General features: G+C 44.3%; 1 protein-coding gene across 9 annotated transcripts; it reads right to left on the minus strand.

The window, feature by feature from the left end:
• Positions 1 to 2,256: 2,256 nt before the first annotated feature.
• Positions 2,257 to 93,990, minus strand: LOC115205182 (transcription factor COE3). 9 transcript variants are annotated; one of them, XM_029770892.1, is made up of 17 exons: positions 93,275 to 93,990; positions 82,853 to 83,009; positions 80,062 to 80,125; positions 78,799 to 78,854; positions 76,888 to 76,961; positions 72,745 to 72,813; positions 33,642 to 33,723; positions 33,393 to 33,510; positions 31,493 to 31,626; positions 30,869 to 30,995; positions 18,413 to 18,501; positions 10,666 to 10,731; positions 10,103 to 10,277; positions 7,524 to 7,706; positions 5,809 to 5,898; positions 5,412 to 5,474; positions 2,257 to 5,283 (listed from the first exon to the last, which is right to left on the minus strand). In XM_029770892.1, the coding sequence occupies exons 1-16, from the start codon at positions 93,406 to 93,408 to the stop codon at positions 5,416 to 5,418; spliced, it is 1,677 nt and encodes a 558-aa protein (XP_029626752.1). In that variant the 5' UTR covers positions 93,409 to 93,990; the 3' UTR covers positions 2,257 to 5,283; positions 5,412 to 5,415. The 9 variants fall into 9 exon arrangements, with proteins under 9 accessions (XP_029626752.1, XP_029626748.1, XP_029626755.1 ...); XM_029770888.1 differs by having other exon boundaries at positions 5,809 to 6,012; XM_029770895.1 differs by having other exon boundaries at positions 5,809 to 6,012; positions 93,834 to 93,892.
• Positions 93,991 to 114,388: the final 20,398 nt, after the last annotated feature.

Below are 114,388 nucleotides of genomic sequence, written 5' to 3' on the forward strand. Positions count from 1 at the left end.
CCTTCGGCGCGGCCAGGTGCGCCACCTAAGAGGGCGACGTCAAGGGTGGAGCAGAGGCCACGTCCCGCACCTGAGCCGCCGCCGTAAGAAGGCCCACCCGGACCCTCCCCTTCAGAGTCAGGTTTTGCGGCCGGAGTCCGCACCTTTGGGGGGGGGTACTGTAACGCCCTGGCCATAGAGAGGGGTTTTTTGTTCTTTATTTTGGTTAGGCCAGGGTGTTACATTGGGTGGGCGTTCTATGTTCCTTTTTCTAGGTTTTGGTATTTCTTTGTTTTGGGCCGTGTGTGTGGCTCCCAATCAGGCACAGCTGAAGCTCGTTGCTGCTGATTGGGAGTCACACATAAGGAGCATGTTTTTCCTTTGGGTTTTGTGGGTAATTGTTTCTGTTTGAGTATTTGCCTAACAGGACTGTTTGCTGTCGTTTTGTTCATTTTGTAGTGTTCTCTTGTTTGTTTAGAATTAAAATTCTAATGATGAGCACATCCTCTGCTGCACCTTGGTTCCCTCTTACAGACAGCCGTGACAGATATTCTGCAAAAGGTACAGGTATTGGACTGCTGAGGACTGGGGTAAAGTCATTTTTGCTGATGAATCCCCTTTCCGATTGTTAAAGCATCTGGAAAAAAAGCTTATCCGGAGAAGACAAGGTGAGAGCTACCATCAGTCCTGTGTCATGCCAACAGTAAAGCATCCTGAGACCATTCTTGTGTAGGCTTGCTTCTCAGCCAAGGGAGTGGGCTCACTCACAATTTTGCCTAAGAACACAGCCATGAATAAAGAATGGTACCAACACATCCTCCGAGAGCAACTTCTCCCAACCATCCAGGAACAGTTTGGTGACCAACAATGCCTTTTCCAGCATGATGGAGCACCATGCCATAAGGCAAAAGTGATAACTAAGTGGCTCGGGGAACAAAACATCGATATTTTAGGTCCATGGCCAGGAAACTCCCCAGACCTTAATCCCATTGAGAACTTGTGGTCAATCCTCAAGAGGCGGGTGGACAAACAAAAACCCACAAATTCTGACAAACTCCAAGCATTGATTATGCAAGAATGGGCTGCCAACACCCAGGAGGTGGCCCAGAAGTTAATTGACAGCATGCCAGGGCGGATTGCAGAGGTCTTGAAAAAGAAGGGTTAACACTGCAAATATTGACTCTTTGCATCAACTTCATGTAATTGTCAATAAAAGCCTTTGACACTTATGAAATGCTTGTAATTATACTTCAGTATTCCATAGTAACATCTAACAAAAATATCTAAAGACACTGAGGCAGCAGACTTTGTGAAAATTAATATTTGAGTCATTCTCAAAACTTTTGGCCATGACTGTATACCAACAACAAAGAGTCATCAAAACTCATCAAGAAACTGCTGACTACCAAAGTAGGGTTAATTACTCACAACCTGTGTCTGAGAAAGCTAATGGTGTCTAATCGGCATTGCCGTTTGCAGCCTCGGATGCTAAGTCTCTTAGATAACTTATGTTGTGATCCTCCTACGTGCTTGAAAGATTGGAAGCAGACTTCCTATTAAGGGGCTGCAGACTTGATAAAGACCTCTGCTGGTCTACTCTAATAGCATCAAAAAGAGCTATCGGGCAGAGTTAAGGGCAGCTATCTCAGGAAACGGCCACACCCTACGACCTCTGAGGAAGCCTGTGCACAGTGCACACAGTATCAAACGGGTATGCATACACACAAACCCATTAACTCTTGCAAACATGCACGCTCGCGTGCACGAAGGAATTATCTTATGTGTTCTCTGTGCAGTGCCTTGAAGTGATGAAGTCACTTTGTACAGTTTAGTACACATAAGAGTCAACCTCCAGGCTTGCAACCATCGAGATTATCTTTTTGCCTGATGTTATGCTATCATTTATAGAGGGAGGAATTGTTGCTCTTACTCAGACTTTGAATGATTGATTCAGATACGCACCGGTCAATATGTCATCTGAGAAGCCCAGTTCGAGGATTTGAGAGCCAAGATTTTCATCATAAAATGTGGTCTTTGGAGGCTATTGCGCACATATCTCCAATAGACTGAGTGTTGGCTAGGACTAGCATCCAAAAGGTTGAAGCTTTTGAAGGATGAGCTTGTCTGGAAAGTTTCTTATTAAGCTAGGAGTACTTGGTTTGATTCCTGTTGCCCCCTGCTATGTGAGGGAATAGATTATGGTAGATTTGTAGATAAGCCACTCTTAAGCAAAATGAACTCCAATGCAGAACCTAGAACATCAACAATACAAGACAGTTTTCAAGCCAAATGTATTCTTTATTAGTCTGTTTCTGTACAAAAAGCACTGGATCACAGAAAAAAACATGCATCTATTTACAGCATGGTCAAAGACAGAAAAGGAAAAGCGGGGGAGATACCCCCCTTTTGTATTTTAAAGACATTAATTAAACATTGTGCTTTGATAGAGTATACTTTGATGGTACATTTCATATTTGACAAAGATGCAGTACCTCTCCCCTTTTCTTATTGAATTAAACATTGAGAAAGTACACTTCACAATTTAAAAAACCTCTGCAGAAAACCAGGGCAGCAAAAAGCAAGCTTTCTACAACTATAACAAACAAAAAAATATTTTGCAAGCTATATTTTGAAAACTCAGTATAGGGATGGAATGGATACATGGGGGTGAAGGGGAGGATAGTGAGAAGTCAGCCAAGATTTAACTCGAAGAGAAAACTTGTGTTTTCATTGAAAATGGGTTTAGAAGTCCATAATATTGAATTCAGATGACATTCTATGAGCTGGCCTTGACTCTCGTAATTGAAAAATGGCTCTCTCAAAGTGGTGCAACAGATTTTCCCTTCAGTTTTTTTTTCTTCACAAGCCCACATTATGACTACATGTTGATGCCACCCGATGATAGCTGATTTATGTCAATCACTGCACAGGATTTGCATAAAATCAAAGGTTTAATCAGGCGCATCATTGATTTTTGTGACCTATTGTCCACTATCATTATGTTACACAGGCTATGTGGAAATTTGGAGGATGTATCGTCCAACATATCCTAGTTTAAACTACATCCACTGCAGCTCAAATGATTATTCAAAACCATCAAATGAATGACAGTTGGAACCAATTCTTAGACATCTATGTATTTCTACTGTGTTTTGTAACTTTCCCCAGGGCGTTGCTGTAAATGAGAACGTATCCTCAGTCAACTCACCTGGTAAAATAAGGAATAAATAAATCTGCAACAGCATAACTCCATTTTTTTTTTTAATTCTAAGACCACACTTCAATTAGAGTATCAAAATAATGAAAATGCATTGTATTGGAGCATGTTCTATTGTAAGGCATCAATTATGTCTTGTGTTCTTTTACGGTTCAAAACCATTCCACTGAAATGTGGAGCGATAGCTTGCATTACAGGAAATACAAATTGCATAAGTACATGATACAGATTGTATGCAACGACAATAACACCACCAACAACACTAACATCAATGGAAGGTTCCTTGAGATCGGTGAACCCTACACTTGAGTGGTCCCTCTACAGCAGTTATTGGAGGGTGTACTTGAGTTTCAACTTCGCTGCTGATTCAGGCATGTGTATTACATTCCTTATCACCAAAAAACAAGGAATAGGCTTGGGTCCGTAGTTAAGATGGGAAAGGAGTTGAATTCTAACCAAGGAACAAAAAATGGATACACCTAAAATTTTAAGTAAGGAGTATGGAGGATTACGATGGAAGAGTTTTTGAAATAGAGAAATTCACATGAAAACAATGACAAAAATGTGAATCGAAGAATGGCTAAAAAAAACAAAAAAAACATCTTGGTGCATATTTGTACTAGCCTTTGTCTTTTGTATTTTTTTTCTCTCCATTTTTTGCAATTGTTTTCCTTTTTGATATTTTTTTTCTTGCTTGCTAAGAAGATGCATTGCTCTTGTAAGTGCCCCAACTAAGATAGTGCATTAAGAAATAACCATGATAATACACATTTCACAATAATACACAAAGGACAAGGAGAACTGGCGAAAACACAAATGCTGTATACAAAAAAAGTTAAATATAGTATCGGAAAACCATTTTTATACAAAAGTGGTGGGGCGTATATCCTGCTTTAAAAGACAGGGTGACCATGTCATGTTTGACTTTTTTAGTTTTTACAAAAGGGTTGTTCCTCTCCTTGTGTCACTCTTTTTACAATATCTAAAAGGTATTAAGACATCAAATGTGTTTACATATATATTTAAGACTATCATTCAGGCCTAAATCACAAAAGTAATCCGAAAACATACTTTATAAATACATACAAAATAAGCACAATCAGAAGAATAACAAGAAATCTGGTACCTAAACGTGATTAAAACTGCTGCAAGCATTTCTGGTTAAAATCTACCAATCAACACACCCGGAAATATATCTATTGTACTATGTTTCAAAAATGGTAGACATCTAAAACCCTTTAACCTCAAAACCTCAGGCTGTTAGTACAACATTTGCTATTTGCTCCTTGGCAGAATGTGTGCCAACCCTTTCGTTAGATTAGAAAATTACTGCATTTTCCTTCAGATATGATAAACGCACATTATTAAAAGCTATGGTACACAAATGAAAATGCTAAAAGACTATGACATTAGATATCAGTTGTCTTTTTGAAGAGGATTTTTTATAGACATTGTGGGGGATTCTCATTGAAACTCCCATCGATTTTGAGTCTGACAATTGACAGAGTGTTGGATATTCATGGCTTCTGCACTTTTTCCATAGTTGACAGTTTTGAACTGTAGGCCTTAAGACTCTACCTGCTCACAGTGGTTATATGACTGACAATGAACTAGGTTCATTAGAAGATCCAGTCAAAATAGTTTTTCAGACATGCAAATTAACATTGTAGGACGCAGGACAATGCTTACACGACAAGGAGTAACTACCTGCCTTTATAAACCACAGTTTATTATTCACATTGCTATATTTTCAGATTAGTTAACCCTTCATACATATCTATGTGGGAATGCTACCTGTTGGGCAAGGAATGGCTTACAAGTCCCAAAATGCAAAACACAGAAAGTGACGATGAAGTCAACTACTGAACCAACACAAAGAGAATCTAGCGTAATTTTACGGGTTTCCGGTTACTTGGATTTTCTTTGTTGTGCTGTTCTGTTTCCAGGAGAGAAGAGGCTTGATGGTCCTGTTTTGGAGGTTGATGAGATTTAAGCTGATGTTGTAGAGATTCTGTGAGCTAGTGGAGATGTGGTCAATCTGGCAGAAGGCCCTCTTCACATAGGTGGGACTATTAGGCCTGCCATGGCTGAAAGACAGACACGCTGGTTACCTAATAAAGTGGGGAGACGTTTTGTATCCATAACACATTTTGCATCGATAAAACGGTAATATAATGTTGTAAGGATACATATCCCATAGAAAATCATTACACACCCTCTTAAATGAAAAGCCGTGTGTTGAGGTAATTATGATATGCATATGGGTTTGCTGCAAAACCTAAGAATGACAAAATTATATTTTTCAAATATAATAACTTTTCCAGTCATGTTACATTGACTTATAATCAGTCACTCTATGTCAACAAAGATTCTCAGCCAAATTATTTGATTGTGATGAATGTTTTGAAAAGTCACTCAGATTCCAAAATCTACTTTACCAAGAGCCAGAAGTTATGGATCAACTTTGACCTTCAATCCACTACTACCTCAGGCCACATCATTATGTCATGTGAATTCTAGCATTACAGGGTCTCCATGACAACGCCCTTTCTAACAATAACCCAGGCAGAAGTGGGCGGGTCTGAGAGGCAGGAGAGGGGTGGGATGCTCACCCTGTAGGCTGCTGCCATTGGTGGTGGTGCAGGTGGGGGGCGGGGAGGTCTGTGGCCGCACGACAGGGGCGAAGGCGCTCTTCTGTTTGACTGCAGAGATCATATGGACAGGAGAGAATGAATAAGGGCCTATGGGTCCACCGGAGAACAGAGGGATGGAGGAGGAGGAGGAGTAGGAGGAGGAGGAGGGGGAGGTGGTAGATCCTAACGGAGAAGACAGACAGACAGAGGTTGGTGAGTGAGTGGACTGAGATGAACTGTAACAGTAAGGGCATGCATGGGGGCTGAGGAATGGATGCCTGCCTGAAGAAGGGTCAAGGTCTGGAGTAACAAGCCCGGAGTAAAAGGTGCACAATATTTGCAAAGTTGATCCATAACTTGAAGGCCCATTTTAGACTTGACACAACAATACCTTGTTCTTGAGGATAGCAGCAACCTCCATCCATGTTCACAACAAAAAAGAATTGTGTGTATTTGTGTACAGTATGTGTAGAATGTTCATGTATGAAATGCTGACTGTGATAATAAAGCAATTTTATTATAGTCACAGTGTATTTGATACCCCATTCTCCCCCATAATGGCTTGGTTAGTCTCTGTAGTTATTGCATATTTTACCAAAATAAATATGATTCCAGTAAAGTATGAACCCCTGAAGCAGCTTATAGTCCCATATCTCACAAATTCTAAACGGAACTCTAAAATGGATGGCAAAATGCAAACTATGTGCATCCCTACATGTGAACAGTTATTTTGTTTCATCTGCCTTGAACTATTGACTTATACTTGCTCTGTAACATCACAGTTGAGATTTTTTGTTACTAATCCAACTTAATAATGGGTTTGACCCAAAGCATGAATGATACTATGAGGGTGTTAGAATGTTAGTAGCGGTAAGTAATGAAGGAGATGGAACAAGGTATAGGCAAAGCAGATGAAGACTTTTACAATGCATGGTACAGACAGACAAACCCAAACCTTTCTTTTCAGTAGACAACACATAACCTTCCACATCAAATGCCAGAACAAAACCTACTTTCAGTTTAGTATCCAGAATCTACAACCACTGAGACGCTGGCATTGTTTTGTCTGCCATGCTCTAAACACGTCTCTGGGAGACTTTAATCTTTGATGCTGTAGCCGAAACAATAAGCAATTCAAAAAGTCACAGTGGGTAACAATCAGAGTTCTAAAACACCTGTAACCTCAGAGTGGAATCGTGACTCTAAGCATGTTAATTAGAAGGAAGGATCAGGGACAGAGACACCGAAGGGTTCTAGCACTGAGGGAGAGAGGAGGAATCCCTGTGATGTCATCTACGCCATGTGTGTGTGAGGAATTCCAATGCAGATCTTACAGCAGGTGTCCTCAACACCAGTCCTCCAGAATGGCAGTGGACGCAGGAATGTTCTGTTTCTTTGCCTCTACTGAATTGATCAATACTAAATTGGTGCCAGACAACACACTTGGTGCCCCAGGTCTAAGCCAATCACTGTGTAAACAGGAAGTAGGAGATAACTAGCAGTCACTGCATCCCTCCTGGACTGAATCAGAGTACTACTGTCCTAATGAAACCGTGTGTTGCTATCCCACCACATATATAACTACCCAAATGACACCCCCCCCCCACGGGAATGTGACATGCCTTGAGACCTGACGCATTGAGATGCAATCAGATATATTAATGATCATTGAGACCAAATAAGGCTGTACTTACTTGCGTAGGGGGAGTTGGCAGCGGAGCCGTTGAGGAAGCTGGGTGAGCCTGGCACCCCCAGGTTGGTCATGCCCGCTCCGTAGCCGTTCATGGTGGACGTGATGGTGTTATAGTTGGACTGCTGGGGCGTGGAGCTGGGGACGTAGCCACGGGGCGATACGCTGTTGGAGTTACGGGAGTAACCTGGACGAAAGGAGAAAATGCTATAGTTAATCCAATGGCATCAGCACAGTGCAGTTTGAACAACATCACATTTGTATTCCATTGACTAACTCCAAAAGCATGGACCTGATTTTTACGATTCTAATATTGAGTATTCAGATTTGCATTGCTCACCTCCAGAACTAAAACCACCCGAGCCAGCATTTCCCCTCTCCCTTACTTGTTTGAGCACAATTCCCTTTACACTTCAAATCAGAACAAGGGTTAATAAATATTATGTCAAAAGTGATCATTCGATTTGGTAAGAGTAGGGCCTTTCAAAATGGAACCATAGTGTGAAGTTTTCATGTTTCCCCAATGAATTGAAGAGTTGAATCGGACACGGTGTGGCTTTTGAAAGGGATTGTCCCTGCTGCCGCTCCCTCCACTGTTGTTCCTGACATGTGTTTCCCATTGCCTGCACTCTTCCTGATCCCAGGGTAGCGCTCCATCAATTGCTCTCCTGCTGGGAATTGCGTTGGCTCAAACCAGGAAGTGGGAAGAGAGAAAGAGAGAAAAGAGAAGAAGAGTGAGGGAGAGAAAGGGGAGGGAAAGGGAGAGAGAGAGAGAAGGAAAGAAGTATGGAGAGGAAGTGAGAGCACACTGTGCCTTTCTCTCTGGTCTCTAAGCCCCCAGATGGGTAGGAGCCCTAGTGCCTCGTGAAGGCAAGAGGGCTATAACGAAGGGAGAACAGGTATTCAATACATCCTAGATGAGGGCCAATCAACTCCGGGCTGGGGGTGGTAGAGGGGGGAGAGAGAGAGTTAAGGCAACTCCACTCCACTGTTGGGGGGAGAGATGAAGGACAGGCCTAGCCTAGGGGGAGCAGTCAGTAACCCTATCCAGCTATCGCGGACAGACTCTGGAGGTCAACGAGACCGAGACTCGCCACAAGGGCCGGGTAGTACCCCTACTCGCTCCAGAGGAAACTGTCAACGTGAAGTAAAACAAGTGGAGTGGATGCAAGTTTGAAGACAAATGCCAGAGGAGGAATGATATAATCCATTTTTGCACACAACGTGATGTAAAGCAGATCCATAACGCTCGTCTGGAATTGTTTCAGTAAATTGCATAGCTCGTTCCTTTCATAAAGCTTGGCGTATGAGCCACCCTCTATATTAATATTTGAATCATAGTATGTCATTTCTAGGAGCACAAAGAGGCGTTACAGTAGGTGGGAAAAAGTCTGATTCTGGGTTGTAATGTTCCAATGATTATGGACACACACTATGAAATTCTGTATTTTCACGATGGCTGCAGTCCTGTTCCCATGACTTCATAGATTACTGTAGGTGTTCGCTCGTAGGTTGATGTGAAAAGCAGACAAGGGGAGGGCGGGAGGAAGGGAGGAACTACGCTTGAGGTGTCAGGGGAGAGAAAACAGCTCAAGATATCTCTCGCATTTCCTCTTTCTGCCTGTATGCTCAGATCCGACGTGAGCCAGTCTGTTCATCACACGTTCAGACCTATTTCCTGTGCATCAGTCACAGAGCTGCTTTGTCAAAGGAAACATCCCTCTCTAGGATAGTGGTGTGTGTGTGTGTGTTTGTGTGTGCATGAATGCATACATGCCTGCGTGTGTGGAGGGCTTTGCATTATAATATATGCATCATAACATGCTTACACATTTTTGGAATTGTATAAATAGTGAATTCACACTTGCAACAATGGTGTCAAGCATGCACTGAAAAAAGAGACACACACTCACACTCTGCTCCCTGAAATCTTGACCGAGCTGCTGTCTTCAGTGTCTAAACTCTGGTTGTTTTATTCATGCCACTTCGTCTGCATTTTTTAACTCATTAGCACCTCCCCTTCTCATACACCCCTTCTCTACCACACACACCCTTTCTCTACTGCACACACACACACACACACACACACAGTGTTGTATAACTATCCTTGTGGGAACACACAATTCAGTCCCATTCAGAATCCTATTTTCACTCTCCCCTAAACCTAAACCTAATTCTAAACCTAACACTAATTCAAACCCTTACCCTAAACCCCCTAGAAATAGCATTTGACCTTGTGGGGTCTAACAAAATGTCCCCTGTTGGTCCCAACAAGTATAGTTAAACACGTCCACGCACTCACAGAGGGATACATACAAAAAAAACACACAGAGGGATACATACAAAGGCATACACACATTTCACTGAGCGTATATACGCACAAATGGCAACACCTGGTGTATATGGCTGCTAAAAGCAGCTAAAGTATTGCTGATGGATAGCCATGAAGCTTATATTAAAGAGAAACATAGGACGAGCATATCTACAGGGGACACCAATACACAGAGAAGGTGTGAGAAGATTAGAGGGTGAAGGGTGAGGGTCGTGGAGTGAGGGGTCATAGTGGGGGGTTGTGACACTCACCCTGGTCCCCCTGCGAGGCCTCGGAGATGTTGACGGCCAGCTGGCTGCTGAAGGAGTTGACTCCCATCATGCCGGAGTGAGCGGCCGAGCCGCTGAGCGAAGGCAGCTGGTTGTGGCTGCGGGGGACGCTGTACAGGGCCTCGGTCAGGTCAGCTGCCCGCTTCAGAATGATCTCCTGATGGGAAGGAGGGACAGGGAGAGGGGGAAGGTGGAGAGATTTGTGAGTTTAGAGATTTTATGTGTAGTGTTGAGTATTTCTTTGACCAGAAATGAACCTGATCATATATTTTATTTGGGCCATGTTACTCTTTATTTCCTCTTAGTCGGTACATTTAGCCTACTTCTGCCATCTAGACACTACATAGGTAGTTATCCTGGCCTCCCAGGTCCTTGTGACCTGGCTGTTCTTGAAATATAAAATGGGATGTTCATTTCATCTGTGATTAATCAAAGAAAATAAAAACGCTTAACGCTTAACGAGTCGAAAAAAGGAAAAACTTAAATAAATGCCAGGGGTATGTTTAAAAGGATGAGAGCCAATAAAAATCTATATGATTACATACCTGGTTATTGTGGGGCATTCCGTACAGGGCTTCTACTAAGTCTGCTGATCGCTTTAACAGCACTTCCTGAAATGACATCACATGTTACTGTATACTACAATTCATTTGAATAAAAACATAGTATGATACCGAGTTACATGAAAGATTCCACACTCATTACAATTTCAGAATCCTGGAACTTGTTGATGGTTGATAGTAAAAATCTGAAGAAACATTTTACTGCTCGTATAAACCCAGAACATTAAAACCTAAAACACGTAAGCGGTAAAACAATCTGGGATGTTTTAGTTTTGTGAGTGTAAATCATTCTATTGTACTGTGGCTCTGTTTGAAAGTTATAAATAGGTTGCTGTAAGAGTCGGACCTGGATTTTGGGAGTTGGGGTCGTAAAATGGGGAAAGCATTCAAATGTAATCATTGTTTTACAGAGTACAAATCAGAGATTAGCTTTAATGGCAAGGCCTATGTGTGATAAACAGCCCAGAGAAAGCAGCTGTCTGCATCTCATTTCCCCTCTCCCATTCTCTCACACACACACACACACACTCACCCAGTCAGCACTTAGACGTCTCAAGTATTGGGCCCAACCACTCCCTTCTCAACCTCTAATGTCTCTGCTTGCAGGTTTTTTTTTTGTTAGAGCACACATTTTGTCACGGCACCACATAGTAACAAATTGTCATGATCAGAGGGCATCATTACCAGGCCTCTAATCAAAATGGCTGCCGATGCACCCTGGAGGGAGTGGGGGGAGGGGGAAGGAAGAAGCCTGAGGTGGTGGGAACCCATTAACACTTTCAGACCGCCTTCAGTGCTTCCGATCCGCCACTTCAGACCCCAGCTTATTAGAGCCACATTGCATCTGTTTATTGAATTTCCCCTGCCTAATTCACCCCTCCCACCATCATCCCTCCATCCCCACCTCCTCCATTGCCCCCGGGCTGTTTTCCCACCACCCAGAGGAGGAAGTGTCCAATCTCTCCCCGGCAGCCCAGTGGGTCGCCGTGGCGATGGCTCTTAATAACAATAACAGGCCTGATAAATAGATAAATAGGGTCTGCCGGAGGAGGCGTCGCTGACAATCGCCGGGGCTAAATTGGGGGACAAACACTCACACATTCACACAAGGTCCTGTGCCTTTTCACTGGAGGAATGAGAGAGGAGAGGAGAGGAGAGGAGAGGAGAGGAGAGGAGAGGAGAGGAGAGGAGAGGAGAGGAGAGGAGAGGAGAGGAGAGGAGAGGAGAGGAGGATGGGACGTCATAACGTGAGAGTGGAAAGGAGATGTGAAGTGAAGAGGACAGAGAAGAGGAGTGAGTGAGGTTGGGAGGGCTGGGCTGGTTGTTGTTTCCAGGGCTCTGTGGATGAGAGCTGGTGTTGTGGGAGCCTCTGCTGGAGGTCTCTGGGGTATTACAACGAGGAGGGGCCTCTGTCTGCTTTTCTGTAGCATGATTGGTTCCTACAACACATCTAGACTTTTCCTTGTGTTGTAAAAAAAAAAAAAAAAAAAAGTTGAACTTGACCGAAACGCTGTCAAAGGAAATGTGCAGTGCTGTGGTGAACATGTATCTGGGAAAAACTTTTTTTCTTATCGTTTAATCATTTAACTATTCCCTCACTGTTGGCCCTGTGTTCAGTGTTTGACAGGGAAAGAGTGCATGAGGACACTCTTTCTTTTCTGGCCCCCATTTCCCACGACAAAATATGACCTCGGGAAAAATGATTCAGTCAAATCAGCCTGAGGAAAAACCATCTGCCCAGATGGGCAAGCGTACTGACTTGAGTTTCAGTGAGGAAGGGGTGTGTGCGTTTTTCTTAACTTCATGTATTCTCTCCTGAATATATGCTTGAAAGGAAATTAGATTCCCTTGTTTTATTAACATATTGGTTTAGTTTTTTTTACCATGTTCACATTTATTTTTAGAAAGAGCATGTGTGTGTGTGTATGGGTGTGTGTGTGTGTGTGTGTGTGTGTGTATGGTTGTGTGTGTGTGTGTGTGTGTGTGTGTGTGTGTGTGTGTGTGTGTGTGTGTGTGTGTGTGTGTGTGTACAGACGTAGGATCTTAATTTGAGCCAGCTTGTTACAGCACAAAAATAATCCTGCAGCAACAGGAAAGGTATATATCATTATGTGGATTATAAATTATGGACATTTTTTGTAGGGCTTGATACATTTTTCGAAAGGGCAAAACATTTAAATGACAAACTTTAGAAGCCTTTTTAAACCTAAAAAACACTAAAGTTTGCATTTACAGGAAAACTCGCATCAACAAAAGAGTGATCAAATTATGTTTCACATCTATCTGAGATCCACCGTGCCAGTGTGCCCTTCCTCTGTGCCTCTCCTTAGTGGGCATGCCGACCCACCTGCCTACCCCCACACTCCTACTGACCCCACAGCTATCCTGCAGGCACAAAGTCACACAGACACACACACACCGCTACCCCCACTGCAACCAAGCAATATAGCTCATGTCACTCTCTATCCCACCCCTAGTCCCTACGCCCAAACCCCTATCCACTGAGAGAGGGCACAATCTGTCACACCCTGGCACTGCCAACATATCCACCCCTGTGAGGAGTGTCTCAGACCCCTCCTCTCCTCCTCTCCTCTCATCCTATCCCCTCTCATCCTCTCTCCTCCCCTCTGGCATGCGTTCGCTTCATTAATCTCCATTATAAAACAGAAGTTAGTTAATGTCTCTGAGGCTTGGCGGCTGCAACACCCTGCCTGCCATAGGGAACTTTGGCAACCCCTTCCCGCCCTGCCGCCTCAAACACATACAAATATGCACGGACACACACACAAACATACACATACGCAAAGACTTACACACACAGCAAAATACAAACACATACACACAAGCACATGCACTCACAAACACTCGCACGCCCACACTCCTGCCTCTACACACGGGTGTGTGTGTGTGTGTTTGCCACAGTCGGTCGTCTCTTCTTGTATTTTCATTAGGCAATGACAAACACGACAGCCTTTCTCAAGTTAATGACGCCTTCGAGGCCTTACTGCTTGCTGGTGCTACTCTGTTTGTGTGTGTGTTTGTGTGTTCAATTGTTTGAAGTGTGTGGCCATTCTCTGATCATAACAACTGCCCTAACTAACCAGAATCTCTCAAACAAATGCAAAGGAAATACTCTTCGGAGTACATTCTCCAGAGCAGGGATTCCCAAACTTCTCCGGAGGACACCCTCCCCCAGCCCCCCCTCCCCAGCACTACACAGCTGATTCAAATAACCAGCTCATCATCAAGCTTTAATTATTAGTCCGCTGTGTAGTGCTAGGGCAAAATCAGCTGGGGGGGGCAGGACCGAGTTTGGGACACCCTGTTCCGGAGTATTATCGTAGAATAAGTAATGCTGCTCTAAACAATAACAACCATTCGATAACCAACTAAGAACAGGCCGTCTGTTCTGAGAACCTCATTACATTTCATGTTACTTGACTTGGACCATTGGAAATACATCCCAGCACTTTGCGACACAGCAGCGAGCGTTCTCTATGCCTGGGCCTTGTGGTACTGTAACTGTTGGGGTGGGATGCATGTGTGTGTGTGTGGAGGTGAGATATGGGCGTTGCACTGCCTTGCCGTGAATCATACCACATATACACACATACACACACACTCCTCCTTTTAGCGGCGCGGAGAGACAGCGCCATTGGATTCCTGTCAGCCCAAGTGCCGGCAATCAGAGCGCGGGTGTTTTAACACAATCAATACGGTAATGCACTATCTCCCAGTTATCATCATAATCTCTTATCACTGGCCCACACCTCTGGTGGGGGGTTGAGGCTGCTCTGCACTTCCTCTCAGAGATGGACGGAGGGAAAGAGGGATGGAGGGTTTGAAGCAGCATGTCGGCTCATTCAATAATCACCTCAGCCAATGAACAGAGAGATGGGGCGGATGAAGATACCATGGAAGTGTCCATGGTGTGTTAAATGCTGGTTTAGTGCTCGTATAAAGTGAGTGTCACTTGAATTAAATATAAAGGTAATATCTTGATTTTTGCAATATGAATAAACATAAAACATGGAATATGCAAGGGTTGAAAGATTCACTGAAAGTGAAAATTGCATGAAATTGCACTGAATACTCTGGGATAAGAATAATAATAAAACAATAACATGTTTTACACTGAATTCTAACCATGGAGGAGTAACGTACAGTCTGTTATGGCGTACTCTCAGCATCCAGAAAACACACTCTCACATGCAAGCACTTTGCACAGACACAAAGAGACAGACAGACAAAGAGAGAGAGAGACAGACAGAGAGAGAGAGAGACAGACAGAGAGAGAGAGACAGAGAGAGAGAGAGACAGACAAAGAGAGAGAGAGACAGAGAGAGAGAGAGAGACAGACAGACATAGAGAGACAGAGACAGAGAGACAGACAGACACAGAGAGACAGATAGACATAGAGACAGACAGAGAGAGAGACAGAGAGAGAGACAGAGAGAGAGACAGAGAGAGAGACAGAGAGAGAGACAGAGAGAGAGACAGAGAGAGAGACAGACAGACAGACAGACAGACAGACAGACAGACAGACAGACAGACAGAGAGGGGGGGCAGGAGGGAGAGAAAGCAGTGTTCTCTCCTCCATCCTCAGTGGGTCTACTGCCAGTGAGGGATAAGAAGTTGGCCCAACAAGAGACTCCCTCCCTCTGTGAGAGTAGGATGGGTCTGTTCCCAGCCTCTATCCTGGAAACCTCTACACTGATGACTTACACTTGGGGAAAAACAGGTTTTAGCTAGTATATGTCTCTTTTACGACCTCAGACAGAGGGGGAAACCATTTCATCCACCATGCTCTCCTCTCGTCTGTCTCAGGGCCAGGAGGGAAGGGCACATCCAGTATTCTGGAGCGACAGACCACACATCTAGAGAGTGGATGTCTCTTTAGGGTACTTCAGAGCTCCAGGTGGAATAACTCACAAGGAGAGCGATACGAAAGAGCAGGAATTATAGAATCCCTCTATCCTGAACTGGCTGGCGTCATCTTCAAGTCAGATCGATTGAGGAAATGAATTCCAATTTGATTCATGAGTTAAAAAATGCAGGTCATTTTATATGAGGATTGTTTCTCTCCAATTGATTTGTTGAATTTGAGAACATTGATAAGTTAAATTACAATTAATTACCTATCGACTGTAAACCCTGTCTATTTCACTTCTCCTTGACTGTAAATGTTTTAATGGTGAGGTATTTTTTTACATTTTAGTGACAAGGTAAGAAAAAGGTACTTCTCACGAAGGATTTTAATTTCTTTACTATTACAGATATACGGTACTTTAATAAGTGCTATTTTCATGTGGAAATGTTATGGAATGCACCTTCATCATACGTCTTATAGTTGAACAGCGTATCTCTTTTACCCACCTCACCTAAGGCAACCCTCCTGAGCCCCAGCCCCGGCCCTGGCCCCCAAAGCCCCAGTCCTCCTTGCGTCTGTCTCCAGACATATTCCACTTTCTTTTCTTCTTCCATTGCTTTCCAGGGGCTCAATTATGGGAGGATGGCTCCCTGGATCCAGAGGTGCCCGGAGAGAAGAGATCAGCTGACCCGGGAGAAGAAGCCATTCGACAGGTCCCTTAACAATGATAAATCCCCCCTAGCCTGGCTCTGCATACCACCTAGCTACAGCACACAGGAAAAGCTATGGCTAGCCACAGCTTCCACATCATTCCACCACACTGATCTCTTCAAGTACATCATCTAGATCAGGGGTGTGCACACACAGCTCAGGTGCTGAAAAGCTACAGGGTGTGCAGGCTTTTATTCAATCCTCGCACTAACAATTGCGTTCAAATACAATTGTCCCCTAACCCCGGCAGTTAATTCCAATGTAATGGCCAAACAGGTGGAAAACACATCTATTCTCCTTGAACATATGATACCTCATATGAACCAATTTTTTGTTGTTGCCGTTAACACATTTTGGCCGATAAGACGGCAAACTCTTCACCTCGGTTTGCTTTTTAGCTCTGTCTCCATTTGTTTGTCTGCTCTGTATCAAAACAGGCCTCCCGTATGGCCGTATCTTAGGAAAATAGGCCCTCCACATGTAAGGAATGCATCACCATCCAGGTGTCTATTTAAGAGGATTCATAGGCCGTTAAACTTGCCGTGACCTGGGAATGGGTCTGGGTCTTCTACCGCAAAGGTCCTGGAACGGAGTGCCTCCCATGCTGAGCAATGAGGGGAGGCTAGAGCTTGAACTCGTTCCACATATCCTCCATAGATCTGGACAGGGAAGTGTCCGCTTGCAGCCAAGGCAGACTGGAAATGAAATTAGAGGCGAACCTGATCCAGCCCCAGCCTCCGAGGTCATCAGTGACCAGTTGGCCATGCTTTAGCCCCGGTCTGGTCTGTCTGTCCATCACTGGAGCTAGGGTTCCAGCTCTGACACCGGCTCGTTGGAGAAGTGTGGTTGCCAACCTCCTAATGAAATCACTCAACAGGGGTTTCTCGCCTACAAAGGAAAACACCAAAACCAAAGGAGCCCAGAGGAACGACGGCCAGTGTTTTCCTATCTTAGTGTTTCCCCCCTATCAATATTTACAGGGAATACCTCTTATTCCCACCATTCTAGACTTGCTCTGTTTCTTCCTGTTAAAAAATAAATAATTACATTTGACTTTAATTGGTTCCAATAGCAGGGTTTGGTGTCTATAGCCTCTGGATGTAGCTTAGAGGAGCTGTGCTCCCTGCCTAAGAGACAAACATTCTACTATCGCTCCTGGCCAACCTTTCTGTCCTACAAGAAAAGGAAAGGATAGAGGATAACAAAGGGATGAAATGTCAACCTAACTGTTCCCGATTGATATTGTGAGTCTATCCTGACAAGTCACATTGGGTGAGAGCAATGAGGTACTTCACGAATGGCAAGCTTTAAGGTGTTACTCTTGTTGCTATTTCATTCTGTCTAAAATGTCGGGAAAGCTCGCAGCTGGATGGAAGACGGAAGAAAATCTATTTGCATATTGAGTTTTCTTTTGAATAAATAAATATATAACGGCTGATGGGGACATTCTCCCTCCACCAGAAATCAGGGCATCAAAGGGGCCAGACAATATATGCTCACTATTAGTACCAATTTACAAATAAACTACTTTTTTGGTGACTGGATCTCAGACGTCAGATTTTGATAAATGGTTTCAATTTGGCAGCTGCTTTAGACTGTCAGGCCCCATCTGATCATATCCCCCTTTACAGCAGTTCCCTGCCCAAAACAATCTCACTCATTTAGTGGAGCACCTTTTAGGGGGAAAATAATCTTTTCATACTAACCAGGCGGCAAACCGCCCAGGGCACCTGACGGCTGCCCTACCTGAGTTTGTGCCTAAGTGTGTGTGTCGGTGTGTGTACGCAAGTATTTATCAAGTGTGTCTGAAAGGCAGTGTTGAGCCTTGCATACACTCATGTTCATGTATAAGTGACTTTGCATATGCATGGCTGTTGCTACCTCAAACCTAAAAACCAGACCAGGAACATTGTCCCAAACACCAAATACAACATCCCATAAACACCTGTTTCCAATTGTACGGGTTATCAGAACAATGTGCCCCTTGGCATCAGAGCCTGTTCTTAGGGTAAAGGGTTCATGATTCATCCAAATCTAACAAATCAGGTTTATAAACTCAGATATTTGGCGGTCCGAAGTCTGGGTGGTCTTTGGAGTAACAACAGGTGATGATGTACTCCTTGGTGTCCTATGAGGCACGCCACTGACCTTAGGTAACCTCTCGGGATCTCCTGGGTGTCTAGGGATGACCTTCTGTAGCCTCTGGAAGCCATAGTCGATGGTGGGCTCATTCAAGGCTGGAAAGAGAGAGAATTATCAAGGTTGGAACATTGCTGAGTGAAGCAGCTCAAACATGCATTGCTCTTCTTAAGCTTCCAATGTCACATGTGCGTTTTTGTTTTAATTGCACGCCTGTATGCCTATGTAGGCCTTATGAAGGTGTTATGTCACATTCTAGAGGAATATCTCCCCTGACTAGCTGTCCTGCCTTGATACATGTGCTCTACAATAGCCTGGAGTGTCAGCCCGGCGTCAGGCGATCTCTTCCTCCACCATCACGTCTCTCTCTTTCTTCTGTTCTATTTATTAAGCTTGAGACCTTCCACTCAACCTGTCCCAGTCGCTATCCCTTTCACGGGGCATTCCTAACTAATTCAATTGCACCTCCCTCACTCTAAGCCTTTCAGGTACCCCCCTTTTTATTTCACCCACCCCCCCACATTTGCAAACAACGCAATCTTCATTCCTCTCCATTTCGATACGAAGGAGAAAAGAGAAACAGCCGGAAATGAGTTAGAGAGATATTTCTCCATAATCAAGCCCATTAATCATAAAAGGCTGTCAAATTTGACTTTGGGGACAATTTGTCAGCCTTCTTGCCCTCTCCGCTTTTGTCACCGGTGCCTCTTGTATTCCGTAAGGATGATTGACACACCAAATGCCGGTGAGTAGAATAGCTAGTTTGCGCTAATATGCATAACCGGCGCTTTCATGAATAAGAATAAGGTGGTGGCGGCAGCGTAGGGTCTTTTCAAAGGCCCGCTGCCGTTTGTCGCGAGCGGCAAATAGATGTTATTACCATTATAACAATATTTGTTTTCTTTCCCCGGGAACGGGCACCCGCGAGCTGCTAAATCAAATTTGTCTGAGGCTCGTTTCACACCAAGGGAAGGAGAAAGGGGCTTTCAGGCTGCGGCTGGGTCAGGATGTTATCTGAAGGGTGACGGAGCCTAGACGTGCCCTCTCCACACAGGCTGCCATTTTGAATATCTGCCCCTGTCCCCTGAGAGGGACCTAGAGAGGAACGTTAGCAAGGCCCAAACAGATTACACTCTCATAGACAATTTCTCCCTTGTCGGGATGAAGGGGATAGTCTACTTTGAAACCAAACACGTCTTTGGATAATGAGGTATTCCTTAGGCCTTGTCAGAGAGCTAGGGCTGAGCATTGTAAAAGGGAATTTCAACACAATCAGGGAAAATTTGAAAAACAGCCAATATACCAAGAGAGTGGGACACTATCAGAGAGAACCAGTGGAAGAGAGACAGAGCAATAGAAAAGGGAATGAGCAGCACAGACAGACAGACAGACAGACAGACAGACAGACAGACAGACAGACAGACAGACAGACAGACAGACAGACAGCAAAAAAAGAAAGGGAGAGAGCGAGAGAGGGAGAGAATGCAATCTCATAAAGCTTGCCTCCTAATGAACCTCTCGACTGGGAGACAAGAGGGTAGTGAAGCAGACATCTCTTCCTCTACTGCCAGGCCCCTCAGAAATTAAGTCCATTACTTCCCCTTATTAAAATCCCCCTGCACTTTGACCCAGCACCCCATTGGCTACCTGCAGGCCCCTGTTCTCGCTGCCAATCGATACGGCAGCCTCCTTCGCAAAGAGCCTGTCACGGTTGTCGTAAGAACGGGACCAAGGTGCAGCGAATGTTGAGTTCCACATATTATTTACAAAGTGAAACTTTAAGCAAAAGCAAATAAATCAATAAACGAACAACGAAACGTGACTACGTGGTGCACATGCATAAACATGACCTACTACACCATAGAGAAACAAGGGCTCTATGGTCAGGGCGTGACAGTACCCCCCACACCCCAAAGGTGCGGACTCCGGCCGCAAAACCTGAAACCAAATGGGAGGGTTTGGGGGGGTGACTAGTGTCGGTTCCGGTGCAGGTCGTAGCCCCCCCCCCCAGACCCTGGATCCGACCATGGCGCCGGGCTGAATGACGTGCCTGGACTGGGCATCGGTGCAGAGAAGGGCTCCGGCCCTGGAGCTGGGTTGGACGCTGTGCCTAGACTGGGCACTGGCGCAGAGGAAGGCTCCAGCCTAGGAGCGGGACTGGACGCCGTGTCTGGACTGGACACCGGCGCAGAGGAGGGCTCCTGCCATGGAGCTGGACTGGACACCGTGCTTGGACTGGGCACCGGCGCAAAGGAAGGCTCCAGCCTTGGAGCTGGACTGGACGCCGTGCCTGGACTGGCCACCGGCGCAGAGGAAGGCTCCTGCCCTGAAGCTGGACTGGACGCTTCGCCTGGAAGCTCCGGACCATGGACCGTCGCCGGAGGTTCCGGACCGGGGACCGTCGCCGGAGGCTCCGGACCGGGGACCGTCGCCGGAGGCTCCGGACCGGGGACCGTCGCCGGAAGCTCCGGACCGGGAACCGTCGCCGGAAGCTCCGGACCGGGATCCGTCGCCGGAAGCTCCGGACCGGGAACCGTCGCCTGAAGCTCTGGACTGTGAATGCGCACTGGAGGCCTAGTGCGTGGAGCCGGAACAGGTGGCACCGGACTGGTGACACGCACTTCAGGGCGAGTGTGAGGAGGAGACACAGGACGTATCGGACTGGGGAGGCTCACTGGAGGCCAGAAGCGTGGAACCGGCCCAGGTTGCACCAGACTGCTAACCGGATCCTCTGGTCGGATGTTGAGCAGAACACACTTGCACAACATCTCTTATCTCTCTCTCTCCCAACTTCCCCATTGCCTCCCTGACGGTCTCTGGCTCTTCAGGGCAAGTGCAGGGAGCAGGCACATGACGTACCGGGCTGGGGAGGCGCACTGGAGATCTGGTGCATGGAGCCGGCACAGATGGCACCGGACTGATGACCCGATCTTCAGCCCGCCTGCGCTGCAGCCTACTCTTCGCCAACATCATTCTCCGATATCCTTCTTCACATTGCTCCATCGACTCCCAGGCCGGCTCTGGCTCTCTCCTTGGGTCGACCGACCACTTCTCTATCGCCTGCTCCATGTGCTCTGGCTCTTCCCGCAGCTCAGCCGGCCACCCCTTGTCACCCCCCCAAAACAATCTTGGGGTTATCCTTGGGCTTTCTGTGGCCGCGAACCCTGGCGTCGTCGCTGTCCTCCATTATTACCTTCCGTCTGCCACCAAGGAAGGGTTTCGCATCCACCCATCACTTCTTCCCATGTCCAAAACTCCTCCTCCTCGTGGATACGCTGCTTGGTCCTCTTTTGGTGGGATATTCTGTCACGGTTGTCGTAAGAACGGGACCAAGGTGTAGTGGATGTTGAGCTCCACATATTATTTACAAAGTGAAACTTTAAGCAAAAGCAAATAAATCAATAAACGAACAACGAAACGTGACTACGTGGTGCACATGCACAAACACAACACAATATCCCACAAACACAGGTGGGAAAAATAGCTACTTAAATATGATCCCCAATTAGAGGCAACAATACCAGCTGGCTCTAATTGGGAACCAAACCAAAACACCAACATAGAAATTTTAAACTAGAACACTCCTTCGTCACGCCCTGACCTACTACACCATAGAGAAACAAGGGCTCTCTATGGTCAGGGCGTGACAGAGCCCGAGTAATTGGAGAGCGCCGGCGCACGGCGCGAACCCTGACCCCCTACGTATTACACACCCCATATGAAGATAGATTGCCTGATTTAGTGTAAACATATGCTGCAATTCTAGCCATCAGTGCCACTTTCTCCATCGTAATTTGTATAGATTTTTTCTTCGGGGCCCAGTCGTCTTTGTGGTGTCTGACGTTTGGATTTTTTCAAAGGGGAAAGATAATGCAGTTCGCTGGGAAGAGGAGGCGGGAGTAGGAGTGCGGGAGTAGGAGTGAGGGAGAGAGAGAGAGGGAGGGAGAAAGAGAGGTGTGGGTGGGAGGGTATTCTTTTTTTATTTATTTAATCATCCATTTATTGCTCTCTATTTCTCGCTCTATGAAAGTGATCAAACGGTCGACTGGGGTCTCACTAAACAGAGCGTTGTTATTAGGTGACCACTCGACTGGGACAAAAGGGAGGGAGAGGGTGAATGGGATTTCCACTAACACACTCAACCAAGCCTGAGAGGAGCTCTAGTGAAATATGATCCCAAAGCACAAAACTGTATTAGATAGGGAAACATGGTGCTGGTGACAGCAGGGCACAACACAAGCAGAACAGATATTTTCAGGATCAGGAAAACAATGAGCTCCAAATTTTAGGCATTTAAAGTCAGATAGACCATGTAGCATTAATTGGTATTACAGATGATAATGTTAATTTAATCATCACCTAAAGTGGCATGTCTTCTACCTTAATACTCTGATATCATTCTGACTTCATTAAATGCAAAACTCCACTTTTGTAGGTTGAGAGTATTGTTGCAAGTAGCAAAGTCTTTATTTTGTGAACAAAAATGGCTCATTTGATCATTCATGTGTAACATTTCACCTTTCAACCCATGTGAAAAACCTCCACATGTCGAGCCAGATGTCCTAACCTATTTCTAGAGGTTTAGGAGGAGGCTACCTAAAGCTCCCTCAAAATCAATTCCCATGTTGCTCTCTGTCTTATTTCAAACAGCGCTGCCTTCCAAAGGACCCAAACGACTTCAGTTAGCAGGAGCAAGAGGTTAAGTCAGAGTTAGAACAGCGTACCTCTACAAGGTCAACGTGATCAGAGGGGACGCTTACTTACACCCCTGAACCTAACAAATATGGGAAACATGATAGAGTTAAGGTGGGCTAGGCACCAATATTCTTAAATAGCTTCCTTTCCTTTGTTGCTACTGAGGGATTGGATAGGTGTTCAACTACAGAATTTAAACAAATCAAGTCCTTTCAGATTGGTGGTCCAGAATGGGAGAGAGGGAAAAGGAAGCTCGTTAATATTATTGGAACGTAGCAAGTCTCACTGCTCTTTTACAATCAGTCTCACGGGGGGTAGAGACTAAGGCTCCAAAGCTGTATAGGGTTTGCATGCTCAAGTGGTGCCTTGGCAAAATATGTATCCATTTATTCAGCATATGTTTACATCCTCATACACCAACGTGTTTACATCTATTTATGTTGAGCTATTTTCTGTTTACTTTCCCTCCAACCGCTTAGGTGCCTTCTGCTTTTCTACTTGGCTGCTAGCTGATTCTGTACATATTTACCAGATATAGCTGATGGATGGAATATGCACTTTAGGGAATCTTTTTTCAGCGCCTTGGCGACTTTCACTCCAGTGATATCCTTGTTGAAGGCACAGTCATGTCCCCGATGAGGATCATCCACAAACCCATAAATCTCCACTATCCTGCTCCACCACTCAACACACAGGCTCTCCGTGGCTTTCCCTATATTGCACGTATCATTTCAAATGGAGTCCATATTTTATATGAGATACACCATCAAGGCCCCAGCCTATCCCCACCGCCCGGCTGACAGAACAGGGGATTTGAAGCGGCTTGAGCAACATGGGCTCCAATTTTCTATTCCTATCATCTCTATTCATGTTATGATTGATGCAGGTCATCGCTGCGTTTGCCCCCGTCGCCTACAGATGTGTGTATCAGATCATTTCCTCCCTTTCTTCTGGGGGGAAGAAATTGTCGGACGCACCGACAGTGTGAGCCTGATCTGAGTCTGTCAAGTGCGGCTGTGTGTCGTCAGCTGGGGGTTGCGGAGCACCGACCGGTCGACAAGCATCTAAAGCCACCCTGTTACTGTTACACACGTGCACTACGCTATTGATTTACTCCTTTCATCCCGCTCTCTCTCTCGCTCTTTCATTTGTCCCTCATTCAGAGTAAGATGACATAGCAACACACTGGGACACATACAAACGTGCGATGCAAAACAGCACTCTGGCTTGGACTGCGGTATGCTGTCGTCTGTGTAAAAACAGTTGCTTTCCCCAAACATGACTCCATCAGCATTATATTCTGCACTGTATATATAACACACTGTACAAACTCAATACATAGACCTACGGGTAACCATACACCCCCCTCACCCCCCACCCCCCCAACACACACACATCCCATCACAGTGAGAGCATAGAAAAGAGAAATTCAAAGCAAGAGGCTTGATCAATCACCCGGGGCCCCTTGCGATCGATGCTCATAGAAATTTCTTGAACTTTAAACTGTGATTGACAGACAGACAGACTGGCCCCAGACAGACATGGCCTCTTTAAAGTGGAGAGCCACCAGGGAAGATGAAAGGGCTTCTTCCCTCACCAAACACACACTAATAATTAAGACTAAAACACTTTGGTGATATGGGAACAATTAGTCTGACTGATGTAGTCTGTATAACTCCTATGACCTCCGGTGACCCCTGTCTGACACCACACTAGACCACATAGCTTTGAAGAGAGACTTTCAGAGGAAAGATGGAATCTTTTAATGGGTACAGTACATTCGGAAAGTATTCAGACCCCTTGACTTTTTCCACATTTTGTGGATTAAATAGTTTTTTCTTATCAAACTATACACAATATCCCATAACGACAAAGCATAAGCAGTTTTTTTAGAAATCTTTGCTAATTTATTACAAATAAAACATTTAAATTTACAAAACTATTTAGACCCTTTACGCAGTATTTTGTTGAATCACCTTTGGTTTCATCAGACCAGAGAATCTTGTTTCTCATGGTCTGATAGTCCTTTAGGTGCCTTTCGGCAAACTCCAAGCGGGCTGTCATGTGCCTTTTACTTAGGAGTGGCTTCTGTCTGGCCACTCTACCATAAAGGCCTGATTGATGGAGTGCGGCAGAGATGGTTGTCCTTCTGGAAGGTTCTCTCATCTCCACAGAGGAACTCTGGAGCTCTGTCAGAGTGACCATCGGGTTCTTGGTCACCTCCCTGACCAAGGCCCTTCTCCCCCGATTGCTCAGTTTGGCTGGGCGTCCAGCTCTAGGAAGAGTGTTGGTGGTTCAAAACTTCTTCCATTTAAGAATGATGGATGCCACTGTGTTTTTGGGGACCTTCAATGCTGCAGAAATTTGTTGGTACCCTTCCCCAGATCTGTGCCTCAACACGATCCTGTCTCGCAGGTCTACAGACAATTCTTGGCTTGATCATGGCTTGATTTTTGCTCAAACATACACTGTTAACTGTGGGACCTTATATAGACAGGTGTGTGCCTTTTCCAAATAATATCCAATCAGTTGAATTTACCACAGATGGACTCCAATCAAGTTGTAGAAACATCTCATGGATGATCAATGGAAACAGGACGCACCTGAGCTCAATTTAGAGTCTCATAGCAAAGGGTCTGAATACTTATGTAAATAAGGTATTTAATAAATGTGAAAACATTTCTAAAAACCTGTTTTTGCTATGTCATTACGGGGTATTGTGTGTAGATTGATGAGGGATTTTTTTTTTTTTAATCAATTTAAGAATAAAACAAAATGTCGAAAAAGAGAATGGTTCTGAATACTGAACTGTATTTTCAATGAAGTAGTTTAACGCATTCTGTCTTCGTATGTCTCTGTAAATCCTACACAGATGTCAATGGGACATAACTCATGTCTGGATTCAGCCCCAAGTCAATGAGTACTTATCACATCCATTAAATGCTACAAGTGATGAAACTACACTTACTCTAGATTCCCTGAAGTTACCGGTAGAAGATTCCTCTTTTATTAGACAGAACAGTGTTCTCCACTGAGGGAATTTCCCTCTCTTCCACAGAGACATGCCACATTTCATATACCAAAGCCAGAGATCTACTCGTCTTTAAGGAGGGGGACTAGCAGAACTAATGTCAGATAATAAGCGTTTCTGTGGGGGCATTGTAGGCTGCGACTCAAAAATAATAACTTCTCAGGTGTGTGTGAGGGGGGGGGGGGTATTTCCTTGAGGCACACACTTTCCCAGCCTTGTCACTCCGGTCTAATCAAGGCACCAAGGAGGTAATTATTCACCAGCTGATTAACATATCTCCCCGCTGAAGCGGATGCACATGCTAATCACAGGGGTTGCGTCATTCTCAGATCTCACAGGAGACGAGAGAGGCAACAGAAGGGAGTGGTTGTTTTGCTGTCACCTCCACTTCTCTCCGTGCTCTAGAGGACAACCATCGATGTGATGTTCTTCTGTGTCTACGTGAAGAAACTAAATGTTTGATCCGACCGTGGTTCAGTGCAATACTGTAGGTGTACAGGGTGGGGGGGGGTATGTATGCTCAATCGTGGGGAAATCTACTGTGCAACAATGACGGAAATCTGGGAAACAATTAACACATGATTGTGTAAAAGTGTTCATTTTTCTTCCTACACTGCACGCAAGTTGATACCACGCATGCTTACGCATAATTACCTCCATGTGTTACAGTGAGAGTATTGGAACAATAAAAGTGCAGTAGTCAATTAGTCAGCGTACAGTGCTACAAAAAGAGATCGCCGACAGGGCTGGGAAGGACCAACACACCACGTCGAGTAAGTCAAATATTTTACAGAGGCTCAAATTCGACACTACGGAGAAGCCGAGGTATAATTCTCGCTCCTTTGTCACATGTTCACAAGACCTTCAGCATACTGTATGGAACATTTTGCTAATGTGTTCCATGTGGCCAGCCCCTGTGTGTGAGAGAGAGAGAGCGAGAGAGGGAAGTAAGGTACAGTACAGAGTGGACCATTGTTTTTCTCCTCACTGTGATAGGAACACTGGGCCTGCCCAACTCCAAGGCAATATGCCCTGAGAGAAAACAGCGACTGCCCATGCTGAAAACCTCTTAAGGGTTTAGCCTGGGAGGTAGTGGCCGCCAGGGCGCCAGGTCTCCTTTCACGCCACACAACAACCAGGTCCCAACAGCAGCTCCTGCTAGCCGTCTCTGCCATTGGCTGCATTCTTCTTTCCGAATAACCTCATCCGAACCAGCACTGGATTGCCACACGTCAGATTAACCCAAGTAAAAGGCTATGTAGCTTGGACTGGCTTCTCACACCCCTTCACTCTAACACCCAACCTCTGGGTCACACGTCCTCTCCCTCTAGACAGATGTGTTTTGTTGTTTGGGGGGATTTGGACAAGATGAGGCTTGCCACGAGAACCCCCTGAGGCTGCTGCCCCCCAGGCTAGTGAAATAGTAGTCACAGACTCAAACCATGCATCACTCCATGAAATGGATCCGGCACAGCGCGTGTGTTGTACACTACACTGCCATCCATGAATGATGGTATTCACGTCCTATGAATATTATCATCCATTATGGCAGAGGAATTAGTAACACTATTAAAAATAGTACAATTTCCACGAGTAGTGGTAGCAGTACTAGATAGTAGTACTAGAAAGTAGTAGTAGTAGTAGTAGTAGTAATGATAGTTGTAGTAGTAGTAGTAGTAGTAGTAGTAGTAGTAGTAATGATAGTGGTAGTAGTAGTAGTAGTAGTAGTAGTAGTAGTACTAGAAAGTAGTAGTAGTAGTACTAATGATAGTGGTGGTAGTAGTAGTAGTAGTAATGATAGTGGTAGTAGTAGTAGTAGTAGTAGTAGTAATGATAGTGGTAGTAGTAGTAGTAGTAGTAATGATAGTGGTAGTAGTAGTAGTAGTAGTAGTAGTAATGATAGTGGTAGTAGTAGTAGTAGTAGTAGTAGTAATGATAGTGGTAGTAGTAGTAGTAATGATAGTGGTAGTAGTAGTAGTAGTAGTAATGATAGTGGTAGTAGTAGTAGTAATGATAGTGGTAGTAGTAGTAGTAGTAGTAATGATAGTGGTAGTAGTAGTAGTAATGATAGTGGTAGTAGTAGTAGTAGTAGTAGTAGTAGTAATGATAGTGGTAGTAGTAGTAGTAATGATAGTGGTAGTAGTAGTAGTAGTAGTAGTAGTAGTAGTAATGATAGTGGTAGTAGTAGTAGTAATGATAGTGGTAGTAGTAGTAGTAGTAGTAATGATGGTCCAGTAACAGCAGTGAAGGTAATAGTAGCAGTATCATCATTCCAGTATTTAGTGGGGTGGTGGTGGTGGATCCATGCTGCCAGCCTCAGTGCTTGTAATGCATAGATCAATGTGGCCTATGGGGAAGGGGAATCGATGGGTGCTGAGTTATTGCAGTACTTGGCCACTGATTTTTAGAGAGCTGTGTTTTCCCAGGAAAGTCAATACCTCCAGGCTCCCCTCATTAATTTCACCCTCCCCTCCTCGAGCTGCACCTGGGGATATACAACCCCTGAGAGAGACTGGAAGTCCGGGGGAGGGAGGGAGGAGAGGAGAGAGGGGGCAGAGAGGGAGAGGGAGGCTAGGGAAAGAAAGGGTAAAGGAGGAGATGGAGAGAGAGGGGGAAGATGGAGATGTGCAGTTGGCAATAAGAGGAAGATGCATGAATAAAAAGGAGAAAGAAGTGTGTGGGAGAGAAACCATCACATTTGTATTTGGATATCATGTGTGTGAGATATGGATTTCAAGTACTGCACAAGAGAAGGCTCAAATTAATGATTCTGACTGGAGGGCAAACAATCCAAGAAGCCACTGGTCTGTCTGTCTGTTTGGTTATAGGAGAAACCAGCACCTATAATATCTGTCTAGACACCAGACCCAACTCTTTAGTTCCAATATCAAGGAGACCAATCTCTCACTGTCTCATAAGTCAATGTGGACCCAGACATATTAAGGCAGTGACAGAGTCAACATAGTCCTGTATGTCTCTGTATTGTAGATAAGCTGCAGTCACATAGAAAGTGTCAGGTAACAGTGGAGTGGCCCTAGGAGCGCAATTCGCTCAGGTTCATTGTATTGCCATTCTAGCCCATGGCAACAGTTTTAAAGCCTAGGATCAAAACCTGGAGACACCGTTCTCTGCTATAGAGGGAAGAAAGAGAAAGAGGGGAACTTATCTAGGTCTCTTCATTCTCCCTCGGCTGAGTTTAAAGGAATAAAACATTTCGATCCATATGTACCTCTGTCATAACACAACGTGTGGAACGCTCCCTCTTTTTTGGCATGATATCAAACAAAATAATGTGTTAAATTGGTGAAAACCTTTGGTATGTCGTCTCTACAACTCGACTGATTTGCTACGCTATTCAACGCTGTTTGATAGGAGAGGGCTATGTTTTTGGGAGGGGACGCACTGAAAGACGAGCTCACTTGGGCATCTGGAAGTTCCCCAGAGGAAATGACATCATTGAGCCTGGATGCATTCTCTTTCCTGTTCAATTATACACAAGCTTGCCTATTTAGGATTTAAAAGCTTGCCTCATTTTGCATTCATGAAGAAGACACTCCTGGCACAATAAACACGCTCCAGAAATGCACACAGACAATCTTGAAATATGTATGTGTAAATCAGATTAAATGTTGATGTGTGCACAATATGGGTCTCAATCTGGAGAGAAGAACTAGAGACTAATGAGCATTTTTTTTACAATATTATGATGCAGGCACCTGTCTGTGTTAGGAATGGATTCACCACTAGGGAAATACAGCTTTGTTGATTTGCTATCAATCAAGTCAAATAGTTTTTGTTTTCCATTTTTATCGACTTCAAATCATAAAATGCTCACCACATTTGAGTACTTCGGTGACCACATAAAGTATTACAACTCCTTCCAGGGATCCACAACACATTTTTGCTCTACAGAACCCGTCCCACGGCCTAATAGACGTACAGGACGAGATAACAGGAGGACTCTATTCACCACACACGTCCATAAAAGCAATACACCGAGCAGTAGTCAGTCATATCGTCAAATGGAATCAGATATTAGCATTGCAAAAGGAACCGTAAGCTGGGTTGGACGGCCCATTGTGAAGTTGTCTATTTGCTTCGCTCACACTTGCATGGGAACTAAGCGGTGCTTTGAACAGAGGGGAGAAGGCTGCAGCGATAAACCTGTGCTTAACAGAAAGCCTTAACACAGTCCCCTCTTTCATCGGCAACACAGTGACATTTACTTATCACACTAAACAGCCATCCATCTGACCTTTCTGCTACTTTGAATGGCATCTGGATATTCCGATGGAATAATCGGGAATAGTAAAGCACTGATTTAAGGGAGCGATACTCCATTCTGGTGGCAGTCACGCCCCGGCATTAAAAGTCTGGACATCAGACAAAGGCTTGAAGGATAACCTGGGGAAAAGCTCCAGCAAAAAGAAGGGTAGGACTCAATGCCCTTGCACAAGGGAAGATGTTTACCACCTTGAAAGGACAGAGGAGGACGGGGAATGGAGCCACCACTATATGTATGATAATATATAGTATGGAGAACAATAAACCCTATAGGAAGTGACAGTCCCAATGCCCATTTTTTAAACTCAATATAATGGTTAACCTATATACTAATGTTAATAAAAACAGACCTTCAGATGAAGTGATACCAAAGTGCTTTAAAGGGGAGGAGAGGAGGAAGCAGAGAGATATAGAGAGAGGGTAAAACAGATAAAAGGAAGGAACAGTGATCTTACCGGTGTAGACAAAGCGTCCTGGCGCCCCTTTGCAGAACTGCTTGGATTTGTAAGAGAGCGTGACCTCCACGACCCCTGGGATGTGGCGAGGGGGCGTCTGGACCCGGATGGCGTGGGGCGTGATTAGCTGGAACACATCAACACGCACGCTCGTTTAAACGCTAAGAGCAGTGCACTGTGGGAGGTATGGTCATTTCTTACTATACAATAGACGTACGTAGTCTTAGTTTGATCTCGAAGGTGCATTTACAGCATCATCCACAACTTTGTCTAGCAAATTCAAATTGTATCATTTTAAAAGTAGTTTAGAAGACAATAATATCTGGCGCAACTTCCAGTTCAGTCAGTACATATGGCCAAACGATGAATCACGGTGAACCCAACCGAATACACACCGATGAACTGTCATGAACTATGTGTAAAGATTTCCAGATAGAGACTGTGTGGCGTGGAGGCATCTGCCTGACTAACAGAGTAGCACTGAGGCAGCCCCTGTCGTCTCTGAAGCACCCTGGACATATTTCAATATTTTATGCCCTGCGTTATGCACCGCGTCTTACTCTTGAGTTTCTTCACCTGGCCTCCGTGTGTGTGTGTGTGTGTTGTGTGTGTATCTGGACCCACCTCACTCCAGACCAGCATAGTGCCGAAGACCACCTGCAGTCCGTCAAAGAAGTTGTCTCCGATGATTATGACAGTGGCTCCTCCGGTCGTCCACCCCTCACTCGGGCTGATGGCTTTGATGCAGGGCGTAGCTGCTTCGGAAACACAGACAGCGGAACGGGTATGACTTCTACTTACCAGGACCGTTAAATCCCCCAACTTGACAAACGGAGTGGTTACACTTTTGGGCCAAAAATGTGTTATATGCTCAGAGGAATGTTAAGTCACTGTCGGGTTGCAATATGACTAATAAAATGCAAGGGTAGCATTAACAAATGACATACAATTGGTGTGTTTCTTCCCCAAACAGATGTCTAATTGCATATGGTCCTGCCGTCTACGATGTCAATTAGTTCAGTCATCAAAAATGCAGAGTTATGATTTTATTTTTTTTTGATGGCGGAGGATCAATAAGCTCAACAGAAACATTACAGTGTCTCCTGCCTGACCAGACTGTGTGTAGGCACAACAGAAACATTACAGTGTCTCCTGCCTGACCAGACTGTGTGTAGGCATAGCAGAACGGAGACAGACTAACAGGTCCTGTCTACAGGATATCTGGCCAAAACAGCCACTGCACTGCAAAAAGGGGAACGAGGCAAGTGATCAAAATAATGACTGTGGCTTGTGGTGGAGGTGGGATACATTTGCCACACAAGTCTGCAAGCAGATCGTATGTCTGTCAGAGACCGATGCCAATCCAATTGATATTAGGATGAGTTGAATATCATAGGCCTACTGCTCCATGGTGTAAAGGTAGTCATGCTAACTAACTGTGCCCTGGAGTGGTGGAACTGTATAGCCTTCTCAAATGTAAAGATGATCCCGAAAGAGGAGGCATGGGAAACAGACCTTTAAGGATTGAATGACAATTGAAGCCGGTAGATTATAAATGAACGCACTGTGCTTCCTCCAATGGGGTACCGTATGACAGAGTCTCTCATACCGTTTAACTGTTGTTTTTTAGGGTGTTGTTGGAGAAGAGGCTTTTCCTTGGTAGTCTACTGTCATCGCTTTTAATTTCCCTCTGTCACAGCAGTAAGCACACAGTCAAATGGGGGGACTCTCACAAATGAATAAAACACAATGTTGTGAAGCAGACTGTGGAAACTTTGTACGTTTATCGAGGGGGGGGGCCTTAGGGGGGGTGGAACAAAGACAGGAGCAGATGTTGGCTTTATCGCCTCTGAAAACATCCCAATCTGTCTGAGATGAAAGACGGTGAGACTCCCTCACTAGGGCCTTGACTTCAGCGATAGCCTTCTCGAGTCTGCATAGGGAGACAATGGCGCTCTGACTCCAGTCACACAATGGCACTGTACTGCTCTGCTTTGTTGCTGTCAGTGGTGACCACCCCATGTGACTCTCTCTCACAGTGTTTCTATGAATGCTGTTCATCCAGTGTATCCCAATGCTCTTGTCATTTTTCAACTCAGAAACTTGGAAGAAGTTAGTTCAAAGCGATAAGTTTAAACTGTTTCACTGTGCCTAGCCAGGTGCTAGGCCGTGTGGTCACTAGGCAGGTAGGGGACAATGTTTTAATATTGCCGGTAAGAACAAGAGTACTATTCTTTCTTACAATATGGCACCATGTTACGTCATAACCGCAAACGACACAGTGAGGTAGATTTTACAACGTGATTCTGGGGTGTTTTTTTTTAGGGCTTTGGTAATAAAAGCTTCAAAGAGGATGTCATCATTCTTTTCCAGACATAAGGATAAGGATATGGATTCATTTAGTCCAATAAAGAGGAAGATGTAATTAAAAGTCGGTTGTTCAGCGGGGCAAAATAAAATAGGGCACCATTATTTTCACCACAGCCAAAGTGTCATGTTGTCTGTAAGTGTGAGGTAGTTGTACCTTCAGAGGGGTCCAGGCGTCGGGCCCTCCTGCCATGTTTGGAGTTGTTGTGGACAAACATGTTGTCAGAGACAGCAAGGACATGGCCATCCACGTTCACCGTAGTGGAGACCACCACCTGTGGGATAAACAGAGAATCTTAACGATATACTATTGTTTTCAATTCTTCCACCTGCGTTGTGAGCAGAATGAGAAAATGTATTTTGTGTGGAACTATAGTGGCAGGTTTAACAATAAATATGGCCTTACCTGAAACCTTCTCATGTCTCGTGGGTTCCCTGCATTTTTCAAACAATTCTGATTGCACTTGAGGAAGAACTTCAGGAAGAATCTGTAAACACAAAATTAAAAAAAACATACATACAACATTAGAACTCTGTTTCATCAAGAGGTTTTATTCAAACACTGAAAACAGTTAATCACATTTGAATGTTGATGCAATTTTCAATATGATGCATGCTGGGAGAAAAATAGTTAATACAATCAAATGCAACCATGCTTTTTATTTGCTATTCGTGTTCAAAATCAAACTAAGGACATCTCGCTCAGTAAACATTTCAAAACACTTGAATAAAATCTAGAATTATTTGAATTTTTTTTAACCAATCATTTTCTTCATTTTTTTCCAAATAAACCCAAAAAGACACTCCTTCTCCCTCCAGACTCATGGTGTCTCATTAGGGTTGGCTTTTGATTTGACCTTCTTTATGTCCAATCCTTTCTCCCATGTGTTAATTGACTGTTTTTACGGCAACAGAGGGGTATTGATTGGGAATGGATATCAATGAGGATGGGCCGTAATAACCCAGTCGTTGGCGCTAAGATTCCCAGCCATACAGTAAAAATGGATTGCCGTCTTAATGCCACTGCCATGTAATCTCCGAACATCCATCTTCTGGACCATAAGCCCCCTATTTTGATGGAGCGCTTTCTTTTTAATTGCCACATTATCACAATAATAATCCGGGCAGTTAACAACCGGCAAGGTCACAGACATCCATGTCACATTAACCAAGGGATAACCTCGTCCAATGCTTTCATGTGGAAAGGATGCTGGGAGTCTCCTATAGTGGAGAGCAGCCCTTTCAGAGAGATATAAATTGTTGCTATCTGAAGAGAGCATTGATTTCTCCCTAACAAGACAGTAACAATATATTTAAAGCACACAGTGGTGAGCGAAGCGATTTTCTCATTGCTCAATCAAAATATATATCTAAACCGCCTCGAGTGGCTGTACAGTGATAAGCATAGAAAGAGAGAAAGACAGAGGGAGTGTGAATTCAAAAGAGCCCTGTTGCGTAAAGAAATATGCCCATTTTGTAATGACACATTGAACAAGAAAGAAATTGCTACTCTATTTAGCCGGTATTGACTGAAACTGGATCTGGGGTGCACTGTAGGCTACTAATGCCCTTTATGGCAATGGAATACAATAACATGGGGAACCCATCCCCAAGCCCAATTCATATGATATCAGAATCCTTGGGAGGAGAGATATAGATCAATAGGGATTGAATTAAAACGCAGCTGGAGACAAGGGCCTGGTAAGCCAACCAGCCACGCTGATATTACAGCTACACTGTTTTTCCAATGGCGTTGAACCAGAGCAGAGCTCAGCCAAGCAAGCACACCAACTTGCAAAAAAAAAAAAAGAGAATCTGGGACATACCCTCCTAGAAGCCCTGGGTAGAGCCAGTTCAGAGTTAAGATTCACCACAGCTTTCCAAACGACAAGAAAACAGAAAAAAATAAAACACAAAAATAGGAATAGAGTGATGAGGGTGAGGTCTGTGGAGGGGGGAGCATGTGATGATGTCTCGACGGCCCCGGATCCTCCATCTGCCACTGGGCAGGAGTTGACAAGGAATGTAAGATTCCAGGTCTCTTCATGGAAAAGCGGCACCAGATCAAAGCCTGGTTCCCTTTGGAATGGTTCTGCGATAGCAGCTCGGAAGCAAAGGGGGAAGTAGCTGCTTGTAGAAGATGACAGGACGGAGGTTGAATGTTGATCTCAACTTTGAGAAATGGGAGCGAGAGAAAGGGGTTAGTTTTCAGGCCAAACTTGTGCTGTAAACTGTATTACTTCACAGCTGCACAATGATTTTGTCACTTGAAAAGGTTACCCAATCCCATCAGAAAACTCAACAGGTAACTTCACTAAGATTGAATGTATGAAATAGATTTCTGTACATTTGGAGCAAATTCAATCCCTTGTTTATAAACCACCAGAATTTTTATTATATCAGAAATATAATGACTATACACCTGTTCCATTGGCCTATTTTAAGAGTATGAGCATTGAAAAGCCTTTTGAAACCAGTGTCATGCTTGAAACTTGCAGCGATTATTTGTTTTAGCTTCCAAATTGGCAGAGAATTTTATACGAGACATATGATGGTGAAACATCATTATCACATCAGGAGAGACTAGAGTTAGTGGGAGAAAATGACTCTCAGGCTTTTGGCAGCTGCACCGCTCAGCACTGGAGCCCATCAACATTTTTTACAATGTTTTACCATATATTTAAATTCAAATATTCCATAGTATGTTATACTATGCTATAACAGAAGCCATGGATTACAGGCAACATCCGCATTGAGCTAAAGGCTAGAGCTGCCGCTTTCAAGGAGCGGGACACTAACCCGGACGCTTATAAGAAATTCCATTATGCCCTCCGACGAACCATCAAACAGACAATGAGTAAATACAGGACCAAAATCTAATGCTACTACACTGGCTCTGACGCTCGTCGATGTGACAGGGCTTGCAAACGATCATGGATTACAAAGGGAAACCCAACCGCTAGCTGTCCAGTGACGCGAGCCTACCAAACGAGCTGAATACCTTCTATGCTCGCTTTGAGGCAAGCAACACTGAAGCATGCATGAGAGCACCAGCTGTTCCGAACGACTGTGTGAACACGCTCTCCATAGCCGATGTGAGTAAGACCTTTAAACAGGTTAACATTCACAAGGCCACTGGGCCAGACGGATCACCAGGACACGTACTCAGAACATGCGCTGACCAGCTGGCAAGTGTCTCTTTACAGACATTTTCAACCTCTCCCTGAACCAATAGACCCTTCTCTACCGGAGCGCCAAGTCTGGGACCAAAAGGCTCCCGAACAGCTTCTACCCCCAAGCCATAAGACTGCTGACCAGTTAATCAAATGGCTACCTGGACTATTTTCATTGACCCACTTATTGATTTTTTTTGCACTGACATTCTTGCACTGGCTGTATGCACACTCACTGAACTCTACCCACACACTCATACATACTATGAACACAAACACACGCATATTGATGCCATACACACTCACACAGACACACTTTCACATATGCTGCTGCTACTCTGTTTATTATCTATCCTGATTGCCTAGTCACTTTTACCCCTACCTACAGTTGAAGTCGGAAGTTTACATACACTTAGGTTGGAGTCATTAAAACTAGTTTTTTAACCACTCCACACATTTCTTGTTAACAAACATATTGTTTTGGCAAGTCGGTTAAGACATCTACTTTGTTCATGACACAAGTAGTTTTTCCAACAATTGTTTACAGACAGATCACTTATCATTCACTGTATTACAATTCCGGTAGGTCAGAAGTTTACATACACAAAGTTGACTGTGCCTTTAAAAAGCTTGGAAAATTCCAGAAAATGATGTCATGGCTTTAGAAGCTTCTGATAGGCTAATTGACATCATTTGAGTCAATTGGAGGTGTACCTGTGTGTGTATTTCAAGGCCTACCTTCAAACTCAGTGCCTCTTTGCTTGACATCATGAGAAAAATAAAAATAAATCAGCCAAGATCCCCTTTTTAACCTCCACAAGTCAGGTTCATCCTTGGGAGCAATTTCCAAACGCCTGAAGGTACCACGTTCATCTGTACAAACAATAGTACGCAAGTATAAACACTATGGGACCACGCAGCCATCATACCGCTCAGGAAGGAGACGCGTTCTGTCTCCTAGAGATGAACGTACTTTGGTGCAAAAAGTGCAAATCAATCCCAGAACAACAGCAAAGGACCTTGTGAAGATGCTGGAAGAAACAGGTACAAAAGTACCTATATCCACAGTAAAACGAGTCCTATATCGACATAACCTGAAAGGCCGCTCAGCAAGGAAGAAGCCACTGCTCCAAAACCACCATAAAAAAAGACAGACTACGGTTTGCAACTGCACATGGGGACAAAGATCATACTTTTTGGAAAAATGTCCTCTGGTCTGATGAAACAAAAATAAAGCTGTTTGGCCATAATGACCATCGTTATGTTTGGAGGAATAAGGGGGAGGCTTGCAAGCTGAAGAACACCATCCCAACCGTGAAGCACGGGGGGTGGCAGCATCATGTTGTAGGGGTGCTTTGCTGCTGGAGGGATTGGTGCACTTCACAAAATAGATGGCATCATGAGGAAAGAAAATTGTGGATAGATTAAAGCAACATCTCAAGACATCAGTCAGGAAGTTAAAGCTTGGTCGCAATTGGGTCTTCCAACTGGACAATGACCCCAAGCATACTTCCAAAGTTGTGGAAAAATGGCTTAAGGACAACAAAGTCAAGGTATTGGAGTGGCCATCACAAAGCCCTGACCTCAATCCCATAGGAAATGTATGGGCAGAACTGAAAAAGCGTGTGCGAGCAAGGAGGCCTACAAACCTGACTCAGTTACATCAGCTCCGTCAGGAGGAATGGGCCAAAATTCACCCAACTTATTGTGGGAAGCTTGTGGAAGGCTACCCAAAATGTTTGACCCAAGTTAAACAATTTAAAGGCAATGCTACCAAATACTAATTGAGTGTATGTAAACTTCTGACCCACTGGGAATGTGATGAAATAAAAGCTGAAATAGATCATTCTCTCTACTATTATTCTGACATTTCACATTCTTAAAATAAAGTGGTGATCCTAACTGACCTAAGACAGGGAATTTTGACTAGGATTAAATGACAGGAATTGTGAAAAACTGAGTTTAAATGTATTTGGCTAAGGTGTATGTAAACTTCCTACTTCAACTGTAGCATATAGGCGCACTTGACTTTGGGCACCCAGAGGAGAATCAGAGATGAGGGGCAGGATCGGGCACACGTCGATATATAGCCTAATAAAAGTAATTCTAAAACTCATTCTAAAACACTAAGAAATATTTACATTTCATCAATTACAAATTACATGACCCTCCCCTTGACTAGATTTAAACAATACTAAACCTTCCCCTTGACTGAAATTGAAAAAGCATGACCCTCCCCGATATTTCTCCAAGTAAGCATTCTGTAAATTTCGATCCATCCCTAAGGGAGGAAAGCCAGGGAGTAACTTCTCCTTTTCCGTTCAACCCCTTCCTCCCTCCCTATCGAGAACTTATTAAAACATCATAAATAATGAATGTCCATCTACAGCCAGGGCTCCGTTATTAGTTCCAGGCAGTTTTTCCCGCCGTCTCGCTTCTGCTCTTAAAAAGTAGGTAAAGATAATGAGAGAGTCGGTGTCTCTGTTGTAAGCCGTCACCTCATTATGCTGCCCTACAATCAATTACAAGGGGGTGTGTGGGCCTGCCAGCCTCTAATGTGGGACCGTGGCTGTGGCAGGAGTTACTGCTGCTATAGTCCTGCTGGGCTAACCTTCCTCAGTTTAGGCTGAGTCCACATTCATCTCAAGGCATCCTTTCCTTGTCTCGTTGTGTCCTTGTCTCCTTTCCTTCGTGATCGCTGATAGGTGTAAGGACTGGATGGTCTACAGATGTAGGATCTTAATTTGAGCCAGTTTGCTACAGCAGAAAACATGAATTATTATGTGAATTATAATTAATGGGCATTTTTGTAGGGGTTGATACATTTTTTATTAGGGCAAATAAAGTCTACAATTTGGAAATTACAAACTTTTTAAAACTCAAATTTACCACAAGTTGCATTTCCTGCAGTGCAGGAAAATTCTCAGCAACAAAAGCGTGATCAAATGAAGATCCTACATCTGTACTACTGCATCTCGGTTTAATCTTTCAAGACCTACTGCCTATAAGGCCTTGTGAACATAAGGGAAAGGAGATGTGACTATTGGGACGCTGCATACAGTTAGCCCAAGTACAATAGCATTACGAATAACGTTGGCACAGAAGCTGCACAAAGCGGCAGTAGGCCAGGAAGGGGGAAAATACATTAAAGAACAAGGACATAGGAAATCCCTATGCGGGCCCTCTAAAAATTGAACCGCCTGATGAAAGCGGTTGTGTAACATTATTGTTTCAAAGGAATAAAGCTTGAGATAATATAATAATATGATGTACACTAAAGCTGAATGAGGCTGAGCAGGGAATAAGCATCTGACTTCAGCATCATTTTCATTACAGCGGATGTGAGCTGAGGTCCACTCTAGATGATGTCATCCTGGGACCACACCCACAGCACTATACTGAAGCAATTATGTCTGGCTCAAATTACAAGGCCCTCCTGACTCCATACACACAGACACATTCACACACACACACACACACACACACACACACACACACACACACACACACACACACACACACACACACACACACACACACACACACACACAGACACATTCACACACACACACACCTTCACCATTCCCAGAGTCTCTCATTTATTACGTTAGGCAAGAAAAATAAGAAATCAATATTTCAGCAGGGGTATTTTTAAAAGCTGCCGCGTTTCCAATTCTGACCCACCATTTGCTTTGCGTGTTTGATGCCTTCTATGAAAAGACAGAACCAGGCGGTGCTGTTTACTCTATGATGAGCAGCACCAGGAGGTAATGAGATAGCGCCTCAGATTCTTTGAGGTCGACTTCTCCAATTTCAAAACTAAGGCTGAAATCAACTGAGAGATGACACACTGCTGAATTGCTTCACAGTATAACTGAGACAAGTTCTAATCAAACACTTGGGTTAGACAGAGATTTACAGTCTGCCCAGTGACACTGAAATGACATTAGCATTGTCGCTAATTGTTTCACAATCGGTTGTCATTTGATTTAATCTACTAGTTATTGTTGTTCTGCTAAATTCAAGGAACATTTTCCCCAACATCAGAAGGAACCATATTCCACACAGTCTTATTACAGTATCTAATATTTACTCTACTGTATTGAAAACAAATGCCCTCTTCAAATAATTACTGACACATTCTGAGGAAGCTCCTGTATAGCTAATTAGTGTGTGAAACGGATGGAGTTAACAATATGGCTCAGTGTGCGTGTGTGTGTGTGTGTGTGTGTGTGTGTGTGTGTGTGTGTGTGTGTCCCCTTCTGACAACGCTCCAAGACTAGGATCCTCCTCGGTTCTGCTACATGCCATCAATAATTTAGTAGCCAAGATGGCAATTACAGGACCATGTACAATCAAACTAAATATTTGATGAGGCACTAAAACAGTCTCTCTCCCTCTCTCTCCCTCTCTCTCTCCCTCTCTCCTTCTCCGAAACATACATAAACACACACACGCTCGATTGTCTATTGTCTTAACAACGCATTATGACTCTGGTCCCTTATTCCCCGAACTTTGCCAGAGACACAAAAGCAGTTTATTCTGCTAAGAGTGTCATGCACAATTCATTTGCTACTTCTAAAATATTGAGCGGACACATTATGTATTTTATAAGGGTTTGTTTCACTTCCGGCGTATTAAGGAAGGCCGTCTCTCTGCCTGGAAATCAACACAATACAAGAGGAGGACTCAATCAGACAAACAGATGGCCTTAAATATCCAAATCAAATCGATTTTAATTGATCGCAATATAAACCAGCACCAGGATTTTACCTCACCTTTCATCTTTGATCAGACACCGATTATTCAGCATAAAAAATTATGTGACATAAAATCCATTACTGCTGAACATTTTTGAGATGACTTTGTCTGAGCATGGTAAATTGGCAGCTGGCCATTTCCACTAAAGGATACAACAACTCTGCTACTGTATGAGGGATGATAAATAATTCGATCAGAGATAATATCTGCCTAGAATATCTATATTTAATTTATTATGCTAAGGTCAACATGATCCTTTAAAATGAAGCAGTGTTGTTAATGAGAGCCTTGTGTCAGCAAAGCGTTATCAGCTTGCGGAAACTGTGAAAAATATCAGCGTGTTCAACAAAATCCCTTCTTTTTTTTATGTGAGATCTATCATATGAAAAACACATGCAGAATTCCTTGAACACAGATATGAACAGAACATCCCATCATTATTTCATGCTGCAAGTGTGACTGGCTCTATTCTGAGGGTGGATGTGAGAAACTGCTTCTGAGCACAGAGAGAATGGAGTTTGTTTGGCCAAGTAAACCAGTTCCCTGTCCCACCACAACCTCCTGTCCGTTGTGGTACTTAAACCCGCGCACACGCACACGCACGCACACATTTAGGGCAAAAACACACACACTCTTCTCCGCTGCACTCAGGTTTCCTCTGATCCTTCCTCAGCTGTGTTTTGGCCTTGTTGCCATGGCAAAGAACATATTTATCTTTCCAATCAAAATCACTCCACGACATAATGCTCTAACGAGAGAAAAAAAACTGTGACTCGCGGTGACCTCATGGCCCCGGCATGCATTAGAAATTGTAGCAAGCTGCAAAAATCTGTCCTTTGCTTCCTGTGCCGAGAAACATATCGTCAAATCACGCATCAGAAAGATCACGGTTTGTTCAGAAACAACATTCTTCATATCAAACAATTATTTAATGTTTTTCTTTTTCAATTTTGGCGAGTTTTGGATAACACACATGAGTGTAATTACATTAGATAGAACACCTTTCAACCTCAGTACTGTTTGGAAAGTTTGAAACGGTAGAAGAGACATGTTGTCGTTATCTCCGAGGTGTTTTGGAGGTAGGGTAAAACCCTAAAGCGGGGAACGGTGAACAGATGTGGCCGGGGTGTGTATGGGGAGCGTCAGATATAGAACCACAACAAACGCAGTGCATCAAAAGCAGAGGCTGAGAGCTCACACTGAGGGATTCAGCAGGAGTGAAACAGCAGGTGGACACACACACACACACACACACACACACACACACACACACACACACTGTGATGAGTGAAACAGCAGGAGAAGGGTACACACACAAGCATGCATGCATGCATAGGCTACACACACACACACACACACACACACACAATACATTACACAGCAGTGGGAGAATCACCACAACGACAGGTAAAGCCCTGAACAGCGATGTATGGCGCTGAATGAGGAAGCAGCTCTATATCTTTCATAGAGGTGGTGTTAAATAATTCATTGAATCATCAACTTGACTAGGTCCAGCGACAGCTTGAAACAGGACGGCTGGAGCATCAATTGAGTCTCTGAGTAAGTCTGATGCAAAATGTTGTATTTTTTCCTTTGACATGAGTTAACATCAGTGTCAAGACAGATGAGGCTTTTGTCTGGAAACATCTGAGGTTAAAGGCTATTTCAGGCTATAGGTCCTTGCTATAGGATAGGCTGGGTGGAACTTCCACCATATTGCTTATACCTATCCAATCCTTTCAGATCTATAAGTGCCTAGGAGGTAGGAGTTGTCGAGCACATTCCCCTATGTCGGCTGGTCAAAGCCACAGACCTGTGGCTACCAGCTAGCCTCTCCTCCCTCACATCTCTACAATCACCGTCTAGGCGAGAGAGAGGACGGGCTGTCCAACAACCTGTCCGCCGAATGCAGGCGTAAGGTGAAAAAAATAAAATCCCTTCCTGACACGTTGATTGACAGCTCCATCCAGGCCCCCAGCACTGAAATCAAGCTGTCAGTCTGGGGGCGGCGACGGAGGAATTGTCCTCTCAGATTTAAATACAGCCCATAATAGGCTACCATCTATCACGCCTGCCGCCCAGGTTATTCTTAGACACCTACATTAGCCCTTGGCCCAGATAGGAATGTCACCAGATTAAACATCCAATTTGTTAACCGGCCGGACCAGAGGTGCTGCTTCTTGACAGGACTTACAAACAAGCACAAATGGCCCCATTTTTCACACCGTGGCCTGCAGGCTTTTTAATGCAGAGTGGGCCTCGGGCCTAGCGCCAAAGCAGGCAGTCTGTCGAGGTAGAGAGACGGAGCAGAGGGGTGTGCTTGTAGAGTGGTAACACACACACACACACACACACACACACACACACACACACACACACACACACACACACACACACTTGAGTAACAAAGATCTGAACACTATACACCTGATGACTAACAATGTATACAGAAAAGACAGACCTTTCACCAAATCATGCCTGTTATTCACCAATAAAGGCTCTCTATTCTGATTTTAAAGGAGCAAACTCACAGTAGCCTACCAGTGCATACTGCACACTCAGTGCATGGTAGAATCAATCAGGCCAAATCCACTGCTGTAGCATGCTAAGGCCCAGGGAGAAGGAGATTCACTGTATACTTGAGATGAAGCCATATATTTCAGTCAATGAGGGCCCTATGGACAGACTGGGAGCATATTGGTAAACAGAGGGAGAGATGGACTAGCAGATGCCACCAGTTTAGACCCTGCAGACTGGGAGACAGTGTGAGAAATATGGGGATGTAAGGCAGACACCAAGCACAGCCAGAGCCATGGAAACTGTCTGCAGGGAGACATCTTACTTGGAGGATATATACATGGGGAAATACTGTGAATGAGTATCTATAGTGCAGATTGTAACTGGAAGAAGGGACTGAATGCAAGTCCCATCATTAAGCAGGCCTGAACACAAATGTATTGTATATGAACTTCCTGTATAGGAGAGTAATGTAACCACAGAACTAGCGAATAACAAAAAGTCTCTTAGAAAAAGAATGCAAATTATAAGGGTCTGAGAAATGGACCCTACTAAGTAATATAATTTTTTTTTATTTAAAAAAAAAATCATTTTAAACCGTTCTTCAGAGGAAGAGTGATTTATCCCTCACTTTGTCTGTCAGACAAATGTTTCTCTTTATGGCTAGTACTATTCCAAACGTGGCCTGGCGTCATAAAACGAATACACGGCATCAAGTATTTAATTAAGTATCTAGGCAGAGATGTGTGAGCGTCTTGCTTTATTGAACCAAAATTAAAAATAGCTTTCCCATTTGAATAAACGGCCTGGGGGTTGCCTCTCAAGCGTTTCATTATAATATTGCACATGCCACTTTAACCTCTTTAAGCGCCGGCCCCTTCAATTGTTTGTGAATGGAGACAGAATACGCTGAGAACGCCTCTCATCAACAACAGAGAGACTTCCTCCTGTCAGCTGACTAGGGAAAAACATGGCAACCTCCTGGTTGTTCTGTTAGTTTGTACTCTTTTTGTGCTGAGGAGGAGATAAGACAAAGAAGGAGGGAGGAAGGAGGGAGGAACAAACAGATATACAGCCGGTGATATGTTGATAGAAGCAGCATAATGATGCAACCATTACAAAGTAAATGTAATTTAGTCCCGCCTTTGAAGTCGGTGGAGAACCCAACCACGTTAGAACGTCTCAAACGGTAAGTTTAATCAAACACGACTGGAGCCCAAATAAAAGGGGGAGGAAATTTCAGCCGGGCGTCAACATAGCACCAAGCTACACCTAATTGGAACAAACAGCGGCAGGGCTTGGGTAGAGAAGAAAAGCAAAATGTGTTGTGCTCCTCTTCCAACTGGGGCTGTCTCATTTCCAGACGTAGGTTTTTAAATCGCAGCGAGCGAAAGCCCAATGATATTCTCCATCTGTTTGGCCCAGGACTTCTCTCAGCTGCTTTGGGAGGGACGTGGTCATGGACAAGGTATACTCCCTCACACCATCAGCCTATACCTTGGCCTGGCCCTGGACACTGCTAGGTGGGGCAGTTACAGCCTCCAAAAACACTCCCAATACCTCCTCCCAGTCTCACCCAACAGATTTAGCTTCGTGAATACATGATGTTTCCTGCTGCTTGTATAAGTAGAGAGAAATGGGTGTTAAGTTGCGATTATCGTTTTGATACCTTTTGGCTCAGGTTTTGAGAGCAAAGTATGTGAGTTTTTGAGTCTGTCCTTCAGTGAAATGGGTCTGGTGACTATGGTCCAGATTCAATTGAACTAGCCTTAGCATTAATGTTAAGCAAGACCTGTTAGCACAAAGTTTGAAACTTTTTTCCTCAGGAAATAAATAATACAAGTAAAATATATTAATAAAAAAATAACAGTTGAAGACATTTCTATTTGAAAGCTTTGTTTTGTTTTCTCTTTTGTTTTAGCCTGTGAAAAAAAAGAGGTCCCCAAAAGACCTGTCTGCTAGGCGTATCAGTGAAATCCATCCTACCTGCCCCTGACCCACACTGGAGAGTTCCACTCCCAGTGTGGGAGAATAGAGTTGCTACTACAATGGACTGCAGATGAGTCCGAACATAAAAGGAAACAGATCCTCTCTATACTCTAACCATCCCACCCAATGAGACCTCAGCACCACAGTAATGAAACATCAAATAATCCATTGAATTTTAATTTATGCCGAGTTTAACTTTTATTTTCTTTTCAAAAACAATAGGCTGCTTTCATCAGCGAGGAACGTTACCTCCTTTATTGTCCAGAGTGCAGGCTTGAAGTCAACATTTATCTTTTCATATTTCCAGTCAGTGTAAGTGGATTACTCATGAAATCATTCACTGCTAATAGCATCCAGATGCCAAAGTGCCAGAGAGGAATTAAGTCTCTCTTCAGAGCGATGATGTGGACACACAGTATCTTACTGTAACTGCTTCCTGGAGCATTGAAATATGCATCTCACAGATATTTCCTGTGTATGAAATTGCCATTAATATTTCAAATATATACTCAAGTAAATGAGTGATGAAAAAGAAGGGAAAAGATGATTTTGAAAAACAATTGTTTGCTATTTGCCGTGGGTTATGTCCCTAAAGAATTATGAGCGCACACACACACACACACGCACACGCACACACACACACACACATACACATACACACACACACACAAACAGGCATCAATCAATGGGCAGCAAGAAACAAAGACCAAGTTAGAAGAGGCACTTTATTACAAATATCATAAATATTCATAAGTGGGTGACAAGTGAGGAGTAATTGATACGGCGCTGTTGGGAAAGCTGCAGATATTCCAGCATGGCTGTCTGCCACAGGAGAGTGGAGAGGGAAACCAAGCCCTTAGAGCAGTGCAGGTGCACAGCCTGGATCCATCCCAGGTACACACAGGCATACAGGCGCAAACACAAAACACACACACACAGTACAGGCACACATACACACTCGTAAATGTGCTCACACTAACATGAACACGTTCTCCAGACTCCAGCACACACAGCCATAAATGACAAATGCTTTGCACACACGTCAACATATAGCACCACACGTTCACTGATAATACATATGTGCGCAAGGCCACAATGCACGCACACACACAAACACACACACTACGCTCAAGACACGTGGGTCACCCGTACACAGCTCTTTTACAAAAACAGCTACATACCCTCAATCACACACAGCCACGGCCAAATACCTCAGTGACAAAAGCATTATCTCAGCATCAGCTGCTGGGTGTGCTCCCTCTCTGGATTTCACATTATCCCTCCGCTCCAACCATTCAAATGGGAGTCAGTGTGTGTGTGTGTGTGTGTGTGTGTGTGTGTGTGTGTGTGTGAAGACTGTGTGGACGTGTTTAACTATACTTATGGTGACCAGAAGTCCCCACAAGAATAGTAAACAAACAAACAAACAAACATTTGACCAACTGGGGACATTTTGTTAGAAATAGAATTTGACCTTGTGGGGACTAAGGGGTTCAGGGTTAATGTTAGAATTAGTGTTCGGTTTAGAATTAGGTTTAGGAGCTAGGATTAGTTTTAGGGTTAGGAGCAAGGGTTAGGTTTTTGGGTTAAGGTTAAGGTTAGGGTTAGCGTTAGGTTTAGGGGTCAGGGAAAATGGCCCAAGCCCAGCTCATTTAATCCCTACCATTGTGTCGCTGAGTTGTCATAATGCTTCAGAAAATGTACATTATCCCAGGGTCGCTGGAAGACACAATGGAAGTAACCTAATTCATGTCCCTCTTACTGCCTTTAATGCCTCTGCTGATCCTACAGCTATTGTCTGCAGTAATCATATGCCTATGAACCAGAGTTATACTGTTAGCACTGAGGTGGTGTGCCCTAGCAGGAAGTCCACTGTGTGCAGCTCTCCCGGCACTAACATAAATAACCTGTTGATGTCTACCTCTGCTAAGCTTGCCAGTAAAGCAGGAAAAACAATCAAGCATCCCAGAAAAGTGTTAAAAATAGCCCACATTAACATATGTACCTTAAGAAACAAAGTTCATGAAATCAATAATTTGCTAGTAACAGATGACATTCATATTCTGACAATCTCTGAAACTCACTTAGATAATACCTTTGATGATACAGTGGTAGTAATACATGGTTATAACATCTACAGAAACGACAGAAATGCCAAAAGGTGGAGTTGTGGCTGTTTATTTTCAGAACCACATTCCTGCAAAGCTTAGAGAGGATCTCATGTTAAATACTGTTGAAGTAATATGGCTACAGGTTCACCTGCCTCACCTAAAGTCCATTCTGGTGGGAAAATTCCATGTGTGTAATGCTTGACAATGTATGTGATATCAATAGCGAGGTATATTTTCTGGGTGATTTAAATATTGGCTTGCTTTCATCAGGCTGACCACTCAAGAGAAAGCTTCAAACTGTAACTAGTGCCTGCAACTTGGTTCAGGTTATTAATCAACCTACCCGGGTAGTTACAAACAACACAGGAATGAAATCATCAATGTGTATTGATCACATCTTTACTAATTCTGCAGAAATCTGTTTGAAAGCAGTATCCAAATCCATCGGACGTAGTGATCACAATATAGTAGCCATATCTAGGAAAACCAAAGTTCCAAAGGCTGGACCTAATATAGTGTATAAGAGGTCATACAACACATTTTGTAGCGATTACTATGTTGTTGATTTAAATAATATTTGTTGGTGCGTGGTGTGCAATGAAGATCAACCAGACGCTGCACTTGACACATTTCTGTAATTGCTTATCCCAGTTACTAATAAGCATGCACCCATTAAGAAAATGACTGTAAAAACTGTTAAATCCCCGTGGATTGATTAGGAATTAAAAATTGTATGGTTGAGAGGGATGAGGCAAAAGAAATGGCAAATAGGGCTGGTTGTACAACAGACTGGCAAACGTACTGCAAATTGAGAAATCATGTGACTAAACTGAATAAAAAGAAACTACACTATGAAGTTTATCTGACCAAATTATGAAAGACAAGTATTGTAATTGTGAATTCTGGAAAATAAGTGTGGAAGAGGTGAAAAAAATAATTGTTGTTTATCAACAATGACAAGCCACTGGGGTCTGACTACTTGGATGGAAAATTACTGAGGATAATGGCGTATGATGATATTGCCACATCTTCAATTTAAGCCTACTAGAAAGTGTGTGCCCTCAGGCCTGGAGGGAAGCAAAATGTATTTCCCTACCTAAGGATCGTAAAGCCCCCTTTACTGGCTCAAATAGCCAACCATTTATCCTGTTTTCAACCTTTTGGAAACTTTTGGAAAAAATTCTGTTTGACTAGATACAATGCTATTTTACGATAAACAAATTGACAACAGACTTTCAGAACGCTTATTAAAGGGAAGGACATTCAACAAGCACAGTACTTACACAAATGACTGATGATTGGCTGAGAGAAATCGATGACAAAACAATTGTGGGGGCTGTTTTGTTAGACTTCAGTGCGGCTTTTGACATTATCGATCAGTCTGTTGCTGAAAAAACATGTGTTATGGCTTTACACCCCCTGCTATACTGTGGATAAAGAGTTACCTGTCTAACAGAGCACAGAGGGTGTTCTTTAATGGAAGCCTCTCCAACAAAATCCAGGTAGAATCCGGAATTCCCCAGGGCAGCTGTCAAGGCCCCTTACTTTTTTCAAACTTTACTAACGACATGCCACTGGCTTTGAGTAAAGCTATGTAGGCAGATGACTCAACACTATACACATCAGCTACCACAGCGACTGAAATTACTGCAACACATAAAAAAGAGCTGCAGTTAGTTTCAGAATGGGTAGCAAGGAATAAGTTAAGTTAGTCCTTCATATTTCAAAAACTAAAAGCATTCACTAAATCCTAAACCTCAACTAAATCTTGTAATGAATAATGTGGTAATTGAGCAAGTTAGGGAGACTAAACTGTTTGGAGTAGCCCTGGATTGTAAACTGTCATGGTCAAAACATATTGATACAACAGCAGCTAGGATGGGGAGAAGTCTGTCCATAATAAAGCCCTGCTCTGCATTATCAACAAGGCAGGTCCTACAGACCCTAGTTTTGTTGCACCTGGACTACTGTTCAGTCGTGGTCAGGTGCCACAAAGAGGGACTTAGGAAAATTGCAATCGGCTCAGAACAAGGCAGCACGGCTGGCCCTTCGACGTACACAGTGAGCTAAAATCTATAATATGCATGTCAATCTCTCCTGGCTCAAAGTGGAGGAGAGATTTACTTCATCACTACTTGTATTTGTGAGAGGTATTGACATGTTGAATGCACCAAGCTGTCTGTTTGAAGTACTGGCACACAGCTCGGACACCCATGCATACCCCACAGGACAAGCCACCAGAGGTCTCTTCACAGTCCCCAAGTCCAGAACAGACTATGGGAGGCACACAGTACTATATAGAGACATGACTACATGGAACTCCATTCCACATCAAGTAACTCATGCAAATAGTAAAATTAGATTTAAAAAAACATACAGATATGTAACAACGGGAACTGTGAAGCAACACAGACATAGGCACAGACACGTGCATACAAACACACAATAACATACGCACTATACACACACATACACATGGATTTTGTGTTGTAGATATGTGGTAGTAGAGTTGGGGCCTGAGGGCAGACACTTAATATGTTGTGAAATCTGTTGTGAATGTATTGTAATGTTAAAAAAAAAACTATATAACTGCCTTAATTTTGCTGGACCCCAGGAAGAGTATCTACTGCCTTGGCATACAAATTCAAAATAGGATTATGAATGGGACTGAAATGTGTGTAAGTTATACAAGACTATGTGTGTGTGTGTATTATATGGATTACATACAATACAAGGACTAAGCCAGACATAACAAACACAAAGCTGAGGGCTGGGGTCAAAAGGGTCACCAAGTCCCTGGGAATAAGCTTATGTCTTCATCCGATTTGCCTGATTGGAGCTTTTTGTTTAGTGGTTCGGCGTTTTAGGGTGGTTACGATGGTTCCTAATCAGCTGGCATCTCCCCTGCCATGACTAGGGCTCAGTAATGTCCTCAGAGGACCCCCTTTTGGCTGGCCACGGTTCTGCCATTACGCTGCCATGGCACGGAATTCTGCTCTGGCATGCTTCATTCAGTGTCCATTCCATGCACGTGGCACGTCAGAGAAGACACGTATGACAAGTGTCCCGTGTAACATTTATGGCAAAAATACTATCCTGAAACAGTCACAATCTCACTCAATAGCTCAATAAAACAAAGGTTCACTATTACATGTAAATGCCTAGATACCATTTCCATAAAGATAACATAATTTAGAAAGTATTTAATGCACTGTAAAAATGTGTGCCTAGAATTATTGGTAATCAATGAAATCCTTTTTGTGGGAGTAGATTTGATTTTACTGTGAAGACATTATTCTTGAGCAGACTAGTTTGGGTATTAGATTGTATTGTTGTGCAGATAAGAGGTGCACACAAATAATATCCTTTATAAAATAGAGGTAGCCCATAGGATTTATCTGGAAATATCTTAGGGGGATAAAAATGACTAACAATCTGCCAAACCTGAACAGGCTACTACAAAAAACGTATGATTTATCAGTAAACCAACAATATCTGTAATGTGTAAAAGATGTGAAATGTACATGGACACAAATTTTATTCACGATTCATTGGATAGGAAACTGCAACAGTCAACTTGAGCTTTATAGCAATTCCAAAGGAGAAGCAGTCGAACTACTGGGGTTAAATCTACCTGTTTCCAGTTTCCTCTTTGTGTTTTAAGATGCCTACACTCTTGTGTCTCTAAGGAGCTCTACTGAGATAAAGAGCTATAGGAACAGACATGGCAGACACAACTGTACACACACACACACACACACACACCACACACACTCCCTGATTTGTAGGCGAAGCCACTGTGCGATTGAGGCAGTTTGTTCTTTGCCATTCCGGACAAGCGGACGGGTCACATTCCACCTGGCTAATTAAGGTATGTGTAACCCAGTGTTGCCACCAGTGCGCACAAGCCGACTGCAACTTAAGCACAAGCTATCGGGGTCAGGAAGGTCATATGGGAACTGGACCACGCTCTGGTTCTTTTCCTAGTTCTGGTCTAGCTTCACTTCCAATTCGGCTGGCTCCCTAAATGCCCCATCAACATGTTTAATCAAATTAGTAAGCAGCCAAAAATTGACGCTTTTCATTAATTATACAAGATAATTCTAATTGCAAATTCAAATGTATTCGCTCAGAACAGAAGGTGTTCAGTAATATTTCAGGGAATTTGCATATTAAATGGGGGTCGTTCTGCATTATGTATGGTAATGTATGCGCATTGTCTTTATTTTTAACTCGCGGGCCATATGCGCGGCTGCTTGCCTGAGCAGGTGAAAAAAGTCCAGAGTGTTTAATTTCGCTGAACAAACGCAACGAGGCCGTTTGTCAAGTGCTGTACGGTTGGTGTCAATCTATGTTTTTTCCCCACTTTCCTGGCCCTGCCTTTGATTAGCGGCAGCGATGGCACCACCAGTAAACAAACCTGCGGGTTGCCAGAGAAGGAAGTCACTGCTGTTAAATTTCTCTGCTTCCTGTTTCGGTTTGCCTTTTTTGTTTGGCGTCTCTTTTCACAGCCAGCAGTCAGAGATGACACTGCATCGTCAGCGGATTTCACAAACAGAGGGCAGGCGTGTTTCCCAGCATGCAACCAACTCAGCACGACCTGAACAATGTAGACAGCTTACAATGGAATTAGAACTGTTAGTTGTACTACCTTAAATGAACTGGCTTGTTGGACTCAGGTTACACCCTGTGCAATACCAAACAACCGCACACTGCTTTACCTGTGGGGGTATTTGGCAAAGAAACTACAAAGCAAATGTATGTGGGCTGTAGATTTCATCGCATTTGTACGTTTTCTCAGGGTTGCTTTTAAACAATACAGTAGCCTAAATGGGCATATCAGCTCAGTCTTCCATTTGGCTGTGTCCCAGGCCAATCCATCAGAGGAGAGGCTCTGCTAAAGAAGATGAAAGGAGGTTTCCCCAGTCAAGAGCATTACACTGGTGTGAAAAAAAACAATGCACTGCTTTGGGAAAATTGAACATAATGTACACAAAATTACTCTATGCTGTTTGAACTTGGCACAGCATTACCTGGGCATAAAGGGAAACGTGCACAACTGAATTAGAGAAAATAACAAACCATATCCCTACAGTTCTGGATCAAAAGTATATACATTTCCCTTTTCATCTTCTACTCTGCTCTGACGAAGGCCTTGAGGCCGATACGTAAAGCTTAATAAAGAGCAGTGATGCTAGCAAGAGTAGTATGTGGGTTTCTTATTTTTTCCTCAACTTCTACACTGTGAAAACATACAGGAGGAAGGGACCGTAAATGTTTCATAAGTCAAATCTCAACGCAGTTCAACAGACAGGTAGACTCTGGTCAAATCAAATCTTGATCAAACGTCTGTCGGATTCGGTGCCTTTTTCCGCGGCTTAACTGTTTCCCCCTCCCCGTTAAAGAGTGCCCCACAACCTGACACTATCCTAAAGCTTCGATGTGGTTTTCTGAGGTGTTAACACAACGTGGGATCATTGAGAAGGGGAGAACGCAGATCCTCTAGGAAAGGTAAATATTAATTAAAGCGGTAAGGAGCGGTGCCGGGAGTGCTAGCGTGGCTGATGACAAGTTAGGTCTCAGACTGGAGGATTCACTGAATGAGCGGAGAACCCAGCTCCCTTCACTCCTTCTCAGTCACACAGGACAGCTTTTAATAACCCAGGCGCACACACACACACAGAGACAGAGACAGAGACAGAGACAGAGACAGAGACAGAGAGAGAGAGAGAGACAGAGAGAGAGACAGAGAGAGAGAGAGAGAGAGAGAGAGAGATATTGAAAGAGAGGGACGCTGCAGTCAGACCTTACACATTCCAACACCCCACGGCTATGACTAAAAGGCAGATACAAAGCCCCACTACATTCTCTATTCAATGTAAGTAGTTAATATGAAGGGAAAAGTGATTTCTCTATAGGAAATAATATCTGCATATTAACACGAACATATTAATAATCAACAATAAAGCAAGGATATGATTCTCTGCTTTCTGCCTGAAAACAGCAGGATGAGGTAATGGACGTGACCGTGCCATCTCTTACACCTCCGTCAGAAAGGGAGAGGAGAGAAATGGGAAGTTGCCAGTTTGGCCACAGGGTGCCACTGTGCCCGACGGCCGCCCACTCACAGCTAGCCATGGGAAAGTGCAACCTGGCATGCTATTGGTGAAGTGGGTCCACTGCCCAATGAAACCTGGCCCACAGTGAGCTGTACCCCTGGCCAAGGGGGCGACTCCAAGGACATATCTCCCCTGGATGAACGTTAGCTGGACAGATGGGCATCTGGAGAGCCGTTTCCAGCCCCAAACCAGCCACTGATGTCCAGCCAAAGCTAAACTAAACCCACTTACTCCATATCTGGCTCATATGAAAGTGGTTCCAATGTTTGACTCTACCTTTACTACGCTTATTGAATGTGACCGTTGTTCAAGTTACGGATGACAACGGCAGTTTGTACTGCAGTGACTGTTTGGGATCTCTGTTTGAGGTCCATTTAGCAGTGGAGGGGTATAGGACTGTAGTACAGATAAGAGCCAGTGAAGTGAAGGCACGCGCACACACAGAAATGATTTGTCTCATTAGCCCTGCTTTATCTGGTATTTACACGTATTGACTCCCTCCATACAAGCACAGTAGCGAGACCCCACCCTATAAAGGGGTCCATTCAATGGCGTGTACTGTAGGACGCCTAATGGGTGTTCTTTCCCCATGTTAGATTAGCACATGACTCACGCAATAATTGAACGCATTGTTGCAGTCAATAAAAATATATGTCAATAAAAGCACTGATTTGGTTACTTCATTTAAAGCCTTTCTGTTTCCTGTACAGCAGAACACAGGACAGACACATGCAAAATTGTATGCTCTGAGGACAGTTTTTTTTGATGGTCAAACTTTCAATATAGGTTTGGTTTTTAGTGTTGCCTATCCAACTGCTCACAGTTTTCACGGATCCCTCCGGAACTTTCATTACACACACCTGTCCCCTATTCCCACTGATTAGTATTTGTATATATATGTACACCTTTAGTTTCCATTGGGCTTTCGATTATTGTTACAATGTCCGTTGGTGCGTGTGAGTACCTGTGCTGTGTGTTTTGGGCTATCGTGCCCTTGTGGATTGCACAGATGATTACGGGTCTCGTCCCGTGTGATAATCATTGTGCGTTTGTGTATTTATTCAAGGTACTCCTCGCTCTTTTGTTTTGAGTTTCAACCCTGTGTTTTTCTTATAGTGTTTGTTTGGTCTTTGTCCCCGTGCCTTTACACGGCACACCGTAATTTGGTTCTAAATAAAAAACCCTAATTACACATTCCTGCGTCTGTCTCCCGAATCCATTATACCAACAGTCCCGCGTCAAATTGTCAAAACAGAAATGGTGGAACTGCCTTCCAAATGGGTCGCCTCTCCAACACCATGGTATAATTGAGACTTAATTTAACCCTGCTCTTAGCCTGGCTTTATCTGGAGCCGAAATGGAGCGTTTCTGTTGCTCTGGATAGCCTCAGAGTCCTCCAAGTGCCTGGGGTCAGGGGTCATAAATGTGTTTCCGTTTGTGCAGAGAAGAAGAGGCTGCGGAGTCCTGCCTCGCCATGGGAGAAGCATGGGACAGCGTCTGAAATCAGCTGGAGCCAGCGATGTTTCCCAAGAGAAACTTTAGCCACTTCCTCCTCATGCTCCCTCACTCTACAGGGAAAAGCACAACATTCCGGGGTTCGACTCTCTAAATAGATAACACATGTTCCTCTTACGGGCTGGAAGCGAAACCACAGATCATAAAGACAGTGGTACAGTAAATATTGAACAATGTGTCATCTGTGACAGTATCAGTGGTGTTGACGTCGATTCTGTTTCCGTTTGTGAATTTACCAGCAACCACAACTCTTGGAGAATCATTCTTTTCTCACTTCCTGACTTGAGGCTTTATTTGTTTCCTGAATAGGAATAGAAATTGAATCAACCAAACTACCATCAGGGTCTTCCATATAAGTTTCTTTATCTGCTGAGTGTGAATGCAGCTGTGTCTATAACAGGAGCGAGGGTCAGGGACTCACGGTCTCTCTGTGAGAGGTGGGTAGGAAACACAACAGAGGTAAATCCAGGTTCATTTCTAATCTGCATATTGAACTAATGTCAATGAGAGGTCTCTGCTAAAACATCTGGGCCGGCAACGTTTCCTCAGGTTGAAAAGGAGCACAAGAACTCTTATGGAAATAAAAGCAGTTGAAATTAAACAGATGACTTCATTATAATAGGAGTACAGAAGTAGCTAAACTAATCAACGTTTGCTGTTATCTATTATTAGCAAATCCAGATGTTGGACCAGGTTCTTTTTTTGTCTATCAGAATTAAGAGGCTCCCAGTACAGGTGAGCGAAAAATACCTTTGTCATGTTATAATCTTCTCCGGTTTATTAGACCTAGTGCAACCAAACATTGGTCACCATAGAATACAATTAGATCATGATAGGACAAGGCTCCATTACAGGCTTCATATCACATGTTGCCGTCAGCACAATTTCCTTCATATTAAGTGGACATTCCGGAGCTGAGAGTTTTCTGTTGTCTTATTGAGTTGCCAGTGTGTGTGTGTGTGTGTGTCAGGAGTGACAGGCTAGGAGAAGCTAATAGTGAGAGTGCTTTCATTAATGACTGACAGCTAAACAGCCAAACCATTAATAATACTTAAGCTTTCGCTTGGGGCCTGTCAGCCAAACACGAATCGATGGATCAATGCCTACACCCACACTGGCCTGCACAAACACACACTTTCTCAGTCTCTCCCCTACTGACACATATACACCAACACGCATACACATGCGCGCATGCCTACACACACACCCATGTCCTCTCCAGACTAGGTGTCCCGCTGCCCCTGGCTCTATATTACCGGACGTCTCTCCTCCTGAGGATAAGGGGTTCTAGGTGGAACACAGCGTTGATTTTTACTGGAGATTTTCTTCCCAGCATCTATCCAGGGCTAGAAGAGCTAATTAAGGGGACTGGGTCTGGATCTTTGGATCTTTGATTGGGGCGCTGGGATGTTTTGACAGGTGGGATTAGCGCGATGTGATTAGGAGGGGGTCCACGTCGAGCTAGCTAAGCTGCCAGTAAGCCCTGCGCCGATGCGGGGAGTAACGCCATGCATGCAGGGGAGATGGACACCCTCAGCCCCCTATGGTACCATGTCTACTGCCTACAGGGCCCTACCTGCACTTCTCTACTCAGGTGTTTGGGAAAGAGCTCACTCATGCCAGACGGACCGAGTACACTCTTAGGTTCTAGATAGAACCCTTTTAGAAAAAAAGGTGCTTCGGCTGTCTCCATAGCAGAACCCTTTGAAGAACCCTTTTTGGTTCCAGGTAGAACTGTTTGGGTTCCAGGTAGAACCTTTTGGGGTTCCACGTAGAACCCTTTCCACAGAGGGTTCTACCTGGAACCAAAATGGGGTCTCCTATGGGGTCAAGCGAAAAACCCTTTTGGAACCCTTTTATCTGAGAGTGTCGGGAATGGGGAAGTATTTAAATGACTTCATTGCATGTATTTGAACTATGTATTACTTCTGTGTATTTTGTCATTGGCGTTAGGTTTCGTGGTTGTTTTGTACTTTACATTTTGTCCATCGCCATCAGCACATAGCGGAAGAAGGCTTTTTGGCAAAGCTAAGACAGTTATATGGCTAGGCAGTGAATGTAGCAAACCAGGCTCGTGGGTGTCTTCTCAGTGTTGCCGTTAGGCGTTAAATGAACACCTGGCTACAGAGGCTTGGTTCATGTTGTAAGTCAACAACAAACACACCAAGGTTTACTCAGCAGATGGGCTGGAATCAACTGTGGAGAGCAAAATTACCAGAAAAAATAATAGAAATGAACAAATGGTGTGGACAAAGACTATTGTTGGTCTGTGTCTGTGTGTTTGTATGCACAGAGGACATATACGTTTGTGCGAGTGAGTCCAGGTGTGTATATGTGTGCTCCCATGTGTTACCACACACACACACACACGTGTATTCCCCCGGTGTGTTTGTAATCCCTCATAGAGCCACCTCAGCAGGTGAAGAGCCTCACTAGAGAGGGAGTGACGGGCTATAGGATTAACATTATCTAAAACTCTCCAGCCTCCCAAAGTATCATCCAGCGTGCTTAAGTTAAGGTGCAGGACCGGGGTGATTTGCATAAGTAATTAGCTAATGTGCTGTTCCATTTCTCTCCCATCTGGCTTCATGAGCCAGACCTCATTTCTCAAATTGACAGCCTGGTCTCTATCGCTAGCCACACTGCAACAAGGCGCCCACCAAATTAATTTGTCAACCTTCTCCAGTAATGGGACATTCACCTTGAAAACTCAATTTACCAGAGTCTGTCTGAAGGAAAAAGCGAGAGAATTTTCTCAAAAACACTTTGGGGAGAAAACACAACAAAAGCACGGCTGAGGTTTTGGTACATGACGAGTGTTGAGAGGGGAAAATTGGCAGAGAGGGTGTTGAAGTGGGTTTAACATTGCTTGTTGTTTGTACCGTATAAAGAACATCGAACTGTATAAAGAACAGTAAAACTGTTGGATACATCCAATAATCCACACAATAAGCTATTCATAGAGTCTGATTTTAGAACACTGGATTGAAAATAAAGGTTAGAAATTTGGCTAAAATGACTACCAAATTCCTTGACTCTCTCGCTCTCACACACTGCGATTGTTTGTACCTGAACATCTGAATTGAGATATGATGTGTAACGGGAGCTTTCGGAGATAGAGCCCAAGGCAAGAGATTTTTCACACGCAAGTAACAAAGTAGCATTACAGATTCCTAAGGGCATGGGGTATGGACTCTTTATAATGTTCACTAAAGCATAGTGGGCTCTTCCTCGCTCTGTTTTTACCCCGTCTCCACCCACTCCTGGATATTCTCGTCGGCCCGAGTTGTGACAGGCATGAGCAGGGGTTGGTGGGTGGAGGGGGCTGGCGAGAGCGATGCCAGGGTGCTCTGCTCAGGGACTAACTCAGGGAAATGGGCCAAAAAGCCAATCTAATGAAACCCCCCAAATTAATTTTCAGTCTCATCTTTAGCTGGAGGCGGTGTGGAGAACCGGGGGAGTCTCTCTCTCGCTCTCTCTTTCAGTATATCTCTCTCTCTTTCAGTATATCTCTCTCTCTTTCTGTATATCTCTCTCTTTCAGTATATCTCTCTCTCTCTCTTTCAGTATCTCTCTCTCTCTCTCTCTCTCAGTATCTCTCCCTCAGTATCTCTCTCTCTCTCTCTCAGTATCTCTCTCTCTCTCTCAGTATCTCTCTCTCTCTCTCAGTATCTCTCTCTCTCATTAAATTCCTTTGTGCGCCGCGCCTGTTCCATGCTCACGGGTGTTAAAATGGCTATTCATTTTGCCAGCTGCCACCCTGGTAGTAAAGGAGAACTGTGACTATGGCGCCAGACCTCTGGGCATCACACACACACACACACACACACACACACACACACACACACACACACACACACACACACACAGGTATTAGCAGTGACCGAACTGACATACAGTGAAGTAGAGCTAAGTAATGTAGCTAGCATAGCATCTTAGTCAAAGATAGCCCTGGCTTGATGTTAAAATCAGTCCAGCACATCCACATATTTCTCTCTGTGCCATTTAGCTGTGCCACTCCCGCGCCACACGCGTCGACCTTGGCGTTTTCCACTGGCGCGGCTGGTGCCATCTGCAGACGGCAGGCTTGGGCAGTAAAGCATCCCGACCCCAAGTTTTTGGGCCCGTTACGCCTCCACCAGGGGCCCGGGCCAGATGGCATTACCCACTAAGAGGGTTTTACTGCAGCTAAAGACGACCGGGCAGAGCCTGCCCGCCTCCCTCCTCCCTGCTCGCTGTGCCAAATGTGCCCCCCTCTACCCCCCTCGCCAACCCACCCAATATTTCAGTCATGATTATCCGGCACCAGACAATCCTTTAAAAGCCAAAAGGACATAACTGGCATAACTGCAACACAGCAAGAACCTGCAGCTGCTGGGATATGAGCAGACCTTCTTATTTAAGCTGCAGAGGAAAGTCCAACTTGTGTTTCACTGGGTTCTGAAACTCCAATTGAAGACAGAGTGCTCAGAAACCATGCTAAAACTAACTTTGTACATGTTTTTTTTCGATACACAAGTGTGGGCACGTACCCATGTGGGCGGACTGACAGACATACTAGTTCAGTTGTCTACAGTATTTCACACTCTCACTCGGTGTGAGCCGAGTCATCCCCAGCACAAAATATAGGAAAAATAAGGGGGATGCTTTTTTACCGTATAGGAGAATAGAGCTGACGTGTCTATGGGTGCTGAGAGGACCTGCTGCTGGCTGCTGGTGTAGGGTAGCAAGATGTCTTTTTTTGCCAAATAGGAATTCTCTAAAGCAAAACTAAGCTTGACCACATATCGGTAGCTCATATCATTCATTTGCATCCTGGTTGCCCAATGAAAATATTGATCACTGTGACAGAAACAAAGATGCAACGTCCCTGTGGCTCAGTTGGTAGAGCATGGTGTGTGCAACGCCAGGGTTGTGGGTTCGATTCCCTCGGGAGGCCAGTACAAAAAAAATGCACGAAATGAAATGTATGCATTCACTACTGTAAGTCGCTCTGGATAAGAGCGTCTGCTAAATGACTAAAATGTCAAAAATGTCAAATGTAAGTCTCAACTGCTATAATGCCTTTATATACCGCTTTATGCGAGTACGTAACAATCATACAAATCGGTCAATGTTCAACCTAAATTAGTTGTAAATACATTTAGAGCGTGTGTGTTTGAACATGCGCGTGTTCTCATTGGGTTTACCCAGCTCCTTCCCAGTGTACCAGTGGTCCCAGGCCCTGATTAGAGGATTAATAGAGGGCCTGCTGAGCTGAGGAGCTCTGTGTATTGACTGCAGGGAACACACTCCGCTCCCAAATCCCTCTTCCCCAGAGCCCCTGCCTTAAACCTCCACTCTGCCCACCGCTCACCTGTCTGTGTGTGTGTCTTTGTTTTTTGATTGTATGTGTGTATGTGCGTGTGTGGTAGAGGGAAAATGCATCCTGTGTTTGTGAATACAGTCAGGGCATGCTACAGAGGCTGCTCTGCTCATTGGACTTTACATCACCAAGTAGTAGGGTGGGGGGTTTTTTGGACTCTGCTTCGTGACATGATTGATTTTCTTTCAGCGAGTCAACCATAGAGGTCTCCCCAGGAGATCTGAGCTGGGGGTGGAGGTCAGGAGGAACTAGAGTGATAGGTACGTGTGTGTGTGTGTGTGTGTGTGTGTGTGTGTGTGTGTGTGTGTGTGTGTGTGTGTACATTTTCCTTATTTCATCACCATTATTATAATCAAGACAAGTACTATTAGCTTTGTATGAAGCTGTTATTGTCGACATAAGCAGCGATGCTATTTTAACAACGATAACATTTTCTATTATTTCATCTTTTCATTAATGCTAAAGTACTTTGGAGTATCCATCTGTACTCATGTAGTACAGTACACTAGAGCCTGTCTAAGTTTTGTGTATTGTGTCTGCCATGCTCCCAAACCGAAAGGCTACTCTGCACCACTTTGCCTCTCAGATCCCAATGATCAATGTCTTACAAGACGACATGTTTGCACTAAGGGGCACAAAGCCCGTGTTGGAGCCCAGATCGCTGAAGCAGACGGACGAGACGCAGCGCAGACAAATTACTCCGCTTAACCCAATCCCGGCACATGTAGCACATCTCTCCCTAGATTTGTCAAGGCTTCGTCCTCTGTCAGCTATTATCCACTTTATTTCATTCTAGGGATCAAATTTGTATCCAGTTAGGCCTCTCATCTCTAACTCAAAGGGAATAAATAAAACTAGACTTTATTGCGCAGCACCCAGAAACAAGAAAAGGGGGGAACGGGAGAAGAAAAAAATAGAAAAAAAATCTCCAATTAATTCGGATCAAGTCAATAACACTGTAATATTTATGAAGGCTGGAAGCCAGCCTGCCCTAAAACCCAAACTCCAGCAATCCTGAATTATAAATTGGTATTGATTTGTGTTGTGGGTGAGTGGGTGTGTGTGTGTGTGAATCCCTTTGTGAAGAGGGATAAACGTGTAGACAAGATGGCTGAAGGTCTACTGTATGTATACACTGTATATATGGGTTTGATGCATTTTCTAAGCGTTTTCTAAGCGTTTGTCTATATGTTTATGACTGAGTGCATTCTGTATGAGTGCATGTTATTGACACTGTAGCCAATCCATTTAGTTTGTTATGTCTGTGGTTTTTTTTGTGTGTTATCATGTCTATGTGTGTGTGTGTGTGTGTGTGTGTGTGTGTGTGTGTGTGTGTGTGTGTGTGTGTGTGTGTGTGTATGTGTGTGTGTGTGAGTGTGTGTGTGTGTTGAAAGCAATAGGGTCTCATCCTGCCCCGGCATCAGAGTTGCATCAAATATAGATGATCCTGCATCCCCTGCGAGATATGTACACAGTGCATAACAAAGTGTTGATTCACACACACACAAAGAGCCAAACCTTAGAAACAACAGGATTTCAACTGTCATTACCCCACACCGCTAACAAACTCAACTTGGTAGACAACCTATAGTGGGAATACTGTATAGAATTCCAGTTTGTGCAATAAGGATATATAATATGATGGTTTGGTTTATGATTGATCAACTGCCTCCCTGACTGTTTTCTCCCCAGTTAATATGTCTTTGGCAGATTCCGCAACTTCTCTTTCACGTGAGCACATCATCGCTCGGTGAAATGTTTCTATGTAATATCGCTGGTGGATTTGTTTTGTGATGTTATTCTGCGTGGTTTGACGGGTTAGGCCCTATGAGAGGTAAGTGTAAGAAATATAAACATTGGGAAAAAGTTTGTAAGCTGATCATCAATTCTAATTCCTTGGGCGGCGTCTGTGCGATGAGCCTGTGCGCCGGTGTTACCGATGAGCCCTGTGGACTCGGACTGTTTACGGTGATGTAATGGATCTCCTCGACTTCCCCCTGTGTGCTCGCTCTCTCTCTCGCTCTCACTCTCTCGTGGCCGGCCCCTCTCCCGCGACCCTCCTCATATCAAATCTCGGAATCTTTATATAGAAATCAATACCCTCTTAATCTGCTCCTCTTTGTCCCTGCCTCCCTCCATCCATCCTTCTTTTCCTCCGTCCGTCCGTCCCCCCCATCCTGTCTCATTCTCACTCCCTCAAGCCACGACTCTTCTCCACCCACCCAGCCACCCCCCCCCCAACTCAGCCACCTCTCCCTCCCTCCCTCCTCATCCACACCACCACTTTTCTCCACTCAGCCACCCCCCAACTCCTCCCTCCTCATGCACACTCTTCTTTTCATCCATCCAGTGATTCACTCCCTCCTTTCCTTCTTCCCTTGAACTGCTGTGGCTGGTCTGGGCATGCCGCGTCCAGATTGCATCCTCACACTATGAAAAAAAAAAAACCAAAGGCTGATAAACGAAACCTGCTCGCTGATGAAACGAACTACCCTCCATTGCAGACTGACCTAAATCTGAGGGGTCCTTCCCCACGTTAGATATTCATAAAGGGGAATGCATGCTCCAGCTATGAAGGTTAAGTGTCTTGCTCAAGGGTGAAAAACCAACAACGGACAACTCTCGTTTTCAAGTGAAACAATGTTTCAAGAGCTACACTGTATATCAGGGGTGTTAAATACAACCTGAGGGCTGTGAGCTGTTATGAATGGTTATAGCAAGCATGCATTATAAACAAGCAGCTCTTATCCTGCATCAAATTGCCTCACATCTGTTTGGCAGGACTGGGCTCGTGGATGGACCGACTTAATTAGCCACACCACACTCCTCCTCCTGATTAAACCACCCGAGTGTGTGTGTGTGTGTGTGTGTGTGTGTCAGTGGGGTTTGGAAGGAATGGAGGGTTATCTGTGCATTCTTAATTGGGGAAACACTCGGGTGATTAGCGTGCGAGAGACAGAGAGAGAGAGACCATCGTGGGGGAGGGGAGTTGGCCGATATCAAAGGTGAATACATTCATGATAGGAAGATGCTGCTGCCCCATGGTTTCACAATCAGCTGAGTTGAAGATGGGGGGGGGGGGGGGGCGCTATCTTCCATGGCACATATATCAATGGGCAGATCAGAGCCAAACCACATATTGGGTTGAGGTAAAGGACTGGGAAGGGAGGAGCAGGTGGGTGTTTGGGGTGCGAAGGCATCCCAGCCAAGCCTGGGCTGTTGAGTCGATGGTGGGGCTGGGAGTGGAGGGCTCGGTGAGGGGTCCCCGGCGGTGTTTACAGATTACATCCCACCCCGTGTTGGTTCTTTGAAAGCCACAGGAGGCAGCGGTATGTCAACAGCAGGATCAAGAAACAGGGATCGATAGCTTTTCTCTCACCGACGAGTAGTAAGGGGATAATGGCAGCATTAGTGACAAGCAGGCGCTGGGGGGGGGGGGGGGGGGGGGGGGGGGGGGCAGGAGGGCTTAGCGGCTAGCAGGTCTTGGTAGGGGGGCCCTGTCAGGACCAGGGATTTTCCCAGTTCCCATGCCCCCACATGGAGCGCTACTCTGGGTGGGAAGGTGGATAGGAGTCGGTGCCTGGGAGGCGTGGCTGGATCTGTTTGTGAAGAGAGTCAGTGTGTCGATGGGTGGGTTCCAATTAGGGCTCAATCCCATTTCAGTTAACTATACCTATCCAGAACATTCAGATCCACAACAGAGAGTAAACAAGGACGGAGGTAAGGGGAATGAGTTAGTATCCTAAAACAAACGGTGAATGATATCTTTTCCCCCTCTGGTGAATAGGTTTATGGGCAACCTTGGGCCAGTGCACACTTCGCAGCGCATCACATCAGCCATGCTCAGCCCCGGGGGCCCGCTGGAGGCCCTGGCTCCACCCCGGCCTGATGGAACCACCCAGACGGATATTACCACAGGCTGTGAACACTAAGACAGGTAGCGAAACACCCCTTCTGTTCCCAACCGCCTGCCAACAGGGTGACTTGGCAGCTTCCGAGCCCCCATTCAACAGAGGGAGAGTGAAGTGTGTTATACTCACCGAGCCTTTGGGTTTTAAGGGACTGGAAAACCCTCCTCTGAATGGTAAATGGAGGATGGTTGTTTAATGGCAACATCTGTATTTGAATAACTGCTCGAGGAGCTTCAGCCTCCTTGAGGAAAATGCAAAGATTCAATAAGTTAGAGAGTCACGCAGGTTGGATATGAGTAGTGGTTCTCCTCGGGGAATCAAAGCCAAGAGAGAGGTAGGAATAATGGAGCTGTTTTTGTGGGAGCATTGTTCACCAGAGGCAGCTAGTCGTATCATATCATCCCGGGGTAGAGTGCGACCGTGGCTGTGATTGTGTGGTTTTCTATTTGGGGGAGCTGTAGTGTGTGTGTGTGTGTGTGTGTGTGTGTGTGTGTGTGTGTGTGTGTGTGTGTGTGTGTGTGTGTGTGTGTGTCTGTGTTGGAATAGATACCCTGCTGAAAGGCGAGAGGGGTGAACCACAAACACTGGCGCTGATATTTCCCTCTTACCCTGTGGAGCAGTTGTCAAGGTCATCTGGGCGAACCCTGACACAAGCACATAAATATATGAGCACACACACACTAACACATTTACACACACACACACACACACACACACAAAGTAGAAGTCGAGGAGCAACGAGAAGGTGTAAGGTAATATGGCTAGCTACTGTATAATTTGAATTAAGGAGAAGAGACAACAAACAACTTCACGTTGAGAGTTTTTGCATCTCTTAGCAGAGCCCGAGGGGTGGTAGTCATTGGATAAGATTACAGTACTGTAAACACACTGCAGGTACCTCACACACATACACACACGCGCCTCCCTGTGGCAACTGACCCATTTCCCCTGTCCCCAGTGCTAGTCTTGCCACCATCGGTCAGTAGACCAAACTAAATTCTTGCCAAAAATACAACATAAATCTATGGCCCGAGAGGATGACGTCTACCTCTCTCTCTCCCTCCTTCTCTTAAAGACCGTTTGGGTTCCTGAAAGTGGTGAGGGAGCAGCGGTAGGCCGTCCCCCCTTGTGTGAGGGACGGGATATACTGAATAATTGAACCAGAAGACCAGGCCACCAACAGTCCCCCATCCATATTTTACACCTACACCACAGTCTCTGACCCCCACCCCCTGAACACACACACACCCCCCTGAGTCTCCCTCCCCCCCAACCACCACCCCTGATATAGCCTAACAGCACCTTTATAAGGCCGAAACACAAAAGATACCACAAAGCAACGCTACCCACAACGCAACACAAGGTGACCTCCATAATGCCAATGTGATAAAAATCCGTTAAAACAACGTCGACACAGGGGCAACTGCCTTCAATAACATGCATAAAGCCCAATGCAAAATCATGTAATAGCAGTTGGCTCCTTGTATCTGTACCCGTCTCCTCAAAACATAACCCCGGACAAACAACCCATAAAATCTGACAACGATCCCCTTCCCAACCTGGCAACCCCTTCCTCTCTCTCGGTCCTGACTCATTCCACCATCCCCTACCCAACCTGGCAACCCCTTCCTCTCTCTCGGCCCTGACTCATCCCACCATCCCACTCCCCAACCTTGCAAACCCCTTCCTCTCTCTCGGCCCTGACTCATCCCACCATCCCACTCCCCAACCTGGCAACCCCTTCCTCTCTCTCGGTCCTGACTCATCCCACCATCCCACTGCCCAACCTGGCAACCCCTTCCTCTCTCTCGGCCCTGACTCATCCCACCATCCCACTCCCCAACCTGGCAACCTCTTCCTCTCTCTCGGCCCTGACTCATCCCACCATCCCACTCCCCAACCTGGCAACCCATTCCTCTCTCTCGGCCCTGACTCATCCCACCATCCCACTTCCAGAACCTCATCTTTTTTTCTTCTTTCAATTTCTACCCGGGCTGCCGAGTAATGTCCTGCTTTTATTGTAAATCTATACTCTTAATCTGGCCGGCTCTGATGTGCTCGCTGGCCGATCAATAGGCTGCGATTGCTGGAAAGAGTCCGGGGAGGCTGATAACCCCATCACCCCCCGCGGAGTTAACCCTCACTGGAGGTTGTCAGTCAGTCCAGCACCTGGAAACGTGCATGCACAAAAATATTGGTGTTTGCTAATACCCGTCCACACAGATTGAGTGTACAAAACATTAGGAACACCTGCTCTTGCCATGATAGACTGACCAGGTAAATCCAGGTGAAAGCTATGATCCCTTATTAATGTCACTTGTTAAATCCACTTCAATCAGTGTAGATGAAGGGGAGGAGACAGGTTAAAGAAGGATTGTTAAGCCTTGAGACAATTGAGCCATTGATTGTATATCTGTGCCATTCAGAGGGTGAATTGGCAATACAAAATATTTAAGTGCCTTTGAACAGGGTATGGTAGTAGGTGCCAGGCTCGCCGGTTGAGTATGTCAAGAACCGCAACGATGCTGGGTTTTTCACATCTTTATCAAGAATGGTTCACCACCCAAAGGACATCCAGCCAACTTGATACAACTGTGGGAAGCACTGGAGTCAACATGGACCACAAGCATTTCGCTACACTCGCATTAACATCTGCTAACCATGTGTATGTGACAAATAATATTTGATTTGACCAGCATCCCTTTCGACACCTTGTAGTCCACGCCTCGACGAATTGAGGCTGCTCTGAGGGCAAAAGGGGGTGCAACTCAATAGTAGGAAGGTGTTCCTAATGTTTTGTACACTCAGTGTATATCCACACGTTAACAGATGTCTGCACCTGAAAGATGACTGACTTTTGCTTTAAATCTCCAGAGTAAAACTGATCATATGAAAAACGAGGAGGCTTCAATATATACAGTATATGAGATCTATTTCCAGGAGAGCTTTCATAACTCCCCATCGACTGGTCCAACCAATGATGGACAGCTTCCCAAGCCACTCATAAACAGTAACCGACACCAACAGAGACAGCCCTAAACAAATGTCCATTGACAGACTGTAGGGGATGGCTAGTGGTTCGTACTATAGAACAGATCATGGAAAGCGATGAGGGGTGGGGGGAGAAGGGTATGACTCCCATGTCCAGAAGGTCCATTAAGGTAAGAGGGTGAAGGGAGATAGGGGAGATAGGAGGAGACAAGGAGGGGTTAGGGCCCGTGTGGTCTATACTGAGTAATTAGCCACTGGTCCCCCAGTAAGCTCTGACAGTCTGGAAATTTATGGTCCCACTCATGGAACTGGCCCGGCCATCTAATTGCAATATTAGCTTGTAATAACACCTGTTTTAATGGCCACAAGCCAATATTTCACCACGCCCAATTGGAGCTTTCTGCTTGCCTCGGCACGATTTTCCCCATCAAATGGCAGCACTGGAAACAAACTGCTTCCTGGTTTTAGATGGAGGTCCCACCTCAGAGTGCAACCTCCATTTTGTCTGCCAACCAAATGTATCCCCTAGCCATCCCTTATGCTGGATATAGGCGCAAGTGTGTATGTCCAATGTGATATGTCATAGAGAAGGCATGTAAGACCTGCATAAGACATGAATAATGTATAATGATCACGAGAGAAAGAGGACATTGTCACCACACCAAACTAAATAAAGTTCCTGCAATTTCATATTCAAATGCTTGCTATATAGGGAGTGTGTGTGCACTTGCATACATTTAATCACGTGTGTGTGTGCGTGGGCGTGTGTGTGTGTGTGTGTGTGTGTGTGTGTGTGTGTGTGTGTGTGTGTGTGGGTTAGCGTTTATCAGCGATAATCCGAGGAGAGGTGGTAAAAGATGCAGAGCAGAATCAGAGTTTGATTTACAGGGTCTTCGGATCATTTGAAACAGAGGCGCTTGTGTGTGTGTGTGTGTGTGTGTGCGTATGTGTGTGGGGAAGGGGCCATGAATTGCCGGCATTAACCACTTTACAGTGGCGACTGATAGGGGTGATTTGCATTGCGGGTCACCAATAGCAACCCTCCACCCACCCTGGCTAACTGTTTTATCTGTTGGTTAAGTAGCTTGAGGCTGCGTCCCCATAAATCCTGTATCTCTTAATAGGGCACTAAAATGCAGTGATATGGGCCGTCCGGCACTAAATCATGAGCCAGGCTTGTCGCTGGTAAACATTTTGGAATTGTTTGGGTGGGGTGTAACGAGCGCTGCGATGTAGCGGGGGGGCGGGGGGGTGACCACTGACACACACACTCTAGTTGAGGATGATATGGCACGGGGACATTCCTGCAGATTTCTACCCAAGGATATGCCTATTGGGACAGGATATGTATTTGTGTGATGCATGCAAGTGCGTGTGGTGTGTAGTCCTGCATGCGTGTGGCAGTGGAGGCTCCTCAGAAGAGGAAGGGGAGGACCATCCTCCTATCCTTTTTGATACAACTATACTAAATATATTCACATCACCAAATAATTGATTAAAACACACTGTTTTGCAATTAAGGTCTTGTGTAGCCGGAGGACAACTAGCTTCCATCCTCCTCTGGGTACATTGACTTCAATACAAAACCGGAGGCGGCTCATGGTTCTCACCCTCTTCCATAGACTTACACAGTAATTATGACAACTTCCGGAGGACGTCCTCCAACCTATCGGAGCTCTTGCATCATGAACTGACATTTTGTCCACCCAATCAAAGGATCAGTAAATACTGTATATCTAGTTCTGAAAGCATAAGCTACAGCTAGCTAACACTTCAGTGCATAAAATGTGGTGAGTAGAGAGAAAGACAATAGTTGAGCAGTTTTAAACATATTCATTTCTTCAAAATGAAGGAGAAGCGAGAGAGAGAGAGAGATTTCTTTTTTTCTCACATTCACCTAGCTAGCAAATGCAGCTAGCTAGTTTAGCCTACTCAAACACTCGACTCAAACAGGGGAAATCTATGTTAGCTAGTTGACTATGACTATCCAACACAACAACACTGGAACTCTTCCAAGTCAAGGTAAGCTTTCAGTTTGACTAATTTATTGCCACAGGGGCCCACCGGTGTAACTGCTGAACTGCTTACTATACACTGTACCGTTACTGCATGATTGTAGTGGGTTTACTAACGCGTTAGTTCTATTAGCTACTGTATGTTGACAATGACATTATTTTAGCTAATACGGTGACAGCGATTTAGGCTGTGTGTAGCGGTTATGATATGGTTTGGCTTGGAAAGTTTTTTTTTCCTGGTCACAGCTGATGTGTTGTGCATTGAAGTCCACAAGCAAAGGGAAAAGGTGAGAGGAGGAGAGCGCAGAAGGAATACAATGTGGCTGCTATGAAAGTGAACTGTGTTTACATGTGGTCAATGGTGTATTCATTCCGCCGATTCTGTTGAAAAACATTTCTTAAACGGAAGCAAACGGAACAAACATACCTGAATTTGTCCAATAGAAACGCTCGTTTGCAACTGTTGGACTAATGATTACACCCTAGATCAGCTAGATGCAAGTAATGACCTGTGTGCACCTATGTTGTAAACTTTCATCCACAGGCTAGGTTGTAGCAACCTCATGATGGGTATCGGGAATATTTGAGTATCATGTAGTAGCCTAAACCTATCAATGTTACATTGAACTGGGTGAATAGAATATGAACGACAGTCATCCAATATGCTGTAATAGAAATAAGGCCATTTCTCATTAAATAAATAATACTCCTCCCTCATTTTAAACGACACCGAACATCACTGGGGTGTGTGTGTGTTTACTGGTTGAAAGTATCATCATTGTAATCGTATATTCTCAGGGTTGGGTAGATTACTTTCTAAATGTAATCCGTTACAGTTACTAGTTACCTGTTCAAAATTGTAATCAGTAACGTAACTTTTTGATTACCCAAACTCAGTAACATAATCTGATTACTTTCAGCTACTTTTAGATTACTTTCCCTTTAAGAGGTATTAGAAGGACACACTAATTAATATCACCAATTCAACGACATCTATTGCAGGACAAATCAATGTTAGAGTTTACATAGTTGGCCATAAATAGATGTTGCATTTTACTTTATGGGTTGGTTATGTAGGCTTCTTCTAACCCATTGCTTTATACTACAGATAATAATATATTAGCTATAATATAATATCTTTACATTAAAAACCGAAGTCTGTCAGATTTCCAGTCATTACAATTAATTTAATACCCCTTGATCTTCAAGAATAGGACTTGGAAGTATGGAAATATAGATTAGCCAAAATTGTTTTACCTGAGCATAATATTTTTTTTTTACACTCAGTTGGGGCCTCAACTTACTGTTGAGAGTTAGAATAGTAGGATACACAAGGTGCACTTTAGAAATGTGGTTGTGCATCAGCAGTTTTTCTCTTGTTATGTCAGTTACTGAGAGTCACTCAATTAGCCATGTCAGCTAACAATTTTTAGATTTGTAAAATAGTCTTGCCTGCTATCTAAACTTGTATTAATCATGGCCGAATACTGACAGGGCACACAGGGCATGTGCCCAGGAGCCCTGACCTCGAGGGGGCCCCCATTGATGTCGTTAGTCACTGTCACTCAAATATCATTAACATGGCATAAGTCATAGCAAAATGTATACAATAGCAGGTAATTAGCTTTCTCTCTGCTGTCAAGAGGGGGGCGACTAAAGTGTTTTGCCCGCGAGGTGGGGGGGGCCCTCATCCAAATCTCACTGAGGGCCCTCAAAGGGCTAGGGCCGGCCCTGAATCAGTCACCCAACCAAGGCAGGGCCCCCCAGTTACCCACATGGGCCCCCCTACCTCCTCTCCTCCCCCCATCTGATGATTAGCAGAGCGGCAGCATGTCATCTACACTTATTGACAGCGGGCTCCTGTGGTTGGCGGTTGCAGTCAAAAAAGTCTGCACTGTGCAGCTGTTGCTAGAGAGCATTTTTCACTGGCTGTCCACTGATCGCAAAAACAATGACTGATAGGCAGCTTAAGCTTCTTCAATTTAACCATTATTGGGATAAAATACACAAATACAATTGTAAACAGCCATCCACAACCACCACAATCCGAAGCCTAAGGCGCAAATAGCTAAATGAGAGAGCAGCAGTGTGATTCACATCAATGAGAGATGTAAATAAGTGATATCCGTATTGCCCGTAGGCTACACCACTGCTTTCGTCCTCCAAACGTTTATTCAAGTTGGATAATATTTGGATACCAACAGCAGTCACACCATTGGAAGACATAGCTTGGACTGTAGCCTATAAAAGCCTATTCCTGCTCTGTTCACGCGATCCATCAAACACATTTGGTGTCAATCATAGTGGTCTCTACCTTGTGGTCAGACTCGCTCAGGAAGAACGTTTTCCAATGCTGACTCAAATGTCATTGAGAAAACAAAGACGTCAAAGATGTTTAGTCAAACATCCTTTCTGAATGTAAAAGTAATCCTATAAGTAATAATTTAGTTTTTGAAAAGTATCTGTAATGTGATTACAATATTATTGCTGGTAATGTAAGGAATTACAGCTACAGTTTTTTTTGGGGGGGGGTAATCCGTTACTCACCAACCCTGGCTAGAGGTCTGACTAAAGACAATAGCATGAGATTTACTGAGATCTTAACCTGATCTAGGAAAACAAGGTGTGACATGATCTCTGTAGCTTTAGACTGTTACTCCTACCACAGGCAGCAAGAGGTAAGAAGACATGTCTGTATGTGTGTGTTTATATGTGCGTGCGTGCGTGCGTGCGTGCGTGCGTGCGTGTGTTTGTTGTGACTCTGTATATGTGGATCGCTGGTTTCCAAGCTTCCAGCTCTCCTGTCCCCTGGCCATTCTCCAAGCTCAGTCTAACGAGCCAACATGGATTTGGTAATGACCCTTGTGCCCTCAGAGGCCACTACTGTCCTTCTGGAGGAGGTCAGTATACCCCAGTTAGCCTGACAGGCCCAATGATAGACACAACCACGAAGGCTTGGTCTTGCTTACCTGCTTGGTCCCACCGCTTGCCTGCTTTGTGGCTGGGAAAGAAAGAAGTGGAACAAAAGGAGCGTGTCCTTACCTGTCAATGATGACTGGGTCGGAGGGCGTCTCGTTGCGGTTTCCACAGCTCTTCTTGTCACAACAACGACTAGGAAAAAAATACAAAAGACAATTCGCTATCACACTTAGGTTTACTAAAAACATTTACAATCATTTGTTACTAGAGTTGCTGGACGGTCTCTGATAACAGTGGGCATACAGCGGACTACGGAGTCAGAGAGGAACCATGTGCAATCTGCTATCCCCCTTCTCCCCCAATCCCCCCACCTCGACCCACGCTCCAGCTGGGCAGGGCTCCAGCCAAGGTCACTCAGCGACTCGCTGACAGTTTGGACAGCGCCCAGAGATGGTCTGGCCGGCCCGGTGCTGAGCCACCTCCATCCTGCCCCCGTGCCATCACCCCTGCCACACCGCCATGGCCACCCTGGCCTTGCCCAGGTCTGTGCCGCTGCCCCTCTGCCCCTGCCCAACTGCTCATGTGGTGGCATGCCGTTTCAGAAAAGGGGGTGTGAATTCAGCTAAATGTGCTCTTCTGGTTGGTCGCCATGCAATGGTGGACAATGAGGATCAGTTTCCCCAATCATTCTGATTCCGTCTAGTGTAACAACAGCACAGTGCAAAGAGAGTTTTTCAGTTTTTCCATTTGTTGGTAGTGGTATACTTTCTAGTAGTTTAGCAGTTAATTCAGTGTCAATTACATTGCATTCAGGAAATGAATTTGGATTCAATATACGCCTTTTGTACATTTACATTCAAAATTCTTTGTTTCATGCAGTGACTGAAATGTATTTTATTTAACTAGGCAAGTCAGTTAAGAACAAATTCGTATTTACAATGACAGCCTACCCCGGCCAAACCCTCCCCTAAACTGGACGACGCTGGGTCAATTGTGTGCCGCCCTATGGGGCGCCCGTTGTGATACAGCCAGGGATCGAACCTGGGTCTGTAGTGACGCCTCTAACACCGCGATGTGAAATTGAAATGGGAGTCCTGATTCTGCGGGTTGTTAACAGTAACTAAGGTCCCATTTTAAATATAAATGTGTTATTCAAAAGATAATTGAAACCAACCCTCTTATTCTTCAAAATTATTCATATTGCATGACCTGCCGAGGACCAATTATGCTCACACACTCACCCATGCTGTCATGAATCACATTGCCATTTGACAAACAAGCTTAAAACCGAGCCACCGAATGCCAAATTAACCCATTTTATGCATCATTTATCACACCGTTTGATCTCTAAGTAGAAGAAAAACATACTAAGTACTGGTTTTTTTCCTGGTCTTTGTGTGTGTGTGACTGTTGCCATAGAACGCACCACAATAATTTATTCCCCCAGCTACTTGGAACCATTAGCAAAGTTCCAGGAGACCAATTAGCATTGGAAACCCAATGGTGCTGCTGTGGTGACAACCTCCTCAAACTGAGAAAGTGTTATAAACAAACTGGACCCCAGGAGCACTGCCAGGCCCCTCGGGGGACCTGGGGCCCTTCGCACACGAAAACAAACCTTGGCTGAGCGTCCACAATATCGCCTTAATGACGTTTCCCCCCGGGCCCAAACTGGCTAACACCCTGGCTAGCTAATGACTGAGAACACAGGCCAGCAAGTCAGACGAGTCCCACAAAACAACTAGACTGGATATCCAGTCAGCGTTACTATGGTGTTTTCAGCTACAGCCAAGAAATAGTACTGAGCATGAGCAGTGCTGGTCCAGTGAGCGACACAGCAACGAAACCAGAGAGGCCAACTTGATGATTTGTCAATCTAGCAAAAAGGACCCACACCGAATCTACAATAAGAAGTGAGCCTGGAATGCCAGTTTTATCCCAAGATGGGCAGCCTGCCTTGGCTGGTCACAAGCATCAGTATCATTGTCCCTTCAGTCAGCCAGGCATACTTCAAATGATCCCCACAAGTGGAATCTACTCAAGCACTAAAAAAAGGAGTGTTTCGAAGCTGAACTATCAGAGTTTAGCTTTAAAAAACAAGAGAAGCCTTCAAAGGCTCCCTGAGGAACCTGAAGACGGGCATCAGAGGGATGGAGAACAGAGCCAGTCTGTTGGATCACAGGCCTGTGATAAGACGCGCACACAGTGAATGGCTGTCAATGGAGGGCTTGTTTTCAAAGGGCAAGTGCTGTAATTACCCAGCCCAAACATGAGGGCCGCAGCCAGACCTAATGATATGCGGCAGGACGGCAGGCAGACAGCCGGCTTGGCTGGGAGAGGACGCCCGTGGCAAGCCTTTCTCTCTCACACAGCGTGCCCTCTTCCAGCCTGGCACCGGGGCTGGTGCACAGAGCCCAGTCCTGGCTAGCCTGTGTACCCATAGCACAGTCCTCCGATGACTGGCCCATGCCAACTGACTACCACCAAGCCCCATTTGGTGGTTTTGGAAGACCCAGTCTCAAATGAAAGAATGCTGTGTTGATATTGTGAGCCAATTCAAGTGACACTACATGGAATACAGTGACACTTCAAATGTACTTGCTAATCAACTACTGACATAGTTAAGTTGATATTTGTGTGTGTGTCAAGTAGTAATATTTAAAAATACTTACAAGTTTTTTAAAACACTAAATAAAGGGCCTCCATTTTGATCCTAAAATCTATAATGTCGTCATGTCTATCTAACTAGAGACAAATAAACTCATTGCAAATGTTTTTAATTGTCAAACCTTCCAATAGGTTCAGTGCTTTTAACTCTATGACGAGAGAACTACTCTTTATCTTCAGAGAGTTCTGGACAAAGGGACAAGTCTCAAAGCCACCACCAGGGACCACATGGACATACCGGTGAGGGTCCCTACCAGCTGCTACAGTATACTTCCACTGCTGGCTGAGTGTGTTACTTTATACGGCAGCGAGCCAGGCTGCAACGCCACACGGGACTAGATAAAGACACCTCAGCCATCACGTCCCTGTCACACTGGGAGACCGAGGGGGAGATCGAGATAGATGAAGAAAGAGAGCGCATCTCTCTCATCCCCTTCTCATTAGCCAATGGAAACACGGCATTCATCAGGGGAAGGATAGTTAATAATTACACTCAATCACGTAATGACCGACGCCAAGTGGAACCGTCATTAGGAAAATGAAGCGACGTATCAGAGGGGATCTCCAAGGAGGAGACAATGGGTCCGTCACTCAAAGAAGTCCCTACATTTTCAGTATCGACCATTCTTCAACTAAATGTTGAAAAGTTGAATGTTCCTCCATGCACTGTTTGAAATTGGCTTTGAAACGTGAAACAAGATGCATGAGATAACCGGGAGACAACCCTCAGATAATACATGATATGGTTTCCCTAGCTAGGTCATAGAATGAGTACAATCATGACTTAGACCCTGATTCAATCAAACAGACGGAGGGTTTCCATGGTGAGGCAAATCAGCATTCTGTGTTTCAACACTTAGCTGAATTATTGATTCAACTTATCAACAATTACCTTCTCACAGGTAAATGCTCTCTATTGCTCTCTACCCCAGAAACGTCCAGATCAAGGTTTTGCTTGAATAGCGGTTGATGCATATGCAATTGGGTTCCAACAGGGATGACTGAGTCAGTGGAAAAGGCAAAGGGCTGTGTCGACCCCAACGCCCTCCCTCACTCTTTTTACTCCTCCAACCAGCTGAGGCCTCTCGTGGGCCAAGGCGTGAAACTCCTCAACCCCCAGTGTCCAAGGCGGCAAACAAACGCTCTTCCTGTATTGCATAATTAGAACTCACTCCTACCAGGCCCTAACCAACGCCCTACAGACTTGCGCCCAGCCGACCTCCATCAAAACACACACAAACACATAAAGCCCCCATCAACATGGGTCTTCATCCGGTAGACACACAGTGGGTAGATAATGACTCAGCATGGTATTCAATTCAACTATACTTATTTAATGAGAGCAACCCTGTAGGGCTGTAACGAGAGGACTGTATAGCACGAAGAGGGATGCCTCTTCTTGCATTAAATTAACTGGTTTTGACCAATGGGACTTTAACCTTGAGCCTTGTGTTGATCCCTTAAAGGAAAAGTTCACCCCAACATCAATTTTTTCCATAAAATGCAGACCCCAATACCAGATTAATTTAGATGGTGCCAATCGTGCCCATTCATTTGATTTTGGGGTGAAATATCCCTTTAAAATAGAGTGGCACTCACCTGCACATGATCTCGTGGGTGAGAAGGACACGGCACATCTCTGGGTTTTTGTCCTGGCCCTCGTAGAGGATCGCCTGAGGAGAAGAAAAGAGCAGCCGGTATTTATGTTTGTTAAGTCTTCTTTGGGTCCCTGTACTTGAACTTGTGCTTTCCCTGTACAATATCCGATCATAGCCCTGTAAAGGCTGTGACTACATATAAGTGGAAAGGCTTTGTGCGCGTGTTCGTTATCACTGTCTGCTAAATATCTACAATGGAAGTGGATGACACTTTATTAGCGTAAGCGCCACTTGGTCTAACTTTCATATCATATTAACAGGGAGAGAAAGGAGGTTAGACTGAAGAGATGGTGGAGGGAGTAGCCCCCCCCCCCCCCCCCCCCCCCCCAGTGGAGAGCCACGTGGTGTAGAGCGGCCCGGCCGGCCCTCCACCCCTCCCAGACAGATGGCGGTGCGAGCCCCAGTAAGAGAGAGAGACCACCCCCTGGGCATCCTTCACTGGAGCTGCCATGTCGGCCATGGATGACGGATGACCACTGAGAGGAGCTGTTCCCTCCTTCATTCTCTCTATACCTCCTGTGTCAGAGGGATGGAGGGAGGAAGAGAGGGAGGGAGTGCTCCATCCCACTCCCAATGACGTACCCCTACCTCGTCCACCTAGGTGGTCAGTTGCCCCACACACACACACACACACGCACGCACACACCCCAAGGGGACAATACTTTTAGGATAACGACCACTTCTGCATTATTGATTCCTCCCAGCCTCTATATTAAAATCTGCCAATTTCGCCAGAAGGGGTGGGGATTGCAACAGGGACCAGGGAAAGGGAGTGGGAGTGTGTGTGGGGAGGAGAGGAGGTGTAGGGGGGTATCGGGTCGATATTTATACATCATCATTTCTGATTCAAGTAGCTGCTCCACCCCCTGGAGCTAGTCTGGGAGTTTTCATGGGGGTATATCATGGACGTACGTGAGTAATACCACCATGTCGAAAAAGGCAAAAAGGAGAGTCAAGATTCGGCTTTTTTGAGGATGATAGGACAGACTGAAGGGGGATATCAAACAAATATATTTTCCTACACATCCACTGCTAAAGGAAGATTATTTGTATTCCTATTGTGTGCAACATACTGCCTTCCAGGTAAATGCATTATATACAGTAATATGTTCGAATTTGCCAATAGGAGTGTCTGAGAATGGGCTCCTAAGAGCCAATCAATAGACCTGGCCCCCCCTCTGGCTGCTAGATGGCTGCCTTTCTGCGGGTGGACACACTACAGTATGCAAAGTCTGCATGTCTGCCTGTCCAAGTCTAGGCAGGAGGGAGGGATTTGAGTGGCGCACCCGAGGTAGAAAGCTCCTTGTGTTGTTGTCAGAATTATTGTCTCCGGCGCGCCGTCGCTGCAGCACATTAAGGGCTATTGATTGGTTTCCGTGGCTGGCGCTTTGTCGAGGACCTGGTTGCCGCATCGATCTGTGACAGCCTGACATGGCGACACAGGGAGGGCCTGGTGGGCTGGGGATAGGGAGGGCCTGGTGGGCTGGGGATAGGGAGGGCCTGGTGGGCTGGGGATAGGAAGGGAGGATGGGAAGGAGTGTACAGTACAGCACAGTGCATGTTGGAGCCAGGTTGCCCCTATGTCTTCTAGCCTGACTGGTCAAAACTAGTTATTTGCCACTGGGGTACTGTAAATTGATAGCACTTTATCTCAACGGGTAAAATGACTGAAGGGTGTCTGTGTTCATGGGTTCAAATCTCAGGTGGGATAGGTTGACTCATGTTACATTATGTACAAAATGGGTGGTGGGTTGCAGTATGATACGCAGTGAAACACTGTTACTGGAAACAATGTTCACACTTCACTGGTCACCTGTTAAAAGGCTGGGATCAGAGTAAGGAGAAAGCTCACCTGTTTGGTCATGGAGTCTATTAGCCGTACAAACAGATCTTGTTCTGTCCTGATGCCTGCAACACAACACAAATATGTGTCAGATATCCCGCAATTACACTGCAATAACACATGACACCAATTTGGATTATTGAAATGTTAAGATCCATGTTAAGATCCATTGACAGAATGACAAGTTTAACGTCATCTTCCTCTGTCAATAATTTGCATAGAAGTAGGCGTGTGGTTTAGCCAAATGAAATGTCTCGAGCAACAACAACAATCTAAACATCAGCCGAAAATGCAAATTCACTTCTTTCACCGAAAGAGAAACATAAACAACAAATTTCTAATAACGTCTTCTCACTGAATTCTGTTTATTTGTGTCCCCATAGTGTCTTTATGTTTTCTGTAGTGCTTGTCATGTAGACCAAGCTTTTCTAACCCCCCTCAGCAAAAACAAACAAGCCTGTGCTCTCTAGCTTTTACTATTTATGATTTCCCGGCTGCAACTGCCGAGTTCCCGTTGCCTTTTTGGAATTCTCATTCACAGACAAATTAAATAGCAATCATTATTGCTTATCTTTTATTAGCTTTGCAACGGAGCGTAAATACGGCATAAACACAACAGGGGGTAGGTAGTCAAAAAGGACCATGGGAAACGAGACGATTTTCTATTTCTTGCCTGTAATTGCGTCAGGCTTTGGTGTTTTCTCACCATTTCTTTGTCCTTTAAAAAAAAAGTCATTTTTAGGTTACTTGTGAATTGTACTCTACCCCACCCACAGTCTTCTGTTTCTTCTCGGGATGTGGTCTCAAAACAAAATCCATGGCAACAGGAATCTCAGCTGTGTGCTTTAAAATGACCACAGATCAGTGATCAGTGTTCAAATTTCAAGTTCTTTTCCCTAATGACCAAAACAGACTTTAGGATTTGGTGGTCGTCAAATATAATTCCAGATGTGATAAGGATTATCGTTTATATTTATGCTGTCTTTTTATTTAATGTCCTAGCCTAGCGGTTAGAGCATTGGGCCAGTAATCAAAAGGTCGCTGTTTCGACTCCCTGAGCCGACTAGGTGAAAAATCTGCTGATGTACCCTTGAGCAAGGCACTTAACCCTAATTGCTCCTGTAAGTCGCTTTGGATAAGAGCGTCTCCTAAATGACTAGAATGTAAATGTCAAATGTTTTTCCTGAAAGTGCTGAAGCTAATCTTTCCACAGAGAGTAGCAAGAAGAGAGAGAACTCTGCAATATGTTTGGAGGGATTATCGTGGTCTTACCGTTACTGTAAAGAAGCTGTAGCCTGTAATGGATGCCATTGTTGGTCTTCTCTCCGTTGTACTCCTGAAAGAGTCAAAGGCAAACACAGAAAATTATCAAGATGGCTCTCAGCTTTTGAGGCAACATCAGCCCATTTAGTCCACTGCTGTGATATTGTCATAAAGGGTCTTGTACGTAATCCAATATCTCACGACAAAATGAACTACCTGGGGGGAAAAAGAACTAGACCATCCTAATCTACGCTCCCGTCTCAAACTACTCTATCGCTGACATTCTCCGAAGAGACCAACATCCCGGTCCTAATCCAAGCAGATGTTGGGCCACAAAATTGAAATCTTAAACCCAACTCTGGTGCCACGGGGAATACCCAGACTAATACGGCATCCACTGCATCCAATTAGAGATCATCTGTAGAGGACACATAAATCCCATAAGAGTTCAGGGGACCAACCAGCATTAATACTGGTTATCCGCTGTTATAACACTGTTATTACCTTGTGGTTTCATTTGAGGTCGAATGAACTTGCAATCAGAAAGCTGTTAGATAAGGTATATCACACTGCCTGTGTGTCCACAATAACAGGTACATCTAATAACGGTACGCAACTGAAAACATATGAATTAAAGTGAACATTTGTAATATCTACTAGATTCGTATAGGAAGACAGTTCTGGGAAAGTTAGATCATGGGGTTCATGTTTTTAAAAACAAATCTCTTTTCCCATAAACTCTGAGGATAATCCATACCGTTCTCTGATTGAGTTATATTTATGAAGTTGCTAAGCCCTTGCTATTTTGGAGTATTTGTCTAGGCCCAAAATCCCACCGCAGGTCCATGATGATATACAACATGGAATCTCCATCTTTCCTCCAACTCCCGTCGCAAACACGCACACAACAAACCAGCTGCCTTAGTGTTGCATCGTCTAGCCAGGAATAAATCAAACAGCAAGAACAAAAGGACTAACCCAGGTAAGAACTAAAACAACCCTGTTACCACAGCTATACAGAGAGATGCAGTGAAAGAGAGGAGACATTATCTCTAGTCTAAGTGACAGTGCCCAGTTAGTGTTGGTCGCCACGGTTACCGATGACCTCAGATCCCAGGTGGGCCAAGTCGCTCTCACTGATCTCGTGTCACCTCTTCAACGGGCGGGCACTGGGAGAGAGGCCACATCCGCTCCTCTCTCCCTCTCTCCCTCTTTCCCTCCATGTCTCTTTCTCCTTCCTTCCCTCCCTCACAATCTCTCTCTCTCTCTCCTTCCCCCTCCGCCGCGCGGTGCCAAGTGTGCCGTGGAGTCTTGGCAGGGGCCCAGGGGCAGGCTGGAGGTCAAGGCAGAGGGGAACGGGCAGGGAGGACGGGAGGAGCGGCCGTGCCAGCTGGCCGCTGTCCCTCCTGACCGTGGGCGGAGCTGTTCTCTGTAACCTTTTACTGAGAACAACCCCCTGGCAGCATGGCAGAATGGCCCAGGCGGCAGGTAGAGAAGTGGGTTACCATTACCACTGAGAGCACAGGTACTGCTGAACAAATACCAGAGGCAGAGAGAGACAGGGAGAGAGAGCCTCATAGACTGGTCAACTATATAACAGAGCTTGTAGATGGCACATGAATGTACAATAAATGACATTAACAACTACTGCTTAAAATGAATACAAAGGCTTTTCATAAGCATGTCTGATCAAATCATCATATTTGCTCTCCTATCTTTATTTTTATTTAACTAGGCAAGTCAGTTAAGAACAAATTCTTATTTGCAATGACGAACTACCGGGGAACAGTGGGCTAACTGCCTTGTTCAGGGAGAGAACTACTGATTTTTACCTTGTCAGCTCAGGGATTCGATCCAGCAACCTTTCAGTTACTGGCCCAACGCTCTAACCACTAGGCTACCTGCCACCCTGAAATAATATAAATGAATACAAATGAATAAACACAAATTAGATTTTTTTTAAAAAGATACCTTCACGTAACCTCATCAAAATGACTTAAATAAAAATACTATTTGAGTTTAATGTCTGATTTAAAGCTGAATCAAAACCGCTTCATTCAAGATTTCCTGCTTTCTGCTCATCACTGCCCCCCAACAGGTTCTTTGTAAACTGTGAGAGTTTCTATATCTGAACAGTTTCTATCCTCAACCAGCTCTCAGGATTACAATCTTTCTATGGAAGTTTCGGTAATTGTAAGAAATCTCAAAAGCTTAATGTACATTCTAAAATCAAATACTTTGAATTAGTATTGAATTACTAACAACAGATACTTACAATATGTCAAATCTGTTAATTAAATGAAAACATTATCTTTATTCATGAGGTGGACATAATCAATATATAACTTACATAAAGTATATTATCTTCAAATAAATGTGTACAATTCTGTTTATGAAATTCAAATAAAATCAAATCAATATAATTAAATGAGTGTATATAAAATAGAATACAATTCTGTTACAGAATGTAGAGATATAGAATGAATAAAAATCGAATTCACTAAAGAAATGCATTACATTACATTGCAGTATACTGTATATAATACATCGAGGAACATTATAGGGGGAAAAAAATATTGCTCTCGACTTGACATCAAGAAAACTGTGAGTGCATCCACAGTTTCTGTGCTAGACATTCCATATTTCAAAGCGTCACTGCGCTATAGCACTGAACGAAGCAGAAGGAATGACGTCCCACAAACACTGGCCCCAGCGTCAACGCCACCCTTTAATCCCCAACGCCAGCTATACCTGGACACACACGCCCTCCTCCCCATTCCCCTGTGTGTGTTGGTCTTACTTTGTCTTTCTCCACAAAGTCTATGTAAGAGGTTCTCTCGATCTCCACGGGCTGGCCCTGTCGGTCGTACAGCGCCAACACAAAGTGGAAGAAGTTGGATTTGCGTAGGTTCGAGGGAGGCTGTTTTTCATAGTGAGCCCGGGCCAGACCTACACCGCTATAGATAGGAGAAAGAGAGAGAGAGAGAGAGAGGGACAGGGGGAGAGCAAATGGGGGAGAGAGAGAAGGATGAAATTTGGTTAGTACCGTGTAGCCACGGATCACCAGGGCAATTCTAAACACAGCAGGCGCTATTCAATCACAAGCTGTTTCTGCAGGTAAAACAAAATGTTGTTTACTGTGTGAAACTAAAAGAAAGTTTTCCAATCATTTAAGTAGAATTTAAGTATGACGCCTCGCAAAGAAGAAACCCTGGAGCAGTTGGGATTGAATAGGGCCTAGGGTCCTGATATGTATTAGTATGCAGTTCTTGGTTTCGTTTAAAGAAACCTACGTTTCCGAAACGTGTTCATTGTTCTGACAAAAATGGATCTTAGTCAGGTCAATTACTACTATCAGCACCAACTGCAAAACAACCCAAACAGTAATCTTTCAAACCCTAAATTAAAAACACAAACACAAATAATGAAAAGAAGGACAGAAAAGTGGAGACGAGAGAGCGAGAGAGAGAGCGAGAGAGAGAGCGAGAGAGAGAGAGAGAGAGAGTGATAAATGAAAGACACTTGGCCCTCTCTTCACGTTCCCTGTGTGTGCCACGCGTTCCTTTGTGTTATTTGTCTCCTCGACCACCTCAACAATGTGAATTTGGCTGGGTAGCAAGGACTCCAGAAGGCGGCGTCTGCCTCGGTTCGTGCCAAGCGCTGTGGGGTACCATTCGGCTTGGCAACCGTGCCACTCCAGTTTTCCCTGACCTGTCAGTCAAACTCTGCCCTGCATCCCCTGGGCCCGGAGAATAAAAGACCTCCACACACTCGGCGTGCGCCATATGCGCACACACACACACACACGGCCCTTTTCACCATTGATTTAGAGACGGAGGATGTCTGCTAACACACCACGTACACACTGCTAACCAGGGTCGGAGTTCATTTAGATTAAAAGTGAAGTTTGGAAGTGAATGCCAATTCAAAAAGGTGACATGGTGTGGAATAGATGACAAATTCGAATTGAAAAGGTTTCAAAGCTTTGGAGAGGTGTTAATATAGAAGGTTTTTAACCATCTGAACTTAATTCAGTTGATTTTGGAGAAAGAGGAAATGATATCTAGAAGCTCAATGGGTGACGTTACACACACTGATTCTTCACCTGTCACTAATAAATGGCAGATTGTGGTGAACATTTGATAACCACTTGCAACAACAACAAAAAATGAAGTTGAGACTACATGAGAGAAACATACAAAATAAACTAAATGGAAATTAACATAAACATATGTAAAAAGAAAATGGTGCAGAATCATGTCTTCAGGTGAAGAAAATAGAGGGCAGATTGTGGTGAGAGACTGATTTGGGCTGATTGACTTTACATGTACCTTGTGGTCTGGAAGACTGTGCATAACTTCTCTAGGCCGTGGACAGAGAGCTTTTTTTTAAGTAAGATATCTCATGCATCTCTGCTTATCTCATAGCTTCAATTTAAACCGATTTTTAGATCCAAGAATTGATTCCTCATTCAGGAAAATGTTCAAGGATGCATGAGCGTAATTGCTTTTTAAAAAACGCAGACAGATCTAAATATATAAACAAACGCTTGCAGGCAGCTATAGGAGCGCTACTGTTAAATCAATGAAACATCTAAATATCATAATGCTTTGGTATCAATCTCTGTTCAACTTGGTTGCTGATATCTCATTTAGCTACACTAACAAAACAAATAACCATGATCAATACGAGATTCCAAGTGTAATGGACGTCACGCTGCTTGCTTAGCAATTACCACTTCCTCCTGATTCGGCTCACATTCCTCCTGATTCGGCTCACATTCGGCTCGAACGCAGGATCTCTGCTTTGCTAGCATGGGTGACCGCCCGCATGAAGCATCTTACCAGTCAGCGCCACGTGAAAGCGCAAAGCAGTTCATGTCGAAATATTTATTCACGTGCTGCATTTTTCTTGGAGGGCGGAAGCGAGTGTTTTTGGAAAGTTGCCCGTTTTGCTTTCTCTCTGCGCTCATGGGTATAGTCCGCAGGCGCTAGATTAACACAGGTGTGACCTTTCTGCACCCCATTACCAATGCTTACTGCCTCATTTGTAACCCGGTTGTTGAAAGCGAATTCCTGGACTCAGTTCTGAAGACACAAAGACAAAAAGGTTGCACGTGGGAGGATGGCGTTTTACATCGCGGGGGGGAGAGATGAGAGAAAGAGAGTTAGGGCCTATCTGACGTCATGGTTTCAGTGCTACTAAATATTACGTGTGGGACTGATAGGGGATTTTTCCTCTCTAGCAAACCCTCATTAAAAAGTCCTGCAAAAAGTCAAAAACAAATCCTAAAAAGTCGATAGGGGAAAAATCCCATGAAGTTGCTAGATGTTTTGCTGAACACAAACATTAGGTGACCGTACTACTGCCATGGCCTGCATTGAAATCGTCTGGGGGGAAAAAAACTCAAAATTATACTTAACTACCTAACAATTAATAAAAAAAGACTCGAGTGAGAAACAGCCCTCACTATCATATCACTTCCCACCTCCAATTACGTGTATAAACCCCCCTTCAACACCATTACCCCAATTATGAAGCTACGCCAGAACATCGGGGATACGTTGAGACCTCCAGCCACGGCGGCGGTGCCAGAGCCAGTCTCAGAACATCCAGATCTCTCTGCACTCTATCAACACAGAAAGCTTGTTAGCGTTATTATTTCAATTATGCTAATTGCAGCCACATCCACTTATGCCTGGGCGCGGCGGCCTGTAGCGCATGGCCTTAGCACTCAGTATAATAAAAACAGTATCGATGGCACACAGGTTTCTACTACACAGGCTGGTGTAAATCAGAGGGCAACAGCCCAACAACAAATAGCGCTAACAGATCTTCTGCCGGAGCTCCATCCTACATGCGCGTTGGCACTTCACCTCCACTGTAAACGCTGAAGGAAGAGATCCCGTGTGAAGCAGCAACCGTCATCCAGTCACCTCTCAACACAATCAGCTGACACCAAAAGCCCATGTCCATTCTGTGGCTGATGTCAACGCTCCGACAGGGATGGTATGTTTACTGAACGAGTCGTTTTAACATGGGATGGTACAATTGATCTAAAGTCATTCGAGAATTTAACAAGATTTTGAGTTGTGGTTTTAACGACTATAAAAAAATGTTTTTTAAAGAGATTCTACATCATTTGAATTCATTTTTAGGTCCAGCTATCCGCCATGCAGCATTAGGATGGTCGTCAAAGTGTACATTCTTCGGCAGTATCGGCTTAATGCAATGCAGCAAATTGTAATTATGATAAATGAAAAAGGTAACCCCGGGCTAAAGTCCTCACTGCTGGAGGGCCTGCACACTTCAGGGAAATAGATATTAAGCACTGAGACTTCTGCTCTGAAATGATCTACTAATGAACATGCAGCAGAAGGGTTCTCCTTCTATAATGGACACTGTTGACTGTACTGTGTGTGTGTGTGTGTGTGTGTGTGTGTGTGTGTGTGTGTGTGTGTGTGTGTGTGTGTGTGTGTATATGCACGTATGTGTATAAAATATATTGTTCTACATATAGCTGTGAAATAGTACCCATGAGCAGCTGGTAAATCTTCCAGATTGTGGCTTTAAGGGAGCGATCAGTGGTTGCCCTCCCCGCTGCCCCCACTCTCCCCTGGGTAGAGAGCATCCCCTGTGCCACCAGAGTGGGCACAGTGGACACGGCCCACACCCCTCCAGCATTAATCAGCTGGGTGATGGGGTGTGACCGACCTACCGACCGAGCGGCGGAGTCTTTAACCAGCGCGGCCGGCTGCTTCCTGCAGGACGGCCTAATGAGCCATATACCATTGCCTTGTTTATACAAATGGGATGCAAGCAGAGTATTAACAATCTCCTCTCTCTGGCCTACTGCCACTGTGTTAATCTAATGAATAGTGGAACTGTAAATCACACAACCTCTGTGGTGGTTGTACGGCCACCCCTCTCTGGGTTGCAACTTGGTCTGTCCCTGGAGAGGACAGTAGGTGACAAAGATATAGGTCTAACACAGAGAAGACATTGAGTATAAAACCAAGGACGAAACCAAAGGAGATGGTAAAAGGGGAGGGGGGGGGGTATCAGAATAAAACAGCATGGAAAACCAATGTAAGGAACATTGACCTATCTAAATTCAGACTTACACTAATTGCACCAGCAAATGTTGGGGGGTGGGGGATCACATGAAATATATGCAAATGTTGGTGTGTGTGCGTGCGCGCGTGTGTGCATAAGGAAGAGTGTAATTTATGCAGCCGATACACAATTACTCTGGCATACATTTGCCCAGTCAGGGCCGCTCCCTCCCTAGTGCTTGTTTGGTTAGCTCTTATTAGCCGTGTAATATGAGCTAATGAGTGGAAGCCTGGAACACGGCAGGAGGACAGCCCTCGCCTGTGTGTGTGTGTTTTGAAACACTATACCCTCGGTAGGCAGGATGGGTAGTCTCGGATGCTTTCAGTCTGGAGTTATGTCTGATGAAACCTATCACCGCACTCCCTTAGACATCTCTCCTCTCCCCTCTCACAACATAGGGCCAACCATTTAGCATTACCCACATATTAGGTTGTTACGCCGCTACGACAACGCTTTGCCTTAAGAAATCCAAAACAAAAACACCATCACAGTGGGAAACAAATCCCGTATACGGTCTACTCTATCTGCCCCAATGAACTATCCCATCGCTAAAGCAATAAGCTGCCTCGCAGTTGAACATCCGTCAGTCTATGAGCAATCGGGTTTCAGGAATCTCATTATGCCTTTTAGAATTCAAAAAAACCCCGTGAATGATTTGGCCAGTCAGTGACCAATCAAACATCCCAATCGTACAAGCGCAATTGAAAAACGTCAGTGTCACTCTGCATTGATAACATCTGAACAGAATTCGGTCATCAGAAGAGGGATGTTGCCACTACATTGACGTGTGAGAAGCATCAATTACTTCGCAAGGAAACGGATATTGAAAAGAAAATCAGTTTCACATTGTTTTTACACCTCACTTCAGAATAGCGATACAGAGGCCCATCTACCCTTCCACTCTCTTCCTACTCATCTCACTTCCCTACTGGTAATTCTGTATCAGAAAAGTAGTACTTTCTACTGAAATAGAATGGAATGAGCATCTCTTCAAAGAATATGAAATACTACTTGTAAAGTGGATTTGAAAAGTACTGGCCCACAAAACCATGCAGGTAATGGTGTATCAGAAAAGTAGTACTTTCTATTGAAGTAGAAAGGAATGAGCATCTCTTCAAATAATATAAAATACTACTTGAAAAATGGATTTGAAAAGTACTGGCCTACAAAACCACACAAACAAGTCCACAGCTAACACCCACACAGATACGCTTGTAGATCCTCGACACAACTTGTTTTTTACACTTACGACACGCTCACACATGGAACACTGCTCACTGTGTACTAATTGGTACACACTCATACTGTACAAACACTCACACTCGTGTTTTGCACACTGTCAGAAATACTGCTACCTTTTTCTCTAACTGTAAAAAGAGCATTATCTTAGGGTAAAAATCCCTTTCGTCCAATTGTTTGGCAATTGCAGCAAGACAACTACACCACTTTTTGGCCAATGGGGTAATGTTTCTCTGAGCTGGCTGGGTAAATAAGAAAAATGACACACACGATTAGGGTTCACAAATGAAAATCAAACACCAACACTTTTCTCAACTAGAACCGCTGCCTCTCTCGCAAAAGCATTGCACAGTGCTCCCACACGTGGAACAAGTTACGCTACAGCGGTGATGGATACAGACAGTGTGTTTAGTTCAAACTTAAACGCAAATCAAAACATGTGGGCAAACACTTAACATCAAGGGGTAAAGGGTAAATGGTGCTCTATCCATCATTGCACCACAACTTTTTACTGTATACCAAGACCTAAGCCATACGTTACTTTATTTGGCATGTGCTGTAGCAAGCACCAAATACTCTCTAAAAATCGGGTGAATTCTCATCGGCAAAAATGCATAGTACATCTTCACCTTGAGTTTTTTCCGCTGTTTGGTGTCAGCTATTTCCTCAGGTTGCAACAGTATATTTTACTAGACTTTCTCCCTGTCCAGTGTTTACTACAGGTTGAGCCGAGGCACACCTGCCCCTAGACTGAAAATCAAAGCAGCACCCTGGTCCCCGCAACACACATACCTCTGCAAACTTAATGAGTGGGCCACAGCTGAAACCATTAGTTGGTCACCTGCACACTTTTAATGGGGGTCATAAAAGATGGTGGCCTCGCTCAAGCCAACTAATTGTTTACACGTTTAGGGGCAGCTGGCGAGAAACACTTGTTTCTGTTGCGGGATCCAATGAACTGGTGGCTGAGATTTAGCAGTGAGACAAAGAGCTGGCTATATGTATTTACGCGAGTCGCCATATTGTCACCACCATGCAATGTGTTAGATGGAATGTACAGGAACACGCTGCAACAGGGTGAATGCACTGAGGGCCTTGTTTGAACTATTGGACACTATTCCACAAGGCTCAGTAAAATGTAGCTGAATTGAATAGGGGGAAGGAGAGGAGAAATGCTCATTTCACGATAAGTATTTTGCTCTCTAACAAATAAGAAATAAGAGGTCAGACATATTCATTGACCTCAGGGATTGTGAATGATGATAGGTTACAGTGAAATGAACCTTGGACAAAAATCTCTCCCAAGACGACATGTGGTGATGTGAAATATGAGTGAGTGCCACACCGCACAAATATGTCTGTCTGTACAAATGGGTTTCTCCGTCCCATATGCCTGAGGCCAATAGGGAGTATTGTCTCCATATTTTGAGTCCAGTGACTGGCGATGATTGAGGCAGTGACGGATTGGGCTCTGGATATAGAATCCTGGGCTATCAGTCTCATCGGTTGAAGCCAGTGAACACGGAACACTCAGTCTTCTGCTAAGCTTGGGAACTTGCACTTTATTAAGTCGCCGCCCGCCCCCCCCCCCCTTTCCTCCTCCTAGCAGACAAAGACAGGGGCAACATAATTCACTTTGCTCGATTTTACAGTGGCAACTGGGGAGGGTCAAGTTAAATCTGTTCCTTAGTTGTGCAGACCACTCAGTCACACCCACACCCCTCCTCTCCCTGCCTCAGTGGAATGGCTGTTTTTGGGGTTAGATCGGGAAAGGCAGTTATGGTGGGCATAAGCTAGGGGAGTGTCTCTGAAAGCGATCCAGACCAATGCTTTGCACATTTAAAATCAGCAATGACCATTTCTTAATGAAACACTTTGCTATCCATAACAGATCTATCCACAACCACATTCTAGCGCTGAACAAAACGAACTCACAGTCTCCAGTTCCGTTTGTATGAACACTAGGTCACAAGCAGAGTACACTACGGTTCCAGAATCCAGAGAAGAAGTACTCTAGAGAGTACTTTTCCCTTACCCCATAACAAGCAACTTCATCTCCACGCACAAATGCAACTATTTTCTGCAATGTGACTTGACATATAGAAACTCAATGTTTGGGCATTGCCCCTCAAAGGCGTTTTGGTGAATGTACATTGCACTCCACAAAAGTCAAACACAAAAAAAGGACATGTCTGATGAGCTATGCATAATCTTTTTATGCACTGGGAAGGAGAATTATCCGACAACCTGTTATAAAAAAAGAAAATACTAAATATGATAAAATCGTATAGCAAATTGTCTCGGATAATGATTTTTTGGAAACAATTCAAATACTATAATAAATAACGAATGTACTGTCACTAATAAAAGCCACTTGTCTTATTTTTGCAATATCTTAATCTAGATAAGTGTACATTTTACATTTTCACTATTTCACTTAATCTAGATAAGTGTACATTTTACATTTTCAATAATTCACATAATATAAAGTGATGCACTTTAACAGTATATATCACCCACCGTATAGCCTATATCTGTTCAGCCAAATTGAAGTGTAGCTACCATTGCAAAGTAATGCAACTGTCAACCAGTACTGATCAATAACTTGTATACTGCCGACCACTCAACGCATATCACTTCTATGAATTCTCGTTGTGTTACAGAGGATAAATGTGTGACACATGGGTTTAATTAATGCGAAATTCAACTGCATGTCAGTTAAATGTCGCATTAAATGAAGCATCATTCAGTGAACACCAAATATTAAAACTGACATTTACAGTTATGCAGGTGCAGGTGCCGCTGCGGGTCGATTTTTCCCCAAAAGATATCATAGCAGCATTGTGATAAAGGGAAAATTGTGAACACATTAAAGTAAGTTTGTGGACTTAAAAATGGATTGACACCGTAAGAAAACCAGTATAGCCTACGACGTGTCGTCGACGCGCTCACCCGTGAGCGGACATGTCAATTGACCCGCTTATCGGACTTGAACTCCCGGGTGGATGTCTGTGTGTGCGACAGAATGACAACTAACACAGAATAAACGTATCTATCCTAGTTCATTATAACGTACTGCTGCTGTTGTCTAACATGACACCACCACTCGCGGCCTCGTGAAGAGCTGAGGGTCACTTACACGATAGGCCTATACTCTGAGCATATACGATATAGTCTCATCTTGCATGCTCAAAATGCACTGAAAAACGAATAGCATATTGAACATGCAAGATGGTAAAGGTGGGCTACAGTAGGCTTGCTCTTGTTAACCTTTTTGGCTGTTCATTTTTTTTGTTCAGACAACGGGATGTTGTCAAACTGTCGGCAACGTGCACCGGGCACCATAACAAATTGTTGATGCCGCAAACTGACGTAAATATTAACCTAAACTCAGGAGCAACGGTTTGAGTTGTTTACATTTTAATAGTAATTATAAATAATAAACATAGTATATCATATAATCTGCGATACCCTAATTCAAGGGACAGGGCAGGTTTGTCGTGACTATTTTCCGTGATGACAACTTTGGATGGTTAAAGATGTTCACGCAGAAACGTTCAAACCAAAAAGTAATTTGTCGGTAGGCCTATATAGAATTATTATCAGATTTTAAAGAAGAAAGCATAGGCATTTAACTGGTCTGGATTATTTCAGGTAAGCAGAAGTCATGTATTTAAACATTTGAGTGAAACCAATCAATTTATGCCAATACACTCACATCATCAATATTTTCAATACGATCACCTACCCTATTATTTATTTATATTATACAAACCGTGTTTTATTTGTTTCAGACCCAAACATCAGCATTAATCAATACTTTATCAATTTGAATTGATTTATGAAAATATTACATTTGATTAATTAAGCCCTTATAATTAATTATGACTTCAAAACAGCTTAAAAGTTACACTTGTAGGTAGGCTTAAATAATACAAAGGATATGTTCTCCTTGTGTGGCACAGTGAACCTGTTAACACGCTGTCAATCTTCACATCAATCATTTACAATAGCGCAAGCATGTCCATAAAATCGAGTTGCCCCACAGCTGGACACACAGCTATTTCGTATAGCCTAAATGAGTAACATTCGATTGAATGTGTCTTGGTATAGTTTAAAATTATAGAAAAGCAATGACGCTCATATGCATTCAATATGATGGGCCAACACTAATCTCATAGTTTAATGGATGCAACTTTACGCCTAGATCACATATAGGCATAGGCCTACATATGATAGTTATGTTAGGCTGTAAGTATGGACTGGCACTTGTTCAAAACAAAGTCTAATATAAATAATTTGGGGTTTTATTTAGGCTATGTGTAAGGGCTTCCTGAACCAATCAACGTATGCACAGATGCAAACTCTTCGAGGTGATCTTACTGTTGAGCCAACACTTCTGTGGAACGGTGTTTGGTTTACAGTAGGCCACTCGTGCGAGAGATATGATGCCGTTCTATTAGATGGAAGGTGCATGTTGTAAAGTTGAGTTATTTTCTTATTGGCGTCAAGAGTTTTCAATAACAGAAAATTGCTTGGAGCTCATTCGGGCATATCATGTGAAAGCGCATCGTTCTCAATGCCTTCCACTCACCACGCTTTGTGATGCTAGGCTGTTTACACATGCTACATGTTTACAAGTATTGGGGCACTAAGTTTAGAGTTGTTTTGCAAATCAATGCAGGATACAGTAGCCTACATAAAATGCCAACCGTTCTATCCGGAACGCAGTAAGCCTATACGTTTAGCGTTCCTGTGAGCGGTTCTCGTATAGGCTACGAGTGTATACTGTCGAGCAATCTGCAGTGATCTGTCAGCATCCTGTCCAGCGAATATCATATGTGCGTCTAGTTGATGTTTAACCTACCTTTGTGCTGCTGTGTTCGCGTCCAATATCCCCGCGCTCTGCATCCAAGAGCGGACCGGTGTCATGCCACTCGTGAGCGGTTCCTCTTTCATGGTCAAGGCTCCCCGCGGGAGGCTGTCCTGGATGGAGAACATGAAAGTAACCTTCTGGGAACTCTCTCTTAACCAAATCACAAGGCCACCTGGATTAACGACGAGCAACTGAAAAGGGAAGAATCTTCCCCAAAGTGCAACAAGGGATAGCGGTCCTTATCCAAAGACGAGCGTCGTATCCCTTTGGGTTTTTCCGCTTTATTTTTAATTCCAACCCCAGTTCAGTTCGCTCAAGCTTAACCGGTCTCAAGTTAAAAGAGGGTGGAGAGAGGGTGAGCGCTAGAACAGTTAAGCATCTCGAAGGAGAAGAATCAGCCGGGATCTAGGATACCTTTTCGTTGTGAGTAAAGAGAGGGGAGATGCCGAAGTTGATCAGAAGAAGGCGAACATACGCGCACGGGATTGTGAAATGAAAAGTGGGATAAAACAAGCGACTGCTTCAAAAAGGAGTAAAATGAAATGATTACCAAACAAGAGGGAGGGACGGACCATGCAAGGCTTGCTCTCCCAGGGGAAAAGGGGGATTGGGTAGCAAGAAATCTCATTCCCTCCCTCCCCGTCTCTTTATGCTTCCTCTGTCCCAGCGGAGCGCACCTTCTCTCGGGTTCGGAGGCTCTAGTGCTCTCGAGGGGGACAAGCATGGATTTGACAAGGGCGGAGACTAGTCCTTATATGGAAAAGTCATTTCAACGTCAATGGCAGTTCTGTCTTTTCATTGGCTGAAGTCATCAATTACGTCATGTTTTTGAATTCGCGGCAAAAGCATTCCCGGTGTTTACCTGTACTACATTGCACGCGTTGCTGAGCTGTGCGCGTGGACGCAAATATGCGTATTGCTTTACCTGATTAATCTGTCGATTTGCATGTTGGCCGACTTTTTGAATTGGCTCATAAAGGCATAATGATGACCTCTCATTTGAAAGCATTGACACTGTCCTTTGAGTGCAGAATTACTGAGGAGCACGGACGTCTGTGATTGATATTCACTGTACTGTGTTGTGGCATTGGACTGTATAAAATCCATTATGTTTGTAAGGAGCAATACACTTCCACAACATGTTCATTGGACGTCATTTGTTTTAGAAAGACATACCCACGTGCGCGCACGAACACACACACACACACAAACAAACATGCGCACACAGACACACTCCCTCTTCATACACACACGCACGCACACACTCAAATATATTTCACAATGATTGAACATTTTCTAATATCTCATGATGGGGAACAGAACAATTGTTGCCTTATGTCTTTCTTGAGGGGCCGGTAGCGTGCAGGAATTTTTTTGCAATCATGCTGCTCTTGGCTTTGTTGAACGGTATTTGTGAACAAGTTCAATGAGATTTGACAGCGCGGTGTACTTGCAGTCCTTTGCGTCCAGCAATGGTAATACAATTGATCCCGACAGCCTAATAATAATTATATTAATCATAATAATGCTGTCTCATAGTTATTAATAATAAAAACTCTTAACACTGTAATTGTTTCAGGTAATTTGACAGATCAGTGAACGCAATAGCCTATGGCTACCACGACAACTCCAATTTCAGTAATAAGGAATCTTCCAAAAGCAACCACAATTAAATATTTACACGACTTTAGCCTCTCTAACTTAGGAGGCCAACATGTCTTTCTCTACAAGTAGACTAAATTAATTCGATGATACTTAAAAAAGATCTCTAAATCTTTTGATAGATGACCATATGATGCTAATTTTAGAAGGAATAACCTGATCCCTAATTTCTCACAACAAAACAGGTCTAACTCAGGGGTGTCAAACTCATTCCATGGAGGGTCTGCGGGTTTTTGGTTTTTCTTTCAATTAAGACGTAGACAACAAGGTGAGGGGTGTTCCTTACTAATTAGAGACCTTATGTCATCCATCAAGTTCAAGGGAGGAGCGGAAAACCGCACACACTCGGCCCTCGGTGGAATGAGTTTGACACGTGTGGCCTATATCATATTACCGCAATAGGGCCTAAAAAAAAAGTCTCCAATAAAGATAGGCTACGTTTTTCCTGTTACTTCAACGAACTGTTATAATTAATAAGAAGAATGAGAATACCATTTATTTAACGTTATCATTATTTTGGTGGACTATTATCAATTAAAAATAACCAAAACAATATTAAGTTAATGATTAGCCTATAGCCTAACCAAACGTTTGTTTAAACAGTTGGTGTAAAATAAATAACTATTGCATTTTTTCCCCCCCTATGGCACTTCAAGGATAACATTCTATGTTGCGACTAACTCATGTAAATGTCCAGTCTCAAAGGGCAAGAAGATGGGTAGAAAAAGGTTTTGTGACGTTCATATTTCAATTGCACTTTCTAGAGCGGTCAGCAAGGCCGTCTACAAGGCTAGACGGGATAGTCAGGAGGCCACAAAACACGCAGAGACAACCCGATACCCCGGCCTTTGTGCGGTGGTCTGCAGGTAACCATCGAACGCATAACCGTATCAATCAACAATAATAAGCGACGTCTTCTCAGCAGCTGGCTCTTGGTACACTTAATGCCATTTAGGCTACGCACGATTCCAATGGGAATGTTTATAGGCCTAGTGTAGGCTACTGTAAATTATGGTAAGGGACCTACATATATTTCAGCACGTTTTTTGGAGTCAAATGTGTTCCAAATATTTCTGCATTCATACAAAACACTCAAATTGAGTGATTTGTGGTACTTATTGTAAAAGCTGATTGAGAACAAACAAACGATATTTTTTCACAGAAAAATGATATCCATCCTATGTTTTGGTCATATGCTCAGGTTTTCTCTTTCAATGTTAGATTGACAGTATTTCACGGAAAAGTCACTGGTCTTGATTTTTCCGTTTGCAAGCGATTGCTGTCACCTAGTGGGCATGAGTTGCAACATGCGTTATTAGGGGAAGATGGACTTTTACTTTTTTTTATTTAACTAGGCAAGTCACTTAAGAACAAATTCTTATTTTCAGGAACAGTGGGATAACTGCCTTGTTCAGGGGCAGAACGACAGATTTTTTTACCTTGTCAGCTCGGGCTGTCGATTTTTTAACCTTCCGGTTGCTAGTTCAACACTCTAACCACTAGGCTACCTGTCGCCCCAACTGGGGAATGAATCAAGGTATTATTGTCCTCTTTAGTGCATAAGCAAAAATGATCTACAAAGATATAGCACTTGTACATATATTCACTATTTCAAAGTAAAAACATCCTCAAAATGTTTCCTACAGCAACATATTAAAACAGATGACATTTGAACCTGTGACAAACCCCTTATTTTCCTCTTCCTTGTCTGAACCAGAATGGCCCATAGAGCAGGAGCCTATTCCATGAGAATCCAATATTCTCAAATCCTCCACGAACACACCTGCTTCAACTAATCAAGGGTGTGTTAGCGCTGGGTTAGAACAAAAATGTGCTCCTCCTGGGGGACCCTGATTTAGGCACACTTCTTTAATCCATATACTCCCTCTCCCAGAAACACAGCACCGCACCCCCTATACAGCACAGCACCCCTATACAGCACAGCACCCCCTATACAGCACAGCACAGCACCCCTATACAGCACAGCACCCCCTATACAGCACAGCACAGCACCCCCTATACAGCACATCACCTCCTATGCATCACAGCACCCCATACAGCACAGCACCCCATAGAGCACAGCACCCCTATACAGCACAGCACCCCAAAACAGCACAGCACCCCTATACGGCACAGTACCCCTATACAGCACAACACCCCCTATACAGCACAGCACCCCCTATAAAGGCACAGCACCCCTATACAGCACAGCACCCCTATACAGCACAGCACCTCTATACAGCACCCCCATACAGCACAGCACCCCCTATACAGCACAGCACCCCTATACAGCACTGCACCCCTATACAGCACAGCATCCCCAGCACCCCCTATACAGCACAGCACCGCCTATACAGCACAGCACCCCTATACAGCACAGCACCCCCTATACAGCACAGCACCCCCTATACAGCACTCCTATACAGCACAGCACCCCCTATACAGCAGAGCACTCCCTATACAGCTAAGCACCCCCTATACAGCACAGCACCCCCTATACAGCAGAGCACCCCCTATACAGCAGAGCACCCCCTATACAGCACAGCACCCCCTATACAGCACAGCACCCCCTATCAAGCAGAGCACCCCCTATCAAGCAGAGCACCCCCTATACATTGCAAGGTCACAACTCTAATTCCAATGATGACTGCATAACCCTTAAACACCTCCAAACCAGGGGTGCAAGACCTATCGTTCCAGCACTCTGAAGTCTAACTGACATCGTCCTTGCTCATCAAACCAGTCATATAGATGGCCAGAGAGGAAGGAGACTGCAGGTTTCTTACAATAAATATTGGTTTACTTTGTGATGTCACTAGAAAAATATGAGAGCTTAAAGTGGGTTTCTGCAGCAAAAAGGTTTGGAAGCCACTTATTTAGAAGTTTAGCTTTCTTTAAACATCCATTGCAAACTTCAGTTAACTTTAGCCACCGCTAGCTAAAAATCAATGGAAGTGATGGGGGCATGTGAGCATTTTTAGAAAAATAATGTCCAAATCACCTGACATCAACTCTATATTTGGTTTGATGATACTTAAATGTGATTTGGCCATAAAAAACAACAACAACAACATGCTCCCATCACTTCCATTGATTTTTAGCTAGCGGTGGCTAAAGTTAGCTGAAGTTTGTAATGGCTGTTTAAAGAGAGTTTAATGTATTACAGTTTCTGCTAGTCCATAGACTACTTTCAGGGGAAGGAAACATCTAACACCAAGTTGTAAAATAGTCAATTACTCCTTTAGCATATGAAAAGGTACAGACCGCCACCTAGTGGCCAGAAGAAAACTTCTCGTTGTGAATCATAAGCAATGACTGAAGTTGCAGTCAGAACAGCCTCAACTACTCAGGGCATGGACTACGAGGTGTCGAAAGCATTCCACAGGGATGATGGCCCATGTTGACTCCAATACTTCCCATAGCTGTGTCAAGTTGGCTGGATGTCCTTTGGGTGGTGGACCATTCTTGATACACACTGGAAAATTTGAGTGTGAAAAACCCTGCAGCATTGCAGTTCTTGACACACTCAAACCGGTGCATCTGGCACCTACTACCATACCCTGTTCAAAGGCACTTCAATCTTTTGTCTTGCCCATTCACCCTCTGAATGGCACAGATATACAATCCATGTCTCAAGGATAAAAAAATCATTCTTTAACCTGTGTCCTCCCCTTCATCTACACTGATTGATGTGGATTTAACAAGTGACATCAATAAGGGATCATAGCTTCCACCTGGATTCACCTGCTCAGTCTGTGTCATGGAAAGAGGAGGTGTTCTGAATGTTTTGCACACTCAGATATATATATATATATATATATATATATATATATATATATATATATATATATATATATTTACACCACCGTTCATAAGTTTGGGGTTAAATCTCCTTGTTTTTGAAAGAAAGCACATTTTTTTGGTCCAATAAAATCACATCAAATTGATCAGAAATACAGTATAGACATTGTTAATGTTGTAAATAACTATTGTAGCTGGAAACTGCAGATTTGTTTTTTAATCTTTGAAATTGTTGCGTGTTGCGTTTATATTTTTGTTCAGTATATATTGTTTCTTTGTGGTGTGGTTTTCACATAAGCCCTTTGAGCTTCCAACCACACCTGCACAACGTTTCATTTGTTTTAATTTGTTTTTGAATCTGTATTGTTGTCTATCACTTGTTTTCTTTGGTGCAAATCAATAAAATACATAAAAATAATACTCATAGATACAGTTGAAGTCGAAAGTTTACATACACTTAGGTTGGAATCATTAAAACTAGTTTTCAACCACTCCACAAATTTCTTGTTAACAAACTATAGTTTTGGCAAGTCGGTTAGGACATCTACTTTGTGCATGACACAAGTAATTTTTCCAACAATTGTTTACAGACAGATTATTTCACTGTATCACAATTCCAGTGGGTCAGAAGTTTACACACACCAAGTTGACTGTGCCTTTAAACAGCTTTGAAAATTCCAGAAAATTATGTCATGGCTTTAGAAGCTTCTGATAGGCTAATTTACATAGTTTGAGTCAATTGGAGGTGTAGCTGTGGATGTATTTCAAGGCCTACCTTCAAACTCAGTGCCTCTTTACTTGACATTATGGGAAAATCAAAAGAAATTAGCCAAGAACTCAGAAAAACAATTGTAGACCTCAACAAGTCTGGTTCATCCTTGGGAGCAATTTCCAAACGCCTGAAGGTACCACGTTCATCTGTACAAACAATAGTACGCAAGTATGAACACCATGGGACCACGCAGCCGTCATACCGATCAGGAAGGAGACGCGTTCTGTCTCCTAGAGATTAACGTACTTTGGTGCGAAAAGTGCAAATCAATCCCAGAACAACAGCAAAGGACCTTGTGAAGATGCTGAAGGAAACAGGTACAAAAGTATCTATATCCACAGTAAAACAAGTCCTATATCGACATAACGTGAAAGGCCGCTCAGCAAGGAAGAAGCCACTGCTCCAAAATGCCATAAAAAAAGACAGACTATGGTTTGCAACTGCACATTGGGACAAAGATCGTACTTTTAGAGAAATGTCCTCTGGTCTGATGAAACAAAAACAGAACTATTTGGCCATAATGACCATCGTTATGTTTGGAGGAAAAAGGGGGAGGCTTGCAAGCCGAAGAACACCATCTCAACCGTGAAGCACGGGGGTCGCAGCATCATGTTGTGGTGGTGCTTTGCTGCAGGAGGGGCTGGTGCACTTCACAAAATAGATGGCATCATGAGGCAGGAAAATGATGTGGATATATTGAAGCAACATCTCAAGACATCAGTCAGGAAGTTAAAGCTTGGTCGCAAATGGGTCTTCCAAATGGACAATGACCCCAAGCATACTTCCAAAGTTGTGGCAAAATGGCTTAAGGACAACAAAGTCAAGGTATTGGAGTGGCCATCGCAAAGCCCTGACCTCAGTCCCATAGAAAATTTGTGGGCAGAACTGAAATAGCATGTGCAAGCAAGGAGGCCTCCAAACCAAAATTCACCCAACTTATTGTGGGAAGCTTTTGTAAGGCTACCCAAAACGTTTGACCCAAATTAAACAATTTAAAGGCAATGCTACCAAATACTAATTGAGCGTATGTAAACTTCTGACCCACTGGGAATGTGATGAAAGAAATAAAAGCTGAAATAAATAATTCTCTCTACTATTATTCTGACATTTCACATTCTTAATATAAAGTGGTGATCCTAACTGACCTAAGACAGGGAATTTTTACTAGGATTAAATGTCAGGAATTGTGAAAAACTGAGTTTAAATGTATTTGGCTAACTGCTGGGAGGTATGAGTATTTGCAGATTTAAAGTGAAAAATTGGCGTAAATTAACGTCGTAAAAAGACAAGACATTGAGTTTCCTAAACAAAGGCGCAGATGGAGCCAGGGAATTAGAGGAGGTGGCTAGTCTTCCAAATGTATTTTGTATGATGAGTAATTTATGTAGGTAGGAGACATATGTACTGGCCCAAACTATATTACAGTAAATGAGATATGGGTCAAAAAAGCTATAGTATAGAGTTAGGAAGCAAGCCTGATGAACCAAACCACTCATCTTTCTGATTATACCAACAGATTTCACTTTGCTGCAGACAAATTTGATATATTATTTTTCCATGATAACTTTTCATCAATTAGAACTCAGAGGAATCTAGTGGATGTGACTTGTTCCATTTCATTCACACCATTTGAGATTCTGGCTCTTTTTTTAAAACAATGTTTTGTGAATATTATAAGTGAATCCAATAAAGTTGATTTGTTTTTACATGTAAAGATAAACAAATGATCTAGAACCATTCACAAAATGTGGCCATGCTTGAGTTGGCTTCATTAATTAGTGAGTCAAAATTACTGTGCCATAAAATGTAATTGGTATCATCAGCAAAGAGAATGGGAAGTACGGTAGATGACACAGCAGCAAGGTCATGGTTATAGATAAGGAATAACAAAGATCCAATTATAAAACCCTACGGCACGCGACAGGATATCTTGGCCCTGGTAGATGCACAGCCGTTTGAATAAACACATTGTTCTCTATCATAAACATAACTATATAAACAATGATATGTATAATCATAAAAAAAGGTAATAACCATTTTCATGATCACCCGTGTAAAACGCTTTGGATAAATCTCTCACTAATTGATTGTACAATGTATACACACATAATATCTTATTATATTGGGATTTCAGTTTGTGAGTGTGTGATATGGGGGTTTGATACATGTTTATTTCGACATTATAAAGAAAAACTTTTATAAACAATAGCAACACCGCCATGTTAATCTGAGTTTTGCTGTTGGTAAACCACATTAGTGCCTCTCAAGGGCATATCGACAGATATAACGCCCCGCATACCAGACTGTCGACCAATCGCGTTCATGATGTCATGCTGCATCACGCTGTTGCTAAACTAATCATCACGCAATCCCTTCTAAAAATCAGAGTATGATGTCGCGTTCACGTACTAATCAGAACTAGGAAACTTGGACATTTCAGACTTGCTAACTCGTTGTGGTTATACACGTGCCTTCAACCAATTAGCAAGTCCGAAATTCCCGGGTTCCGACTAGCACATGAACGCGGCATTTGTCGAGAAACCTGCCTATTTTCCTCGAAAGTATGTCATTTCACGATTTCAAAGCTAGTTAATTATCTCACATCTCTGAAAAGATGTGTAATGTTGTGCATGTTCATGTAATTCATGCTGTTATTCTTTTGTTTGCTGGCACCCAGTTGACTTCCATTCACTCCATGAAGGAGTGCACTCTGGGAGATTCTCAATTGAAAATAGTCTGTCATCTCCTCGACTCCTCTGTCAATTCATTAATAGGTGAATGAAGGGGTCTGCTGCCCACCTCGATTACCTACTTCGACAGAGGATGCAAAAGGGTGTCCTTCAATCGAGTAGTGCAGAAGTGTTTTCAAATCTGCCACACCCCCTTTAAATCAACTGTTGTTTTGTCAAAGGAGAAAAACATGCACATATGAAGAAACGATACACTACTTAATATTGTATCTCTAAAATGTCTGTCACAAGCGCAATGTGTTTATCACTTTATACATTTATTTTGGAATTCCACCCATGTAAAAGTAATTTGACTGATGACATGGAGAAGGAGTCTAATTTCATACGAGCGCATTTGTTTACACGTTTCCTCTCCTTGCCTCCGCTCCTGGATTACCTTTTACCTTGTTCAAAAAGAGGACAGAGAAGGGAGGAAAAACCAATTGACATTCTCCCTTTGTCCAAGAGTCGCCCAAAATGCACAGTGCAGCCCATTGACAACGTACGAGCAACGTCATAGACAATGATAGAAGACTCTTCTTTTTATCTGTCGCATTAAGGCGTCTGTGGGCACCCACAAGCTGCCATTGAGGCCACCTCCATTTTAAAGTAGTCCATTTTCTCCTTCTACTACACTTAACAAAAATATAAACGCAACATGTAAAGTGTTGGTCCCATGTTTCATGAGCTGAAATAAAAGATCCCAGAAATGTTCCATACGCACAAAAAGTTTATTTCACAAAAATGTTGTGCACAATGCCACAGACTTTGGGAGAGTGTGCAATTGGCATGCTGACTGCAGGAATGTCCACCAGAGCTGTTGCCAGAGAGTTTAATGTTAATTTCTCTACCATAAGCCACCTCCAACATCGTTTTAAAGAATTTGGCAGTACGTCCAACAGGTCTCACAACTGTAGACAGGGGCACCGCCAGGGATTTTGGGCCCCATGAAGAGATATCACATTGGGCCCCACCATCACAGGCCACACCAACCCTGCGCAATTGCTGTAACCACACACTTCCAGAACCCAATCGACCAATTCAAAACTTCAAATAACTCTACCTTTGCAGGCTTGCAACTCTCTTGTAGTCCAATATTTACTGTATGATATTTACTGACAGTGAGCTGTGAAAATATAACACTGCAGACATGCATGCAGCATTCTACATACAGTGGAATTCACTACTTGATGCAAGACTGACACCCTCTATAAGAATTGTGCTAAAGGACATCTTTTATATTCTAAATGTAATTTTAATGGTCAAATTCTTGAATGGAAAATTCTGTTAACATTAATGAATAACTTAAAATAAATATAACTTAAATATACATGAACCTCTTCAATTAAAATAAATGAACATTATCATCTATAGAATGATATAACAAACAAAATAATAAAATCAGCAGCAGATTTTTGAACTAAGTATACATACCAACTAGAAAATAAGCAGCTGTAAAAGTGGAAATGGAAATGAAAAGGCCTGATGGTGGCGCTAGAGAAAAGGTCAAGTGGTCCACAAATCAATAGGTTTCTTCCACCTGGGGTCTTGATTGTGCACAACAAATTTTATGGCAATCCAGCCATTACTTTGAGATATATCTTGTTCTCAGTCTGTTCTCAGTCTTGTTCTCAGCCTGTGGGCATCGTGTGTAGTTATCCAATATCCATAACAATGCCATTTAACAGTTAGCACTGGCCCTTCCTCAGCCTTACTTACCAAGAGCCCAGCGCCGAGCCTTCCTGCTAGCAAAGTTACTGATCAAGTCTTTGAAGTCCAGCTTTCTAGCTAACTGACTTTCAATGGACCGCATGGCAAGACTGCAAAGCCTGTCCTGGGACATAGTTGACCTCAAATCGTTTTTTCTTCATCAGTTTTAGTTTACTGAAAGCTCTCTCGCCACCAGCAACAGTGACATGCAGTGTGCAAAATATACGTAAAGCATATACGTAAAGCAATGCACACTTCTCCAAAAATATACGTCTCAAAAAAATAAAGGGAACACTTAAACAACACATCCTAGATCTGAATGAAAGAAATAATCTTATTAAATACTTTTTTCTTTACATAGTTGAATGTGCTGACAACAAAATCACACAAAAATAATCAATGGAAATCCAATTTATCAACCCATGGAGGTCTGGATTTGGAGTCACACTCAAAATTAAAGTGGAAAACCACACTACAGGCTGATCCAACTTGATGTAATGTCCTTAAAACAAGTCAAAATGAGGCTCAGTAGTGTGTGTGGCCTCCACGTGCCTGTATGACCTCCCTACAACGCCTGGGCATGCTCCTGATGAGGTGGCGGATGGTCTCCTGAGGGATCTCCTCCCAGACCTGGACTAAAGCATCCGCCAACTCCTGGACAGTCTGTGGTGCAACGTGGCGTTGGTGGATGGAGCGAGACATGATGTCCCAGATGTGCTCAATTGGATTCAGGTCTGGGGAACGGGCGGGCCAGTCCATAGCATCAATGCCTTCCTCTTGCAGGAACTGCTGACACACTCCAGCCACATGAGGTCTAGCATTGTCTTGCATTAGGAGGAACCCAGGGCCAACCGCACCAGCATATGGTCTCACAAGGGGTCTGAGGATCTCATCTCGGTACCTAATGGCAGTCAGGCTACCTCTGGCGAGCACATGGAGGGCTGTGCGGCTCCCCAAAGAAATGCCACCCCACACCATGACTGACCCACCGCCAAACCGGTCATGCTGGAGGATGTTGCAGGCTGCAGAATGTTCTCCACGGCGTCTCCAGACTCTGTCACGTCTGTCACATGTGCTCAGTGTGAACCTGCTTTCATCTGTGAAGAGCACAGGGCGCCAGTGGCGAATTTGCCAATCTTGGTGTTCTCTGGCAAATGCCAAACGACCTGCATGGTGTTGGGCTGTAAGCACAACCCCCACCTGTGGACGTCGGGCCCTCATACCACCATCATGGAGTCTGTTTCTGACCATTTGAGCAGACACATGCACATTTGTGGCCTGCTGGAGGTCATTTTGCAGGGCTCTGGCAGTGCTTCTCCTGCTCCTCCTTGCACAAAGGCGGAGGTAGCGGTCCTGCTGCTGGGTTGTTGCCCTCCTACGGCCTCCTCCACATCTCCTGATGTACTGGCCTGTCTCCTGGTAGCGCCTCCATGCTCTGGACACTACGCTGACAGACACAGCAAACCTTCTTGCCATAGCTCGCATTGACGTGCCATCCTGGATGAGCTGCACTACCTGAGCCCCTTGTGTGGGTTGTAGACTCCGTCTCATGCTACCACTAGAGTGAAAGCACCGCCAGCATTCAAAAGTGACCAAAACATCAGCCAGGAAGCATAGGAACTGAGAAGTGGTCTGTGGTCCCCACTTGCAGAACCACTCCTTTATTGGGGGTGTCTTGCTAATTGTCTATAATTTCCACCTGTTGTCTATTCCATTTGCACAACAGCATGTGAAATGTATTGTCAATCAGTGTTGCTTCCTAAGTGGGCAGTTTGATTTCACAGAAGTGTGATTGACTTGGAGTTACATTGTGTTGTTTAAGTGTTCCCTTTATTTTTTTGGAGCAGTGCAGCTGCATCTTACTAATTGCCATCAGGATTCTCAGCAACTCAGCTTTCACTGTAGAAATGACATCTTAACATTTCAAACAAATACAATACCAAAGCATTTCAAGTGAACTTTCAATAACAAGTTTACAGTCTGGAACTCTTAGGGCAGCGATCCGCCTACACACATTGACATTTCACAGGTCTAGGACAGCTCTGGGCTTGACCTCTCTTCCTGACCTTGTGCGATATGATGCTGAGCATGCTTCTGTGTCAGTCAACAGTTCTTGTGGTGTTGTAGGTAAGTGTGGTGTATATTGTGCTGTGTGTGTGTTTAGTCCATCACGTTCTCTTTTAGGGGAACAGTTCATCTCATCAGTGTGTTGTTCTTTTGTGTTCCAAACGGCGTCAACACCACACCACAACACCACAGCCACTGCTAGCTAGCCAACTTTACCTACTAGCAGTACTGTAGAAACTAAATACATCACAATGGAACGTTTTGATTAGTGTAATGTTAGCTAGCTAGCTACATAGTTGTCTTTGCATCAAGGATAAAGGTGTAGCTAAAGGTGTAAGTTTAGCTTTGAGAAACTAACTTTGAGAAACTAACAAGGTTAGCTAGCCAGCTGTATTCGTTCATTCGTTCGCGCCGTTTTCCAAACGGCGTCAACACCACAACACCACAGCCACTGCTAGCTAGCCAACTTTACCAAGGAGCAGTACTGTAGAAACTAAATACATAACCAACAGAACGTTTTGGTTAGTGTAATGTTAGCTAGCTACATAGCTACATAGTTACATAGTTGTCTCTGTATCAAAGATAAAAGACAAAGGTTAACGCAGCCACTGCTAACTAGCCAACTCTACCAGCTAGCAGTACATTTACATTACATTTAAGTCATTTAGCAGACGCTATTATCCAGAGCGACTTACAAATTGGTGCATTCACCTTATGGTATCCAGTGGAATACAATAGTACATCTAAATGTTTTAGGGGGGGGGGGGGTTAGAAGGATTACTTTGTCCTATCCCAGGTATTCCTTAAAGAGGTGGGGTTTCAGGTGTCTCCGGAAGGTGGCGATTGACTCCGCTGTCCTGGCGTCGTGAGGGAGCTTGTTCCACCATAGGGGTGCCAGAGCAGCGAAAAGTTTTGACTGGGCTGAGCGGAAACTGTGCTTCCTCAGAAGTAGGGGGGCCAGCAGGCCAGCGGTGGATGAGCGCAGTGCCCTCGTTTGGGTGTAGGGACTGATCAGAGCCTGAAGGTACGGAGGTGCCGTTCCCCTCACGGCTCCGTAGGCAAGCACCATGGTCTTGTAGACCCATCTGTCTATCTCCTCCTTTGAATTCCATGCTGTCATAGTCACTAGCCCATTCAAGCTTAACATCCTTATCATTTATCGCCCTCCAGGTTCCCTTGGAGAGTTCATCAATGAGCTTGACGCCTTGATAAGTTCCTTTCCTGAGGATGGCTCACCCCTCACAATTCTGGGTGACTTTAACCTCCCTAACCTCCTTTGACTCATTTCTCTCTGCCTCCTTCTTTCCTCTCCTCTTTTGACCTCACCCTCTCACCGTCCCCCCCTACTCACAAGGCAGGCAATACACTTGACCTCATCTTTACTAGATGCTGTTCTTCTACTAATCTCACTGCAACTCCCCTCCAAGTCTCCGACCACTACCTTGTATCCTTTTCCCTCTCGCTCTCCTCCAACACTACTCACTCTGCCCCTACTCAGATGGTACTGCGCTGTCGCAACCTTCGCTCTCTCTCTCCTGCTACTCTCTCCTCTTCCATCCGATCATCTCTTCCCTCTGCTCAATCCTTCTCCAACCAATCTCCTGATTCTGCCTCCTCAACCCTCCTCTCCTCCCTTTCTGCATCCTTTGACTCTCTATGTCCCCTATCCTCCCGGCCGGCTCGGTCCTCCCCTCCTGCTCTGTGGCTTGACGACTCATTGCGAGCTCACAGAACAGGGCTCCGGGCAGCCAAGCGGAAATGGAGGAAAACTAGCCTCCCTGCGGACTTGGCATCTTTTCACTCCCTCCTCTCCACATTTTCTTCCTCTGTTTCTGCTGCTAAAGCCACTTTCTACCACTCTAAATTCCAAGCATCTGCCTCTAACCCTAGGAAGCTCTTTGCCACCTTCTCCTCCCTCCTGAATCCTCCTCCCCCCCCCCCCCCCCCCCTCCTCCCTCTCTGCGGATGACTTTGTCAACCATTTTGAAAAGAAGGTTGACGACATCCGATCCTCGTTTGTTAAGTCAAACGATACCGCTGGTCCTGCTCACATTGCCCTACCCTATGCTTTGACCTCTTTCTCCCCTCTCTCTCCAGATGAAATCTTGCGACTTGTGATGGCCGGCCGCCCAACAACCTGCCCGCTTGACCCTATCCCCTCCTCTCTTCTCCAGACCATTTCCGGAGACCTTCTCCCTTACTTCACCTCGCTCATCAACTCATCCTTGACCGCTGGCTACGTCCCTTCTGTCTTCAAGAGAGTGAGAGTTGCACCCCTTCTCAAAAAACCTACACTCGATCCCTCCGATGTCAACAACTACAGACCAGTATCCCTTCTTTCTTTTCTCTCCAAAACTCTTGAGCGTACCATCCTTGGCCAGCTCTCTTGCTAACTCTCAGAATGACCTTCTTGATCCAAATCAGTCAGGTTTCAAGACTGGTCATTCAACTGAGACTGCTCTTCTCTGTGTCACGGAGGCTCTCCGCACTGCTAAAGCTAACTCTCTCTCCTCTGCTCTCATCCTTCTAGACCTATCTGCTGCCTTTGATACTGTGAACCATCAGATCCTCTCCAACCTCTCCGAGTTGGGCATCTCCGGCGCGGCTCACTCTTGGATTGCGTCCTACCTGACAGGTCGCTCCTACCAGGTGGCGTGGCGAGAATCCGTCTCCGCACCACATGCTAAACACCTGGTGTCCCCAAGGGCTCAGTTCTAGGCCCTCTTCTATTCTCGCTATACACCAAGTCACTTGGCTCTGTCATATCCTCACATGGTCTCTCGTATCATTGCTACGCAGACGACACACAATTAATATTCTCCTTTCCCCCTTCTGATAACCATGTGGTGAATCGCATCTCTGCATGTCTGGCAGACATATCATTGTGGTGACGGATCACCACCTCAAGCTGAACCTCGGCAAGACGGAGCTGCTCTTCCTCCCGGGGAAGGGCTGCCCGTTCCATGATCTCGCCATCACGGTTGACAACTCCATTGTGTCCTCCTCCCAGAGTGCTAAGAGCCTTGGCGTGACCCTGGACAACACCCTGTCGTTCTCCGCTAACATCAAGGCGGTGACCCGATCCTGTAGGTTCATGCTCTACAACATTCGCAGAGTACGACCCTGCCTCACACAGGAAGTGGCGCAGGTCCTAATCCAGGCACTTGTCATCTCCCGTCTGGATTACTGCAACTCACTGTTGGCGGGGCTCCCTGCCTGTGCCATTAAACCCCTACAACTCGTCTCTGTGCACGTTTTTCATGCATTTCCTTGTAGCTGACGACCTCAGGTTGCAGGTGCTGGTTGGTGCTGGGAAGGATTGAGCGAAGTCTGCAGCTCATCAACAGCTGGGCTGGTGATTTGAAGTTGTCAACTGGAGTGTTGCGGTATTCAAGGAGACTGAGGTAGGGGTCTCTCTTGTCTGCTTTTGCTTTGTCCATGAGTGATTTAGCAATCTGCACAGATTTTTCAGCAAGGCCATTACTATGAGGGTAATGTGGGCTTGTGGTGACATGTGTAAACTCCCATGCTTTTGTGAAGGATTCAAACTCATTTGATTTGTAACGGGGCCCATTGTCAGATATTAAAGTCTCTACAATGCCATGCCTGGCAAAGGCTGCTTTCAGCTTGTGTATCACAGCTGCAGATGTGGTGCTGTGATGCTTGTCGAGTTCAAAGTATCGGCTGTAGTAGTCCACTGTTACGATGTAGTCCTCGTTGTTCCAGGTGAACAGATCGGCTGCCACGACCTGCCAGGGTCGGTCTGGGATACAGTGAGGTAACATTGGCTCTTTGGTGTTTGAGGGGCGTCGTTGGAGACATATGGCACATTTACCAACAATGTCCTCTATTTGTATGCACATTCCGGGCCAAAACAAAATGTCCCGTGCTCTCTGTTTGCACTTTTCCATGCCCATGTGTCCAGCATGGATCTTTGTCAACATCTCTTCTCTGAGACTGGTAGGAATAATGATTTTCTCGCCTTTGAAAATTATTCCGTTGATCTGTGATAGTTCATCACAATGGTTCCAGAATTCTGAGACGCTCTGAGGGTATTTTCTCCTCTCCTCAGGCCATCCACCCTGTATGACTTTCCTCAGCTGTGCGAGTTGTGAGTCCTTTTCTGTTTCTGCTTGGATCTCCTTCAGTTTTGTGTCACTAACTGGTAAGTTGCTGTACACAGTGTGTACTTGCATGTCCATGCCTTCACTGAGGCTGCTGTCCTTGTAGGTAAGAAACTTCCTGGAGAGTGTGTCTGCGACAGGGATGTCTTTCCCTGGACGGTGAGTGATTGTGAAGTCGTATTTTTGTAGTTGAAGGATCATTCTCTGTAGCCTTGGCGGGGCTGCGGCTAGTGGTTTCCTCATGATTGACTCAAGGGGCTTGTGGTCGGATTCCACAATGACTTGTCGTCCATATACGTACTGATGGAAACGTTAACATCCGAACAGAATGGCGTACAGCTCCTTTTCAATTTGAGCATAGTTGATTTCACAGTCTATGAGAGATTTGGAAGCGTAGCCGATGGGCTTTCCTTCTTGCAGTAGCACTGCACCTAGTCCATACTTTGACGCGTCCACTTGGAGTCTGAGCTCTTTGTTGGGGTCATAGTAGGCAAGGATTGGTCCTGCTTCTCTCGTGATCAAGTCTTTCACATTCTGGAAAGCAATGTCGTGTTGCTTGTGCCAGAGAAACTCACTGGACTGCTTTAGCAGTTGACGCAGGGGTGCATAAGCATTGGAGAGGCTGGGTGCGAACTTGGCTAAGTAGTTGACCATGCCAAGCACTGTTTCCAGCTCTGCACGGTTCTTTGGTGGCTCCATTTATTTTATGGCTGAGATCTTCTGTGGATCTGGCTTGATTCCATTCACTGTGAGAAGATGTCCGAAGTAGCTGACCTCTGTAGCGCCGACTGTGCTCTTCTCGGGGTTGAGCCGGACTCCTCTCTCGCGGGACATTTGCAGCATCGCGCGGAGGTTTTGGTCGTGCTCCTCTTTGGTTCGACCATAGACAAGGATGTCGTCCACAATTGCCACAACTCCGTCGAGGCCTTCGTACACTTCGTCGATCTTTCGCTGAAACTCGTCTTGGGCTGAGATAATCCCAAAAGGCAGGTGACAAAACCTGTAGCGTCCAAACGGTGTGTTGAATGTTGTGAGCTTAGATGACTCTTCTGTGAGCTTGATAGCCCAGTAGCCTGATCTAGCGTCCATGACACTGAAGTAGTGTGCTCCCGCTAGCTTGTGTGTGATGCCATCTAGCGTCGGTAAAGGGTAATGGGGGCGTTTGATAGCCTTGTTCAAGTATCTTGGGTCGAGGCATACTCGGAGCTTGCCTGTGCGTGGTTTCTCCACCACCACTAACGCGTTTACCCAGTCAGTCGGTTCTGTAACCTTGGTGACTATGTCAGATTGCTCCATGCTCTCCAACTCTTTTTTCAGACGGGCACGAAGAGCAAGGGGAATCTTTCTCGGTGGGTAGACCACAGGGGTTGCATCTGGGTCAAGGTGAATGGTACATTCTCCTGGGAATAATCCTATTCCTGTAAAAACATCCGCAAACTCCTCCAGTACATTTTCTGTCTCTACTGGTGCTGTCACTGATAAAACTAGCTTGATGAGGTCCATGTCTAAACATGCTTTAAGACCTAGCACTGCAGGTGCTCTCCTGTCAACAACGTAAAAGTCCAACATCATGTCACTTTCCTTGTATTTGCATTTGAAAGTGCATGTGTCTTTTACTGGGAGCTGTTCACCACCATAACCAGTCAGTCTGCGCATGGTGGGCTGTAGCACTCAGATGTCAAGCTGTGGTACTTATTCAGAGGAATAATGTGATACTTGTGCACAGTGTCTAGTTTGAATTTTAGCTCTGTGCCTTGTGTTCCTATCTCAATGTCAGCAAAGGCTTGCTCGGTCTCTGATATTTGACATTTCTGTGTCACTGAATCAATAAACAGTTCATCAGCGTTTGACTCTTTGATTGACATTTCATCTTCACTCACTGCGTGTACTGTTTTTCCATGGTAAGCTCTGCACACTTTTGCAAAGTGATTCCATTTTCCACATTTAGTACACTGTTTTGCCTTTAGCTGGGCAATTTCCTTGTTCGCCATGCACTTTGTATCCACAATATCCACATGTTTTGGGGTCTTTTGAGTCTGTGTCGGTCTGTTTTGGAGTTGTCTCTCTCCATTCTAAAACGTGCTCTCTGTGCACTGTAGGTGTGCTTTGATGTCTGCCTGACTGCGTGCACTGCTTGTATTCCAAATACAATACAGTCCTTAACCATCTCATCCTTGTTTGCATAATCACAGTCTTTCACAAGCAGATGCAGCTCAGTCACAAACTGTTCAAAAAGACTCGCTAGCTCCCTGTACTTTCTCATGGAATTTGTACCTAGCGAAAATCGTATTGTCTTCGGCAAAACATATGCCTCAAAACAATCGTAGTATGTTTTCAGTACCTTTGATTCAGCCTCAGTAAGTGTCCATGTGTTGTAAATATCTCTCCCTTTTTCACCGATCCAGAGGAGCAGGTAGCTGCATTTTTCCTCTTCTCCTCTTTCCTTCAGAGGACCCGTGAACATCAGCTCCACATGCTGTTTGTACTTACGCCATGCATCGGGTCAGTTTGTAGACTCCCAGTCCATTCGAGGTGAAGGAACTCCAGAAAAATCCATCTTTTAAGACCTTTTACTCTGACACCATGTCTTGTTTTGTACGCTTTGTACAAAATAATAAAATGCAGTACTACAGGATATTTCTTAACGTAGCTCTTTATTAGCTAGCTACTGGCATGTTCACTTATCTCCAACCATGATCAACTGACCATGACCTAACCATCTGGGTGGTCTTAACCAATCATAGCACAGTATGATACGGCGGTAAAATGCATCCAATTTATAATTCAGTATGTTTACACATATGAATATTACACGCCCATATCTTTTTTTAAAGGTGCCTGTGACCAACAGGTGCATATCTGTATACCAAGTTGTGTGAAATCCATAGATTAGGGCCTAATGTATTTATTTCAATTGACTGATTTCCTTATATGAACTGTAACTCAGTCAAGTCTTTTAAATTGTTGCATGTTGCATTTATATTTTTGTTCAGTATACTTCTATGAGTTGGTAAACAAACTCAAACAGGCTGACTACACCGCTTTTGCAAAATCAATTTAGAAATCAAAATAGAAGTCCTATTTCTGACGCAGATCGCGCTGCAAGTCCTGCCTCTCCCATCTCCTCATTGGTTTATAGAAGCAGGTACCCACGTGCCATCTCCTCATTGGTTATACCCACGTGGGTGATTGAAAAACGAACTGTGTTGCCGGTTGGTGTAGTAATACTATGAAAGTTTAGATGCCAATAACCATATAAATTCAAAGATGAAAAAGCCTGGAAGGAGGAGAGATGACTAGAAATGATTCGGTTGACCGTTTTATGTGTGGATTAATTGTCGGAGTAGAGGACCTTGTGCATTTCAGGTAAAATAACAACTCGATGTTTAACTATATCCCAGGACAAATTAGCTAGCAACAGCAAGCTAGCTAAATTGCCATAAATGTTTCATGCTTTTTGACCTGTTCCTAAATGAATGTAATTGGTTCAGAGTTTGTTGTTATATTTTAACATGCGTTTGGCGTGGGGGGACAAAATAAATGTATGCACGATGGCGCACGCGCACAGACGGTTTGGGTTCCGTGAAAGGGTGCATACTGCCAGCTGAAGTATGTTATTTATTTGAACAGGTATAAAGCCAAGGTTGGCGATTTACTGCCATCTACAGTTATGGAATGTTTGCTCACAAGCATAATTCATTGGCTGATCCCATAGGAAGCCTCACAAAGTTGACTACTTCAAAATGGTGAAAGTCCTCGATGGCGCTACCCATCCTAAATGGGCTTTTGTGCACTAGAGTCCTATCTCTATGGGCAATGAACACAATGGGTTATATTATGAATTGAGTTTCACATCTCCTAATTTCTTAGTATTTCTGGTATGGTGTGTGCTGCACGAGTTTTGCAATTTATTGATCAGAACATCCCTCGCCACACTGACCAAAGGGGAGCAAATTTACCGCTAATTAGTTGCTAATGTGACGATAATAAAGAACTGCAAATGCTATGATCTGGACAAGACTGCCAAATCGAGGCAAATGTAAGAATCTCTGGATTAACTATCTAATGCTAGTTAAATGTAGTATTGAATAAATTGCCAAAATGTATTTAAATGGACAATTCTGTGAACTGTCTTGTGCACGTTTTAAATTGACACAATACCAGTTAGCAAAGATATCAGCTAGAGATGAAGTGCAGGAGCTTGCAGGGATTTGTCGCTTTGCATGATGTCTGCTTTGCA

This window comes from Salmo trutta, chromosome 13 (genome assembly GCF_901001165.1).
Source record: "Salmo trutta chromosome 13, fSalTru1.1, whole genome shotgun sequence".
Classification (NCBI taxonomy): Eukaryota; Metazoa; Chordata; class Actinopteri; order Salmoniformes; family Salmonidae; genus Salmo; species Salmo trutta.

Bases quoted from the DNA above. Each gene is read 5' to 3' on its own strand.
- LOC115205182 (XM_029770888.1), bottom strand. From the start codon at position 93,408: ATGTTCTCCATCCAGGACAGCCTCCCGCGGGGAGCCTTGACCATGAAA. The intron at 10,278-10,665 runs GTATGTAATCAT...CCTTCCCATCAG, and splicing joins GAATGCCCCACAATAACCAG to GAGATCATTCTGAAGCGGGC. The intron at 6,013-7,523 runs GTAAGTACAGCC...CTTCTCCGTTAG, and splicing joins TGCCAACTCCCCCTACGCAA to GATCTACCACCTCCCCCTCC.